Here is a 128,368-nt window from a genome sequence, read left to right as displayed (position 1 = left end):
AGTTAAAATATTCTAGACCTAGATCTAGTGAGATCTAAACTTAGATCTAGATCTAATATCTATCTATACTCTAGATGTAGACTATATTCTAAGAATGAATTGCTAACCCGTCTTATAAAACAAATAATACACTGTTTCGCTCGTTTGTTAGGGCAGTTCCAGTGCGATAACGCAGCTGCCCTGCAGGCGCGTGCATTATCACGTAATGTATTTGTTTTGAGAACTGTTGAAGGTAGAAAGAAGGGGAGATATGGCATAGTCTTGAATTGTAAGCGTTATACAATGAAGGCAGGATAGAAAAGTTTTGAATTGAGATGGAGATAGCATAGAGGATGGTTTATCCTTTTTTTTTTTTTTTTTTGATTAACCTTTACATGGAAAAAGACCATGATGTAGTAGATTTGCAGGAAGATATTTTTTTTATTTTTTTTTAACAAGGAAATGTAGAAACAAAGGTCAGACAGTGCATAATTTTCAATTGCAGGCGCGTAACAGCTGCACTGCTAAAGCCAGGGTAATTATGTTGCATTATTGTAGAGCGCTTAGAGACTTCTGACAAAGTAAGTGTTAGGCGCTATATAAGCACTGTAATTATTTATTATTATTTATGACAAATAAGTAGGAAAGCTAAATTAGGGGAGAGGGGAGAGGGGGAGGGGACTGCCATGCAACGTTTGCAAAGGCAGTCTGGCTAATCATTATGTATGATTCGCCACGCGAACTCTGTTATTTGTCTGTTTCATGTAGTCATCTTATGTTTCCTTGTGTTCTTTTCCTTTTCTTTCCTTTTCTTTTTTTGTTTTTCAAATGTGGGTTCTCGAATATTTGTAGTAGTCTCAGGTATTTATACATATTCTTTTTCTTTCTTAGTTTCCTTTCTGGTAGGGGAGAGGGTCGTGAAGTTGTTTCATTAAAAATATTAATTTGCCAAGAGATGATCCCTTTATCTGCAAGGTCGGAATTTATAGAGGGTCCCAGCTCATATATAGATACGGGTTTATTTCAACAAAAAAAAGATGGATAATAAAGGGAACTTGTTTTCATGTAACTATCTCACACTAAACGTGAGGGGAATTAGAGATAGAAGCAAACGAGAAAAAATGTTTAATTGGTTTAGGACAAAGTCTATAGATATAATATACTTACAAGAAACATACAGTACACCTGATATCGAAAAGAAATGGCAATTGGAGTGGGGCGGGAAATGTATCTTTAGTCATGGTACAAGCCACAGTAGAGGAGTTTTGGTATTAATAAATAGTAAGTTAGACATTGAAATTAGTGACACTTGTGCAGACATAAATGGAAGATATTTATTGATTAAAAGTAATAAACAAGGTCAGAAGATGTTGCTAGGAAATGTTTATTTTCCTACTGGAAATAACGAAGGGGAGCAAATAAAATGTTTAATGGATTTAAGGGAGTTGTTGTATAGAAACAATTCAGAAGGGAACCAAGTAGTTCTTGGAGGTGATTTTAATGTTATTAGAGACAAGAACTTAGATTATTTTGGACAAGTTACAAAGAAGCAATCAAAATTCAGTAGCAAATTAGAAGAATTCATGGATGAATTTAAATTAAGAGATGTATGGAGAAATAAAAATAAAGATAAAAAACAATATACTTATAGACAAGGGAATCCATTTATGCAAAGCCGTTTGGATTATTTCATTATATCAGAGAATTTAGAACAGATAACATCCAAATGTGACATTATTCCCTCCTTAGCACCCGACCATTCAGCTGTTAATTTGGTTCTGCATGATAGAACGTCTGGACAATTTCAGGGTAAAAGGGGTTATTGGAAGTTCAATAATAGCTTGGTAAATGATAGAGACTATGTTTTAAAGATGAAGGAAGAAATACAGACTTTAAAGAACAAAATGTTATCTGAGATAAAAGACAAGAGAGTATTATGGGACTATATCAAAATGGAAATACGCAGGTTTACAACTAAATTTTCAAAGAAAAGGCAAGGCAAAGGAAGGAAAAAATAGAAAAGCCAGAAAAAGAAATTGAAGACTTGGAAGAGAATTTACTATCAATCAATAATGTACATTATAAAGATATCCTTGAACAACTGAAAATTAAGAAACAACAACTAAGAGTATTTTATGACTATATTAATGAAGGTTTAAAAATACGATCAAGGGCTTCTTGGTATGAATGTGGAGAGAAGAATACAGCATTTTTTAAACAGCTCATGGAAGCAAATAGAAAGAAAAGTGTAATACAGAAATTAAACGTAAACGGAAAGATTGTAACTAAGGAAAAAGAAATTGTCGAGGGAATAAAACAGTTTTACAGTCAGTTGTATAAAAAAAAATAAAAGTTGTACTAGATGGAGGTTTAGAATTTTTCCCTAGTAACATGCCAAAATTGAACGAGACCTTAAGGGGTTTAGGTGAAGAAAAGATAGTAGAAAGGGAATGTATAGAAATATTAAAAAATATGAAATTAAATAAATCACCAGGAAATGATGGCTTAAGTGTAGAGTTTTATCTTAAATTTTGGCCGGTAATTGGAGATCTAATCCTTGCATCTTTTAATGAAGCCTTTAATCATGGAGAACTATCAGCCTCTCAGAGACAAGCAGTTATCACCTTGATACATAAAAAAGATAAAGATTCAGACTTTATTAAGAATTACAGACCGATTTCTCTTTTAAATGTGGATTATAAAATTTTAACAAAGATACTTTCAAAGAGATTGCAAGAAATTTTACCTGATATTGTATCTTCTGATCAACTTGGCTATGTTAAGAATAGAAACATTGGAGAAGCCATAAGAATAATAGATGACATGATTTTTCATACTTCTTTTTATAAGGAAAATGCTTTTTTGATGGCCTTAGATTTTGAAAAGGCATTCGACTCTGTTTCTCATTGTTTTCTATACAAAGTCTTAAATTCATTTGGGTTTGGACCATTGTTTTGTAAATGGGTGAATATACTTTATACTAATACTGAAAGTTGTGTTATGAATGGAAACGCATCAACAGGTTATTTTAAAGTTGAAAGAGGAATTAGACAAGGAGACCCATTATCTCCATACCTGTTCATTTTATGCATTGAAATTTTAGCTCATATGATTAGAAATAATCAATTGGTAAAAGGAATTTGTTTTGGAAATACAGAAATAAAGCAAGTATTATATGCTGATGATATAACACTCTTCATCAAAGATATGAGTTCAGTTAAGGAAATAGAACACGTTTTAGAAGGTTTTTATAAAATATCAGGATTAAAGTTAAACAAGGATAAGACATATATTCTGCCCCTGGGCCCACAGGTGTTTAATAATACATTTCCGTTTGGGAAACTTGTAGATGCTGTTAAAATATTAGGTGTTTATTTTTCAGTTCATGTAGATATCAAGGAAAAAATGAATTATAAGGAAATATTGAGCAAAATTAAAAAACTACTGACGTGGTGGAAACAGCGTGACCTAACTTTAATGGGTAAAATTCAATTGATGAAAGTATATGGATACTCTAAATTGACAAAAATATGTAACATCACTAATGCCAGTTCCAGAGTGGGTATACAAAGAAATGGAAGTAATATGTTTTGATTTTTTTGTGGAGAGGTAAAGATAAAATTAAAAGAAGTACAATGATGTTAGACTATCAGCAGGGTGGGCTCAAAATGATGAATTTTAGGTTGTTTGTAAAAGCACAAAGGATAATGTGGATAAAAAGGCTTGTAACAGGAACTCATGATATCAAATGGAAACAATACTTTAAATATTTAATGAGACCGATAGGAGGTAATTTAATATTTTATTGCAATTATTGGAGAGATACAGTGAAACTTATGTTACCTTCCTTTTATCAGAATCTTCTGAAAGCATGGATAGATATGAAAGAATATGTTAAAACAGAAGAGAGATACAAAGGGAATGAAATATTGTATAATAATAATTTTATTCAACTAGAAGGTCAAACCTTATTTGAGGAAACTTTGTTTTTTTTAAATATATATCGAATTCATCACATTTGTGAAGAAAATGGAGAATTGAAACCTGAAGCTCATTTTATAATGTTAGGTTTGAGCAGAGTGGAAATTGATAAAGTAAAACAAATTGATAAAGTAGCCCCTTATGAATGGAAACAGAATGTTCAACCTTTAAGAAAGGCAATTCACACTGGCTTTAGTTTAGAATTTATTTTTTCAAAGAAAGTGTTTAAATTTGAAGATTTAACTGCAAAAATGGTATATAAGAGTCAAATTAAAAAGAATGTAGAAACAAACTCGGCAGGCGGCAATTTAATGACACTTTACAATATTCAAAGAAAAGAAGTAGAAAAGATATATGTTCAACCAAGGATGTGTACCTTAAGTAGTAAACTGCGAGAATTTCAGTTCAAATTATTGCATAATATTTTATATACAAATCATCATTTACATAGATTCAGGTTCCATAAAAATGGTTTGTGTTCATTTTGCAAAAATTTTGAAGAAACTTATCAACATGTATTCTTTGAATGTAATACAATAAAGGAAGTCTGGGGGAAATGTGGAGATAGACTTAATTTACCAATTTTGAAGAAATTATCCTGGAAAGAAATTCATATAGGAATAGATGACACTACTTTTAAAACAGAGCAATTATTGAACCACTTTTTAATTTTGATTAAATATATGATTTTCCACAGTAGAGAGAAGGGAAACCCTCCAAAAGCAATAGAAATAGAATATAGATTGTTGGAAAATAGAAATGAAGAGAAAAAACTTTCAATGGAAAGAGACACACTTTTAATTCATTTAAGGAAATGGGAAGCTTTGGAAAGTTTAGAATAAATGTTTTCAGTTTTTTTTCCTCAATATACAACTTCCTGACCCTCCTCTCTTCTCTCTTTTTTTTTTTTTTTTTTTTTTGCTCGTTCTATGTTAGTGTGTGTTTTGTATACTGTTGTACATGTTATGTGTTTAAATGTTGTGTGGGGTGGGGGGGGGGGGGTAGTAGGTGTTTTGTAGCTTTTTCTCTTTTTTTATATATATAATTTTTTTGTCTCCAAAGGAAAATGAAGAGGTGTAACTTTTGTATGTAAATGTAAAAGATCATTGGTAAATTTATAAAGACCTATGTTAAATTATTTTGTTATTTTGTATCCAATGTTATAAATGTACAATTTTTCTTTGAGAGAAAAGAATAAAAACCTATGAAAACAAAAAATCCAGTAAAAATAAAAATTATCACCTATGCGCACTGACTAAACTCCGTGCACTAGCCGTGCCCTAACACACTCGCAACAGCGCATTATTTGTATATTAACCATACTATTTGTGAAGTGTGAGTGTGTCAGTGTTGTTGGTTTTTTTAAAGGTATAAAGTCCTACACATTCAAGATTTTGAACCAAAAAATACCAGTTATGAAATCTCCCTATAAGATAATATTGGTACATGTAAATTAAAGTTTAAAATAAATGGTATACTAAATTCGCCTCGTTCGAAGTCTGTAAATGCTAAATTGTGGTCCATACGGTATAACAGGGAGGTGAAAGAAAAGGAGGCGAAACTCTTGTAATTTATTCAAACGCATTCTTGAGTTCTAAAGCGTAACAATGGGATGTGTAACATTCCACTTGGCTTTGAAGTTCCATGCTCCGAACCGCGCTTCCACTGCGGGGACTTTCGGAAGCCAGGCACCAGTTTTACATTTATTACAAAATATTAAATTACCGGCAAAATTTCAGTGTAAATCAAAAACTTTATATGGGGATTTTATTGGGAATAGTGCATCAAACAAATTTTCAAATTTAAAACTCCGTCCTTCCTTTAATTTGTGTGCCAGAGTTTGTAAAAGAAAAATTACATCCTGTCAAAAACTCAATATTTTAGGATGATGCGCTAATTTGTGCATGCTTTAATGTCCCGTTATTTGATCCATGGTTTACAATCTTCAATAACATTAAGTTTGCTAATGCGTGTTTTCGCGTGTTTTTTGTATTTTTCAAGTTTAAAAAAGGATGAAAGTACACAAGTTTGTGTTCGCTTGTTCTACTCTTTACACATTCAACAATGGATGAGAAATCATTGGAAGGGACAGCGAACAGTTGCAGTGATACCATTTTCTGATGTAGGAATTCTAACTCCTGAAATTTCATGCGCTCTTTTATCTCACCACCTGGTCAACAGTTGCAGATTAGCGCATAACTTTTCGGCGGCTTGGAGCATGGGGTCAAAGGAGAGCGGCTTGATTCCAGTCCTTCTCTCTCACGTCCCTGGGTATAATCAGAAAAATGTGAAAATGTATGCGATTTACATGTAATTTTGTATTCGATCGAGTACGAGAAGGAAATAAATATTTTCTATCTGAATCTAAATCTGAACAAATTTATTTCTTTATTTGTATCAAATAAGGAAGTGGACACACTACCCTTACCGGTTTATGCACGTGGCTTGTGTGTTTTTTCTACATGTACAACTTTAGACTGGAAGCAACGGTGCTTGGCGGAAATATCGCACATGTTCATAGGTATTTTTAGCGATCATGACACTGGCAATGAAAGGGTAAAAGAAGAGGTTGTGTTCTGGTAATGATGATCATGATTTCCAGGCGTTCTGATTCCTAGTATGTCACACTCTAAAATCCAAAGCGTTGTGCTTGCATTACCGGCGAGAGGACTATTTTTTACCAATATCTTTAAGCTTAAGCACCTGTGCAGGTGCTGCCTGGTTAACCAAATGTGCTACTCATCCTACACTCAGGGTACTGATGAACAGATTTAGAGGCTATTAACAGCACCTATGGCAAGGAGCAAGGAGTAAATTAATAACATTTACAAACTCACTGACCGAATACTGTATCAGATTTGTTGTTGTTTAAGGGAGAGCGGGGAGTGTTCGCCCTACTTTTGATATCACTCTTCTAGAGCCGTCATTTCATACGCAGGAAGACCATGCTTTTTCATGTATCAAGTCATAGGTAATGTCTAGCTAATATCCCACTCTCACTGGGGTCAGACACACAGTTTTCACAAAAACGAATCATAAAGTTAATTACGACAAAATGGCGAAACTGCCCCACCCTGGGGCTGGTTCGTCTGTTTGGCGGGGTAAGTACGCCCTGTTACGGAAAATAAATACACGAAACAAATATAGTGTTTTAAAACTTCAAAACATTTATTTAAAAGGAACTAGAGCCAACGAAATAATCTCTGACGAATGATGGGAACAAATAAGCTGAACCAAGGTGTACTGGGCGTAGAACAGCTGGTGATAACACTAGGCGGACTCTGAAAAAGGAAAACAAAACTTGTGTCAAAATAAATAAATATTATAAGTCATAAAATTATGAAGAATCAGATCAAGTTGGATAAACGCAGTCGTCACTAAACGTTACTGAAGTTGACAGGTAAGGGCCTGTATTTTCACTTTCAATAAAATCTAATAATTTTTAAGAGCCCCAAAGGTAGGAATAACCACATTGAATGGGGTAAGTTCGCCCCTCAATGCGGGGCAAGTCCGCCCCGGGTGAACATAACCCGTCAAAAATGGGCGAACTAGCCCCATGGGGCTGTTATCGTCGTTTATCTCGTTCTGGGCAAAATGTATAACCGATGTTGACTTGTTCCAACATTTTTTAGACACACACCATACCTTTTTAGCAACAAAAACTACCATTACCACCTCCATCAATGTCTACAGGTAAATACAAGAAATGTAAAGACAATTTGTTTTACTTATGTGGCCTTGAAATGGAAATTTTAGCGTTAGTTTGTTTATCAAAAAGCCATTGTCCTCGTGCTGTTGTATCTTGTGCGGTGTGGCTAGTTTGTCATTACATCACCGGCGAAAGTTTTATCCAATCACCGCAAGGCTGAGAATCAAGGGGTGGGCGGACTAGCCCCGCTCTTGGAACGGATATATTTGAGACGATGACTAATTCAAAAGATCTTTAGATTTATTTGAAGTCTAGCCACAATCATTTAAAACAGGTATGTACTTCAAGCAATATGCGTGTGATATGCAAAATTGCCTTCGGGCTTCAAGTGCTAAATCCTTTGGCTCATCACACTATGCTATGAATGCTTTGGGAACTACGTTTGTACAAGCCCTAAGGGATTTATTTATGTAGTGCCCCATCTCATTTTCTAAATTTGTTTATATTGGCCTTATATAATGTGAGGGGCGAGGTCTGCCTCTTACAGAAATATGAACTTGCCAGTTTATCCAGTTCGTAAGGGAGACAAAACGAGACTTATTCGTAACTGAAATGTTATGTCGTCATAGAAAATGTACTAGATAAGATAGGTAAACAGGAGGGATAAAAAACTCGATGCCCGTGTGTAAGCGGATGGTTGCCCGATATTAGTGAATTCAAAATAGGGGGGGGGGGGGGGGGCTGCAACCTCAAAACCTCAAATAAACTTTAAAAGTAGTTGTATCTAAACATTTGACAATCTTGACCACTACTTTCTGTAGTTTATTTTGGTATTGTATTAATTGAAATGTATTATTTTTTCATCTTTATTACCATCTTGTACTTGTCATACCTGTTCGTTTGGCTCACTATTGTATATTTTCTGTAACTATCACTATATTGTATTACTTGTAAACATGATCAGTTTGGGTCCTTGGACCTTTGAATTATGTATATTTAAATGTCTTTTTAAACCATAATAAATACTTTTTTTTTTAAATTGAAAATGCAAATGTCTTATTCCAAAAAATGTTATGTAAACATCGAAACATAAACAAACTTTTAAATGGACTTTGGGTAATGTAATGTACATTAACAAACGCGCGCTCTCTCTCTCTCTCTCTCTCTTTCTCCAGCGCGCGCTTTTCATCGACCATACACGCAAACAATAAGCCTAAACTTCTTATACCTGTATCATTTGAAAAGAGTGGAAATATACATAAAATGGTAACCATAGCCAACAGTTTCTTCCCACTCACTTAAAAAATAACAATATGATCACATTATTGTTGAATACGGCAAAGAAATGGTTACTTAAATGTTTTCTCAAACCCTATAGTAGAAATACCGATTACGTGAGGACAATTTATTGAGCTTCTCGTTTTCTGATTAGCCATAGAAATTATTTTTAGTCTGGACAAGCACTTGTTAGCAAGACACTGATCAATATTCCCCTCTGATGCTGCCGCAGATAATCAGTTTAAAGATGCAAGCAAAGACCTAGAAGTTCCATTGCTCATTCTTATTTACCCCCTCCTGCTCGCAGGTTTGTTTTCTCAGTCCACCATCTCTCCTTTGCGCCCGTTACCCCCCCCCCCCTCAAACACACGCACACACACACATTTACACACGCACACGCACACTATCACACACACATACACACACATTTCATTCTGCTCATAAACATGTTTTACAAACTTAAAAACACCACAATGAAATTCAAATAAAACAATTTTATTTAAAGGGGTGTAAACTGATGAATCTGCGTCTCCTTTTGGACAACTGCACGTAAACGAATGGACTTGATCAACGGTAGTCAACGACTTAATCTCTACATATAGTTAGCGTTCGTTAAACAGACCGAAGTTCTACTCACGCTTTGGTTTCGCGTATGTTGCAGGTACGTGATTGCAGCTGCGGTCGAGTCCGTAGTCGTATCATACCCGATTGGCCCCGAGTCAGGCCACGGGAAAGACATGTAGTCTCGTCAGTTTACAACCCCTTTAAGGGAGCATTGAACTAGATATATATCGAACAAAATGTCTAAGTACTAAGTACTTTGCTGTCAATGTCCGCGTGTTTAGGTATTGTTCTAAAAACTTTACCAGCTGTTCACAGGAAATACTTTGATAGGCCTTTTATGTTTTAAAATACAGCTTTTATTCATAAATGAAACACAGCGGTATGGTTTAAAGCCCCACTGTCCTATTTGTAGCTACTTGCTCCCTCTATATAGAAAACAATGCCTAATCGGTGACCTTTGGTCCCCCATGATCCTCTTTTTCTTATGTTAATTGAGAGCTGAGTTTATGAGATAGCCACCTGTCACTAACCACGCTGTGTAGTCTAATCCCTCCTGGCCAAACTAGTACATCCGGCCTTTAATAGGTAAATAGTTGCGCAGTGTCATCACATATCACTTTAACAGTATACAAAATAATGTACAATATTTTTCGAGGTTCTAGCAAAAACTATGAGCTAATGAAGTGGAATAAATAGTACCTTTCCCCGAGGGTAAATTAAATCAAATTTACTATACCCGAGGCTTGCCGAAGTTATAGTAAATATGATATTAATTTGCCTCGAGGAAAAGTTAATTGTTATGCCTCTGAATATCGCAATGCAAAAAACTACACATGAGGGATATAATATTTTGTATAACATAACATGTTGTGACACTAGTAAAGCAATGCACTGTATTACACTCATGAAAACTCAACACAAAAATCTCAATCGTAATTAAGAGGTTTCGATAGTAATATTATAATGTTGTGTAAAACAAGTTGTTGACGTATTCAATAACTTTATCTGTTCTTCACAACTGTACTTGAGTATATATTCTATCAAAACTACAATTGACGGGGGTTTCAGATATATGAAACAAGCAATCTACATGTTTAATCATGTAAATTCTTTTATCACGCAATCGTCATTTTATTTATATATTTCAAATGGTATATTGATTTTTTTTAAAATCACATTCGCGACTCGTGGGCCGAATTACAGATTCTTCACAATGCGGGGTACATACATGTAACATCAATAATATATCAAGTTGAAAAAGGCTAATAAGATAGTTATATGGTAAACTGAATTGGTATTTAATAGCATACTTGAGACTAAATAATCTGAGATCAATAATCGTGTTCATTTTAATTGATATCACTTTCTTAGAACAAATTGAACGTTCTTATTATCCAAAATCATTGGAGGGAAGGATCTAAAGAATTTCATGAGAAAAATACTTCTTTTGTTTCTTATTTTTCAGTTCGGGAGGTAGAAAATTAAATGAAAATCAATATCTAGTCGAAGTAGTAATAATAAAAGTGAACATTTGTAATGCGCAATATCCCTCAAAATTCACAATCCTGGCTTAACTGTGAGAAATACAGAATAATCGTGGGCATACATCTATAAAGTAAATATCTAATTATTATACATACAGTGGTTCAAAATTTAAGTAGAAATGGAAGAAATGGAAGAAGAAAATCACGACATCTCTCCTGTCAACCATGCTTATTGCATTGTCGAGTTGGGTTGGACTGAACATCATCAAGCTGCAGTAACCTCTGAATAAGAGAAAAAGAGAAATATACAGTACATTAGAGGTTAGCATACAATGTGCTGGAAACACACTTTCAGATTGTAATATTGAAGGCTTCTCTTGAAAGATGAAGGATGTTATTATTTATTTACTTAATATGTTGTTTTCAGTCGTTTTATGTTGAAATGTTTTTAGTATCTGAAAAGTGAGTTCTCTTCTATTGTAAATATTTATGATACTTAAGAAGTGGGCTGAAATTTAATCCTACATGTTATCTGGTTAAACGTATCTGTTAAATTCAGCAGATCATTGGTTGTTCTGTCATTTTTGTATGTTCTATCTTACTTCTCTTCCTGTGTTAATAATGCAGACGTTTTAATATGTAATCTCTTTTCTTGTTTTTGTTTCACAAGTGCTCACATATTAGTATTATCACTAATATTATACAGAAAAATGTGAATGTATATTGCGAGATAATGTTCCAATTTGAGAAATAAATAATTCAAAACATTTCTACTATAATGAATTTTAAAGGTAAAGGCCAGTTTTAGAAACGCCTCCATTTCAAAAAATGAAATGGAAGCTCTTATTATCAATTATGTGAAATAATATGTTTTGACTAAAACGTGATGATGCAAATTTTGCTAGGAAACCGCCTACGAATCGATATGTTTGATAAATTATTATATCTATCTGGACTGGAGGGATATAGGGTAGTCCCATATACATCTTTCTGTTTACAGTGCCCAAGACTGGGCCAGATTAATCATGTTGATGATTCCAGAACCTTGCAGTACACATCAATACTTATATGCTAGCTAGATGATCAACCTTTTCTGATCGATTCCACAACGTTTCTTTCACAGTCCAATCGCATGACCAGAACTGGTCTATACCTTTAACACTTGAACTTCACTTCGGATTGACCAATACCGTATTGCGCATTGCCATACACTCTTTAAACTCATGATTAATGAGCAATATCATGTAGCTCATTGGAATGCGTGTGGGCTACTCTTTAGTCAAAGACTCTTAATTACAAATATGACCATTTCACACAAAATTACGACAGAATATACAACCATCACGACTATCGAGGATCCAAGATGTTTTGTCGAGTAATATTTTGAAAATTATAGAACCATACATAGCTGGGAAGGAAAGAGAGAGAAGATTGTATCTGATCGGCCAGTGTTTTCTCAACATAGTTCCATCCCATAGAGATTGTATGTGAGAGGGAACTATAAGCCATTTCGTAGATACAATCTGCGCATCAAGACGAATACTGGATTCGTGCTCATGAAAGTTATGCAAATCATTATTCATTTATTCAAATCTGACTGACATGAGCGCTATACAAGAACCCACTATTATTATTATTATTATTATTATTCACTAACAGTACATTTTCTGAGTACGGGTGAGCGTATTCACGTTGCCAGAGATTATTCCGAAATGCACGCAGTGGGACGTGTCTAAGTGTAAAAAAATCTGTGGATATTTGGGGGTCATATGTAACAAAGCGAACTACGAACCTGTCTATTCGGAACTTAAATTTAACCTATGACCGTGCATGCGTATCACAACTATCTGTCTTTATTCGATATGGTTACACCAAACCACTTACGTAGTTGGAAGTTTGCTCTGATGACTTGTTCTCCATCCTCATCGTTGACCCTGGCCTCGCACGAGTATAATACTCCAGAGAAACGATCCTCTACGGCGTCAAAGTGTAAGACTAGTCCAGAAGGTAGAAAACGCACTCCTTCCACAAGGTTTCTCACTGCGAATAACAAGAGAGAAATTAAAAGGATTGTATGGCTTTTAAAGTCATATTGGAACGACAAATGTTTATATACAACACTAATCATTATGAGGGGCAATGGGCATAGTATTATGGTTCAATTTATTTACCGGTACTATAAAAGGTATTATATTTTTGATCAATGAAATCCTGTTCAGTGATTGGTCAACATAGCATCATGTGACCAAACATAACATTGCTATGATGTAACCGTGACGTCATCCATGGTATAGTGTATTATACCATGGCACTGTACCATGGATTACGTCATATATATGCGATCGATCAAGATCAATGTGCTATCGGTCGCGGTATTGCGCTGCTCTCACTGCACTCTTCACTACTTCAGTGACAGAAAACATTATTATCATTATTATTTATATGAAGGTTGGTTTGAAAAATATAAAACAAATATTTCAAGCCACTAGTGAAATTATGGATTCCTCGGCGACAGAAATAGCACTATTTTCTGAGGGGCGTAGCCCCGAAGAAAATAGTACTAATCCTGCCACCTCGATCCATAATTTCAACTAGAGCCTCTGAGTGCATGGTATATTTTTGTTTATCATGATTTTGCATCAAACTTTAAAGACAAAGTTGAGTACTTGTTATGCGATTACAATCTAGAAGTAATTTTGGACGGTTCAAATCTTGTAAAAAGAAACAATTATTGTGTGGCATTAATTTTGGGATCATCAAAAATTATGACAGATTGACTAAAATCACAAACATTAAAATCAATGACCACAGACATGGGTACCTGGCACCACACATTATTTAGCATTAGACTCTGACCCAAAATTATTGTGAATTATTTCTAGTCATATTCGATGCATGAATACACTTCAAATTCAATCTTTTTTTCATTGGACACTGCTTTATTGGGATAAAAACGTTGAGAAATGCTCCAAAACGCCTTTCACACTTTTACAAGAACTTTCCTTAAAGTAAACAAAACCAAACTTAGCATTCCTCTAAATACTAAAACGCAATGATTGTGGGAGTATGTCAGATGCAACGGCGTCAATTCCTCCTCAGTAAATGTTGGCATACCAGACGAATTTATCACTTTACATCTGGACTTAATGCTATAACCAAACAACTTCAGGCACTGTCACTCACAGTCACTGACTCCAAACAGACCGCTTTGGGGTGCCATAATTAGGGGTAATTTTATTGTTTATTCGTTTGCTCTTGGTGTAGCTGGTGTCGGTCTGGTGAGGTGTCTGCATTACCCTCCATATTTGACGAACATGTCGCTGCATGGACCGAATGTCGGATCACCTGTGTGTGTTGTTACCAAACCCATCTAGTACTGTTTGGAATCAAAACATGTATTCTGACAAGGTATTTCGAGAGTAACATGTTACCTGGTCTGTTATTTATGAACCACTGAACGGACGCATCATCTCTGTTAGGGGAACACTCTAGGTCGACTACGCTACCTGCTGCAACAGTCAAATTGCTAGGAGATCTCACTGTAAAGGACAGTGCCTCACTGGGTTGACTCTCGTTGAACCGTCTCGCCACGTTTGGAGAATATGCAACTGTTACATTCTTAGAACGTAACCAATGAAGATATCTAGAGACGTGGGTGTAGAACCCGTATTCTCCCACTGCAGCACATCCGACGCCCCAGCTTACAATACCCAGTTGATACCACCGTCCATCATCATGACGAAAAGCAAATGGACCCCCACTGTCGCCTTCGCAGGCGTCGTGCTGCGCACTGTGGTAACCAGCACAGAACATGTTGTCAGTGAATTCTCCTTCATTCTCGTCAATACTATCCTCGCAAGTTTGCCGGTCAACAATAGGTAAATTCACCTCTTTCATATACCGACTGGTTGAACTTCCGACAGACTCTTGTCCCCATCCGGTCACGCGTCCGTTGATGTTGGTCTCCATGATACGACTGGCCAGAACCTCCGGGGCCAGGCAAATAGGACGAATGTAAGGAGTAAACTCCCACAGTGGTGGGTCGATCCGTATCAGGGCAATGTCATTATCAAAGTACGTCTTGTCATAATCCTCATGCACAATTATTTCCGCTGGCTGTCGGCTCCTTTCCGTCTCTTCTGTAAGGAATGAATCATAATCACCAAAAAATAAATTCATGTTTTCCTTTTGAATCAAGTTTTCGTGCTTGTCAAACATGCAATGCGCAGCAGTCAAAATCCACCTTTGGTCCAGGAGTGTCGCACCGCAGATGAAGGTCCATGGGTCCCATGCATTCTCAGTCCTGTATTCCCAGATTCGGACCATGTAGGGCGCCGAACCATTTTTTGCTGTATTTCCTCCGACCACACGGCCTGCGCCTCTGTCTGCTTCGTTCCTAGCGCTGCTGCTCCAGTCGATTGAAGCTCCGTCGATATCTGGGGCCTCGGTGTGAGTAACTACCACTGGGGAGGGTGTAGTTTGAGCTTTGCTCTCTTTCCAATATGTAATCGTGCCGCAAACTAGAAATACAAAAATAAATAGAGAGTACTTGTGGTGATTTTAGTAAGAGTAGTGATCAATAAAGATCTTTCCAAAATTTCAATATATGACATTCAATAAATAAGAATCGAGTTATTCCCATTGAGTGAAAAAAATACATATATTATAAATATATATACATGATATTAGCTTTCCTTAACCATGTATATAATTTAATAATAGTACAGGCTGGTACTTGTAGTAGTAGAAATAGTAGAAGTAGTAGTGAAGGTAGCGGGACATGTAGTAGTAGTTGCTGCAGAAAGCAGTAGTAGTAGTACTAGTAGTCAGGCGCGTACGCAGGGGGGGGGGGGGGTTTGGGGTTAAACCCCCCCTCGAGTTTTTTTTATGTGTATGTTTTATGTACGTCATTTTGGAAACCCCCCCCCCCCCTTTTGAGATCTTTTTTTTTTTAATAAATTAAAAATAATTAAAAAAAAAAATTAAAAAAAAATTGCCCATGGCTGACCTTAAAAAGGTGACCTTACCCCCTCCCCCCCCCCACAACTAGACAAAATGTCAAATTTAGAAATTTCGAGACCAAAAAAAAAAAAAAAAAGTGTCCTCTTACCCTCCCCCCCCCCCCCCCCCCCCGCTTATTCAGCGGCTGGCTGAGTCGTTGCGAAATTTTGGGCCCGATTTGAAAACCCCCCCCCCCCCCCTTGAAAAAATCCTGCGTACGCCACTGCTAGTAGTAGTAGTATAGCATTAGTAGAAGTTGTAGTTTAAAAGTAGAAGAAGAAGCAGGAGGAGCATATTTAGTAGTAATAGTAGTATTAATAGTAGTAGAAATAGTAGTAGTAGTAGAAGTAGTAGTAGTAGTAAGTTCAAGTTCAAGTTTATTTGTCTTTCTTCCAACACGATGCAATACGATTTAACAAATGTATACCATGTAGAGTATAAGAAAGGAACACTTTTAAGGATCAAGTTTATATAATGCATTTAAGTGAGAAAAAAAGTAGTAGAAATAGTAGTAGTAGTAGTAGTAGTTAGTAATAGAAGAAGTAGTAAATGTAGTAGCAGCAGTGGTGAATCCAGGATTTTCCAAAATAGAGGCCGAAGCCACCGTATGCGCTGGCGACCGGACGCTCATGATTTCTAGCAATTTAGCTTTTGTTTTTCTTTGTACTTCTCTTTTACATTCTTCCCTCTTTCTTTTCTTTCTTTTCCCCTTTTTCCCATCGCGATATCTCTCTCTCTCTCTCTCTCTCTCGCTTTCGCTCTCACTCTCGCCCCCCCCCCTCTCTCTCTCTCCCTCTCTATTCTCTATTGTCGGCCGCCACAAAAAGGGGAGGGCCGCGGCTGATTCGCCCTTCCCCCTCCCGATTCGCCACTGATACATACGTTTATGCACGCATTGCGCATAGCTTTTCGTGGAGTTTCCACATCCAATATATTACCGACCCGTTACTCAGGATACCGATTTTTGTTTCTATACTTTTTAATTTCATTTTGTCTTTCTCTCTCTGTCTCTCTCTCTCTCTCTTTTGTTTTTGTTTTTTTGTTTTGTTAGGCCATCGATTCGGCCCGATTTGGATCCACCACTGATTTATACGTTTGCGATCTGAAAACTAAGGATAGCGCGTATTTTTTCTTCTCCTTTATACTTCCTTTTTGTCCCTTCTTTATTTTTGTAGCACCCCCCCCCCTCTCCGTGTCTCCTCTTTCTTCCGTCGCTCTCTCTTTTCCCCTTTTTCGCCACTGAGTAGTACTGCTATAGTAGTAGTATAGACTGTCGACATGCATGTATCAAAGGCTTGGATCCTAAGCCCTACCTGTAGTAATGTCAATCTGAGGTGGATCAGTCAAATAAAGCCAGGCATGTACTCGACCCTTGGTTCGTCCGAACTGGTCACGGGCAACGCAGGTGTACTTCCCTTCATTTTCCTCCCTTATATTTGTCAGGTAGAGGTATCCTCGGCGCTGCCAGATAAAAGAATCATATAAATAGAACCACTTGAATCTATTTGGAAATACATCTTATGTATAGGCCTAACTGAATTCATGAGAGGAAGGAGGCCCAAGTCCATTCATAAAATTTTTATACCATTGTTTATTTAATATGTCAGATTATTTGAAAGTAAAAAGAAGAATGTGTTCACCTTCACAGAATCAGTAATAAACTGAAATATATTGTTTAATTTATGAACATGAAAACGTTTTATCGTTAACTTAATATACATAATTAGATTTTCTCCTGACAACGGCAAAATTGTGATGGACTTCAACTTTTCTTCCTCTCATTTCTTTCAAAAGCTTTCTGTTTAACGGGGGAGAATGCATTAAATATCCTTCAAATACTTCCAAGTTCCTGACTGATATTAATAGAAAGTCAGTGTTTGTGCAGAATCATGGTATTCGCAGAAGCTTTCAGTTTTTATAATATGCCTTTTATACAAGAAACAAATAACAAGAACAATAATAGAACAGCTCTTATATATCGCATTATACCTATGAAAGGGTCTCACCAGCTTTAAAGGTACTATGTCCCTTTTGCAGCCAACCTCAAATGTTGTAGAACTTTGCAGGAATTATGAATATGTCATGTATGTCCTATCTGTGAAATTTAAACGTTAGCAGCGTCCTCATATTCAAATTATGCAAGGAAACCCGTTTACTTGCTAGACTTCACTGTCAGACACTATTGAGTGACTGGCTGGCTTTTTTCTTCTTTGGTAATAACATACATGAAAAGGGTTGTAAAGGGTACATGAGCATTTGTCTACATCAATAACCCACTTCTTGTGATGGCCAAGATTAAACTGATTGAATCTTTGCGCAGCATAAAACGTATGACCATTCGGTACAATTGTCTGAAAATCAAGACTATTACTTTTGGGCTCTATAGCCCTAAAGTCGATTTGACAACTAATAGTCGTTATTTTCCCACTTGAAGACATTTTCAAGCCCCATCTTTTTCAGGGTAGTTCTAAATTAGTATTATCTTTCAAATGCAGTTGGAATTTAACTTTTTCATTTTTTTGGCCTGCAAATGGGACATAGTACCTTTAAACAGGAAAAAGTAAAAAAAGAGATGAAACAATCAGAAAAACGCTTTTCATCAATTAATCTGGCTCATGAACGATATAATTGAAAAAAAAAACGTTTCTTTGGTTAGTAGAACAAATGAAATATGACAATTGACAATCTTCTTTCGTTAGCTAAGTGATGTCAACCTTCAAATAAACACATTATCTAACTATTTCTCTAATTTGTCCATATGAGAGCAAGTGTATAACAGGAATTCCATTACGAAAATGCGACAAAAATAGGCTATTTTTATTATACAAAAGCTATTACATTCTTGAGACCCCAGTGTGCAACTGCCCTTAATTTAACTCACAATGAGAAAGTTTCCTTCTACCAGCGGTAGCCCATTCTTCTCCCAGACGACCCTCCATGTGTTTTCTTTGGGGGAGCACTGGAACCGATGACCCTCACCGATATTGACATACGCATTCAAGGGAACGATTTCGAAGTAGCTCCTGGAGTTGAAAGCTATCAGCAATGTAAAGAAAAGGAAGGAATGGAATGAAATTAATGAACAGTGACGTATCTAGACATTGGCGTCGGGGGGAGGGGGGGGGGAGGGGTTCGGAAAGGGTCCAAAACCAACGATGATCCATGTATTTCAGCAAGATAATCATTTTTCACGACCTTGTTCCGTGTGGACGGTTGGAGTTTCTATTGCGAGAGACGTTATCATTGTGATTTGATTTTTTTTTTTTTTTAATGATTTCATGTATTATATAAAATTAACTGTGATCATTCTTTCTTTTTTTTCCTTCCTAATTTGAAGTTGTTCTGGGACGACTCTATCTTCGCTCCTTCAAATGCGTTATGTGCAGGAGTTAGAAATGAGAAACTTCATACAATTCACTTCATTTTGAATGAACAATAAAATTTAACTCTAATCGACAAACCAACCTAATACTTTATCATTCTAAGACAATCTATTCTATCAGGAACGATATTTGTGAAAAAGGAACTTACTTATACTGGCCTCAGATCGCATGCATTCCCTTTCTCCGGAGAATACAACGCATGCGTAGTGTCCTGCGTGTCGTTCATCGAAGCTTGGAATGAAAAGCTGGTTGAGCTGGTCGACGTAGATACCGTTTACATCACCTTAGGGCGAATTTGATAAAAACCAACCACGTTATGTTTTTTACGGTTTCTTATTACTTTGAAAATGTATCGCTATGTAACATCTTTACCAGATTGGCAGGAAAGCAAGATAAACACATAGCACCTAATCACGCCGCCAAACCGACTCAATACCGACTCTTAACAGGCGCGTACGCAGGATTTTTTTCAGGGGGGGGGGGGGGGGGGTTTTAACATTTATAAATCGGGCCGAAAATTTCGCAACGACTCAGCCAGCCGCTGAATAAGCGGGGAGGGGAGGGGGGGGGGGGGTAAGAGGACACTTTCATTTTTTTGGGGGGGGGGGTCTATAATTTAAAAAAAATAAAAAAATAAAAAAATAAAAGGGGGGGGGGGTTTGGGGGGGATTACGGGGGGGAGGGGTTAAATACGTAAAAATACCAAAGGGGGTTTAACCCCCAACCCCCCCCCCCCCCCCCCCCCCCCCCACCCCCTGTGTACGCGCCTGACTCTTAATACCTAAAAAGAGACTTACTTGTCTTTGAAATGTCTTTTATTCATGAAAATATATAGCGGTTTGTAATATCTCATGTCTACGAAATTTACGTTGATTTCATAATGGATACAAAAATTGATCTTTAATTAATTTCTCACCCGGAACCCCTAGATATGGTAAATAAAATGCTGCACTTAACCACGACACTTTTACATATCTCATGGGTGTGTGAGGAAAGTGTGTATGTGTGCATAGGAATTACTAGGTGTAGAATTATCTGGAACTATTCTCGGGGTTTCACAGGTCTCCTCCTCTCTCTCTCTCTCTCTCTTTTGTGGGGGTGTTTTTCCTCTTCATTCTCAAATACTCGAACTTACAAAAACAGTATTTGCAATAATATTTTCGTTGTGTTTATTTCTCTCTAGTTTATTTCATCGAAACCACACAATGAAAAATGGTACTATTGACAGATTCAATGCACACTTTTACTATTATTTTGTTTGGTTTATTTCGTCGGCTTCCCACAATAAGGTCGTAAATATCATGCAGCCTTTTCACACACAGCTAAAATTCTATAAACATGATTAGTTTAAAGGGCTTTAAACTAATCACCTGTACATACGACATCATTCACACACAGAATTTTCGGTGCGATCGTTAATCGTTTCGTGATTAACTACTGCTCGTAAAGTGCGCAGTAGTGCCATTGCGCATTGAAGGTCATGTCATATCAAACAAAGTGCACGCTCCATCCAGTTTAAACACGTTTAAAGACGAATAACCGTTCACACACAAAATGTCAAGCTCTCTAGATACGAATTTCGTATCTGCAGCCTGCTTTGAGTAATGCAGGGCTCTCACAGACTTCATTTAAACAGCCGACGATTTTCTTTTTAATCACTATTTTGAAAGCAAATGAGGTCTCCGGATTATCGCCATGTACCATGTTACTAAACCTGATTTTTTTAAAATAAAATCGGTTTTGGGTAGTGCCCCTACCTGAATCCAACCTTTGCCCATCTTTGAACCATGTCAAGGTCGCATCTTGGTCGCTGACCCGGCACCTCAGCATTGGTTGATCTCTGTCAGCTACTTCTAGATTCTGAGGTTCTTCAAGGAAAGCCAGGTCGGGATTACAAGATGAAGCGGTTCTAGTCCCAGAAACTGCAGATGATAGATTATCAGAAGTACGTGAGTTGATAAACAATTTTAGGATTATCACAATCATCCAAATATGATTCCCTTTTCTTTTTTTTTAGCCATCACCGTTTTTTCCTTCAGCCAAATCTGTATAAATTCAAGGCATTGGATTTTTTTTTTTTTCTTCTGTCGATGTATCATTCAAGATATGACATTGAAAGATGTCTCATAACCCTGAAGCAATGAGAGAGAAACCAGACAAGTCATTATTGCAATTCTCTTTGTTTTGTTTTGGTTTGCCAGAAGTTCACATTGTCACTGCATGCAAATCGTCACGTATATCTTTGAAATTGAGGTCGCTATCTATGATTAGGGATTGAAAAACTAACCCTGTTCACAGCGTATTGGAATCCCAATCCATTCACCATGCACGTCACACACTCTCATGTCATTTCCTCCAGTCTTCGTGTATCCTGCCATGCAAGAATATGTGCACATCTTGCCGGTGTTGTAAGGAAGAGAGCACGGTCCAGGGAGAGCGTTCGGTTGTGTTTCGAGTCGACGACACTGAACAGCTGAGGAGAAAATGATGAAATCAAAATGAAATTGTAAAATGAAAAATGGATAGGGTGGTGTCCGAACTATATATGGCCATTATATTCGGGACAATTACATAATGGGTTGTTATTCCAATTTAGTCCTCTTCCTGGAAATTGAGCCCTTAGAACGATGATTCTCAAACAACTAATCCCACGGTAAATTACGCAAACGACAATTATATTCAGACCGCGAGGACAATCTCTTCAGACGTCTATCATAAATGGGAACTACCCCTAGAACAATTACCTCCAGACGGCTACCATACTTGGAAGCCACTCCTAGCTAGACAGTTACCTTCATGCGGTTATCATATATTGAAACTACTCCTAGGACAATTGCCTTGAGACCGCTATCATCCATGAAAACCGGTGGCGGATCCAGGGGGCCCTGGGGGCCCGCCCCCCCCCCCCTGGGGATAAAACGTGTAAAAACACGTTAATTTTACCTTTTTTGGAGATGACCCACCCCCCCCCCCCCCTGGGGGGGGGGGGGGGGAGGGAGGTCATTTTCGAGGGCAAGACAAAAAAATGTGTGCTCTCTACGGCTATCATACATGGAAACTACCCCTAGGATAACAATAATTAAAACGTTACGTATAAAGCGCTTACCACCGAAGCCTCTAAGCGCTATAAAAAAAACAAAATAGACTGACAAACAATTACATATTAAACAAAACAAAAAAGTGCAAATAAACCTACAAATTACAATACATTCAGATGGCTATAATACATGGAAACTATCCCTAGGACAATTCGTTATAAAGAATCTACATAAATTGGTTATCCGTTAACAACTCTACGATAATATTGTTTCAAATCGGAATATAAAATTCCCCGATTTTATCAATCGTCGACACGAGAATATGTCATTCATTGGGACTCTTATTTCTCATATTTTCTCCTTCAGTTGTTCGCCATAAGACTTTCTGGGTAAATGGAGGAATAAAAATGTCGAAAAGGAGTATTATTATATTTATCGTAATGATTAATAGGTATAGTAGTAGTAGTAGTAGTAGAAAAGTAGTAGTAGTAGTAGTAGTAGTAGTAGTAGTAGGAGTAGGAGTAGTAGTAGTAGTAGTAGTAGTAGTAGTAGTAGTAATAATAGTAGTAGTAATAGTAGAAGTAGTACTAATAGTGGTGGTGGTAATCATAACTATGAAAGATATTATTATCATTATTGATAATATTAATGACTTCCTCTGGACGAAGACATCCAAAATATTATTGACTGGAGGTGAGCCGTCCTAGTGATTGTTTCCTGAGAGAAGTTGTTGTCCGGTGGATAAATGTCCCATAGGGAGAAGAAGTGTCCCACTGATGAGAGTTCGGGGGTGTAGTTACCCTGACATTTAAATAAACATATCCCTGTTGACTTAAAAGTTTTTGTAAACAATTGAGCTTGTTTCTTATTAACACAATCATGACGATAACATCTACTTTCGAAATAATCAACCTAAGGCATTTCCCATAGCCTTGTGCGTCACCTGTTGAATGTATGAACATGACAATTACGTATTACGCAATCCGAACATGAATTCTATGGGACAGACAATAGGTTATTGGAATTGTCCTTAAGCTGATTTATCGAAAATAATTGGGATCGCCTCTGTCGTGTATGATATGAAAATATAACAAACATTATCTAAAAAATAAGATGGTAGATACAGTGGCGGATCCAGGAATTTCTTACCGGGGGGGGGACAAAATCGCATGGGGTGAAATATATGAAAAACGATGGAGCGAGGCGTCAGCGGCGAGGGAGCGGAGCGACCAAGCGGGGGTGGGTCTGGGAGGGGGGTCAGAACCCCATTAGAACCACATTAGGTGCATTTTCAGGCACTTCCTGGAGTAATATGAGGTAAAATTGCTTTTTCCTACCCCTCAAAAAGTAGGGATCCAGGGGCGGATGATGGGATCTGGCTTTTTGCTAAGGGGGGGGGGTTGACCCAATGACGACACGGAGCATGGTCCACGAGCCGCGAAGCGGCGAGGCGATTTTTTTTTGTTGTTGCTATTTTGAACCCCCGTAAGTGATGTTTTTCTGGCATCTACTGACACAATGGAGACAATAAAAAGCAGTACATGATAATTACGTCTTTTTAAATCAAGTAACAGTTTAAGGGGGTCGACCCAAAGACGATGCAGAGCATTGTCCACGAGCCGCGTAGCGGCGAGGCGAATTTTGGGGGTGCTATTTTGAACCCCCGTAAGTGATGTTTTCCTGGCATCTATATACTAACACAATGGAGAGCATAAAAAGCAGTGCATGATAACGCCTTTTTAAATCAAGTAACAGTTTAAGGGGGGTTCGACCCATGACGATGCGGAGCATCGTCCACGAGCCACGAAGTCCGAGCCGCGTAGCGCCGAGGCGATTTTGAACCCCCGTAAGTGATATTTTCCTGGCATCTACTAACACAATGGAGACCATAAACAGCAGTTCATGATAACGTCTTTTTAAATCAAGTAACAGTTTGAGGGGGGTTCGACCCAATAACGATGCGGAGCATCGTCCACGAGCCGCGTAGAGGCGAGGCGATTTTTTTTTTTTTTTTTTTTTTTTTTTTTTTGGGGGGGGGGGGGGGGCTATTTTGAACCCCGTAAGTGATGTTTCCCTGGCATCTACTAACACAATGGAGACCATAAACAGCATTTCATGATAACGTATTTTTAAATCAAGTAACAGTTTGAGGGGGGTTCGACCCAATGACGATGCGGAGCACCGTCCACGGAGCCTCAAAGTCCGAGCCGCGTAGCGGCGAGGCGATATTTGTTGTTGCTATTTTGAACCCCCGTAAGTGATGTTTTCCTGGCATCTACTATTAAAGTATATACATGCATAAATCTATTGAGAGCCTCAAGGGCATTAACCCTGGGTTAAAAGTGATGAATTAGGCCCTTAAGGATCTTGATCTCGACAGATGGGGGGGGGGGGGGTTCTTCTTGATTCAAAGTTGATGATGAATAATGCAGAAGAATGGGTCTCAACACCATGCAGGGCAAGTCAGTTCTGGACGCTGTTTCATAAAACTGCCATCAATTACAAGTTGCAATACATGTTATAAGCTGATGAAATCGTAGCGTTGCATTTGATTGGGTGAGAGTAACAGAAATGTTATTGATAACTTGTATTTTTAAACGGGGCCTGGATTGAAATAAAACAAATAGAATGAAGTTTTTTTGTTAAAGCAAGGAACCTTCAATTATTGGACAATCGATCATCCAAGAGATCAACCCAAACGATCGGCCACTCATTAATACACCTTCCAATTCCAAAGCCACCCAGTTACCGCTTAATTTTATTTTGCAGCCTTATTTATAATTCTAGAGTTGTGAAGTTATAAGTGTATATCTATCAATTCATTGTCTGTAATTGGTATTGGATACCGTCCTCATCACATTCTCAAAATGTTAATCACAGTATAGTATGTCTGTCAAAACATGAATAGTTATACCCCCCAAAAAAGATTTACTTCAACCAAGTTTACTCACCGACACATCTCGGCTGCGACCCGCTCCAGTCAGCTGTTAGCAGGGTTAGGGATTGTCTGTTTTCAGTACACACTCTATCGGCTGTTCCACCGCTGAGCGTGTAGCCCTGAAAACACGAATAGCGACAGGAGGATCCAACAAGGTTTCCTTCTGTACACGAAACATACCCGCGGTCCAAATGGCTGATGGAGCTATTACATTTGATCACTTTAAGCAGGGAGATGGTAAAGAAGAAGTGGAAACTCTTGTAAATTATTAAAACGCATGCGTGAGTTCTAAAGCTATTGCCATGGGATGTGTAACATTTCACTTGGTGTCCGGGGAATTTCGGAGGCCAGGCACCAGTTTCTCATTTATTACAAAATATTAAATTACCCAAAACTTCAGTGTAAATTATAAACTTTATATGGGCATTGTATTGGGAATAGTGCATCAAACAATTTTTCAAATTAAGTACTCCACCCTTCCTATAATTTGTGTGCCAGAGTTGGGAAAAGAAAAATATATCCTGACAAAAACTCAATATTTAAGGATAATATGCGCTTATTTTCGCATGTTTGAATGTCCCGTCATTTAATCCATCATTTACAATCTTCGATAACTTTAAGTTTTCTAATGCGTGTTTTCGCGTGCTTTTTTAATTTTTGCAGTTGGAAAAAAGGAAGAAATTACTAATGTTTGTGTTCGCTTGTTCTACTCATTACACATTCAACAATTGATGAGAAATCTTTGAAAGGGACAGCGAACATTTGATGGGATACCATTTCTGATGTAGGAATTCTAAATCCTGATATTTCATGCACTCTTTTATCCCACCACCTGATCAAAAGTCAGGGGCGGATCTACGGGGATGGGGGGAGGGGTAGGGGGTTTAGCCCCCCCCCCCCTTGGGCTGCCAAGTAAACAAATAAAATTGCTTCGCCTTAGCCTTAGCAAAAAACTAGATCCGCCCCTGACAGTTGCTGATTAGCCCATAACTTTTCGGCGGCTTGATTCCACTCCTTCTCTATCACCTCCCCGCTTTAAGTGATAGAATAATGACATAGTAATTTTTATTTAATTTTAATTTTTACTAAGGAATAGATAGATTGATGATTACAGACACGATCACGGTTGTGTAATATGTGCAATATATACATTGTGATGTATTACAATATCATCTTTTCTGCAAGAGTAAAACAAAAAGGCAGAGATAAGATAACTTTTAGAAGGTTCGTGTTAAATAAAAGAAATAGCTAACTTCTTTTTTTAATAATCTCCCTAAGAAGTAAGATTTATCATGAGATAATCGTAAAGACTTTCAAGATAAATCGGAATTTGAACAGGTTTGAACTTACAAATAATTTGGAACATGACGTGACACCAACTGTAGTTTGGCACATTATCCCGGGCCTGGTATGTAATCCTATAGTCACCTTCTGAAAACAAAGTACCAGGCGGACTTCCATACCGTCTTTAAACAGGATAGGGACAATCGAAAGGAAGAGAGAGAGAGAGAGTGGGAAGAGACAGAGACAGAGAGAGAGAGAGATGGACTCATGTAGAGGGGTAGGTGGTAGAGAGGGGGGAGATAGTGAGAGAGAGAGAGAGAGAGAGAGAGAGAGGGGGAAGAGAGAGAGAGAGCGAGAGAGAGAGAGAGAGAGAGAGGGGGGGGGAAGTAAATGTATTTTTACCATACAACATCGCGATTTGCATGGTATTCAGTTCAGTTCAGTTCATTTTATTCAAAACCACACAAAGCATGATATAATCTGTTACATAAAAAAGAGACTGGTAATAGTACATCAATCAACATATTCTAACTTGATTACATCATAAACTGAATGGTTTTAGGACCCCTTTAGAAGCTAAGCTTGTGAGCGGGGCCCTATTATAGTCAACAAAATACATACATTTACAGAATGTTACGTATGATTATACAATTGATGAAAATACTAAGCTACAGAATATAGAACATACAAATACTCTCTCTCACACACACACACACACACACGCACACACACGCCCATACACAGCAAACACACTGACGAGTAGGTCCTTAGTGGTCAAAAAGCATTTTAGAATAAAAAATTACTAAGATGCAAATATAAACTATGTCAGTCTTTCAAGTAGGTACGTTTTAGATAACCTTCTAAACCTAGAAAGAGTTGTACTATTTTTTATATCATCAGGCAGACTGTTCCATTCTTAATGCAAGAGATATGGAAAGATAATGATATAATAAACGATATTCTCTCTTTTATTCTCTCTCTCTCTCTCTCTCATCTTCCCTCCACCCCTCCTTCATTTAATGCCTTCCATCCATCCCTCACACTCACTCCACCTCTTTACCCAAGTCTACTTTCAACAATCTAGATTTTATTTGGATTTCATACCTGACCAAGGCGGGTTTATCAACATCTGTAGCGGTAGGCTCGGACCACGTGACCCCGAAGGGAATGGTAGCCGTATGAATGATTCCAAGTGATATGTCACACTCCACGTCAAACACCGGCGGAAGTTTTACTGTATTGAAATAAAAAGCAGAATGTTATTTAAGAAAAGACAATGATTAACAAAAATTACGTAGATTTTCTACGGCAAATGTATAAAGACAAGGTAATTCATCTCCCATATATCTTACATCCAAAGAACAGCAGTTAAAAAAAATTAATCCCTAAAGGAATCACTCATAAGGTGACGGTGAGATTCTGAACATATATCCTGATTGTAATCAAGTATGATTGTAATCAAATAACCTATTAACATTATGTTCCACACTTAACATGTTTATCATCTTCAATCAATAAAAATAAAAGTTATTGATCTTAAATCAACATTTCCTTTTAAGTTCTCCGACACATCCGCCATATGCGGTCATACAGGGTTAACCAAACTAAAGGTTACTTTATGTTTATCTATGAAATAGAGCTAATGAAGGCAGTCCACGAAAGGAAGCTTGCATATCCCGGACATTTGATAAGAGGATGAGATATACAGAGGTATTATACTTGAAGGAATAGTAGAAGGAAACGAGAGAAATTTACAACGAATCACTTGGTTTGACAACATCAAGAAGTGGGCAGGACTTGAAGAGATCAGAGCAAGCTATTATGAAACTCTCTCCCAAGCTCCCAACGTTGTTGTAGTAGCTATTTTATCTGACTGCTAAGAAAGCATACATGCTTGTTAGTAAGCAACCAGAAGACCGACTGCTTTAGGTCCTCTCCGAGGGACCTGGTAATGAGGATTAATGCCTTACCAAAGGGCACTAGCGCATCAACTTGATGTTCGAACCCAGGTCGCCGGATTACGAGACCACTGCTCTACCGACTGAGCTATCGCGCCTCCTAAATAAATGTAAAAACTATACTGAAACATTCATAATTATTTAAACACAAAACTCATCTTTTCAAATTAGCATATCAATAGTACTAAAAGATAAGTAATGTTGTAATCTTTCGTTTTCAAATTAGCATATCAACAGTACTAAACGATAAGTAATGTTGTAATCTTTCATTTTCAAATTATTATTATGACCTGGCCTATAGGACGGTACCAGATGAATGAATGAATGAATACATTCCACTGACGCAATAGCTGTTGCTCATGCTGCGTCATTTCGACTGCGTTATTTCCCGCGCTATTCCAATCTGTGATGGCAATTCGCCCTAGGATACTAGTTACACGTATCATTTGCACTGTTAAATTTGGATTCACTTTTTGTATGTTTTACTCTAACGTGGCCCGTCAAAGACTGCACCAGTCATTGACACAGTCTTACTACGTCAGCAACTGGAATCCTCGTGAGGTGCAACGGGAATTACTGGTTTGGACGCAAACAGCGGATTTGCAGTTACAACTGAAAACTCCGAATACGCCAAGAACTATAACGTCTCTGATAAACATATCGGGACCCCCCCCCCCCCCGGGGGGGGGGCGGAAGGAAAAAGAGGGTGAGAAAGAAAGAAAACGGGAGCGAGAGAAAGAGCAATATACATATAACAAATATACACATATACAAGTGTGAAAGGTAGAAGGAACCTGTCAAAAGATATTTACCTATAGGTATCGGAAGAGGTGAGCTCCTTCTTCTTCGCCTTCTCCTCCATAAGGCATCTAATATTCGAAAACGAAAAAAATAAAAAATTGCCGTGTTAATCATAATTACCATCTTTGCAGAAGCATAATAAGGATAATTATCTTTAAAAAATTATCGTTTCATACCTTACGAAATAAAACTAATATAGGCCTATATATATATATAGAGAGAGAGAGAGAGAGAGAGATGGAGGGAGGGAGAGAGAGAGAAAGAAAAAGATGGAGAGAGAGAGAGATGGAGGGAGGGAGAGAGGGAGAGAGAGAGAGAGAGAGAGAGAGGGGAAGAGGAAGAGGACATGAGCTGAGCCAGGAATTGGAATTGTATCTATACCTCGGTAGTCCGTGATATCCGTATAATTATACGGAAAAGAGCTACTTCACGATCGACACCAAATTAATGAAACATAAAAGGTTGATATAAAGATATATAGCAGCAGCAGGCTTTTGCTAAGACGATATATGAACATTGCGATACTGATTCAAGTAAAGGTTGATTACAAAAATATATCATGTTCACTTTCTTATGCGGGCATGGACGATTATGTAATTTTACATGTGTTTCCCATTCTGGAATATATCACAATCAACATCAATGTAGTTAGATATTATCAACAAGTTTCCTGAGTAAATAAAATCGATTGTGTAGAATTTCTATAATAAAAGGCTTCCATATATTTCTACAACCTTGATCTATTACTGATTGACGGGCTGTGCTTTTACAGCTTTCTAGACATTTTGATAACAAGAATAATAATAATTACACATGGTATTTATATAAAGCGCTATTAATGAATTTTCAATGCATTGTTAAATAAATATATCACTAATAGAAACGTTTACAGACAACGCATTAACAATCAATTTATTTATTATATAGCTGAAAACTTAACATCAAATTACAGATACACTTGAGTTCTGGTAAATATAGAAATGAAATTCTCACAGAATCCAACGAAACTTACACCGAATGTTCAAGATTACAAATAAATGACATGTGTTATTAACAATTTGTGTAGAAGAATGAGCAAAGAAAGAAAGGGCAAGTTCACTCCAATAATGACGCACTTTCAATAGAAGCAGACAAATCAGACAAACCCATAAAAAAAAAAAATCGGCAAACTAATAAGAAAGTTATGAATTTTTAATGAGATGAAAAACTTTGAAAATCACTACACACTAATTGTTTTCTTATTATTGATAATATAAATTTCCGACTTCCCCCTATAAATCTTCTTTCCTCACACCAGCATCCAAGTTCAATTGATTGTAATGTGTTTTCGTGTGGAACTTTGGATGCACTAATATAGATTAAATGTTTTTATTCTGTTAAATCATGAAAATGTGAATTTTAATTAACTATTCATATGAAACTTAATAATTACGAATAGACAGTATTCCGAAAATAGTATCAATCTTTCAAAGTTCATAAAAGATTATAACATTTCACGCATCCAATATGATACAAATCAAATAACCTGGGCAAAGGCATGGGGAAATCAAGTTCTTGGGGATAAACAGCAATACAATTATACTGATAAGGTAATTGATCAACAGTGAGGTAATGACGTCACAAACTGATAACCATTTTGGCAATTTGTGTAGTGATTTTCATTGTTCCATAGTTTTCCATACTTTAAAAAAAAAAGTGTAACTCTCTTATTAGTGATCTGATTTTCCTAAAACTCTTCTTTCTCTCTTTCTCCCGTTTTTCTGCACCTATTGAAAGCAAATTATTTTTGGAATCGACTTAAAAAGTTTTGACACAGGTCACTACGTGCTAATGGGAGTCGTGGGTTCTTTCGAAGATGACGCCCGGCAAGTTTTTATGCGTTTGTTTTTATTTCACTGGTTCAAACGACCAATCTACTACAGGATAAATAATCCAGAATAAATTATAGAAATTTTCTCTCAAAATAAGATTCCCATTCTAGAGCTTTAAGCTAATAAAGGATAACGTAGACTATTATAATGAAAATGATCGTTGATTGCCATAATAAAAGTCATAATTCCCTTGAAAAATTCGCTGATATATATGAAAACTTCATATCAATTGCCGATCCTGAGCCAAGAAGGATATTGTTTGGGAAGTTCCGTTATTTGACCTGCGAAAAATAGTAACTACTGAAACGATACCGCTACTAAATAACTGGAAATTCAATTCTTGAATAAAATTAGATTGTAGAAGCATTTAGATTAGATACTCAACATTCATCCCACTCAGAAAGTTCCATTTGCATAACAGAAAATAAAGTTTTACCGTTAACCTTTGGAAAATTGCACCGAGCATGAACAAAAAATCGATGAAAAAGTAAATCTTAGACTTCAGTTGACTTACATGTACCTATATTAAAACAAGAAAATTTCATATATATGAAACAAAATGATAAATACACAGGGTGATGGCAACAAATGAAACAAGTTAAGAACGTTATTGAATTGACTTTACTAGTGGAAGAAAGCAAATATACATAGGGTTTAATCAGATGAAATATGGTTTTAATGTGAAAACCCCAGTAATGCAATACGTTGAATTGACGTCCAAGTCGGTCTTGTCTATCGTGCATCTTGAAGAAGTTTGAAAAGTATATTTTTGATTTTATATCCCTATGCATTAAGAGTGTTCACAACAAGACAATAACAGTTTTACTTTTTTAAAAACAGTAATGCAGTACGCTGATCGTCAGTCATGTCTTGTCTATCGTAAATCTTGAAGAAGTATGAAAATCCAATTTTTATTTTATATTCCTATGCATCACAGAATGTGGAGCAACAGGGTATGAAACGCTGAAACGGATGGCTCAAGACCGAGGAACTTGGAGAGACACTTGATATAACATTCTGATTGGGTCACTGAACCTATCATAAACTGTCAGATCACTATTGATGATGATGCATTAGGAGTGTTCACAACAAGAAAAGAACAGTTTTACTAGGAAAGACGTTTCCTGCCGAATACTTTTTTAAATGTATCGCTGACGTCACAAATAGTTCACGAAAAGATGAACTATTCGTGTTGGGGGTCTTATCAGGTTTTAATGTGAAAACCCAAGTAATGCAATACGCTGAACGTCGGTTAGTCTTGTCTTTCGTAAATCTTGAAGAAGATTGAAAATATATATTTCATTTTATATCCCAATGCATTAGGAGTGTTCACAACAAGAAAATAATAGTTTTACTAGGAAAGACGTTTCCTGCCGAATACTCTTTTAAAATGTATTGCTGACGTCACGAAAAGTTCACCTTGTCCCGGGAAACGGTGAACTATTCGTGTTGGGGGTCTTATCAGGTCAAGTATGGTTTTAATGTGAAAACCCGAGTAATGCAATACGCTGAACGTCGGTCATGTCTATAGTGAATCTTGAAAAAGTTGAAAATAAATATTTGTTATTATATCCCTTAGCGTAAGATTGTTGCGTTTGGAGTGTTCACAACAAGAAAAGGGATAGTTTTACGAGGAAAGTTAAATAGTATGGCCATATATAGCAAGGAAAGAAAAATAAATAACAAAGGGAAAAAAAACAAAGAACAAAGAGACAAACAAAACAAAACATAAAGCACACACACACACAAAATCACGCACCCACACACAAATAAACAACATGGCAACGATGGTCGTAACAATTCGCAAATATTTCAATTGCAAAGAATATATGATAAGCGTGATAGAATGCCTTCTTTCAAGAAAAGAAAATGTTTGAAGTTCTGTGTAATTCTTTATAATTTGTAGTGTTATTGTTATTACGATTATAGATGGAACTTTAATTTTATTACAAATCAAGTCATAACGTTTCAACGTTAACATGACAACCATTTTAAATTATTGTTATAACCGTCAACGAATAGTACTACGACTGTATAATAACACGAATGCGGACTACTGCTGGTACTATAAACTACCACTATACTACCACTAATTCCTGGTACAGTCAAACCTGTCTATAGCGACCGCCTAAGGGAAACACAAAATGTGGTCTTTGTAGACAGGTTACTTTAGTACATGTTTTAATGAGATCATTTTTAAGGGAAACAAAAAATGTGGTCTTTGTAGACAGGTGGTCACTAAAGCAGGTTTGACTGTACTACAAGTACAACTGCTACTTCTACTAGGCACCACCTCTACTCATATAGCTACTGCTACTATTCTACTACTCCTTGTATAATACTCCATGCGAGTACAAGGTATCTGCAAATATATTGCCTAGATAATACACGATAATATATGCCACAATACGGTCAGGAGAAGAGATGGTAATAAATAGATTATGCACAATTAACATTACCTGTTCCATGGAGAAAAAGCGATGCCATCACCAAAATACACAAACCCCTTATAAGGAGAATCTTCATGTTGAGGCTCTGTGCTTTGATAAGTCGAAAGGCGGAGGCTGATAGAATATAATGGAGCTTCTTGTTGTGGTATACTTGACTTATATCGACGCGCATATAAGTCAACCAGCTTCTTCAGTGCGAAATCTGAAATACGTCGAGCGAAAGTGATCAGGATGACCTTCCTATACCACGCTTGTAACCCTAAGTTTTTGTTTACATTAAAATCATCGGACGAGTGAAATTATAGACTGTTGTTTATATCCGGGTCGCTAAATCACCCTCCAGCAAAGTAGTTATGTAGGCCAGCTGGGCATTGATTGGTTAAAAGGCAATCACCACCACTTTGTTTGACCTATCACGTACGTCGTTTCGTGATAAAGGTTCCCTCCTCCGAAACAGGGAGGTCCTCCCTCATACCAGCCAAGGAAAACAACATATTAAAAGGCTAATGGTCTTGATTCGTTGTCTGGTCGTGTCAATTTCAGCAAACTTAACTATGAGCTAATTGTCAATTTTCTATTTTTTAAACAACTAAGTGTTCAAAACGTAAACAACCTTAAGTTGTTTAATTTTTAAACAACAGTTGAGCGATTCACCGGTTAACTTGCGGTTGTTTAAAATTTTAAACAACTTGTTTAATTTTTTTCTAACAGTGTATTTGTGATTGATATCAATTGCAACTATATACATAAGAGATACACTGCAAATTCGTTGTGTAACGACTTTAAACAACAGTTGGGTGGTTCACTCCTTACATAGGGGTTGTGTTAAGTTGTGTAAACAAAATACACAAGTTTTTTTTTTCTTAACGGAACCCCTATGCAAGGAGTGAACCACCCAACTGTTGTTTAAATTCGTTACACGACGAATTTGAAGTGTAAGAGACTGCAAACTTGCGATTGAATTGAGGACTTGCAATTGATTTGGATCAATCCAGAAGATGTGCTGTTGGCCATAGTTGATGGCCACTGCGCCCCAGGACCCCCGGGACACTCGATAGTGGAACTCGGTGGTGATTGTCGATCGGAGAGTTCCTTCGGGTGTAAGCATGTTGAGCGGATCAGCACCGAGACTGGATAACCGGACCATCTCGGTGTCCGGATGTACTTCGGTCCATACTATCCGTGATCCAAGTATATCGTCCACTGAATGGGGGAGATGTGTGGAGTATGAAAAGAGTAGGGCTATCAAAAATGATATAGACAATGTACATATTATTTAATCTAAATGCAAGTTCCAGGCAGCAACAAATATTTAAACTCCAATGGACAATATTAGGCATTCCACCGCAATATCCGAAATCATGGGCAGTTTGGTCATTATTAAATAGTCATAGAAAATGTACTAGATAAGATAGGTAAACAGGAAGGATAAAAAACTCGCTGCCCGTGTGTAAGCGGATGGTTGCCCGATATGAATTCAAAATAGGGGGGGGGGGGGCTGCAACCTCAAAACCTCAAATAAGCTTTAAAAGTAGTTGTATCCAAACATTTCAAAATCTTGACCACTACTTTCTGTAGTTTATTTTGGTATTGTATTGTTTGAAATTGTTCATCTTTATTACCATCTTGTACTTGTCATACCTGTTCGTTTGGCTCACTATTGTATATTTTCTGTAACTATCACTGTATTGTATTACTTGTAAACATGATCAGTTTGGGTCCTTGGACCTTTGAATTATGTATATTTATATGTCTTTTTAAACCGAAATAAATACTTCTTTTTTTTTAATTGAAAATGCAAATGTCTTATTCCAAAAAATGTTATGTAAATCATCGAAACATAAACAAACTTTTAAATGGACTTTGGGTAATGTAATGTACATTAACAAGCGCGCTCTCTCTCTCTCTCTCTCTCTCTCTCTCTCTATCTTTCTCCAGCGCGCGCTTTTCATCGACCATACACGCAAACAATAAGACTAAACTTCTTATACCTGTATCATTTGAAAAGAGTGGAAATATACATAAAATGGTAATCATAGCCAACAGATTCTTACCACTCACTTAACAAATAACAATATGATCACATTATTGTTGAATACGGCAAAGAAATGGTTACTTAAATGTTTTCTCAAACCCTATAGTAGAAATACCGATTACGTGAGGACAATTTATTGAGCTTCTCGTTTTCTGATTAGCCATGGAAACTATTTTTAGTCTGGACAAGCACTTGTTAGCAAGACACTGATCAATATTCCCCTCTGATGCTGCCGCAGATAATCAGTTTAAAGATGCAAGCAAAGACCTAGAAGTTCCATTGCTCATTCTTATTTACCCCCTCCTGCTCGCAGGTTTGTTTTCTCAGTGCACCATCTCTCCTTTGCGCCCGTTACCCCCCCCCCTCAAACACACGCACACACACACATTTACACACACACACGCACACTAGCACACACACACATTTCATTCTGCTCATAAACCTGTTTTACAAACTTAAAAACACCACAATGAAATTCAAATAAAACAATTTTATTTAAAGGGGTGTAAACTGATGAATCTGCGTCTCCTTTTGGACAACTGCACGTAAACGAATTGTCTTGATCAACGGTAGTCAGCGACTTAATCTCTACATAGTCAGCGTTCGTTAAACAGACCGAAGTTCTACTCACGCTTTGGTTTCGCGTATGTTGCAGGTACGTGATTGCAGCTGCGGTCGAGTCCGTAGTCGTATCATACCCGATTGGCCCCCGAGTCAGGCCACGGGAAAGACATATAGTCTCGTCAGTTTACAACCCATTTACGAGAGCATTGAACTAGATATATATCGAACAAAATGTCCCAAGTACTGAGTACTTTGCTGTCACTGTCCGCGTGTTTAGGTATTGTTCTAAAAACTTTACCAGCTGTTCACAGGAAGTATTTTGATAGGCCTTTTATGTTTTAAAATAAAGCTTTTATTCATAAATGAAACACAGCGGTATGGTTTAAAGCCCCACTGTCCTACTTGTAGCTACATGTACTTGCTCCCTCTATATAGAAAACAATGTCTAATCGGTGACCATTGGTCCCCCATGGTCCTCTTTTTCTTTTGTTAATTGAGAGCTGAGTTGATGAGATAGCCACTTGTCACTAACCACGTTATGTAGTCTAATCCCTCCTGGCCAAACTAGTACAGCCGGCCTTTACTAGGTAAGTAGTTGCGCAGTGTCATCACATATCACTTTAACAGTATACAAAATAATGTACAATATCTTTCGAGGTTCTAGCAAAAACTATGAGCTAATGAAGTGGCATAAATAGTAATTTCCCGAGGGTAAATTAATATCAAATTTACTATAACCGAGGCTTGCCGAAGGTATAGTAAATATGATATTAATTTGCCTCGAGGAAAAGTTAATTGTTATGCCTCTGAATATCGCAATGCAAAAAAACTATACATGAGGGATATAGTATTTTGTATTACATAACATGTCATGACACTAGTAAAGCAATGCACTGTATTACACTCGTGAAATACTCAACACAAAAATCTCAATCATAATTGAGAGGTTTCGATATTAATATTATAATATTGTGTACAAAAGTTGTTGACGTATTCGATAACTTATTTGTTCTTCACAACTTTACTTGAGTATATACTCTATCAAAACTACAATTGGCGGGAGTTTAAGATATATGAAACAAGCAGTCTACATGTTTAATCGTAAATTCTGTTACCACGCAATCGTCTTTTTATTTATTTATTTCAAATGGTATATTGATATCTTTTTTAAATCACATTCGCGACTCGTGGGCCGAATTACAGATTCTTCACAATGGATACATACATGTAACATCAATAATATATCAAGTTGAAAAAGGCTAATAAGATAGTTCTATGGTAAACTGAATTGGTATCCAATAGCATACTTGAGACTAAATAATCTTAAATTAATAATCATGTTAATTTTAATTGATATCACGTTTTTGGAACAAATCGAACGTTCTTATCATCCCAAATCATTGGAGGGTAGGATTTAAAGATTTTCATGAGAAAAATACTTCTTTTGTTTCTTATTTTGTTAGTTCGGGAGGTAGAAAATTAAATGAAAATCAATATCTAGTCGAAGTAGTAATGCGCAATATCCCTCAAAATTGACACTCCTGGCTCAACTGAGAAATACAGAATAATCGTGGGCATACATCTATAAAGTAAATATCTAATTATTATACATACAGTGGTTCAAAATTTAAGCAGAAATGGAAGAAATGGAAGAAGAAAATCACGACATCTCTCCTGTCAACCATGCTTATTGCATTGTCGAGTTGGGTTGGACTGAACATCATCAAGCTGCAGTAACATCTGAATACAAAAAAGAGAAATATACAGTACATTAGAGGTTAGCATACAATGTGCTGGAAACACACTTTCAGATTGTAATATAAAAGGCTTCTCTTGAAAGATGAGGGATGTTACTATTTATTTACTTGATATGTTATTTTCAGTCGTTTTATGTTGAAATGTTTTTAGTATCTGAAAAGTGAATTCTCTTCTATTGTAAATATTTATGATACTTAAGAAGTGGGCTGAAATTGAATCCTACATGTTATCTGGTTAAACGTATATGTTTAATTCAGCATATATCATTGGTTGTTCTGTCATTTTTGTATGTCAGTCTATCTTACTTTCCTTCCTGTGTTAATATAACCCATCAAGACGAATACTGGATTCAGGCTAATGAAAGTTATGCAAATCATTATTCATTTATTCACCGACAGTACATTTTCTGAGTACGGGTGAGAGTATTCTTCTGAAGAGGGCAAATAATGGGCATTCATGAATCACCTCCATCACGTTGGCAGTAGTTATTCCGAAATGCACACAGTGGGACGTGTCCATGTGTAAAACAATATGTGGATATTGGGGGGTCATATGTAACAAAGCGAACTACGAACCTGTCTATTCGGGACTTAAATTTAACCTATGACCGTGCATGCGTATCACAACTATCTGTCTTTATTCGCTATGGTTACACCAAGCCACTTACGTAGTTGGAAGTTTGCTCTAATGACTTGCTCTCCCTCCTCATCATTGACCCTGGCCTCGCACGAGTATAATACTCCAGAGAAACGATCCTCTACGGCGTCAAAGTGTAAGACTAGTCCAGAAGGTAGAAAACGCACTCCTTCCACAAGGATTCTCACTGCGAATAACAAGAGAGAAATTAAAAGGATTGTATGGCTTTTAAAGTCAGATTGGAACGACAAATGTTTATATACAACACTAATCATTATGAGGGGCAATGGGCATAGTATTATGGTTCAATTTATTTACCGGTACTATAAAAGGTATTATATTTTTGATCAATGAAATCCTGTTCAGTGATTGGTCAACATAGTATCATGTGACCAAACATAAAATTGCTATGATGTAACCGTGACGTCATCCATGGTATAGTGCATTATACCATGGCACTGTACCATGGATCACGTCATATATATGCGATCGATCAAGATCGATGTGCTATCGGTCGCGGTATTGCAAAAAGTATTGCGCTGCTCTCACTGCACTCTTCACTACTTCAGTGACAGGAAACATTATTATCATTATTATTTGTATGAAGGTTGGTTTGAAAAATATAAAACAAATATTTCAAGCCACTAGTGAACTTATGGATTCCTCGGCGACAAAAATAGCACTATTTTCTGAGGGGCGTACTGAGGGGCGTAGCCCCGAAGAAAATAGTGCTAATCCTGCCACCTCGATCCATAATTTCAACTAGAGCCTCTCAGTGCATGGTATATTTTTGTTTATCATGATTTTGCATCAAACTTTAAAGACAAAGTTGAGTACTTGTTATGCGATTACAATCTAGAAGTAATTTTGGACGGTTAAAATCTTGTAAAAAGAAACAATTATTGTGCTGCATTAATTTTGGGATCATCAAAAATTATGACAGATTGAATAAAATCACAAACATCTAAAATCAATGACCACAGACATGGGTACCTGGGACCCCACATCATTTAGCATTAGACTCTGACCCAAAATCATTGTGAATTATTTCTAGTCATATTCGATGCATGAATACACTTCAATTTCAATCTTTTTTTCATTGGACACTGCTTTATTGGGATAAAAACGTTGAGAAATGCTCCAAAACGCCTTTCACACTTTTACAAGAACTTTCCTTAAGGAGAAACAAAACCAAACTTAGCATTCCTCTAAAAAATCAAACGCAATGATTGTGGGAGTATGTCAGATGCAACGGCGTCAATTCATCCTCAGTAAATGTTGGCATACTAGACGAATTTATTACTTTACATCTGGACTTATTGCTATAACCAAACAACTTCAGGCACTGTCACTGACTCCAAACAGACCACTTTGGGGTGCCATAATTAGGGGTAATTTTATTCGTCTATTCGTTTGCTCTTTATGTAGCTGGTGTCGGTCTGGTGAGGTGTCTGCATTACCCTCCATATTTGACGAACATGTCGCTGCATGGACCGAATGTCGGATCACTTGTGTGTGTTGTTACCAAACCCATCTAGTACTGTTTGGAATCAAAACATGTATTCTGATAAGGTATGTAGAGAGTAACATGTTACCTGGTCTGTCATTTATGAACCACCGAACGGACGCATCATCTCTGTTAGGGGAACACTCTAGATCGACTACGCTACCTGCTGCAACAGTCAAATTGCTAGGAGATCTCACTGTAAAGGACAGTGCCTCACTGGGTTGACTCTCGTTGAACCGTCTCGCCACGTTCTGAGAATATGCAACAGTTACATTCTTAGAACGCAACCAATGAAGATATCTAGAGATGCTTGTGTAGAACCCGTATTCCCCCTCCGCAGCACACCCGACGCCCCAGCTTACAATTCCCAGTTGATACCACCGTCCATCATCATGACGAAAAGCAAATGGACCCCCACTGTCGCCTTTGCAGGAGTCATGCTGCGCATCGTGGTAACCAGCGCAGAACATGTTCTCAGTAACCCTTCCTTCACCCTCGGTAATACTCTCCTCGCAAGTTTGCCGATCAACAATAGGTAACTCCACCTCCTTCATTAACCGATTGGTTGAACTTTTAAGAGACGTTTGTCCCCATCCGGTCACGCGTCCGTTGATGTTGGTCTCCATGATACGACTGGCCAGAACCCCAGGGGCAAGGCAAATAGGACGAATGTAAGGAGTGAAATTCCACAGTGGTGGGTCGATACGTATTAAGGCAATGTCATTATCAAAATACGTTTTGTCATAGTCCTCATGCACAATAATTTCCGCTGGCTGTCGGCTCTTTTCCGACTCTTCTGTGAAGAGTGAATCATAGTCACCAAAAAATAAATTCATGTTTTCATTTTTAATCAAGTTTTTGTCCTTGTCAAACATGCAATGCGCAGCAGTCAAAATCCACCTCTGGTCCAGGAGTGTTGCACCGCAGATGAAGGTCCATGGATCCACTACTTTCTCATTCCTGTATTCCCAGATTCGGACCATGTAGGGCGCAGAACCATTTTTTGCTGTATTTCCTCCGATCACACGACCTGAGCCTCTGTCTACATCGTTATCATCGAAGCTGCTCCAGTTGATTGAAGATTCAGCGACGATATCTGGATCTGGGGCCTCGGTGTGAGTAACTACCACTGGGGAGGGTGTAGTTTGAGCTTTGCTCTCTTTCCAATATGTTATCGTGCCACAAACTAGAAATACAAAAATAAATAGAGAGTAAAATGGTGATTTTAGTAAGAGTAGTGATCAATAAAGGTCTTTTCAGCATTTCAATATATGACATTCAATAAATAAGTAGCGAGTTATTCCCATTTTTCTTTAGGCCATCGATTCGGCCCGATTTGGATCTACCACTGATTTGCGATCTGAAAACTAAGGATAGCGCGTATTTTTTCTTCTCCTTACTCTACTTCTTTTTTTTTAAATTTTATGTCGCGCACCCCCTCCCCCCTCTCTCTCTCTCTCTCTCTTCCCGTCTCTCCTCTTTCTTCCGTCGCTCTCTCTTTTCCCCTATTTCGCCACTGAGCAGTACTGCTATAGTAGTATAGTAGTAGTAGTAGTAGTAGTAGTAGTAGTAGTAGTGGTGGTGGTAGTCGTAGTATATGTAGTAGATTACTACTACGACGATGGCGACTGTCGACATGCATGTATCAAAGGCTTTGATCCTAAGCCCTACCTGTAGAAATATCAATCTGAGGTGGATCAGTCAAATAAAGCCAGGCATGTACTCGACCCTTGGTTCGTCCGAACACGTCACGGGCAACGCAGGTGTACTTCCCTTCATTTTCCTCCCTTATATTTGTGAGATAGAGGTATCCTCGGTGCTGCCAGATAAAAGAATCATATAAATAGAACCACTTGAATCTATGGAAATGCATCTTATGTATAGGCATAACTGAATTCATGAGAGGAAGGGGGCCCAAGTCCATTCATAACATTTTTATACCTTTTTTTATTTAATATGTCAGATTAGTTAAAAGTAAAAAGAAGAATGTGTTTACCTTCACAGAATCAGTAATAAACTGAAATATATTGTTTAAATTATGAACATGAAAACATTTTATCGTTAACTTAATATACATAATTAGATTTTCTATTGACAACGAAAACTTTGTGATGGACTTTAATTTTTCTTCCTCTCATTTCTTTCAAAAGTTTTCTGTTTCACGGGGGAGAATGCATTAAATATCCTTCAAATACTTCCAAGTTCCTGACTGATATTAATAGAAAGTCACTGTTTGTGCAGAATCATGGTATTCGCAGAAGCTTTCAGTTTTGATAATATGCCTTTTATACAAGAAAGTAATAATAAGAACAATAAGAGAACAACTCTTATATATGGCATTATACCTATGAAAGGGTTTCCCCAGCTTAGGAAAAAGTAAAAAAGAGATGAAACAATTAGAAAAACGCTTTTCATCAATTAATCTGGCTCATGAACGATATAATTAAAAAAAAACGTTTCTTTGGATAGTAGAACAAATGAAATATGACAATTGACAATCTTCTTTCGTTAGCTAAGGGATTTCAACCTTCAAACAAACACATTATCTAACTATTTCTCTTATTTGTCCATATGATAGCAAGTGTAAAACATGAATTCCATTACGAAAATGCGACAAAAATGGGCTATTTTATACAAAAGCTATTAAATTCTTGAGACTCCAGTGTGCAACTGCCCTTAATTAAGAAAGTAACTCACAATGAGAAGGTTTCCTTCTACCAGCGGTCGCCCATCCTTCTCCCAGACGACACTCCCCGTGTGTTCTTTGGGGGAGCACTGGAACCGATGATCCTCACTGATATTGACATACGCATTCAAGGGAACGATTTCGAAGTAGCTCAGGGGGTTGAAAGCTATCAGCAATGTAAACGAAAGCAAGGAGTGGGATGAAATTAATGAACAGTGGCGTATCTAAACATTGGCGTCGGGGTTGGGGGGGGGAGGGGTTCGGAAAGGGTCCAAAATCAACGATGATACGTGTATTTCAGCAAAATCATCATTTTTCCCTATACATTGTTCCGTGTGGATGGGTGGAGTTTCTATTGCGAAGGACGTTATCGTTGTGATTTGTGCAATTTTATGATTTGATGTATGATGTAAAAGTAACTGTGATTATTTTGTTTCCTTCCTAATTTGAAGTTGTTCTGGGGTGACTATCCCTTTTCTCTTTCAAATGCGTTGTGTGCAGGAGGTAGAAATGAGAAACTTTATACAATTTACTTCTTTTTGTATGAACAATAAACTCTTAGTATCGACAAACCAACTTAATGCTTTGTCATTCTAAGACAATCTATTCTATCAAGAATGATATTTGAGAAGAAGGGACTTACTTATACTGGCCTCGGATCGCATGCATTCCCTGTCCCCGGAGAATACAGCGCATGCGTAGTGTCCTGCGTGTCGTTCATCGAAGCTTGGAATGAGAAGCTGGTTGAGCTGGTCGACGTAGATACCGTTTACAGCACCTTAGGACGAATTTGATAGAAACCAACCACGTTATGTTTTTAACGGTTTCTAAGTACTTTGAAAATGTATCGCTATGTAACATCTTTACCAGATTGGCAGGAAAGCAAGATAAACACATAGCACCTCATCACGCCGCCAAACCGATTCAATACCGACTCTTAATATCTAAAAAGACACTTACTTATCTTTAAAATGTCTTTTATTCATGAAAATACATAGCGGTTTGTAATATCTTGTTTCTCCGAAATTTACGTTGATTTCATAATGGATACAAAATTGATCTTTAATCAATTTCTCACCCGGAACCCCTAGATATGTTAAATAAAATGCAGCACTAAACCACGACACCTTTACATATCTCGTGGGTGTGTGAGGAAAGTGTGTATGTGTGCATAAGAATTACTCGGTGTAGAATTATCTGGAACTATTCTCGGGGTTTCACTGGTCTCTTCCTCTCTCTCTCTTTTGTGGGGGTGTTTTTCCTCTTCATTCTCAAATACTCGAACTTACAAAAAAGTATTTGCAATAATATTTTCGTTGTATTTATTTCTATCTAGTTTATTTCATCGAAACCACACAATGAAAAATGGTAATATTGAAAGATTCAATGCATACTTTTACTATTATTTTGTTTGGTTTATTACTTTATTACTTTATTACTATCATGTACAATGCAGGGCTTTCACAGACTTCATTTAGACAGCCGACGATTGACTTTTTAATCACTATTTTGAAAGCAAATGAAGTCTCCGGATTACCGTCATGTACCATTTTACCAAACCTAATTTTTTTTTTAAATCAGTTTTGAGTGGTGTCCCTACCTGAATCCAACCTTGTTCCATCTTTGACCCATGTCAAGGTCGCATCTTGGTCGCTGACCCGGCACCTCAGCTCTAAAAGATCTCCGTCAGCTACTTCTAGATTCTGAGGTTCTTCAAGGAAAGCCAGGTCGGGATTACAAGATGAAACGATTCTAGTCCCAGAATCTGCAGAGGATAGATTATCAGAAGTACGTGAGTTGATAAGCAATATTAGGATTATCACAATCATGCAAATATTTTTAACCATTGACGTTTTTTCCTTCAGCCAAATCTGTATAAATTCAAGGCATTTAATTGCGCTATTTTTTAATGTCGATGTATCATTCAAGATATGGCATTAAAAGATGTCTCATAACCCTGAAGCGATGAGAGAGAAACCAGACAAGTCATTAATGCAATTCTCTTTGTTTTGTTTTGGTTTGCCAGAAGTTAACATTGTCACTTCATGCAAGTCGTCACGTATATCTTTAAAATTGAGGTCGCTATCTATGATTAGGGATCGAAAAACTAACCCCGTTCACAGCGTATGGGAATCCCAATCCATTCACCATGCTCGTCACACATACTCCTGTCATCTCCTCCAATCTTCGTGTATCCTGCTATGCAAGAATATGTGCACATCTTGCCGGTGTTGTACGGAGGAGAGCACGGTCCAGGGAGAGCCTGCGGTGGTGTTTCGAGTCGACGACACTGAACAGCTGAGGAGAAAATGATGAAATCAAAATGAAATTGTAAAATGAAAAATGGATAGGGTGGTGTCCGAACTATATATGGCCATTATATTCGGGACAATTATATAATGGGTTGTTATTCCAGATAGTCCTCTTCCTGGAAATTGAGCCCTTAGAACGATGATTCTCAAACAACTAATCCCACGGTAAATTACGCGGAGGACAATTATATTCAGACCGCGAGGACAATCCCTTCAGACGGCGATCATACATGGAAACTACCCCTAGGACAATAACTTTCAGACGGCTATCATACTTGGAAACTACTCCTAGCTAGACAGTTACCTTCAGGCGGTTATCATATATTGAAACTACTCCTAGGACAATTGCCTTCAGACCGCTATCATACATGAAAACCTGTGGCGGATCCAGGGGGCCCCGGGGGCCCGCCCCCCCCCCTAGGAAGATAAACGTGTAAAAACACGTTAATTTTACCTTTTTTTGGAGATGACCCCCCACCCCCAGGCGCTCAAGGGGGAGGGGGGAGGGGGGGTGCTCACTACGGCTATCATACATGGAAACTACCCCTATGATAATAATAATAAAAACGTTACATATAAAGCGCTTTCCACCGAAGTCTCTAAGCGCTATAAAAAAACAAAATAGACTGACAAACAATTACATATTAAACAAAACAAAAAAGTGCAAATAAGCCTAACAAATCACAATACATTCAGATGGCTATAATACATGGAAACCACACTCGGACAATAACCTTCAGACGGCTATCATATATGGAAACTATCCCTAAGACAATTCGTTATAAAGAATCTACATAAATTGGTTATCCATTAACAACTCTACGATAATAATGTTTCAAATCGGAATATAAAATTCACCGATTTTATCAATCGTCGACACGGGAATATGTCATTCATTGGGACTCTTATTTCTCATATTTTCTCCTTCAGTTCTGGGTAAATGGAGGAATAAAAATTTCGAAAAGGAGTATTATTATATTTATCATAATGATTAATAGGTATAGAAGTAGTAGTAGAAAAGTAGTAGTAGTAGTAGTAGTAGTAGTAGTAATAGTAGTAGTGGTAGAGAAGTTGTTGTCCGGTGGATAAATGTCCCATTGGGAGAAGAAGTTTCACACTGATGAGAGTTCGGGGGTGTATAGTTACCTTGACATTAGGGACTTTTAGATTTGCACAACGACAACGTGGATTGCTACGATCGACGTCCGTTTAACCCTAAAAAGGCCGGGTTATTTGAGGTCTTATTCTCGGCCGTGAAGCGGCCGATCTCCGCGAAAATGTGCACAACCACCTAAACTTTAAACAAGACCCAATAACCTATGTTTGATCTATTTTTAGGAAAAATGACTTTTCCATATGTTTTGTACACAAATCACGAAAATGAGCGATTTTCGGGCTGACATGCTAAAACAAAAGGTCACGTGACCTTGTAACCGTAGGTCCGATTTTCAAAAAAAATCTTTTAAAAGTTGCGCAAGACTCAAAAGAAAAAAGTCAGCGAGCGGCGGGGCGCCATCGATATGCGTTCCCGAACAATCAGAAAAATCGTGGAGGGGAGAGCCATGATGCCCCCCCCCGGCCTTATTAGGGTTAATGCACTGCCTTGAATGAACGTCACACGTATCAGTCCACGCAAATCTAAAAGTTCCTATTAAAATAAACATCGCCCCGTTGACATAAAAGTGTTTGTAAACAATTGAGCTTGTTTTTGATTAACACAATCATGACGATAACTTCTACTTTCGAAATAATCAACCTTAAGGCCCGGTCACACAGCCCTCCCACGGGCGTATCGCGGCCGAATCACGGCCAAAAATTTCTGCCCGTGAAGCAGACGCTGTTGGACGCTTTGAGGTTGCGATAAAGACGCGATACAGCCGTACTTTACCCGTCGTTACACGCGGTAAGAAATTCACACGCGGTTGGCCGCGCGAAAAAGTTTTGGGCTGCCCAAAAATTTAGACCGCGGGTAATCGCGGGCGGTACACGTGGTACACACGCGGTAAAGACGCGGTAAAGACGCGGTACAGACGCGGAACGAACGTGCTAGGACGTGCTACGGCCGCGGTTAAGACGTGGTTACACGCGGAATTGGACGCGAAATTTTAGCGGGTAATCGCGGGTGGAGCACGGTCATAGCACGTTTGTTCCGCGTCTGTACCGCGTTGTTATCACGTGCATTAGCGTGTGTACCGCGTGTAAGCGTGGTAGGCCGCGGTACCGCCGCGCTTCACCCGCGATAAGGACGCGGAACAGTCGCCGGCGTCTGTTCCGCGGGCATACCACGGGTAAACCGCGGGTAAGCCAATTTTGCACATTTTTCCACCACGGGCAACCGCGGGCAAAAAAAAAATCGCGAAATTTTACCCGCGATACAGACGCGAAAGGCTGTGTGACCGGGCCTTAAGTGTGCGTCACCTGTTGAATGTATGAACATGACAATGACGTATTACGTAATCCGAACATGAATTCTATAGGACAGACAATAGGTCATTGAAATTGTCCTTGAGCTGATTTATCGAAAGTAATTGGGATCGTCTCTGTCGTGTATGATATGAAAATATGACAACAATTATCTACAAAATAAGATGGTAGATAGCATTAGAAAGTTCAAAGTATTATTTAAATATTAGTGTGTGCTCTAATATGCCGATATGGATCAGACATGGATAACTTACCCATGCAAATTCTGCTGACGTCAAGGTCCCATGTCCCAGATGCTTGGCAGATGATGGCATCCGAAGAAGGGGAAAAACCTGGATGACACTGGACATCACAAACGTGTCCTGGCCGCGGGTCGCATGATTCGTCAACAAAACCATTGTGAAAGACCCGTGGACATTCAGTAACTTGATCTGTGGGAATTAACGGAGGAATGATAAAATACGGAATGAATGTCTACCATGGCTGTAGCTAGTCTAGCGATAACGGTGCTCTCAATATCTAGGATATCCTTTCCTACTACAGCCTCGGTCACAAATACCATTACGAGCTGCTACGAACGCCGTACGAACTATTTTCAGACGATTTCGTAAGATCTTCTTAAGAAGGCCGTACTAAACCAGCGTTCCTAGACCATTCCTAAGTTCGCAGATTGGTCGATGGTCTCGTTCAAGATTTTTTCCAACCTCGTGCGGAACCCTCTCTTTGTAAGGCGGCCATATGAAAGTCGTAATAACATCGTAAAAACCACGCAAGATCTTCATACATTTCGTAGGGTCGAGAGAAAATTCTAGAAGCCTTAAATAATTACGATGATCGTAAAGACACCTTAAGTTGTTCAGGTTTGCCACGTGTGACGGACGTGTCTTTGGTTCTCTCTCGGAATATACCGAAATATTTGGAATTATCTTTGAAACGTACTTTGGAATTCAAATGGTAGCATTTGGAAAGATTTATGAATTTGGATTATTTCTGTAGGTAAGCAATTATTTTGTGGGCTTCTAACACAATCCTGCACCTTCTAACAGTATAGCACGTGCGACGGCATTCAAATTTCCCGCCTTTTCTGGGAGGCCAATCATGGCGACGGCTTCGGCTCTCTCTGAGCCGGAACTGTCTGTGAGAAGTGAAAGTGATGACGTGTTCAGAGTTGTTACTCATAATCGACCTAGGAAAGGAGAACCTAATCAAAAAAGAAGACGAGAAGAAAGTGTAGCGGTAGAAAACTTAAACACTAAAACATCAGAATCAGACTCAAACACCACGGTTTATCAAACCCCTTCTCCTGGCAAAGATCCAAAGCAAACAGATTTCAAACTGTTCATTACCCCAATAGACAAACATAAATCTTTAAAAAATATGAGTCCCATAAAAATCGCACGAGCGATTAAAGATGTGTGTGTTAGTCCCGTGGAATTCATAAAACCTGTTAGCTCTGGATTACTAGTTAAGTGTAAGAACATAAAACAAGTTCGAGCAATCCTACAGTTGGATAATATAGGGAATATTCCCGTCAAAGTGACCGAGGGTGCAAGAGGCGCCAAAGGGGTAATTTACGCCATTCCAATAGAAATGACCGAGGAAGAAATTTTGTCTGAATTAAGAACGCAACAGGTAACAGCGGTTAAAAGAATGACAAAAAGGGTGAAGAATGGAGAAGATAAAGATCAAATGGAAACAAACGAATCAAAGCAGATTCCTCTAACAAGCGTCATCCTGACCTTTAGTACATCCACTCTACCAACATCGATAAGGATGTGCTACCAAATAAAGTTGGTAAAATTATACATTCCCAAAGTAGTCAGGTGCTTCAAGTGCCAAAGATTTGGGCATGGGGCAGCAGAGTGCCGGTCTAACATGAGATGCGTTAGATGTGGTGAAAGCCACAAGTTTGAGGAGTGCGCCAAAAAAGACACCCCGAAATGTGTAAACTGCGGAGGCGAGCATTCTGCTGCATATAATGGTTGCACACAAGCAAAAAAGCTAAACAAGTACAACACATCAAAATCACAGAAAAAATCACATATGCACAAGCATCACAAATATGGACAAATAAACAAAATACCCCTCAAACTAACATTGTCACACAAACCTCCCAAATGAGGAAAGAGGAACAAGAAAACACACAAATTAAAACAAGAGATACGATACCTGGCTCATATGCCATCGCTGCAACCACACAAAACGTACCTCCCGTAACCACCAGCACCCAACAAACTCAAAATGTCTTACCACCTCGAACAACCTCAAAACATCCTTCGAAAATCCCTCGAAAAATCCCACAAAATCCTTCAACAACATCAACAAACTCCACAACAATCACTTCAAAAAAAGACAATGAAAAGAAAGAAAATCCTTCTGTAACCACGAACTTTATAGCTACAGCAAATGATGATCAGATAATTGACTTTATATGTCAATTGATCCTCTCACTCACAGAGGGCAAAACTCTTAAAGAAATAAATAATTTAGTTCTGGTCGCAGCGAAAAGATCGCTGCAGCAAATAAGTAGTGCTAACAATGTTGATAACGATACTTAAAACATTGATGATACTGTTCTCCATACTACAATGGAATGCACAGGGATTACTAGGGCATGGAAAAGAACTTATAAAGTATTTGAACACACACAAACATTGCTATGATTTGATATGTATACAAGAAACATGGTTTCAGGAAAATAGAGTTCTTCAAATTCCTGAATACACATGTCTCCCAAGAAATAGGGAAAATCAGGCGAGGGGAGGATGTGCGATATACGTTCATAATAAAATCAAGTATGAAGGTCCAATGAATGATGTAAATTTAGAAATGCAGCAAGTAAACATACACGCAGGAAATGAAAAGTTATCAATTGTGAACTTTTATAATCCTTGTAAGAAATTAAATGAATATATTATGAATGTGCTATTAAAAGACGTTAATAAAAATGATAAAGTTATTATAGTAGGCGATTTTAACGCTCATGGTACCATGTGGGGAAGTGACAAAACAGACAAGAATGGACAAGTGATAGAACAATTCGTGAATCATCATAATCTAACTGTTTTGAATGATGGCGAAGGAACCAGACTGGATCCACGAACAGGAAAACTGTCATGCTTAGATTTATGTATAACCACTCCTTCACTGGCATGTAGAAGTACTTGGAGAGTCATGGAAAGCCTTTTTGGAAGTGATCACTTCCCAATAAATATCCAAACAACTTTAGACGGGAAAAGCTCTGAATATAAAGATGCTTCAATAAGAAGTGCAGATGATTTTATCTCCTTTAAACATATAAATTTGAAAAAATTTGCTAAGAAATGTGAAGAGATGATTACAAATGATCTCATACTTATAAATAATGATATACAGGAAATATATGATAATTTCATGAAATATTTAAAACTGTGTATAAAAGAAACTGTACCGAAAAGGAGAAATGTCTCTAAAAATCCGGTGCCTTGGTGGACCAAAGAATGTACAGAGAAAATCAAAGAGAGAAATAGAATGTGTAATAAGATGTCACGGAAAATAACTTTTGAAAAGGTAGATGAGTACTTAAAAAAGAAAGCAGAAGCACAGCGTGTGCTCCGCCAAGCAGAACGAAATTACTGGCGAGCATTTTGCACAAAGCTTGATCAGTATATGCCAGAATCTAAGATCTGGGCTTGTATAAAACGGCTGAATGGTGTACTAATAAAAAAAACAAAAAATATGTCAACATTGATTGTAAATAGTAAAGATATTGTCTCCGATCAGGAAAAAGCAAATGCCTTTGGAAATTACTTTCAAAAAATAGGAATAAAAGACAGGGATACTAATAAGGAATTACCGAAGGCACCAAATAATGACATTCATATTTTAAATGTAGATCATGTTATAAATGAACCCTTTTTTATAACAGAATTTGAAAAGGCAGTGCAATCGCGAAAAAAGACTGCCCCAGGAAAAGATAATATACCTTACGTTGTTTATGAAAATCTGCCAAAAGCAAACAAGGAAATCATGCTGAACATTATTAACTTAATATGGAAAACCGGGGAAATTCCAATTCAACTAAAGCATTCTATAATAATCCCTATTCTCAAACATGGAAAAGATCCCAGAAATACATCGTCATATAGACCAATCTCTTTAACATCATGTTTTGCCAAAATAATTGAACGAATGATAAAAGAAAGATTACAATGGTATGTTGAAAAGCATGAATTATTACCCAATTTTTTAAGTGGATTTAGGAAAGGTCGTAGTGTGACGGACAATATTGTACAATTAGAAAATGACATCCAAAAGAGTATAAATTGTAATGAACATGTAATAGCGGTTTTCTTGGATGTCGAAAAGGCTTTCGATACAGTTTGGATAAAGGGTCTGGTTTTTAAATTAGCAAAAAATGGAATAGAAGGGAACATGCTGAGATATATAGAAAATTATCTAACAGCACGAACTTTTCAAGTACGAATTGGAAATACAGAATCTAAAACTTATAAAACGCATAACGGGTTACCACAAGGGAGTGTTTTAAGTCCTCTTTTATATAATATAATGATGGGTGATATACCTACAGACCAAGATGTAAGCATATCTATGTATGCAGATGACTGCGCAATATGGATATCAGGCAGGAACATTGTACATATTACTGAAAAAATACAGAAATATTTGAATCTTTTAAATCGTTGGTTTGAAGAGTGGGGGTTTCGACTCTCACCTGTCAAAACAGTGCCCGTACTTTTTACGAAAAGCTGGAATGCCGTTCTACCGCCTGATATAGAACTGAATGGAAATGTGTTAATGTACGAAAAATCTCATCGCTTTTTAGGGGTTATATTTGATAAAAGGTTAACTTGGCAACCACATATCGAAAATGTAATCACGAGAAGTAAAAGAAAATTAAATATCTTAAGATGTCTAACTGGAACAAACTGGGGAAGTTCCTCGAAATCACTTATCATGGTGTACAGAGCAATTATAAGGTCTCTTTTTGATTACGGATGTGAGGCGTATGACAGTGCAGCTGCTACCACCAAAAAAGCCATTGACTCTGTCCAATACCAAGCACTGAGGATATGCGCAGGTGGGCTGCCATTAACCTCCTTAGAATCACTACAGGTGGAAATGGGGGAAATGCCTTTGGATATAAGAAGACAAATGCTTTCAAGTAAATATAGACAAAACATCGAAAGATGGGCGAATCATCCGTTGTTAAAAAACATTGAACCATGTTGGCATTTTGAATACTTGAAGGGGAAAAACGTAAACAAACCTTTTGGATATAGAATACAAAGCAAGCTGGGAAAACGTATAGAAACGATAACCTACTCCCCATTTCCACCATGGTTATTCTACCCTCCGGCAGTGTCAACGGAATTAAGTACTCGAATAAAGAAAACAGATCATCCTACACAACAAAAACAAAGCAGCCTGGAAATCATACATACTAAATGGGCGACTCAATTACATATATACACCGATGGATCAAAAGTACCTGAAAGAGGGACCTCTGCAGCTGCTTTTTACGTCCCTTACTATTCTGTACATCGGAGCAAAAGGTTAGCAAATTTCACCTCTTCGTACAGGGCTGAATTGGCTGCCATCATTCTTGCTCTCAGATGGGTAGATGAATTAGACATTTATGTGGGGGTTGTTATTTTTAGTGATTCACTGAGTGCACTTATTGCATTACAACAACAGAAGGACGAATCTTTTATTCTGGAAATTCTCACCATGACTACTCACTTAAAGAATAAAGGAGTTGATATATATGTAGAGTGGATACCTGGACATTGTGGAATAAAAGGGAACGAGATGGCGGATTTCCACGCAAAGGCCGCATTAGTAAAGAAAATAGAAGTCAATAATAACCTAAATATGTCAGAAATGAAAAGCTTAATTACTACAAGTTCCAAACTCCTTTGGCAAGAAAGGTGGAACAAAACCAACTCGTATTTGAAAACATATCAAAAAGATGTTAATAAACCATATATATGCTCATTAGAGAGACAACATTCAACAATAATACATCGACTCCGCTTTGGAGTCCTTGGACTTAACCAGGATCTCCTCAGATTGGGAATTCATGCTACTGGTTTCTGTAATAGATGCCCCAGTGAAATAGAGACTGTAAAACATTTTTTAGTACATTGCCCTAACTATATTATAGAAAGGGCTATGTTTCTAACAGAAATTAACGAATCCCAACCTGAAAAAATTATGGAATACTTAAAAAAGAGTGAGTCCAGTATACAAAAAGCTATTGTACGGTTCTTTCTCAGAACGAAACGGTTCCCTATCAGGAAGTAATACCTCCCTTGATGAACAGTAAAATATAATACAATATTATAAATATGCTAAATTACACTCAGTACATTAAAAATATAATAACATAATGTAATAAGAAAATAAAAAAAGAACAGTAAAACATAATACAATATTATAAATATGTTAAATTACACTCAGTACATTAAAAATATAATAACATAATGTAATAAGAAAATAAAATAAGAATAGTAAAACATTATACAATATTATAATATGCTAAATTACACTCAGTACATTAAAAATATAATAACAATCATAATGTAATAAGAAAATAAAATAAGAACAGTAAAACATAATACGATATTATAAATATGTTAAATTACACTCAGTACATTAAAAATATAATAACATAATGTATTAAGAAAATAAAATAAGAAAAAGTAACAACAATGATAAAAGGTATGATAAGATTACTGAATATAGAAGCTTGTGTAGGTGCTATCTTATATACATATTTATGTATGGTGTGTATGTGATATAACAAATAATCTGCACGTACTGTTAAGAAACACTAACAAAGCCCATGAATGTTTTGCTTACGATATTATTTTACGATACTATCTTAAAAGATAGATAAATATAAAACGAAATAAATGTATTTTTAAAAAAATCCAAAATTAAGAGATATAACACGTGCCGTAAAGTAATTTGGCGACAATAGTCAAATCACTGACTAATCGCCAATAACTCAAAACACAACAACAACAACATAGAGAGCTATTACAGCGTTCGTAAGAACGCCTTACGAACGGAGATTCGTATGACTTTCGTACGAACGACTCCTGGTGTTCGTAAGGCGTTCGTAAGGAACTCGTAAGGTACTCGTAAGAATTTGAGGCTTCTAGAATTGTTTCTCGACCCTACGAAATGTTCGAAGATCTTTCGTGGTGCTTACGAAGTTCTTACGACGTTCGAACGGCCACCTTACGAAGAAAGGTTATGCAACCCGACAACATATACACAAATATCGAAAATCTTCGTACGAGTGACTTGAGAATACCGCGAGTTTCACGTACGACCATCTTGCGATAACAAAAGTCTTAAGATGGCCGAAAGTCTGAGGTCAGAAGAACTCAAGGCATTCTTACGGAAAACGTACGAACTCTAGGGCCATTGTATAACCGAAAACCACTTCGTTTCTCAAGGAGGTCTTAAGTTGTTCTTGCGAATTAAACTGCGTTCGTACGAACGACGTAAAAAGAATCTATGCCCCATCTACGAATCTCTACGAACTCTAAAATTCGTACGAACAGGGAGATTCGTACGAATGCATTGTTCGAAAGAACCTTTGTGACCGTAGCTTAAAGGGAGGCTTTACTACTTCAGCCAGAAGGGATTAGACCACACAGCGAGCCAGCGAGGTCACTGTGACAGGTGGCTATCTCATTAACTCAGCTCTCATTTAACATAAGAAAAAGAGGATCATGGGGGACCAACAGGCACAAATTGGGGAAGTTTTCTATATAGAGGGAGCAAGTAGCTACAAGTAGGACACTGTGCCTTTAACTTACCATTTGCTCGACATAGATGGGTAGTGGCAATTACATAATATAAATTCTATATTCAATATTCAAGAAAAAATACAAAGAAAAGAGCAATACGGAAGTAATCAATTTCAAGAGCATTAAAAAAACGAACGAAAAGTATATTCTACGCGGATTCACTCCGATAGATATATTTCGCAAATTCCAAATTGAAGCAGGATCTTTGCATTTTCGGCAAGGGCATTTTTGGGGGGGAAGGGGATTAAGAGCCTTGTGGTTTCTGGCATTAATTTTCCACATGTGCCTCCCCAGGTTCAATTATAATGAAGAAAATAGGGGGATTCATCCCCTCAAGCGCCCTCTTGAACCATTACTAATTACCTGGGACACAAGTTGTTCCTTCCTCATCAAATTGGAATCCATCTGCGCATGTGCAGTTACGATCAAAGCCGACTGGAAGGCAAAGTCCTGTGCACCCTCCGTTGTCAATTGAGCACTGGTTGTCACCTGGAATGGAGATGAAGAAAAAACATTTGTATCCTCTATACACAGTACACTTTGCATGGTGGCTGTGGAAAGGTCTGAAACGCTCCGCCACTGTTTTTCGGACAACCAGTGCAATTTATCGTCATCTTTAACAAATAAATTGAAACTTTAATTTGTCACTCTCACTAAAACGAATAACAGCGAGCTCGGATTGCAGTTCTAATACCTTCTTGATTTATAATACTTATTTTAAGTCCTTAAAACTTAAGATTGTAAAACCCCTAAAAATACTTAATATTCAAGACTAATGTATTTCATTTTTAATAAGTCCAATACGATTAACTTTGAGCTGCGCGCGCATGCATGATAACCCCTACAAACAATCTGATTGGTGCGAATTTTTAAATTTTCAAAGATCTATTTGAAGAAGTCAATTTCGTTAAAAAAAAATTATCGTATATTTAGTTAAATAAATGTCAAGGCTCAAAATATGTTTTAAGTCTTAAGAAGGGTTTAAAGCTTAAGTGCTAGAAACAAAGAGAGAACGGAAATTTCTTTTCATTTTCTTAAAGGTAATACAAAGTTTTGGGAAATTTTGAAAAATGGGTGGATAGTGAATCTTTACAATTTTTTATATTTGGATGCCCCTGTAGATGTATTGTAATCACTAAAAAAATTAGCCCCTAAAACTCTTCTGTTTTCGAGAAAAATTGAATATAAAAATTTACCGGTGCTCCCGGTAAATTTTTATAAATTTCAAATAGCGCCTTTGGCCGTACAATGGTAGCTGCGACCATGAAAATCTCAGAATATGTAGTTATGATACATAATTTCCAAACGGGAATAGCTAATCGGTCGATTTTAGTCAAGAAACATTGTTTCATAGCTAAATTGATATCTTGACCTTGAGAGGGAGCTATACAACATAAAGAGTTTATTAATTATAATTTCACAACTTTAGACTCGATTTCAACCGCGACAACGATCAATAAATATTTTAGGAACGCATATGCTTCCGAAATTGTTAATTTGAACCAAATTCATGACCCCATACCAAAACTTTGTAATACCTTTAATCATAAACCTTAATAGAGTGCTATTTAGCATGTCTTGTTTGGCACTTGATTCGATACTTGTCATTTGCTTAAACATTTGTATTCAATTATGATCTTGCTGTTTCTCTATCTGAGCACGTTATAAGGAGCTCCATCATGTTCATCATTCCCAATCTTGTCTTGTCTATTAGGTGAAGCAGGATTTAATAGACAGATCTACTTTAAGTAAATAATGGAAGGACAAAAAATGAGAGTAGTTATACCTGATGGCAGAGTATCGTCGGACACCATGTATATTCCATTTGGTCTGAGGTAATCATTGGGTCCTACTGTCGCGATACCGCTACCAGTGTCTTTATCCATCTTGAGGACACTCTGCATTGTCCAGTCTGTCCAGTATAGAAACTGACCACGTACAGCCACGTCATAGGCATGGACGTTACGTCCAAACGTAAAGAGAAGACGGCGGTCACGACCGTTAAAATCAGCCGTCTCCAGTCGCTCAAGACCAGCGTCGCACCAGTATAGCCGATTACCTGACAAAGAGGCAGTTCATTCAAGAGAAAATCATGTTGGGACATATAGTAGACCGACAGCGTACGAGACCGACATGTTCGTGGTAGTGAATCTTTATGAAAGCTGTCAGAAGGTCCACAATACCACTACTATGTCAGTCTCGTGGGCTATCGTCTCGTGGAATGTAGCTACAAAGTGATGTTACAGGAACGAGGGGAAGTTCGTAACTCATCTTTTCTCAAACAAATCATGGCAATACATTATTCTTCCGTCACCACTTTAACAAATGTATTATGGATGTCTCAAAAAGTTAAAGGGCATTGCTGATACGTAGTTTTTTCAGATTCTTTGAAAAAGAGCACTTCAGAGGTTGTGTGTTTATTGTTATTACGTTCTAGATACGATTGTTCGAAATTTAGTTTCAGAAGAGTATCAAGTGCAAAGCTAATATGAAAGACAACAGTGTTATACCCTTGCATTACAATTTACATAATGACGAGTAACATTAATTAACGTAATTTACACAATTGAAATAAATTTATTAAAAGAGGATGATGCATTACAGTTTATTTTATTAATTGAGAGCTAAGATACTTTTGTTTTATAGACATGAAATGGGAATTACATTTTTTTTTTATTCATGGATTCCATTGCAAAGTTCGCGAGTCGTGACGAAGTAGCGATTCACTCTATCAACTAAAATTTTAAATCACCATTTAAAAGGACCGCGGAGTGACCACCTTCTAAAAATGTAAAATTAACAATTTTAATTTGCTAAATTCAAACTGTATTGTTTGGGACCCAGCATGGATTTCCAACGGTTGTGTGGATGTGGCTGTGTTCGGGAAGGGAGGGGGATTTGTGAAGTTTGGGAAGCTTTGGGTATGGGGGGATAGGTAAGATTGTATGTGTGTCTGAGTGTGTGAGCATGTGTGTGTGTGTGTGTGTTCGTGTGTGCGTGTGCACGAGGCTCTTTCTTGGACATAGTATTCATTCAGAGCACAATATAAATTAGTAATTACTTACAACTGTATATAATTATGTTATGTTTCTGTGACAATTATTAGCTAAACGTATATATACTTTGTTATGCATTTGTAATAGTTTGAGATGTAAAAATGGAAAGTTGCGATTTTTTATTATATTTTTCATTTATATTAGGGTAATATAACTCCAATATATTCTAATATTATGACAAATTATATATACATTATAATTCTGCTATTATTTCTTGTGCATTGAATGAACAAAAAAATAACTTTCAAAACAAAACAAATGTTCAAAGTGTTAATCTATCATTTGGAAGAGAGAGAAAGGGTTAATCCTTGGTCCTTTAAAATGGCTATATTTAACATTTTAGTTTTGAGAGCGTTCTTTAAATTTAAAGGATAGCATTCGTCATTGTTAATTTGAAGGTGTACTTACCATCATAGTCGATCGTGAGTCCGTTTGGCCATACCAGTGATCCAGACACAATTATTGATCGCTCTGTTCCGTCCATGAAAGCTCGTTCAATGACGGCATTGTCACCCCAGTCTGTCCAAAACATTGTCCTGGTTATTAGATGAAACAATGATTCTATTGACTATCGAAAATCGACATGAAAGATACATATGGATAACACTTCCAAGTTCCAAGAGGAAATTATAGCACATGCTTTTCTAGCGTATATCATGTGGTCGAACTTTAATAGGTTGAAGGCAGTATACCACCAATCTCCACTGTGTCTCATTTGCAGGCCCCAAAATGAGAAGATTAAATTCCAACGGCATTTGAAAGACAATACTAATTTAGAACTTTTCTCAAAACGAAAGGGCTTGAAAATGGCTTTTTGGTGGAAAATAACGACCATTACTTGTCGAATCGACTTAAGTGATTGCAATCATATAAGTAATAGTCTGATTTTCAGAGCCCTGTACCGGTTGGTCGTACGTTTTGTGCAGCATAAATATTCAATAAATTATGCAAGTAATACCAAATATCTTAAATAATTAGCATCAGAGTATTATGAAATATTATTATTCAGTCTCTAAACACCCAGGATAAGGTTTATTACCCTTCCACGGGATGCAACACAAGGGCTCTAGGCTTTTCTAAGCCTCGAATCAGCATCTTCCTGTTTGATCCGTCCAGGTGAGATACAGAGATGCCATGGGTGCCATAGTCTGTCCAGTACACAAGCCTGGAAATGGAGTCTACGGCAATGCCATCGGGAACTGAGAGAAATAAATGGATAAAGAGAGCATTTTGTGTTTTCAACTATATGATTTTATCACTTTTTTTATGTTACACCGCAGTCATAAGAACGAGACCGACAACAACCGGACAAAAAATGACATTACCCCGTTGATTTGTATTACTCTTTTGTCATTATACATAAATATCAAGTGGGTTTCACACCACGGATCTGTTAAATTGATATACATGTAAATATGCTATATTCAATTTAAATTAAATTCATCTTTTTAGTTCCATTTAAGTTTTCAATCTAATGGAAAAACGGGTAAAATATGTACCTACAAATAATCATGACAAAAGACGTCAACATTTTACGGAAAAAACTTAAACCTGGAATGAATAGCGGTACATACTATCTATGAAATTACATGTAAATATGAAGGGGTTAATACAGATGCAAGGCCTATCTAGGGCTAATCCACTGCGAGATTGTGATATAGGAAAAAAAACGAACTTACCTTCAATACCATCCCTAGCAATGACCTGGTAGTCGTTGCCGTCCAACGAGGCACGGCTGAGTGTCTTGGAAGTCACGTCAGTCCAGTAGACCTTCCTGTCGATGGGATCAAAGCTCACCGCTATAGGGTTCTGAATGCTTGGAAGGAACAAGGCTTTGGGTTCGAAGGTGGTGGATTGCATATCGACCTGAAAGATGGCTCGTCGATAGGTGTCCGTGACCAGAAAGAAGTTGTCTCGGACAAGGTCTATAAATACAACGACATATACAAATCATTATGACAGTAGTATATATATATATAATGTAACATGTTTTATGGAGATGTTTAAACGTAGGCTGTAAAACATCACAGCTGTGTACTGTGTAGATCATATAGCTGGTGCAATCAGATACATATTTCGGGGATGGGAGTACAAAGGAAGAGCAAATTATTATTGGGTATATGATGTTTATATTTTATGACCAACCTAAAAGCAATTCTGCATAATGCTAACATATATGCAAAGAAATGTTGGACAATATTACCTGACACACAAGATTTTCCATCGTCAGCCAAGTAGAACCCGAGAGTGCAAACACACACGAATCCTCGTCGACTAGAAGATGAGCTGAGACACAGCTGATCACATCCTCCGTTCTGGTAACGACATGGATCTTAGAAGAAGATAAAATAATGAGGACTAAATGAGACGCCATATATTACACGAAATGTCAGGTGTTTTATCATTTTCTGAAATTGAACGTAGGCCTAGAATGTATTATATGCTATGTAGTATATTATACAATTCTTATATTTGGTCGGTAAAGGCCCGGTCACACAGAGGGGACGCATGGGGGACGCACGGCCAGCGCATTGGAAATTTGCAATTTTGGCCAGTGGGTTGTCGTTCGCTAGGCGTGCGTCATCATTCGTTACTCGTTCGTCGAGCGCGCTGGACCCACGATGTGCATTCGTCGTCATTCGCTGTGTGCGTCGGGATTTTGTGAGCATGCTCAAAAGTGTGCGCTGAGCTCGACGCATGAATGTACACGCCAAAGGCACGCCAGACATGAGCGGAGCGCGCTAGACCAGCGCCGGACATACGCGGAGTACACGCCCTGTATACGCACAGCGCGCTAGCAACACGCTGTGCATTTTGTGTCAGCTCGCTAGCTTTTCCAAAATCATGACAAAAGTTAGGCACACGGCCTTTTCCGATTTCCAATGCGCGGGCCGTGCGTTGTATATGTGTGACCACCTCTGTTGAGAACGCGGTGCGTGCGTGGACCATTCGTCCAGCGCGCTAGCAACACGCTGTGCATTCGTGGAAGTTGTTATCATGTGCGCTCTATGTACGGTCTGTATGCGCACTGTATGCGCCCTGTATGCGCTCAGCGCGCTAGCAATACGCTATGCATTTGGTTTCAACTCGCTGTAGCTTCGACAAAAGTTGGGCGCACGACAACGCACTGGCCAAAATTGCAAATTTCCAATGCGCTGGCCGTGCGTTCCCCATGCGTCCCCTCTGTGTGACCGGGCCTTTAGGTATAAGACTTGTTGAGCTGCCTTACGATGCATGATCTTCTGACGGGTGTCCGCGTAAGTTGTAATGCCATACACCTGCTCTCCTCGGTTATGATACACTAGTTCTATCTCTCCAGTGTGGCGGTTGCTTGCGTAGATACCATTGTTTCCTCCAAGCTCCGTCCATAGAATGTAGTCCTAGAAGAAAACCGGTAATACCGTCATGAAATATGCGATTCATAGGTGATCCACCCTCCCCTCGGGTTTCTTGTTTAAACGCATCACTCAAAAGGGTCTTTCGTTTTAGAGGGCCTATACTAATATGCTATCTATAATATATTTTTCGTAATGCCCCAAAAACAGAAAGTAGTTAGTAAACGGGAAACGGGAGAGTTGTCCCTGCATCTGTCACATTTCAAATACCAAATTGTTAATTTGAGAGTCGCATAGATTGAGCTCTCACATTTCAAACACTCATAACTTTTTCATAATCGGTCCGACTTTAATACTTCAAACCATTCTTTTAGTCCTAAATGTTCTTGTTTCATAGAAATGAACTTATGTTAAAGGTTGGACTGTCCTTTCATTATATACACGAAGAGGTTATGGCGTGTGCTTACTAGATGTTGAAATCCATGATAAAGTCTACAACTGCATGTACTGATATACGAAAGCGTATAACAAGCCTAAATCAGTTGTTTCCCGTGACCTTATTTCATATCTGACAACGACAGCGACGATTGCATTTCAAAGTATGCTCTTATCATAAACTACGGTCTTCGGACGAACCATATCGAACTACACATGTAGGTCTACATTTTTTAAGTGTGATAACTAGAGAAAACAGAAATCTGTGGCAAATGCATTTTCTACCTTGTAGAGAGCAACATCGAAGAAGATGGCACCATTTTTCCTCAGTAGCTGTCTCTTATTGTTCCCGAAATAATCGACTTTATTGATAGTACGAGTTGAAAGATCTGCGTAGTACAACCTAGTACACACAAGTTGGAGAAGATGTGATATTAGATCAGCAGTCATTTTCTATTTATATCTCAGGAGATATCACATGACTAAACCAATTATTGAATGGTAGATGACTAGATTAAAAGGATAATTTCAGGTCAAGTCTGAAGGTCTATTACTTCTATAGCGGTTTAAAAAGTTATCAGTTACTGCGTTCAGACTTGGATTAATGAATATAGACAAAGGTAAACTAATTCTTAAAGAAAAGTAATGGCTTTTGTTTGTAATTAGTAAACATGTTTTATTAAAATTGATAATTTGAATGAAATTGAAGATTTCTTTGTCACTCAGTGAATATGTATAAAAGAATGATAAATAGATAGATATCTGTTATGGAATGAACATCTGTAAAAACGACACATATTTTGTTTTACGAAATAAATTTTTGAGTAAAACGCTCGATATTTTCATAATTTTTTTCTCCTGATTATACCTTTGTTCTTCTGTGTCGATAGCTAGCCCAGTGGGGACAAAGAATGGCAGACCATGTGGCGCCGTCATTATGACGACACGTTCAGTTCCATCCAGCGAAGCACGCTCGATCTGGGTAGGTGGGCCAAATTCAGTCCAGAAGATGTACCTGTTGCAACGACATAAACAAAAGGGCTTGTACTCACAAAGGGCGAGCTCACCTCCCTGGTTTAACCCGGTCTATCTAGGCTACTGATGTAAAGAGCTTCAGATGTCACTATTTTTCTTTTATATGAATTACAGTTATTTGTTTACAATCTGAATACATGAAATTAATCTAGTAATTCATGATGACATCATTGTGTTCATTTCGTCACAGAATTATGGTAATTTCTACTTGATTAAAATGTTGACGCTTGGCACTCCGTTCACTTTCGTCGGGGTGCACACCTAGAATAAAGTTAGCGTGCTCTTTGTGAATACCTGCCTAAAGACATTTCACTACCTAGGTTAAATTGTATTTTAGCCAGCCCTTGGCTTATGTAAAAATATCTTTTCCAGCAAATGCTATTCGCTATTATCCATTATTAATGGTGTATAAAGTATCAAGTGTAATGATCAGATCCACCAAACCTCGTATCGCTTTCCCTGGTTTGACGAGAAATGTTAATGTCAACATCGTCAAATGAGATGTTACATGAACTCATTTTTTATTTGATATTATATAGACTCCATTTGATTTAATACCATAGTCTCCAAATTATATAACACTTAAGGCATGCAAACACTATTTTCTGTGAAGAACATCAGCATGAATATTAACATTTCAAGCACGCCTTTCCCCAAAGGAAAGATTGTTGTCACTCTAAATACACGTTTCTAATTTACTGACAACAAGTGTTAAGTAAAACGCCGTGAATTATAAAAATAACCTACTTTCTCTCTGGATCGATGGCAATGCTCCTAGGCTTGATGACATTGTCCTTGATGAGTGTTGTTCGGTAAGATCCGTCGTACTTGGACACCTCAATGGTACCCCTGGCATGGTCCGTCCAATACAAGTGTTTCGTCATCCAGTCTACGGCTAAACCTGAAGGAAAATGTAATGAAAGCAAACGTGCCAATCTAAGGACTGCCCTGGATCATGTTGATTTTGAGAAAAATGGCGCCCATTTTTTTTATACTGAATAGTCATGTACACGATTTATAAAAGTCCATATAGATAACATACTAAGCATACACTGATTTAGGGGGAAACGTTAAGAATTCTGCTGGTCGTCGAATAAAACCTCATAGCCAACTATCTTTGTTCTTCACCAAAATAGAATTCAATAAAGCGTCTGTATGTTGTGGTTTAAGATTCGAAATTATAATCTTATGAGCCTACAATGACATGGGAATTAGAACATAAATATTATTTTCTATCGTTCGATGATATGTGATGATGTTGGTGGTGATGGTGATTATGATGGTGGTAATGATGCTCGTGATGATGAGGATAATGATGATGATGAAAGTGATGATGATGATGATAATGATGATGGTAGTGATAACGATAAGGATGATAATAACGATAATGATGATCATGATGATGATGGCGATCAAATGATGACGATTAAGATGAAAGTGCTGATGATAACAATGATAGTAGGCTTGCCATTATGAGATAGATTACAGTCCTATACCTTGTACAGCCCGTACCCCACCCGTGATAATCTTCACCGGTGCACCATCTCTGAGGGTGGCCATTCCTATTCCCTTTATTCCTAAGTCACTGAAGAACACGATTCCGTCTTCCAAATCGACGGCGATAGCTACGGCATGGCTCCGCCCCTCTAAGAAGCAGGATACATTAAAGTTTGAGACAATGGGGAAAGCAATGTCAGGAAAGTTGATGGGATATCGACAAAGCTTGGAGCGCGAGGCAACGAAGTACTGCGGTGGGTCTATCGTACCCGCTGGAATTAAGAAGAAAAGATGAAATACGCTTAGGTGTCATAAGTGTGATCTGGGGCCAATATATACACATTATAAATCATTGACATGCAAAAGATTAAGGGAGAAAACCATTACACAATAGTAACAACATAGTACAATAAAGGCTTGGCAAGCGTAGAAGAGCAACAAAAATGGACAAAACATATAAAAGGATTGAAAACTTGTTGCCTAAATTCAAATGAAAACGATGTAAATAATGTATTTTCGGACTGTTTATTGCATTAAAACCGATATGTTTCTTAGATGCTGCTTATATGTATCGGCTTGCATGGTGATGTAGATATACAGTGGGCTTGTGGTTGCACCATGAGAGAGAGAGAGAGAGAGAGAGAGAGGATTGGGAAGTCCTGAAAAGGACTTTCGATAATTTTTCTTTCTTGAGTGTGTGTAGTCCTGAAAAGGACTGTTGGTGTAGTCTTGAAAAGGACTGTTGGTTATCCGTTTCTTAGCTTATAGTTCTAAGGAGAACTATAGCGCCGGTTGTAGAGGATATGTGGCGGGAGTGGCTCGACGTTTTGAACAGGCTGACTATCTCTCTCTCACACGTGGTGCAACCGCAAGCCTGCTGTATGTGATATGTTTCTTGTTTTCAATAATATATCTAACTACATGTATCACACATCTTCTTACTGAGAAACACACAAATCAATCCACAACAGAGAGCTTGCGCTTGAAGGCTTACCCTTTTCGCATGTACGACCATCTTCCTTTAGGAGGAAACCGTTTCCACAGAGACAGGAGTAACCGCTGGGTCCTCCCCCGACACAAAGGAAGCTACAAGGGTTACTGCTACACGGTGCTATAAGCATAACAAATTTGTAATTTTAGAGACAAGAAAATTATAATATATATATATGCTCGTTATTCTAGAATCAAAGAATATCATAATGATGACATCAGTAACTAAAATCAATCTTCACAGACCTGTCTTCTTTCGACATGATCCGTAAGTAATTCTAATTGATCCTTTATAAAGGTAATTTACAGAATCAAACTTTCACTGCATGTTCAAGATTACAAATAAATGTCATTTGCCTAACAATCTTTGGTAGAAAATGTATACTGGCTAAGTAATGACCATATAAAGATTAGGAAATCAAGGTTAGTAGCCTCGACATCATTTGTGTAGTCCCATATTCATATTTCTGTGTACAGTGTTTGTTACTTTACCAAGACCGGGCCAAATTTATTATGATTTTGATGACTCCAGAACTTTGCAGTACACACCAATACTGACATGCTACATGATCAACTTTTTCTGATCCATTCCACACCTTTTCTTTCACAATGCAATCGGATGACCAGAACTCACCTTTATCTTTAAATGGTGAAATAAGACTTGATTTTAGGTTCCTAATTGTAAAGAGTTGCGATTGATCCAGACTAATCATAAAGATCGTAAAGTCCCCTCATAGTTTAACATATATTTTCAAAAATTCAGGTAAGCCTGAATCCGATGACCGGGGTAATAATATATCTGTAAAGCGCTTAGACACATCGTTGGATCGATGTATTGAGCGCTATATAAACACGGAATATTTTTATATTATTATAAATTTTTATTAGTTATCCGATTTTGGTCAAACTTTTTTTTGATTGGTCTGATTGTTCTTTATATACTTTAAGTAAGTTATTTTTGGAGTGAACTTGCCCTTCAAGTCCTGCAGTCAATCGTACAAAAAATATCATTATCTCTCTCTTACGGTCAGACTGACGATTTAAATTGATCTTTACGTCAGGTTGCGATTGATTCAGACGACACGTAACATGTCTTGATAAGATGGCGCCAGGATCTAATGTTCTTTCAATAGATTATTTTTTAAAGACTTACAATATCCCTGAGGTTGTACATCCGGTGCATAGGTCACGATGCTGTATGGAGTATATTGGAGGCCAAGATTGAATAGTTCTTGACCACTGTCTTTCACTAGCACTATCAGTTTCTGGGCCTCTTTTGCCGTTGTGTAGATGTAGTTCTTTAAAGAGGAGAAACAAATGCCTCGATATCAACACTGACAAAGACACGCCGATCTACAAATGCAAATCCAATCTATTTTTGTTTCCATGGGTTAACGACTACTTCTAATATCTGAGCGGTGATAAAGCCCTGCTAGAGTCTTTGAGCATGCCAAATATTTACCCGAGGTGGCCACATCAGTATTAATACTGCAGTTCCTTCTGGTCCTTCAATTATTATTAACTCAGCAATTGCCAGGCACCCATTTATACCAGTATGGTAAATGGCAAATGTGGATTAGCGTTTGCCAAAAGACCTTAGTGCCGGACTAGGATTCGAACCCTCAATCCTTTGAATGAGAGTCAGGTAATGAACCATCATACCACAACACATCGAAGTACATTGACGCATTGGATGTTAATTTAGTCAAAAACATGAAATACAGTGCGTTTTCACTGGGTGCCTGCCGTAGCAAGAAGCAGAATTGACAAAAGACTTAACTCCATTTCGGTGACAATCAGCTATGCATGACGCCTTTCGTCTACGACTGATTGTCAACGAAGCAGAGTTAATTTTTTTGTTAATTCCCTTTCTTGCTACGGCAGGCAGCCAGTGAAAACGAATTCGTTTTATAAAATTATGGAAATGCAAGCACTATTTTAAACAAACAGAACTTTGTCATTTCTTGCTCATTTTTCCTGATTGAGGTGTCATATGAAAGGGCAGAAACTCAACTTTCTAGAAATGTGATTTTCTCTTTGAAATTCAGAAATCGTCCGCCAAATGACTTTTTGGTTTCCTCTCTTCAAATTTATTTTAATTACTCATGCGTGAAATATGCATCATTATGAGTTGCATCAAATGAAAGAGGAGGATCTAAGCTTTCCAAATATGCGTCATTTATCAATTACACTTTTGATTAAGTTATGATAAAACGTCGATAATTCTCGGTTTCGTTTTTTCTGGGACGCACTGTATTTAAATCACTAAAAACTTTTACTTGTCAAGTTGTCCGCAAATGCCCATCTTTATTTGCTATTTAGTTGATTTCGTTATGTCAAAACAATCCGCAACATTAACACATAGGTTGAATAAGAATAAATTCGATCTAAAATTTAACACTCAACATCAAATGACGCATATAATAATTCACTACCGTGTTTCTAAACGGATTGAGCAGGTTCAAGAAGAGACTAGTTTTATGATTTTCAAATGTTTCTGCTCAACAAACTAGAATAGACTGATGTGCCATTCATTCATAAAAGATGACTTCAGGAAATCTTCACATGTCCAATCTGGTTGTGACGGAACTTATGACGTTATATCTAAATTGGTATTCGTAGGACTGTATTTGTATTTGATAAATATTCTTTGGCAATTTGGGTATCCAAACGAAAGATGTAATAATTTGTTTGGCATCTCGTCGATGAGTAATGTTAATTTATACTCGCACTTACCCCGGAGATGGTCAAGTCGAAAAGGCCTAGATTGGTTGGAGAGTCCATCAGTGTCCTGCGATTTGCCCCTTCAAGATTGCAGACTTCCATGTGGTTGTAGGATGGATCGGAATCCACCCAATACACTCTGAGGTCATCAAAGAGTCCAATGATTTAGATTACACTCAGTGAAGCCTGACGTAGTCCCGGTGGCTATTTTTCCTCATTACTACCACTCAGCATATCTAAGATCAAGTAGCCCTACACTAGACTGTCAATTTATGATAATAACTCCAAAAAATGCATAAATATTACGATTTTAGGGTGGAATTCCCTGGCCTTACTCAAAATTGGAAATTAAAAGTCTAAGAGTGCAGTATAGTTAATGTATAATTAGAATACTGAAGCTATGCTACGTGTTCCCGGCGGCCATGGAAATCACGTTTCAGGGCACCGCGTGGACTAAACGGGATGGACGTGAGACAACGCGGGGGACGGAATGGACAAACGTGACAGGCCGTGAATGCCGTAGATGCCGGGCCAGATTTTTAAACTGTCATAAAATTTGTCACGGCAGTCATGGCGCGGATAAGAAGCCTAGTAGGCCGTAGTAAAACGGGGTGAACGCAACAAAACGTGTCAGTACGTAATAGACCGTAACAAATATTGGAGGTGATCCGTAGTAGGAAGTTTTACGGGATCGGCGCACTAAGGCGCTTTGCGTTCTACTACGGTCTTACGCGCTGGTCTCAGGATACAATGATTGCCAATGCATGGGAGGCCTTTTTTTTATACAGTGGGCACAAACGGGCTTCAAAGTTGCCCTGCGTCCACGTTTCATCTGTAGAAAGCCTTGACAGAATGTGAAAAACGTGTGAGACCTTGATCACAACGTGAGAATCGTGAGGGACCCCGTGAGAACGTGACGGGCCGGCAGGGAACGTACTGGAAAACTTGGCAAGACCTAACAAGACTGAAAACGGCGCTCTACGTTTGGGGCAAACGGAATGCCGCAGCCGCCAGGAACATAGTGTAAACGTATCATTAGGTAGAAAACTTTATTGACTTTTTCTTTTCACGGTAATTACTTTCCAGTTTGTATTTTTTTTTCATCATTTACTGCCGTTGAGTTAATCTTGTACTGTATTGTGTCACAAAGATGTTTACTCTACTTATCAAAATGGAACAACTCAATCAGTGAGAGAAGACTTGAGCAATTTTTTGACGGGCTTGAGCTCCCAATGCGCTCCAGCCCTCTATCCATGGAGATTTACTCCTGTCTGACTAGTTATTCGTGTACTTCAGTTTGTTATACTTACAAGTCAGTTTCATAATCAACTGTTATTCCAGAGGGACGAACGATGTTTGTGGAAACCAGCTGAAGACGACCTCCTCCTGCAAGATTACTCCTCTCTACCTTTGGCCTGGATCCTGAGTCAGTCCAGAATAGGTATCTGATGGGAAAAAACGTGTGCTCGAAAACTAAGAATTTTAGTTGGTTTACTTTTGTAATGTAATCTTCGTGAAAGCCTCCGTTAACAGGTAACTATTATTCAATAAATGAGGGAAAAATCATAAGTAGCTTAGAAAAATACAGGTACTCCGCCAGGTCTTGAACCTGCAGGTTTAGGATTTGTAACATCAAGTTTAGTTGCTTGATATCATCCTCTGAAAATATCTATATGGACGAGAGATTAGATCACAAATAGGAACAACCCCCCCCCCTCCCCCCTGCTACCACTTACCACCACCAGCACCACCAATCCTCTTTGGAAAAATATTAACTACTATCTACGCCACGCATCCACCGGATCATGAACTTCCGGAATTTCCAAACATTTCCTCTCGACTGAAATTCCCAGATCTACTTTCGAAAAGAAACTGAAAATAAATTATCTTACCCCCTGGATGGATGAATGGCTATGCCTGTAGGAATATCCAGGCCCTCGTCAATAATCAGTACGTTACGCGTCCCGTTTGCGTCATGCATTATTATCCAATCATACGCTGCATCTGTCCAATACACGTTGCCCGTCAGCCAATCAACGGCGACTCCGAGAACGCTGGATGATGTAAAACCGTAGTAGATTTTCGCCGATCGGTTACTTCCCATTGACCCTGAAGAAGAAAAAATAATAATGAATAATAGCCTAATAGTCCACTCCAAATTTTATTAAACCAAAACGGAAATTCTTGTTGCCCAATTGATCGTGAGCCCGGCAGCCACTGAACAGCGCCAGATCGACGTTGCTCTAACCCTTATTGTTGAACGCCAAACAAGGTAGCAACAACTCCCATCTTTTAACGTCTTTTGGTATGACGCGTTAATGTAAAAAATTGGCAATAGGTTTAAATACCATATCTGAAACGATCCGAAACATGTACTGGCTTTAATGATTTGCAAGTTGTAGAGGTGACGGAACTTTGATAACGCAACAGAAGAATACAAACATGATTGAGATACATTCTTGCAGATTCATGCTCATACGCAGGCACAACGACATAAAAGCCAATCGAACACATGAATTCAGGTTATACCAGTGATTTCGATTGCGTTATACCTGCGTCAATACGCCGGTAATTGAACACGTTGTTTTAGCTGATCATTTTCCGTTTCCTTTTTTTTCTACGATGTCACTCTCATACGGCTTGTAAAAGATTGAGTCACCCACAGGCAAGGGACGCCTCACATGCAACCGAATTAAAAGAAACGATTAATATCTTAATGACGTACCCTTGATCATGACCTTTCGAAGACCATCACTCCAAATCAGTTCGTGCTCACCATACCGGGTTTCTAGGGCGGTCCAGTTACCACTTGGGGCCATGAAGTAGAAATCGGTCACGATGGTGTCCTGGACTGTGCCATCTGGTTTCAACATCACGGTGGGGTCTGCCGGTACACTGTTCAATCGAACCGAACCCGTGGACGCTTCAATCTCACTCCAAATGACTCGAGAACCAAGCGCTAAGTCGACTAGAAATAAGAAGGGGTAACCCAAGGAAAACATTGGAAAAAATATTTTCATATTGTCAAGGAAAGATAAAGGGATACCAAATCTAACATGCAGTAGGAATGCTTGAAACACATTGGTAATTTTCTTTTAAAGAAATCATTTTACGACGGATTCACTCAAAATAATGTAGATATGTTAAAGATTAGCTGTATCTGAACTTGCAATTTACAAATGAGGATCAGCATATGAAATCATTAATATCCAGAGGAGAGCAGTGTATTTAAAGGAGAAAACATATAAGCTGATTGTGAAGAAAATAGATTATCAATGTGGTCATAGACAAAATGGAAACGGGAACCTGGAAAACACCCTTTTAAAATCAAATCTCTTACCATGAACAACCTTAAGTTAGACCAAGATAACATGAATGCGGCAAAGCGTGTGCCTAAAAGAAAACCTGGCAAAAACATCAACCAAAAGCTTACTCGATTCATAGGATATGACGAAGCCTTGGTTGTTTTCCGCTCCTCCCACGGACATAAACTTGATTGTCACCAACCGTCCACTAGAGTCAATAGATGTGGGTGGAACTGTCGAACAGTATTGGCCCAAACGTGGTACTCCAACCGTCCCGTTTCCATCATAGATCCAAAGGGAATCTCCACTAATATTAATAATGGCATACAGAAATAAACAGTAACGACATTAACGCTATTTCCAAACTTGTTTCAGAGTTGGGCTGAAGCCGAACGTTTTTAGTAAACGGCAAATGTTTGCAATACTACATACTTTCGTTATGATATACGCTTTCAAAAAGCTTTGAAAATTATTATTCTAGCTTTTGCTCAGGCAGCCGTTATTAGCGCACAGGGCATTTCAAGGAATAATCCTACCAGGGACCCATTAACCTCACCTGGATAGAGTGTAGCAATGTGTAGATTGACATCTTGCTAAAAAAAAGTAAGTGTTGTGGCAAGGATTCCTCCCCCGAACCTTTTCACTTTTAAGAGTTTCCACTTAAAGAAATGCCCTGGTCGAGACAAAAACAGTATTGTTTGCAAAGATAAAAGATTTTTGCATTTAACCACTGTACCCGTTAGCATATACATTTTAAGGCAAACAAAAAACTCGGTCACACCAGCGAGACCAACAGTAGACCAAACATGATATATATTACCCCTAATGGCCGAAAATTGTTATTTTTTAAAGTTGGTCTGGATCGGATTAGTGGCGTGACTGGTATGAAGATGGTCATACCTGCAGTCGCGGACCTGGAACTTGAGTCTAATCCTGTTCTCGGCGCCAGAGTCAATGATCCAAACACAGTCCGATGCTGGATACCCGTCAGGGTAGTTAGTGGAACGTATCACACCAGCTCCGGCCTCTATGGAACCCCCACATCTCTGGCTGCACCCGAGGGTAAAAAATGTGCTGGATAATCAAAAGAAGAATATGCGATCAGGGTAAAGGAGAGATGGTGTTTGGCCCTGTGCACACGAGGCGTTGTTTCACTTACTCCACTCCAGGACAACCAGGCATATATATATATATATGTATATGCATATATCATGCAGGTCCAGGTGCAATCTCTAGCCACAGACGCAACCCCGTGAAGCAGGGCGCGATAGAGATTTGCAAAGTTTCGGGTTTATCTGAATAAAGAGTTTTGACGGAAAACTGGCGGAAATACATTGTGCATTGGCTCGCCTGAATCTAATGACCGATGTAATAATATACATGTACTATGTAACAACGCATAGAGAGGACGTCGATATATTAAGCGTTATTTCAACCCACAATATTATTATTATGTTTATAATCATTATTGTTATTATTATCATCATAACAATCTACATACAAAAATGCGTTCAAAGAAAATGTAAATTTGTGTGACATTCCCAGGCGCAACCGTCATTATCTTTAGGCTCCTTTTGTTGACTGCTTACTGAGGCATGAATACTATTGAATGAAACAATCAATTGGCGGTAGTAGATTAACGCCTCGTGTGCCTTGGACATCATGTTGGACAAGGAGAAGAGAAATTGTTCATATTCAACATTGACGTAATTTGGGACAAAAACTACTGGGGCATGATGACAATTATAACTGATTTGTTTTATAATTTTCCAGTAACTGAACAAAATGCTTCATACAAAAAGTTTGAATTTTGTCTTCTGCTATCAAGTGAGAAAAGGTAGATAAATGCATTTAAATTAATGTCTTGTGTAAATGATATTTAGATTAAAGTTTCGTTTTCAGTTAGAGTTGGGCTACTTGATCTTATATATGATCTTTTTCTAGCACGAACACTCAGGCCAAAGTTGTTATTAAGAATACACTGTATACATGAACCCATACACAACCATTGGAGCCTACTGTTTTACAGGAAGTGATGAAATACTAGGAAGATCGGTTCCTGTTTTTCTCTGACAAGGGAAATTATACCGCATTAAAAATATCATTTGAACTGATCAATCCATTGTCTCCAGTAAATAACATTCGCATTAGATTTGTAAAATGATATTGATCAAGGGCAAAAACACAAATTCAAAGAGAAAACAAATCAATTTTGGAAGGATTCCTTTCTCTCTCTCTCTCTCTCTCTCTCTATTGTATCTCTTTTCCTTCATTCATTTATCCATCTACACCTGTAACCCTGTGTACCCACATTTTCTGGATATTGGTGCACGTATATGCATGATAAGGGTTATTGGATTTGAAATCATAGTTACCTGACATTCATAAAGCTGGTAAGCTAATCGTGACATTTGATGCATATTTTGTCGTATATTTATTATTAGTGAAACTGCACCACCTTCATCAGAATGAAGCATTGGCCTACACACGAAAAATAACATCTTGTTAATACCTCCGCCCCCTCGCCCCCTACCAACATGACTCCAAACCGACTAATTTTGTCCATTTGGGAAATTTAATTATTTGTTCCGTCTGCAGTTGGTCTGGCGTCAGTCTCGGAGGCGGTGCTTCGGGATGTTGATGAGCAAATTTTACCACACTATTTCTGTATTACCTCATCAAAATAAGAATGTCCTTAATCAGCATTAGTTAAAGGCTTTGTTAGAATTATTGTACCTTCTTTTTTGTCTTTAATTTTTATTTTTTAATAATTACCTCAGGACTAGAAAGGTTGTTAACCACGCGGATGAGCTCACCAACATGGTGCTAAAATCTCATTAGCCTTTATCGACGATTGTTCTGGAATAAAAGAACGAATTAAAAAGCGTTATTGGTGGTCAATAGTCAATACGTTAATCATATTGCTTTTTGAAAGGAAATCAAAGAGGCAACGTTGAGGTTCGAATAATAAATCCATACATTTAGAGGTCGGCAAAGGATCTCCAAATTGCCATGCGACTATATGAACAAGAAAAACTCGTTTCATACGTTTATGTTATGCTACCACTTTGAAATGTATTTGTGTGTGGAATCGATTTGCATGATATTTATATATATATATATATATATATATATATATATATATATATATATATATATAAATACACATCTGTAGTATTACACTGTTTTTGTATTACGCTGTCATCATAGTTCTTAGTACAAATCAGCTCACGTACAAGCGGCATATCCAGCATAGGATGATGGATACCTTAAATATTTCATTTAGTACAGTTGAATCTTGTAGATTTTCGTCGTTCCGCGAGGGTGCCTAGGTTATTGTTGTTGTTGTTGTTTCATGTTGTTTAATTTAGGAAAGTCAGTCAGTTTATGACCATAATTGCCGAATACTATGAGTACATTTATTTTTAAATCAAATTTACGTTTATACACTCATAATATGCTTGCATATATTATGTATATATTTTCTTCTTAACCCCCCCCCCCAAACACACACAAAAAAGGGAAGATATTAATATCATGTTAGCTTACCAATCTCTGTCCTTTTCTTCTTTCTTTTTTTATCCTTGTTTTTTGCGCTATCCTAACAAACCCGCTCGTGGTACGTTACAAAGGTTTCTCGGGGGGGGGGGTCCTTTATGTATCCTAAACGCAGGGATGGGGCGCTCTTTGTAATATTTCAATTTTATCTCGAAATACACAAAAAGCCGGCAGCCAAAATACATTTAATATCAAACACATTTTAACGAGCTTTATTTTCGAATTTTGAAATTAATACTGACATTAATGGGCTGAAGGATTAATGACGTGTGCAGCAATGATATCTTGTGTTTTACTTATAAATTCTAAAACGTTGATGTGTACAGAAAACATATACAATAATCACTTCATAGACCCTTTCCGGTCTACTCTATTTTCTTTCGACTAAGGATCTACACCACAATCATGGGGTTGCCCTACTGGCAGCTTACTTCGAATCGATGTGATCTTAGTACATAATGAGTGCAATGTGTGTGTCCACAATTAAAGTCTCCAATTTTCTTCCGGCTCTATTAGGTATTTAATTCCGCAGGTACATTATGTAAGAGGGCACTCTGTATTATACAATCTAGTTCAAACGTACAGAAAGTGGTGAATTGTCTCTTTTTCCTAAGAAAAACACTCACAATTTTCAGAGTGGTGCCTACCAGCCTTCAACATAATACTATTCAGTTTTAAGCCACTAAGACGCAGTCTATGGATCATTATTTCACCCTGTCTACCCTTCTGAGGTGATTTTAACCCCCTCCCCACTTATTAAAGGGATAGTTGAGTTCTGTTTTCAGACCGCAAATGCCTTCAAAGTCCATGGTTATTGCTCTTATACTTATCAATGACATTTCTAGTGCCCTTTATGAACCTAAAATTGCTATGAAGGTAATTTTAGACCCCAAAATGTGTGAAATTTAGCCAATACGAGCATACCAATTCAGCTCCACTTTAAAAAAAAACATAGTGACCATTAATTAATTATTTAACTAAAAAAAACAGTACATGGGCCGGCTGGTTGTGCGTAATATAAGCAACAAGAAAATGCCAACAAAAAAGCTAACATCGGCATTGGCTGAAATACGACGTGAAAGGCGTTATTTCGTTTTTTTCAACGGTTTTTCAATTTTTCAATTTCAATTGTGGTGGTACACAAGTATTATAAATGGTTATATTTCAGCCGTCTCTGAACCGATTTCGATCAAACAAAGATTATTTTGTCATTTAAATATTATGTTCTTTCAAATTTGACACTCAGTTTTTCATTATCTCACAAACAAATTATTTTGTGTAGCGCACTCTGCAACAGAACTCAACTATCCCTTTAAACTCTAACTACGCCACTGCGTAATATTTGCCATTAAAGTTCGTATAATTATGTAATGGGGAAAATATAATATTTTCTTCCTAATTTCACAAGGAAAAGGTAAACAATTATACACTGTTGCTTAGAAAATAGGGCAGAAAACTGTATACAATATTCTTCCCATTTACATGAACAAAGTCAATTTGTCATGAAAAGAAGCTTGAAGATATATGAAAATTACAAACATATATATTCATGGATTGATAACGACCAGGGTAAAAGTGAACTTACCTTTGCCTAGAAGTCGAGAGATTGGTAGTGTTTAGAAATAACGAACAGGTTGATCTGCCTATTCAAAAATGACTATGATTCGGATACGAATACCAATTTTATAAGAAATGGAACTATCTGTATCTTCGAGGTGAAATGCTCCAGAATTGTATTACTCTTACTATCGAAAGGAGGAACTGTGTGTGTACCCGAAGTATAACGTTACAGAGCTTAATGCCACTTTTACCGAAAAGAGGAACTGTGTGCCCATGCAAAGGAAATGCGTGTAACGGGATCCGGGTTCGTCCCTCAATTCCCCCCCCCCCCCCCGCGTGCATAGACTACGTTTAGGAGTCTACTGAACTTTGTGGGCAAATTATTATCTGTGATCTAATATTTGTATGACTATAAAATGGCGAGAAATTATTTTTTATCACTAGTATTGTTTTTCTAATTAGTTATTTTCGAATGAATAGGCGGACAAATATGGCCGGCATCTCCTCCCTCGATTTGAAATGTTCTCGCGATGCCCCCTGTCTGGCTACACCACAGCGGAAATAGTTTAACCTATTATGATCCAAACACCAATTGAGGACAATGCTTTATCAAAGTATATTATTCGTTAATTGATCCAAACACAATACTCTGAGCTGTTATCTTTCAATGACCGAGGCACGTTTCCTTCCTTGTTAAATTGAGGGAATTTCTGAGGGAGCGTCCCTATATATTTTTTTTAATTCTTACAATTATGTGCCGATAGGTCTTTTTTTTAAGAGCGCTTTTTTTTTTTTATTACAGAACTTTGGTACAAGTAACAAGGATAAGTTGGTCAACAATACTTATATATTGGGTGTGTGTGTGTGTGTGTGTGTCGATGAATACCACATTTTTGTTATCAACTTTTTCTATATTCGTAGTTCTGTGTGTCGTATTGCCAAAATCTATACTTTTAAATGATTAAATTTGCTCATGCGTAGATTTATATAGGGCAGCACATGCAGGCGTACGCACGGGAGCGTCATACCCGCTGGCTCAGTGTTATAGAGTACTGAAGCTGTGAAATCTTGAAGAAATTTTTTTTAGAATTTCTCAATTTGAACCCCATTTTCCGAAACAGCATTAAAAATAATGTCCAAATGTCGAAAACCAATTGAATTTGGGCAATTCCACTCCGAAAAATAACTTACTTTCAATAGAAGCAGAAAAATCAGACAAACCAATCAAAAAAAGTTTGATAAAAATTGGATAATTAATAAGAAAGTTATGAATTTTTGATGACATGAACAAACTTTGAAAATCACAAGACAAATTAGCACCTCACTCATGAGTCTGTGACGTCATTTCCTCACTATCCACGAATTGTTTTCTTTATATTGATAATATAAATTTCCAATTCAATCCCCTTAAAACGGTATTTCCTCTCACCAGCATCCAAGCTATATTGAAAGTAATATTTTTTTAATGTGGATGCACTAATATAGAGTAGTTTTGTTCAGTTAAATCATGCAAAATGTGAGTTTTTATAAACTATTGATGTAAAAATCAATGATTATAAATATCAAATATTCAAAAAAAAGTATCAATTCTTCAAAGTTCATAAAAGATTTTGTGAAATGTCATGCACGCAATATAATACAAATCATACAACATCGGCGAAGGCATGGGGAAATCAAGATTTGAGGGATAAAAAGGGAAATTAATTGGATAAAAAATATATAAAGCAATTGATAAATAGTGAGGCAATGACGTCACAAACTGATAACCAATTTGGCAATTTGTGTTGTGATTTTCTAAGTTTTCCATAACCTCCTTATTAGTTATCCGATTTTACTCAATTTGGGGGTTCTGTTTCCCTTGTTTTTTTGCATCTATTAAAAGCAATTAGTTTTGGAGTGGACTTAGCCCATACAGTTATTGGCTGAGATATGACCATCCCAATAAAAAGAGGTCAATAGGAAATCCCTTTTATGTTTAATACTCTGGTTTATAACATTTCGAACCAGAGCAAAAAAACAGTGATTTCCCATTGAAATCTATTTCTTCTGATAGTCATATCTCAGCCAATACTTAACATAATCAATTGGTTTTCGAAATTTGGACATTAGTTTTGATGCTCTTTCGAAAAATGAAGTTCAAATTTGGAAACTCTAAGAAAAGTTGTTGATGACGTCACACTTGACCACTCCATGTAGTGATCGCCAAGTTGCCTATTTCGCGAACGACCCACGCATGAATATCTTAATGGTCCCCCGTTGTTTAAGATAAATCTATGAACGTATATCAATGGCGCCATATATTTTTACCCTAGAAAACGGGTAGTGGTTTGGGCTCATGAATATTAACTTGTGTCCATTCTATGGAGAGCGGGGCTGGTTCTTAATAAATCCTCAAGTACTTCAGTTGGTTTAATGAAATCTGTATATCGTCATAATATAAAGACAAATTACCGTGACGTTGAGGTTTGAATAATAAATCTATACATTTAGAGGTCGGCAAAGGATCTCCAAATTGCCATGCGATTATGAACAAGAAAAACTCGTTTCATACGTTTATGTTATGCTACCACTTTGAAATGTATTTGCGTGTGGAATCGATTTGCATGATATTCATATATATATATATATATATATATATATATATATATATATATATATATAAATACACATCTGTAGTATTACACTGTTTTTGTATTACGCTGTCATCATAGTCCTTAGTACAAATCAGCTCACGTACAAGCGGCATATCCAGCATAGGATGATGGATACCTTAAATATTTCATTTGGTACAGTTGAATCATGTAGATTTTCGTCGTTCCGTGAGACTGCCTAGGTTAGTGTTGTTGTTGTTTCATGTTGTTTAATTTAGGCAAGTCAGTCAGTTTATGACCATTATTGCCGAATACTATGAGAACATTTATTTTTAAATCAAATTTACGTCTATACACTCATAATATGCTTGCATATATTATGTTTATTTTTTCTTCTTCTTACCCCCCCCCCCCCCCCCACAAAAAAGGGGAGATATTAATATCATGTTAGCTTACCAATCTCTGTCCTTTTCTTCTTTCTTTTTTTTTCTCCTTGTTTTTTGCGCTATCCTAACAAACCCGCTCGTGGTACGTTACAAATGTTTCTCGGGGGGGGGGGGGGAGGGGGGTTCCTTTATGTATCTTAAACGCAGAGAGGGGGCGCTCTTTGTAATATCTCAATTTTATCTCGATACACAAAAAGCCGGCAGCTAAAACAACGAGCTTTATTTTCGAATTTTGAAATTAATACTGACATTAATGGGCTGAAAGATTAATGACGTGTGCATACATTGTATGTGCAGCAATGATATCTTGTGTTTTATTTTTTCCTAATTTCACAAGGAAAAGTTAAACAATTATACACTTTCAAATATCATCTGATTCAGCTCTACGGGGAGCCTACTCAACTCATCGCTAGACAACTCCAGCGCGACCTAGTTAAATCAGCCAAGCTCACCAACCACCTAGCCTTCCTCAAACGCTGCCGCGACTCCGACACCATCTCTCCAGGCCTTCAACTCAAATCCTCCGTTCACACCCCCAAGGCTCAGCGCATACTACACCAAGCCGGTATTGACCTTACCCGAGAACGCTTTCTGTATCTTAAACGCAGAGAGGGGGCGCTCTTTGTAATATCTCAATTTTATCTCGATACACAAAAAGCCGGCAGCTAAAACAACGAGCTTTATTTTCGAATTTTGAAATTAATACTGACATTAATGGGCTGAAAGATTAATGACGTGTGCATACATTGTATGTGCAGCAATGATATCTTGTGTTTTATTTTTTCCTAATTTCACAAGGAAAAGTTAAACAATTATACACTTTCAAACATCATCTGATTCAGCTCTACGGGGAGTCTACTCAACTCATCGCTAGACAACTCCAGCGCGACCTAGTTAAATCAGCCAAGCTCACCAACCACCTAGCCTTCCTCAAACGCTGCCGCGACTCGGACACCATCTCTCCAGGCCTTCAACTCAAATCCTCCGTTCACACCCCCAAGGCTCAGCGCATACTACACCAAGCCGGTATTGACCTTACCCGAGAACGCATCGTATACACACGCCACCAACTCTACGATCTCAACACCGCTATCTCTGCAGCTCAGTCTAAGATCAACCAACAACTCAATCCTGATGACCTCAGCAAAGTACAGTCCTTCAACGACCACACCGCCCAACTCGCCTTTCAGACCACCAAACTCAAGCAGATTAGGAAGTTCGACCAACTACGTTCACGCAAGCCGATCCGCACCAACGACCCTCCCATTAAGGACACAGTAGTCAACCTCAGTCAGCACAGACTCTCCCAAGCCGAACACCAGGTTCTATCCCTAGGACTCAACTTCGCCGTAGCTCCCAAGAAGATACCGTTTTCCGACATCGTGCAACAAGTAGAACCCAAGCTCCGTTTCCTCTACAAAGCTGCTGCCAACGACATCCGACTCAAAATTACCAACGCTCTCGCCAAAGCTAAGCCACCCAAACCCAACCTATCCAAAGTAGAACGATCCGCTATTCAAGACCTCCGCAAGAACCAATCCATCCACATCCTACAAGCAGACAAGGGAAACGCCACCGTCGTCATGGACCAAGATGCATACGAAGATAAGATCTGCGACCTACTCAAAGATAAGGAAACCTACTCCAAACTTAAGAGGGACCCAACCCTGGCCAACGAAAGGAAGACCAACCAACAACTTTTGACCCTACACAGATCCGACGCACTACCCAAGGCACTCTACTTCCAACTCAGATCTTCGTCAGCTAAGTCACCCATCCTCTTCGGACAGCCCAAGATTCACAAGCCACTCATCCCTCTCCGCCCTATCATCTCTACCCGAGGATCATCCTGCTACAACACTGCACGTCATCTCGCCAACATTCTACAACCACTCGTAAGCCAAACCCAGCACCACGTCACCAACTCCAAGCACTTCATCGACATCCTCTCCAAAACCAAGATCCAGCCATCCGACACGCTCGTCAGCTTCGATGTCACCTCTCTATTCACCAGCGTTCCTGTAGACCAAGCATGCGACATCATCAAACAACGCCTCATCTCAGACCCAGACCTCGAATCTAGGACCAAGCTCACACCTGACCAGATCCACGACCTCCTTCTCACCTGCCTCCACTCAAACTCCTTCAAGTGGCGCAGCAACTTCTACAAACAACTTCAAGGAGCAGCCATGGGATCTCCACTCTCACCAATCATCGCCAACATCTTCATGGAACACCTCGAGCACCAAGCACTCAAGTCCGCCGACAAGTCTCCTTCACTCTGGCTACGCTACGTCGACGACACCTTCGTCATCTGGCCACACAGCACACCAGACCTCCACCAGTTCCTCGACCACATCAACAACCAACATCCCAGCATTAAGTTCACCGTGGAGACCCAACACGACAACTCAATCCCTTTCCTAGACGTACTCATCACCAAGACACCATCAGGATTCCACGCGCACCAAGTATACCGGAAACCAACCCACACAGACCGCTACCTCAACTTCCGATCTCACCACCATCCATCAGTCCACCAATCAGTCTCCAACTCACTCATCAGACGAGCCCACCAACTCAGTGACAAAGCACATCTCCAGCAAGAACTCAAGCACATCACGCACGCACTCACTTCCATCAACCAGTACCCAAGAAGGAAAATCAACACCCGAACTTCCTACCACAAGACCAACAACATCACCACCGGAACCCAACCTGATACCAAGCCTACCGCCACCATCGTACTTCCCTACATCGGCAAGACATCACACCGACTACAACGCATCCTCCGCTCAGCCAACATCCTCGTCAGACACCAATCCAGCCACAAGCTTCACTCCACTCTTCACTCTCACAAGGACAAGCACCCATCCAACAAACAACCAGGCGTCTACAAGATTCCCTGCGACTGCGGCAAAGTCTACATTGGAGAAACCGGCCGCGATTTCGACACCCGACTGAAAGAACACAAGACCCACCACCGACGCAGCGACTAGGACAAGTCAGTCATCGTCAAGCACGCACAACAAGAGCTCCACCGCATTCACTGGGATAAAAGTCACCTCATCACCACCATCCGACATTGGAACACCCGAAGGGTCCGAGAAGCCATCGAGATCCACCAACACAACACCGTACCCCAAGACCCAGGCCTTCACATCAACAGCATCTGGCACCCAATCCTTCCTCACCATTCTACTTCCGACCAATCTTCAACCAACTCCACAACCAGCACGCTAACCACCAACACTTCACCAATCCATCCATCCGTCAGCCCGGACACCACCTGCAACCACCCAACCACTCCTAATCAAACAAGCACTACACATTCTCAACTAGCCACTTCACCCACACAAGCACCGCCCACGCCCACACCTCGCTACAACCTACGCCGACGCCACCAAGCTACTCACCTGATCCCACCGAGATCTGCCCGCCGAAACCGCCGACCAACACACACAGAGCGACACCAATAATAGCCGTCCTCACCGCCGATCGATACACCCACTCAACAGCCGACACACCGCCCGCTACTCCGCCGACACCAACCACACGACGTCCGCATAGCCGCCGCCCACTCGTTTCCCGCCAATTCACGCAACCGAGCGCCACCACCGACAGCTGCCTGCCTACCCGCCGAGCCCGCCGGCCCAGTGCTTTCCCCCAAGTCCGCACTCACGCCATTATAAGGACCGCCGCACGCCACTGCGTGCGCCTGTAATCCAGCTAAAAAGTGGAAGTTACAAACTGATTCAGCCGAGGACGCAGGTTCGAAACTGAGTCACGTCTTTCGGATGGTGACGTTTAAAGGTCGGTCCCAGACGTAAATAATCATATCTGATTGATACACGTCTGTAAAAACCCAATACACACACACACACACTGCGGCCTACCAGGAAATGAAAGAGCTGATTTGTTGGCAAAACAAGCTTAAAAAAAAAAACACTGATATAATAGTAAACCAAAACAAAAGTGAGTTCGTAAGTGAATCAGATATTTTTTATAAATCCATGCGGCAAAGCCTCTGGGATAAAGCAGAGAATGGAAGACACTTGTATAGCATCAATAAAAATGTAAATAATGTTTTTAAAATCAAAGGTTTGAACAGAAAGGACGAAAGATTAATCCACCAATTCAGGCTTGGTAAATGTAACCTGAATTACTATAAATATTTAATTAGAAAACTCGACACTGGATTATGTGTAGAATGCCAAACGATAGAAACAATTGAGCACTTTTTATTATCATGTCCAAAATATGAAAGACAACGAAGGAGAATGTATAGAGCACTAAAAACTCAAATCCAAATCTAGGTCAATTACTAGGAAATGAGGAATATATAGGAAAGGTGGTAGCTTTTTTAAAAGGCAGTGGAAGGTACAATGAACTGTGATGCTCAGCTATAAACATTAATTGTGTATTAATTAAGTATTAATCGAGTATTAGTTACGTTTTGCTATATTATCTATTAGTATTAGTGACAGTGGTACTATCCTCGGTATAAATTGCTTCATTGTATAAATTGTACAAATTGCTTCATTATACGGAGAGAGGTTTTAAACTAACGTCCTAACGTAATGAACTGATCGCAACTAATATTCAACCACTTCATCCTTTCTTTCCTAATGAATTCTTTAAAATAACAAGCCGAATAACAATACAGAAAATAACTACTAACAATTTACTGACATTGTTAATTGCACAACACAACGCCACTAGGCTATCGTCGATCCAACAGTAAAAGTATTTAGAGAGGACCAGTAACTACGCCCTCTCACATTGCCTGGCGGAAATCATCGAATGACGATGGAAACGCCATTATTCGCAACAACAACAACAACTAGCGAACACTCACTCCTGAAGACGGACAGTCAACCTGTCCGAAACGTCGAGTCTACTCTCCTGCTCCTGCTCTGCAACTCTACTCAACTCTCCAACTCAATCCAGTCTTCTACTCAAACCTCTCATCCTATCTACAACTTTCTGGTTTACAGTCCTTTTCAGGACTATACTCACTTCCGAAAGATACTCTTCCTTCCAACCTCCACTTTCTCGCCTTTCTATTTCACTTCTATTTTCTATCCACTTTCCTTAGTCCTTCTAGGACTTTACACATGGTGTACCGTAAACCTCTACCGCAATTATACACTGTTGCTTAGAAAATGGGGCAGAAAACTGTATACAATATTCTTCCCATTTACATGAACAAAGTCAATTTGTCATGAAAAGAAGCTTGAAGTTTTATGAAAATTACAAACATATATATTCATGGATTGATAATGACCAGGGTAAAAGTGAACTTACCTTTGCCTAGAAGTCGGGAGATCGGTAGCGTTTAGAAATAACGAACAGGTTGATCTGCCTATTCAAAAATGACTATGATTCGGATTCGAATACCAATTTTATAAGAAAGGGAACTACCTGTATCTTCGAAGTGAAATGCTCCAGAATTATATTACTCTTACTATCGAAAGGAGGAACTGTGTGTGTACCCGAAGTATAACGTTACAGAGCTTAATGCCACTTTTACCGAAAACGAAAAGAGGAACTGTGTGCCCATGCAAAGGTAATGCGTGTAATGAGATCCGGGTTCGTCCCTCAACCCCCCCCCCCCCGCGTGCATAGACTACGTCTAGGAGTCTACTGAACTTTGTGGGCAAATTATTATCTGCGATCTAATATTTGTATGACTATATAATGGCGAGAATTTTTTTTTATCACTAGTATTGTTTTTCTAATTAGTTATTTTCGAATGAATAGGCGAAAAAATATGGCCGGCATCTCCTCCCTCGATTTGAAATGTTCTCGCGATGCCCCCTGTCTGGCTACACCACAGCGGAAATAATATAACCTATTATGATCCAAACACCAATTGAGGACAATGCTTTATCAAAGTATATTATTCGTTAATTGATCCAAACACAATACTCTGAGCTGTTATCTTTCAATGACCGAGGCACATTTCTATCCTTGTTAAATTGAGGGAATTTCTGAGGGAGCGTCCCTATATTTATTTTTTTAATTCTTACAATTATGTGCCAATAGATCGTTTTTTTAAAAGCACTTTTTTTTTGGAATTACAGAACTTTGGCACAAGTAACAACGATAAGTTGGTCAACAATACTTACATATCGTGTGTGTGTAGGGGTGCGTGTGCGTGTGCGTGTGTGTGTGTGTGTGCGTGTGTTTGTGTGTGTCGATGAATACCACATTGTTGTCATCAACTTTTTCTATATTCGTAGTTATGGGTGTCGTATTGCCAAATTCTATACTTTTAAATGATTAAATTTGCTCATGCGTAGATTTATATAGGGCAGCACATGCAGGCGTGCGCACGGGAGCATTATACCCGCTGGCTCAGTGTTATAGAGTACCGAAGCTGTGAAATCATAAAATCTATTTTTAGAATTTCTCAATTTGAACCCCATTTTCCGAAACAGCATTAAAAATAATGTCCAAATGTCGAAAACCAATTGAATATGGGCAAGTCCACTCCAAAAATAACTTCCTTTTAATAGAAGCAGAAAAATCAGACAAACCAATCAAAAAAAGTTTGACATATTGCTCCGATTGTCTCATTTTCGCTCGCGTGAACATTGCCAGCACAAACCACTGACCTCTACCTCCTACACGGATCATCGCACATTCCCATTCACTATACGTTACGTACTAAAAGGCTGTATTGTCTGACTGTTCATGAATATTCATGTTTTTGCTAAACTCGGCAAAATGTTTGCTTTTACTAAATGGAAAAATTACGGTGGGGGGTTGGATGAGATGGACAAAACGAAATAGGCAGAAGTGATCTATGATAATTCATGCTTTTTATGTTTCGTGTGCTCGACCTATAATCTTCAAATCGCTTGGTAAACTGAGTCCAAAGTTAGACTTGTTTCACATGTGTATTATAGGCAATGACGAGCTTGCAACCTATTTTGAAAAATTACGGTGGGTGAACTTTCAAAAGTCAATGAGACATGAGGGCTCCAATGAAAGAGCTAGTGATAACGTACGTCGGGGTGGATGTGCTTTTCGTTTAAACAAAAAATGAATTTTTAACGATTTTTTTAAAAAACGTCCATAGGCTAACATGTTAGGCTGCTGAATCTGACCATGCTCTGACGATAGGGGCTTTGTGAAATGAGACTAAACGGAGCCATATGTACAAATTGGATAATTAATAAGAAAGTTATGAATTTTTGATGACATGCACAAACTTTGAAAATCACAAGACAAATTAGCGCCTCACTCATGAGTCTGTGACGTCATTTCCTCACTATCCACGAATTGTTTTCTTTATATTGATAATATAAGTTTCCAATTCAATCCCCCTAAAACGGTATTTCCTCACACCAGCATCCAAGCTATATCGATAGTAATATGTTTTTATGTGGATGCACTAATATAGAGTAATTTTGTTCAGTTAAATCATGCAAAATGTGAGTTTTTATAAACTATTGATGTAAAAATCAATGATTATAAATATACAATATTCAGAAAATAGTATCAATTCTTCAAAGTTCATAAAAGATTTTGTGAAATGTCATGCACGCAATATAATACAAATCATACAACATCGATTTTACTCAATTTGCGGGGTTCTGTTTCTTTTGTTTTTCTGCATCTATTAAAAGCAAATTATTTTTGGAGTGGACTTAGCCCATACAGTTATTGGCGGAGATATGACCATCCCAATAAAAAGAGGTCAATAGGAAATCACTGTTATGTTACTCTGGTTCATAACATAACGAACCAGAGCAAAGTAACAATGATTTCCAATTGAAATCTTTTTCTTCGGATGGTCATATCTCAGCCAATACTTAACATATTTAATTGGTTTTTCGAAATTTGGACATTATTTTTGATGCTCTTTCAAAAAATCAAGTTCAAATTTGGAAACTAGGAATAGTTGTTGATGACGTCACACTTGACCACTCCATGTAGTGATCGCCAAGTTGCCTATTTCGCGAACGACCCACGCATGAATATCTTAATTGTCCCCCGTTGTTTCAGATAAATCTATGAACGTATATCAATGGTGCCATATATTTTTACACTAGAAAATAGGTAGTGGTTTGAGCTCATGATTATTATCTTGTGTTCATTCTATGGAGAGCGGAGCTGGTTCTTAATAAATCCTCAAGTACTTCAGTTGGTTTAATGAAATCTGTATATCATCATAATGTAAAGAAAAATTACCGTGTCATTCTCGTTCATACAACCCCCCCCCCCCCCCCTTTTCATCTCTCTCTCTCTCTCTCTCTCTCTCTCTTTCTCTCTCTCCATCTATCTCTATCTCTCTATCTTTCTATCTCATACACACACACACACACACACACCAAACTTTTTGTTTTCAAAAGGTTTTTTTTATTGATTCCAAACAATACAAATCAATCTTAGAAATAAAATACAGTCGTTTTTCCTCGAGATGAATTGAAAACATTTTTCATTACATAGAACAAAAATAAAATCAGTTTTAACCCCATCCAACCAAACACACTATGCATGAAGACTTTCGTCTACGGCTGGTTGTTAACGAAACGGAGTTAAGTCTTTTGTTAATTTCGTTTGTTGCTACGGTAGGCATCCAGCGAAAACGAATTCGTTTAATACAATTATGGAAATGCAAGCACTACTTTAAACAAACAGAACTCTGTAATTCTTAGCTCATTTTTCTTGACCGAGGTGTCATATGAAAGCAGGGGCGTAAATCCGTACCGAGGAGTGGGGGGGGGATGATCGGCGATAGCCATCACAATACTCGCCCGAGCACACGCCCACACTAATTTACGCCAGCGCGCGCGATCGCGCACGCATAAACACACACAACACACACACACACACAAACGCGCACACACACGCACACACGCACACACACACAAACGAACAAACAACAAACAATATTAGAGAAAGAAGACGATTCGTTGTACCGTTCTCGAAAAAAATCCTCGTCTGAATTCAGTCCCCCCCCCCCCCTCCGCGCGAAGCGAGGAAGCTTTTACGTTTCATTAAATTTTTAGAGAAAGAAGACGATTCATTGTTCCGTTCTCGACTCTTAATCCTCGTCTGAATTCAGTTCCCCCTCCACGATGCTTTTATGTTTCATTAATTCATTAGGGAAAGAAGACGATTCGTTGTACCGTTCTCGACTTTTAATCCTCATCTGAATTCAGTCTATCCCTTCCCCCCTCCTGCGCGAAGCGCGGAAGCTTTTACGTTTCATAAAATCTTTAGAGAAAGAAGACGATTTGTTGTTCCGTTCTCGACTCTTTATCCTCGTCTGAATTCAGTTCCCCCCTCCACTCCCGCGCGAAGCGCGGAAGCTTTTACGTTTCATTAAATCATTAGGGAAAGAAGACGATTCGTTGTACCGTACTCGACTTTTAATCCTCATCTGAATTCAGTTTTTCCCTTCCCCCCTCCTGCGCGAAGCGCGGAAGCTTTTACGTTTCATAAAATCATTGGAGAAAGATGACGATTCGTTGTACCGTTCTCGAATCTTAATCCTCGTCTGAATTCAGCCCCCCCCCCCCTCCGCGCGAAGCGAGGAAGCTTTTACGTTTCATTAAATTAGAGAAAGAAGACGATTCGTTGTTCCGTTCTCGACTCTTAATCCTCGTCTGAATTCAGTTCCCCCTCCTCTCCCGCGCGAAGCGCGGAAGCTCTTTACGTTTCATTGAAGAATTAGAGAAAGAAGACGATTCGTTGTACCGTTCTCGACTTTTAATCCTTACCTGAATTCAGTTTTTCCCTTTCCCCCCCCCCCCCCCGCGCGAAGCGCGGAAGCTTTTACGTTTCATTAAATCATTAGAGAAAGAAGACGATTCGTTGTACCGTTCTCGACTTTTAATCCTCATCTGAATTCAGTTTTTCCCTTCCCCCGCCCGCGCGAAGCGCGGAAGCTTTTACGTTTCATTAAATAATTAGAGAAAGAAGTCGATTCGTCGTACCGTTCTCGACTTTTAATTTCTTTAAAAAGGGGGAGGGGTTTTTTCTCTCACTCTTTGGACTCCTGAGAAATGTAAAAAGGAGGTTATAAAATATCTTGAATATCATAGAAAAATTGATCGAATCCCGGGATCAAATTCCTAAAATTCCTGCTAGCTTTGAAAGCTCATTCAGGATTATTTCATTTTGAAAAGTAAAAGCATTGGCCCCCAGTCCCCCTTGATCGACTAGAGCTCACCTGAAATTGTGTGTGTGTGGGGGGGGGGTGTGGTACATTTAGCAGTGTTCCGGATTTTTTTTTTTTTTTTTTGGGGGGGGAGGGGTCTCCAAGGTAGGAAAAGCCAGCGAAAAGCCGGCGAAAGGGGGATTCAGAAATGTTGGCAGTCCTGAGATAGGGTGGGGGGTGCTTTCAAAGGGAGGGAACGAGCGTACGCGTACCCTAAATAACACTAAGTGGGGGAGGGGGAGCCGGGCATCTACTACATGATTGCACTTTTTAAGCGCTCGCGCGCTGGCGCACTTTACGTCTGGGCTATAATAATACCTTGCAAAATAACGAACAATTATTCTGAAGTTTATGAAGTGCTTGTTCGCGCACGTCGCGCAACTATTCTTAATGATAGTGACATACTGTATACGTGTAGGCTATACAGTTATACATACATTAAAAAATAACTAATTTCTCATGCATTATGCTGAAATTGAAACAATCACATTTTTCTTCTTCTTCTTCTTCTTCCTTTTTTTTCTCTTTTTTTTTTGGTAATATCAGGGGGGATGATTGTACAGGCCATCCCCCCTACTTCAAGCCAGGGGGGATGCAGCCCCCCCCCCCCCATCCCCCCGGGATTTACGCCCCTGTATGAAAGGACAGAACACAACTTTCTAGAAATGTGATTTTCTCTTTGAAATTCAGATACCGTCCGCCAAATGACTTTTTGGTTTCCTCTCTTCAAATTCATTTTAATCACTTATGCGTAGAATATGTATTATATGATTCGCATCAAATGAAAGAGGAGGACCTAAGATTTTTAGATATGTGTCATTTATGAATTATAATTGTGATTAAGTTATGATAAAACATCGATAATTCTCGGTTTCGTTTTTTTCTGGGACGCACTGTGTATAACCCTACATCACAAAAATACTAACCCTAACTCTTACCCTTATGTCTACTTAATGACTCATTTTTTCACTCCAAATGTCCCTCCATTGACGCCTTTAGTACAATTACATATATAGAGAGATTAAAAAAAAATGGGCCTTCTATGAGAAATAAAACGTAAAAAACGTTAAGAGGACACCAAATTGTCCTCCTAGTTACAATGTCTACTTAATGAATCATTTTTTTCACTCCAAATGTCCCTCTAATGAAGTCTTTAGTAAAATATAGACATATATATTCAATTCAATTCAATTTATATATATATATATATATATATATATATATATGCATATATATATATATATAGCCTGTCATATGTAAATAGGCGCGCAGTGTCATCATGTATCACTTTACCAGTATATTTTATTACATTACATACACAGTTAAAAATTTAGTGAACATGTTGTTTAAAAGTTTAAACAACTGTTGATTAACGGGTGACCTGATCTAAGAGTTGTTTAAAATGTTAAGCAACTCGAGTTGTTTAAAGTTTAAACACTTAGTTGATCAACATTTTGAACAACTTGTTTAAAATCACAATTTAAACAACTGGTGTTGTTTAAAGACGGTTGTTTAAAACGGAGCTGTTGTTCAGTGGGGGTTGTTTACACCAACTGGGTTGTTTAAAGAAAGTTGTTTAAAAAGGAGCTATTGTTCAGTGGGGGTTGTTTACACCAACTGGGTTGTTTAAAGAAAGTTGTTTAAAAAGGAGCTGTTGTTAAATAATAATAATAATATTGGATTCTTATATAGCGCACGTATCGACCTTGCAAGGTCCTCAAGGCGCTCCAACATTACCCGGCTATGCTAGGCTGCCATAGGACATTAGTTCCGCGGCGGGACTCGAACCGTGGACCTTGTGATCGACAGTCCGGCGACGTTTCCACTCATCCACGACACGTCTACAGCTTGGTTGGCCATGATTTGAAACAAATCTTTTAGCCAACGCGCACTTTACTGGCACGTGACACATGACGTCATATGTAAACAACACTGTCTAAAAGCTCTCGTATAGTAAATAAAGCAGTCATTAAATTTTAAACAGCGAATGTTTAACAAAATTACTTTCGTTTCGAGCAACATTGTTTACAATTTGTTCAACTGTTGTTTAAGATAGTGTACAACTGTAAGTGAACATCACTTTTTTAAGCAGCGTTTTTACTGTGTATGACACTAGTAAAACAATGCACTGCATTTCATTCATTAAAACAAACAAAAAGAAATCTAAATCGCAATTCAGAGGTTTTGATTATGATATTGTCATATTTTGTAAAAAAAAAGATGATCAATAATAGTGTTGTTTTAATACAAAAACAACTATTTTGAGAATAAATCGAACGTTCTTACTATTCAAAATCATTGGAAGACAGGATGAGAAAAAAAAAATTTAATTCGTAGTTTCTCTCAACATTGACGCTCCTGGCTCAATTTTAAGAAGTACAGAAAACACAACATCTCTCCTTTCAACCATGATTATTGCATTGTCGAGTTGGGTTGGACTGAACATCATCAAGCTCCAGTAACCTCTGAATACAAAAAGAGAAATATACAGTAATTAGAGGCTAACATACAATTTGATCTTTATTTCCCTGCTTAGCTTAGGAGAGAAGATTGTATCTGATCGGTCAGTGCTTTAATGCATGGAGTCTCAACATAGTTCCATCCCATAGAGATTGTATGCGAGAGGGAACTAGTAGATACAATCTGCGCATGGGCAGATAAAGTTCATTTGTTCTAAAAGTAAAATAGTATAACCCATCGAGATGAATACTGGATTCGTGCCGATGAAAGTCATGCAAATCATTATTCATTTATTCACCGAAAGCACACTCTCTGATACACAGGTGTAAGTATTTTTTCAGGGAGCAAACAAAGGGCATTCATTAAGCACATCCATCGTATCCGGACACCTACTCCCTGGACCTCCATCCCGGATAACCAACCCCAGTCAACTACCCTCTAGGACAACTACCCCCTAGGACAACTACCCCCTAGGGCAACCACCCCCTAGGACAACTACCCCAGAACAACTTGTCCTAGGGGTAGTTGTCCTCGGGGGTAGTTGTTCTAGGGGTACTTGTCTGGGGGATAGTTGCCCGCTGGTAGTTGTCTCGGGGGTATTCGTCCTAGAGGGTAGTTGACTGGGGTGGTTGTCCGGGGGTGGATGTCCAGGGGGTAGGTGTCCTAGAACCACCTCCATCACGCTAGCAGTGATTATTCCGAAATGCACACAGTGGGACGTGTCCATGTGTAAAACAATATGTGGATATTTGGGGGTCATATGTAACAAAGCGAACTACGAACCTGTCTATTCGGGACTTAAATTTAACCTATGACCGTGCATCGTATCACAACTATCTGTCTTTATTCGCTATGGTTCCACCAAGCCACTTACGTAGTTGGAAGTTTGCTCTGATGACTTGCTCTCCCTCCTCATCATTGACCCTGGCCTCGCACGAGTAAACTGCAGAGTAACTATCCTCTATGGCGTCAAAGTGTAAGACTAGTCCAGAAGTTTCGATACGCACTCCTTCCACAAGGTTTCTCACTGCGAATAACAAGAGAGAAATTAAAAGGATTGTATGACTTTTAAAGTCAGATTGGAAACGACAGTTTGTTATATACAACACTAATCATTATGAGGGGCAATGGGAATAGTATTATGGTTCAATTAATTTCCCGGTACTATAAAAGTTATCATATTTTTGATCAATGAAATCCTGTTTAGTGATTGGTCAACATAGCATCATGTGGCCGAACATAACATTGCTATGATGTAACCGTGACGTCATCCATGGTGAGGGGCAGTGGCATAGTATAATGGTTCAATTAATTTCCCGGTACTATAAAAGGTATCATATTTTTGATCAATGAAATCCAATTCAGTGATTGGTCAACATAGCATCATGTGGCCAAACATAACATTGCTATGATGTAACCGTGACGTCATCCACGGTATAGTGCAATATACCATGGCACTATACCATAGATGACGTCATATATATATATGCGATCGATCAAGATCAACGTGTTATCGGTCGCGGTCGCGGAACTGTGCTGCTCTCACTGCACTCTTCACTACTTCAGTGACAGGAAACATTATTATCATTATTATTTATCTGAAGGTTGGTTTGAAAATATAAAACAAATATATCATGCACTATTTTAGCCACTAGTGAAATTATGGATTCCTCGGCGACAGAAATAGCACTATTGTCTTCGGGGCTACGCCCCTCAGAAAATAGTGCTATTCCTGCCACATCGATCCATAATTTTAACTAGAGCCTCTCAGTGCATGGTATATTTGTTTATCATGATTTTGCATCAAACTTTAAAGATAAAGTTGAGTACCTGTTATGCGATTACAATCTAGAAGTTATTTTGGACGGTTAAAATGTTGTAAAAAGAAACAACTATTGTGCGGCATTAATTTTGGGATCATCAAAAATTATGACAGATTTACTAAAATCACAAACATTAAAATCAATGACCACAGACATGGGTACTTGGGACCACACATCATTTAGCATTAGACTCTGACCCATTATTTCTAGTCATATTCGATGCATGGATACACTTCAAATCCAATTTTTTTTTTTTCATTGGACACTGCTTTATTGGGATAAAAACATTGAGAAATGCTCCAAAACGCCTTTCACACTTTTACAAGAACTTTCCTCAAAGAAACAAAACCAAACTTAGCATTTCTCTCAAAACTAAAACGCAATGATTGTGAGAGTATGTCAGATGCAACGACGTCAATTCATCCTCAGTAAATGTTGGCATACTAGACGAATTTATCACTTTACATCTGGACTTAATGCTATAACCAAAACAACTTCAGGCACTGTCACTGACTCCAAACCGACCACTTTGGAGCGCCATAATTAGGGGTAATTTTATTGTTTATTCGTTTGCACTTGGTGTAGCTGGTGTAGGTCTGGTGAGGTGTCTGCATTACCCTCCATATTTGACGAACATGTCGCTGCATGGACCGAATGTCGGATCACCTGTGTGTGTTTTTACCAAACCCATCTAGTACTGTTTGGAATCAAAACATGTATTCTGATAAGGTATGTAGAGAGTAACATGTTACCTGGATTGTTATTTATGAACCACTGAACGGACGCATCATCTCTGTTAGGGGAACACTCTAGATCGACTACGCTACCTGCTGCAACAGTCAAATTGCTAGGAGATCTCACTGTAAAGGACAGTGCCTCACTGGGTTGAATCTCATTGAACCGTCTCGCCACGTTCGGAGAATATGCAACTGTTACATTCTTAGAACGTAACCAATGAAGATATCTAGAGACGCTTGTGTAGAACCCGTATTCTCCCACCTTAGCACACCCGACGCCCCAGCTTACAATACCCAGTTGATACCACCGTCCATCATCATGACGAAAAGCAAATGGACCCCCACTGTCGCCTTCGCAGGAGTCCTTCTTCCCACTGTCGTAACCAGCACAGAACATGTTGTCAGTAAATTCTCCTTCATCCTCGTCAATACTATCCTCGCAAGTTTGCCGGTCAACAATTGGTAACTCCACCTCTTTCATAAACCGACTGGTTGAACTTCCGACAGACTCTTGTCCCCATCCGGTCACGCGCCCGTTGTTATCGGTCTCCATTATACTACTGGCCAGAACCCCAGGAGCCAGGCAAATAGGACGAATGTAAGGAGTGAACTCCCACAGTGGTGGATCGATACGTATCAGGGCAATGTCATTATCATAGTTCGTCTTGTCAAAATCCTCATGCACAATCATTTCCGCTGGCTGTCGGCTCTTTTCTGTCTCTTCTGTAAACTTTGAATCATAATCACCAAAAAATAAATCCATGTTTTCCTTTCGAATCAAGTTTTCGTGCTTGTCAAACATGCAATGCGCAGCAGTCAAAATCCACCTCTGGTCCAGGAGTGTCGCACCGCAGATGAAGGTCCATGGATCCACTACTTTATCAGTCCTTTTTTCCCGGATTCGGACCATGAAGGGCGCCGAACCATGATTTGCTGTAGTTCCTCCGACCACACGTCCGTTTGCAGCGTTAACGCTGCTGCTCCAGTCGATTGAAGGTTCGGCGATATCAGGATCCTCGGTGTGAGTAACTACCACTGGGGAGGGTGTAGTTTGAGCTTTGCTCTCTTTCCAATATGTAATCGTGCCGCAAACTAGAAATAAAAACAATTAATAGAAAGTACTTGTGGTGATTTTAGTAAGAGTAGTGATCAATAAAGCTCTTTTCAAAATTTTAATATATGACTTTCAATAAATAAGAATCGAGTTATTCCCATTGGATGAAAAAATACATATATTATATATATACATGATATTAGCTTTCCTTAACCATGTTTATAATTTGATAATAGTACAGGCTGGTAGTTGTAGTAGTAGAAATAGTAGAAGTAGTAGTGAAGGTAGCAGGACATGTAGTAGTAGTTGCAGCAGAAAGCAGTAGTAGTAGTAGTACTAATAGTAGTAGTATAGCATTAGTAGAAGTTGTATTTTAAAAGTAGAAGAAGAAGCAGGAGGAGTATATCTAGTAGTAATATTAGTAGTAATAGTAGTAGAAATAGTAGTAGCAGTAGTAGAAGTAGAAGTAGAAGTAAGTTCAAGTTCAAGTGTATTTGTCTTTCTTCCAACATGATGTAATACGATTTAATACATATATAATATGTGGAGTATATGAGAGGAACACTTATAAGGATCAAGTTTATATAATGCATTTAAGTGAGAAAAAAGTCGTAGAAATAGTAGTAGTAGTAGTAGTAGTAGTAGTAGTAGTAGTTATTAATAGTATAAGTAGTAAATGTAGTAGTAGCAGTGGTGGATCCAGGATTTTCCAAAATAGAGGCCGAAGCCAACGTATGCGCTGGCGACCGGACGCTCATGAGTTCTAGCAATTTAGCTTTTTTTTTTCCTTCTACTTCTCTTTTACATTCTTCCCTCTTTCTTTTCTTTCTTTTCCCCTTTTTCCCATCGCGATCTCGCTCTCTCTCTCTCTCTCTCTCTCTCGCTCTCGCTCTCCCCCTCTCCCTCTCTCTTTCTCTGTTCTCTATTGTCAGACCGCCACAAAAAGGGGAGGGCTGCAGCTGATTCGCCCTTCCCCCTCCCGTTTCGCCACTGATACATACGTTTATGCACGCATTGCGCATAGCTTTCGGTGGAGTTTCCACACCCAATATATTGCCGACCCGTTACTCAGGATACCGATTTTTGTTTCTATACTTTTTAATTTCATTTTGTCTTTCTCTCTCTCTCTCTTTTTTTTTAAATTTTTTTTTTAGGCCATCGATTCGGCCCGATTTGGATCCACCACTGATTTATACGTTTGCGATCTGAAAACTAAGGATAGCGCGTATTTTTTCTTCTCCTTTATACTCTTCTTTTTTTTTCCCTTCTTTATTTTTGTAGCACCCCCCCCCCTCTCCGTGTCTCCTCTTTCTTCCGTCGCTCTCTCTTTTCCCCTATTTCGCCACTGAGTAGTATTGCTATAGTAGTATAGTAGTGGTAGTAGTGGTGGTGGTAGTCGTAGTATATGTAGTAGATAACTACAACGACGATGGCGAATGTCGATATGCAAGAATCAAAGGCGTTGATCCTAAGCCTTACCTGTAGTAATGTCAATCTGAGGTGGATCAGTCAAATAAAGCCAGGCATGTACTCGACCCTTGGTTCGTCCGAACACGTCACGGGCAACGCAGGTGTACTTCCCTTCATTTTCCTCCCTTATATTTGTTAGATAGAGGTATCCTCCGCGCTGCCAGATAAAAGAATCATGTAAATAGAACCACTTGAATCTATGGAAATGCATTTTATGTATATCCTAACTGAATTCATGAGAGGAAGGAGGTCCAAGTCCATTTATAACATTAGTTCAGATTAGTTAAAAGTAAAAAGAAGAATGTGTTCACCTTCACAGAATCAGTAATAAACTGAAATATATTGTTTAATTTGTAAACATGAAAACATTTTATCGTTAACTTAATATACATAATTAGATTTTCTCTTGACAACGGAAAATTGTGATGGACTTCAACTTTTCTTCCTCTCATTTCTTTCAAAAGCTTTCTGGTTAACGGGGGACAATACACCAAATATCCTTCAAATACTTCCAACTTCCTGACTGATTAATAGAAAGTCACTGTTTGTGCAGAATCATGGTATTCGCAGAAGCTTTCAGTTTTGATAATATGCCTTTTATACAAGAAACAAATAATAAGAAAAATAATAGAACAGCTCTTATATATCGCATTAGACCTTTGAAAGGGTCTCACCAGCTTATGAAAAAGTTTTAAAAAAGAGATGAAACAATTAGAAGAACACTTTTCATCAATTAATCTGGCTCATTGACGATATAATTAAAAAAAAAACATTTCTTTGGATAGTAGAACAAATTACATATGACAATTGGCAATCTTCTTTCGTTAGCTAAGTGATATCAACCTTCAAATAAACACATTATCTAACTATTTCTCTAATTTGTCCATATGAGAGCAAGTGTATAACAGGAATTCCATTACGAAAGTGCGACAAAAATGGGTTATTTTTATTATACAAAAGCTATTAAATTCTTGAGACCCCAGTGTGCAACTGCCCTTAATTTAGAAAGTAACTCACAATGAGAAGGTTTCCTTCTACAAGCGTTAGCCCATTCTTCTCCCAGACGACACTCCATGTGTTTTGTTTGGGGGAGCACTGGAACCGATGACCCTCACCGATATTGACATACGCATTCAAGGGAACGATTTCGAAGTAGCTCCGGGGGTTGAAAGCTGTCAGCAATGTAAATGAAAGCAAGGAATGGGATGAAATTAATGAACAGTGGCGTATCTAGACAGTGGCGGATCCAGGGGGGAGGCCCGGGGGCCCGGCCCCCCCCCCCCTTGAGAAAAAAATCATGTAAAATCACGTGATTTTTACGATTTTTGGAGGTTGGGCCCCCCCCCCCCCCCTGGCGCTCAAGGGGGGGGGGGGGTGCAAATTGAAATTTTTTTTGAGGATCAAGAAAAAAAAAATGTGCTCACTACCCCCCCCCCCCACGCCCCCCCCCCCCCCCCCCCCCCCCCCCCCCCCCCCCCCCCCCCCCCCCACTGAGCGAATTTTTGGCCGGCGCGTTTTTCAAATTTTCGGGAGCAAAAAAAAAAAAAAAAAAAAAATTGTGCTCTGTACCACCCCCCCCCCCCACTGAGCGACTTTTCGGCCGGCGCGATTTTCAAATTTTCGGGAGCAAAAAAAAAAAAAAGTTGGGCCCCCTCCCCTAAGAAATCCTGGATCCGCGCCTGTATCTAGACATTGGCGTCGGGGTTGGGGGAGGGGTTCGGAAAGGGTCCAAAATCAACGATGATCCATGTATTTCAGCAAAATCATCATTTTTCCCTACATTGTTCCGTGTGGATGGGTGGAGTTTCTATTGCGAAGGACGTTATCGTTGTGATTTGTGCAATTTTATGATTTGATGTATGATGTAAAAGTAACTGTAATTATTTGGTTTTCTTCCTAATTTGAAGTTGTTCTGGGGTGACTCTCCCTTTTCTCTTTCAAATGCGTTGTGTGCAGGAGGTAGACATGAGAAACTTTATACCATTCACTTCTTTTTGTATGAACAATAAACTCTTAGTATCTACAAACCAACTTAATGCGTTATCATTCTAAGACAATCTATTCTATCAAGAATGATATTTGAGAAGAAGGAACTTACTTATATTGGCCTCAGATCGCATGCATTCCCTTTCTCCGGAGAATACAGCGCATGCGTAGTGTCCTGCGTGTGGTTCATCGAAGCTTGGAATGAAAAGCTGGTTGGGCTGGTCGACGTAGATACCGTTTACAGCACCTTAGGGCGAATTTGATAGATTTTTTACAGTTTCTAAGTACTATGAAAAGCAAGGATAAACACATATAGCACCTAATCACGCCGCCAAACCGACGCCATACCGACTCTTAATACCTAAAACGACACTTACTTGTCTTTAAAATGTCTGTTATTCATGATAATACATAGCGGTTTGTAATATCTTGTTTCTACGAAATTTACGTTGATTTCATAATGGATACAAAAATTGATCTTCAATCAGTTTCTCACCCGGAACCCTAGAGATGTTAAATAAAATGCTGCACTTAACCACGACACCTTTACATATCTCGTGGGTGTGTGAGGAAAGTGTGTATGTGTGCATAGGAATTGCAAGGTGTAGAATTATCTGGGACTATTCTCGGGATTTCATTGGTCTCCTCCTCTCTCTCTCTTTTGTGGGGGTGTTTTTCCTCTTCATTCTCAAATACACGAACTTACAAAAAAAGTATTTGCAATAATATTTTCGTTGAATTTATTTCTATCTAGTTTATTTCATCGAAACCACACAATGAAAAAAGGTAATATTGACAGATTCAATGCATACTTTTACTATTATTCTGTTTGATTTATTACTTTATTACTTTATTACTATCATGTACAATGCAGGGCTTTCACAGACTTCATTTAGACAGACGACGATTGACTTTTTAATCACTATTTTGAAAGCAAATGAAGTATCCGGATTACCGTTATGTACCATGTTACCAAACCTGATTTTTTTTAAAATCAGTTTTGAGTGGTGTCCCTACCTGAATCCAACCTTTGTCCATCTTTGACCCATGTCAAGGTTGCATCTTGGTCGCTGACCCGGCACCTCAGCTCTAAAAGATCTCTGCGAGCTACTTCTAGATTCTGAGGTTCTTCAAGGAAAGCCAGGTTGGGATTACAAGATGAAGCGGTTCTAGGCCCAGGATCTGCAGAAGATAGATTATCAGAAGTACGTGAGTTGATAAGCAATATTAGATTATCACAATCATGCAAATATTTTTAACCATTGACGTTTTTTCCTTCAGCCAAATCTGTATAAATTCAAGGCATTGCGCTATTTTTAATGTCAATGTATCATTCAAGATATGGCATTAAAAGATGTCTCATAACCCTGAAGCGATGGGAGAGAAACCAGACAAGTCATTAATGCAATTCTCTTTGTTTTGTTTTGGTTTGCCAGAATTTCACATTGTCACTGCATGCAAATCGTCACGTATATCTTTGAAATTGAGGTCGCTATCTATGATTAGGGATTACAAAACTAACCCTGTTCACAGCGTATTGGACTCCCAATCCATTCACCATGCTCGTCACACATTCTCCTGTCATCTCCTCTAGTCTTTATGTATCCTGGCATGCAAGAATATGTGCACATCTTGCCGGTGTTGTAAGGAAGAGAGCACGGTCCAGGGAGAGCGTGCGGTGGTGTTTCGAGTCGACGACACTGAACAGCTGAGGAGAAAATGATGAAATCAAAATGAAATTGTAAAATGAAAAATGGATAGGGTAGTGTCCGAACTATATATGGGCATTATATTAGGGACAATTACCTAATGGGTTGTTATTCCAGATAGTCCTCTTCCTGGAAATTGAGCCCTTAGAACAATGATTCTCAAACAACTAATCACACGGTAAATTACGCGGAGGACATTATATTCAGACCGCGAGGACAATCCCTTCAGACGGCGATCATAAATGGGAACTACCCCTAGGATCAGACGCGTACGCAGGATTTTTTCAAGGGGGGGGGGGGGTTAACATTTATAAATCGGTCCGAAAATTTCGCAACGACTCAGCCAGCCGCTGAATAAGCGGGGGGGGGGGGGGGGGGTAAGAGGACACTTTTTTTATCGAAATTTGGAAATTTGACATTTTGCTCAGTTGGGGGGGGGGGGGGTAAGGTCACCTTTTTTAGGTCGGTCCTTGGAATAATTTTTTTTTTAAAGGGGGGGGGGGGGGGGGGTTTTAGGTTTTTTTTTAGGGGGTTTACATACATAAAATTACCAAAGGGGGGTTAACCCCCCAAACCCCCCCCCCCCCCCCCCCCTGCGTACGCGCCTGCCTAGAACAATTACCTTCAGACGGCTACCATACTTGGAAACCACTCCTAGCTAGACAGTTACCTTCATGCGGTTATCATATATTGAAACTACTCGTAGGACAATTGCCTTCAGACCGCTATCATACATGAAAACCAGTGGCGGATCCAGGGGGCCCCGGGGGCCCGCCCGCCCCCCCCCCCTTCCCCCGGGAAAAAAACGTGTAAAAACACGTTAATTTTACCTTTTTTTTTTAGATGACCCCCTCCCCCCCCCCCCCAGACGCTCAAGGGGGGGGGGGGGCGTGCGATTTTTCAAATTTTCGAGGACAAGAAAAAAAAGTGTGCTCTCTACGGCTATCATACATGGAAACTACCCCTATGAAATTTGACATTTTGCTCAGTTGGGGGGGGGGGGGGTAAGGTCACCTTTTTTAGGTCGGTCCTTGGAATAATTTTTTTTTAAAGGGGGGGAGGGGGGGTTTTAGGTTTTTTTTAGGGGGGTTTACATACATAAAATTACCAAAGGGGGGTTAACCCCCCAAACCCCCCCCCCTCCCCCTGCGTACGCGCCTGCCTAGGACAATTACCTTCAGACGGCTACCATACTTGGAAACCACTCCTAGCTAGACAGTTACCTTCATGCGGTTATCATATATTGAAACTACTCGTAGGACAATTGCCTTCAGACCGCTATCATACATGAAAACCAGTGGCGGGTCCAGGGGGCCCGGGGGCCCGCCCGCCCCCCCCCCCCTTCCCCCGGGAAAAAAACGTGTAAAAACACGTTAATTTTACCCTTTTTTTTTAGATGACCCCCTCCCCCCCCCCCCCCCCAGACGCTCAAGGGGGGGGGGGCGTGCGATTTTTCAAATTTTCGAGGACAAGAAAAAAAAGTGTGCTCTCTACGGCTATCATACATGGAAACTACCCCTATGATAACAATAATAACAACGTTACGTATAAAGCGCTTACCACCGAAGTCTCTAAGCGCTATAAAAAAACAAAGTAGACTGACAAACAATTACATATTAAACAAAACAAAAAAGTGCAAATAAACCTACAAATTACAATACATTCAGATGGCTATAATAAATGGAAACCACCCTCGAACAAAAACTTTCAGACGGCTATCATACATGGAAACTATCCCTAGGACAATTCGTTATAAATAATCTACATAAATTGGTTATCCGTTAACAACTCTACGATAATATTGTTTCAAATCGGAATATAAAATTCACCGATTTTATCAATCGTCGACACGGGAATATGTCATTCATTGGGACTCTTATTTCTCATATTTTCTCCTTCAGTTGTTCGCCATAAGACTTTCTGGGTAAATGGTGGAATAAAAATGTTAAAAAAGAGTATTATTATATTTATCATAATGATTAGTAGGTATAGAAGTAGTAGTAGAAAAGTAGCAGTAGTAGTAGTAGTGGTAGTAGTAGCGGCAGTAGTAATAGTAGCGGTGGTGGTTGTGGTGGTAGTAATTATAATTATGAAAGATATTATTATCATTATTGATAATGTTAATGACTTACTCTGGACGAAGACATCCAAAATATTATTGACTAGGGGTGGGGGCGTCCTAGTGATTGTTTTCTGAGAGAAGTTGTTGTCAGGTGAATAAATGTCCCATAGGGAGAAGAAGTTTCCCACTGATGAGAGTTCGGGGGTGTATAGTTACCCTGACATTAGGGACTTTTAGATTTGCACAACGACAACGTGGATTGCTACGATCGACGTCCTTTTAATGCACTGCCTTGAATGGACGTCACACGTATCAGTCCACCCAAATCTAAAAGTTCCTATTAAAATAAACATCTCTCCGTTGACTTAAAAGTTTTTGTAAACAATGGAGCTTGTTTTTGATTAACACAATCATGACGATAACATCTACTTTCGAACCTGTTGAATGTATGAACATGACAATTACGTATTACATAATCCGAACATGAATTCTATGGGACAGACAATAAGTCATTGAAATTGTCCTTGAGCTGATTTATTGAAAGTAATTGGGATCGCCTCTGTCGTATATGATATGAAAATATAACAAAAATTATCTACAAAATGAGATGGTAGATAGCAATAGAAAATTCAAAGTATTATTCAAATATTAGTGTAATACACAAGTGCTCTCATATGCCGATATGGATCAGACATGGATAACTTACCCATGCAAATTCTGCTGACGTCAAGGTCCCATGTCCCAGATGATAGGCAGATGATGGCATCAGAAGAAGGGGAAAAACCTGGATGACACTGGACATCACAAATGTGTCCTGGCCGCGGATCGCATGATTCGTCAACAAAACCATTGTGAAAGACCAGTGGACATTCAGTAACTTGATCTGTGGGAATTAACGGAGGGATGACAGAATACGGAATGAATGTCTACCGACTTTAGCCATTTAAACATTCTCTTTTTTCTTTCTCACCTGATGCCTTACATGTGCAAATCTATCAGGAGGTCGGGTTGCAAGGTTGGGATCCAGAAGACATTCTGCAACCTTTAGTAGACTACTAAATCAAGAAGCATGTGAATAAACGGTATGTATGGAGCATTCAGCTAAAAGCAAAATAATATTCATTCGATCTCCCACATGTTGAATAGCGCACGATAAAGAGCAACAATAAAACAACAATAAAAGATATTAGCTTCACACATTCTCCTGAATCTGCTCACTTCTCAGTTTGCTTATATCCACAAGGGATTGTGCTCAAGGTGCCTGAACATTACCATGACTTTGGCTAGTCTAGCGATAATGGTGCTCTGAATATTTAGGAAATCCTTTCCTACTAAAGCCTCGGTCACAAATACCATTACGAGCTGCTACGAACGCCGAACGAACTATTTTCAGAGCATTTCGTAAGATCTTCTTAAGAAGGCCGTACCACGAAACCAGCGTTCCTAGACCGTTCCTAAGTTCGCAGATTGGTCGATGGTCTCCTTCAAGATTTGTCCAACCTCATACGGAACCCTCTCTTCGTAAGGCGGCCATACGAAAGTCGTAATAACATCGTAAGAACCACACAAAATTCTTACGATGATCGTAAAGACACCTTACGTGGTTCATAGAGGGCTATTACAGCGTTCGTAAGAACGCCTTACGAACGGAGATTTGTATATGGCCTTCGTACGAACGACTTCTGGTGTTCGTAAGGTACTCGTAAGGTACTCGTAAGAATTTGAGGCTTCTAGAACTGTGTCTCGACCCTACGAAATATACGAAGATCTTTCGTGGTGCTTACGATGTTCTTACGACGTTCGAAAAGCCACCTTACGAAGAAAGGTTATGCAACCCAACAACATATACACAAATATCGAAAATCTTCTTACGAGTGACTTCAAAATGCCGCGAGTTTCACGTACGACCATCGTGCAAGAACAAAACTCTTAAGATGGCCGTAAGTCTGAGGTAAGAAGAACTCAAGGCATTCTTACGAAAAACGTACGAACTCTAGGGCCATTGTATAACCGAAAATCCTTCGTTTCTCAAGGAGGTCTTAAGTTGTTCTTGCGAATTAAACTGCGTTCGTACGAACTCCGTAAAAGGACGTAAGAATTTATACCCCATCTACGAATCTCTACGAACTCTAAAATTAGTACGAGCAGGGTGATTCGTACGAATGCAACGTTCGTACGAATCTTTGTGACCGTAGCTTAACTTACCATTTGCTCGACATAGATGGGTAGTGGCAATTACATAATGTAAATTCTATATTGAATATTCAAGAAAGAATACAAAGAAAAGAGCACTACGGAAGTAGCCAATTTCAAGAGCATTAAAAAACGAACGAAGAGTATATTCTACGCGGATTCACTCCGATAGATATATTTGGCAAAATCCAACTTGAAGCAGGATCTTTGCTTTTTTGGCAAGGGCGTTGTTGGAAGGGGTAAAGAGCCTTGTGGTTTCTGGCATTAATTTTCCACATGTGCCTCCCTAAATTCAATTATAATCAAGACAAAAGGGGATTCATCCCCTCAAGCGCCCTCTTGAACCACTAGGGACTTTTCGATTTGCACGTTCACTAGTGGACTGCGACGTATGCGGTCATTTTTGAAGCAGTGCGCATGCGCATCGACGAGCTCATCGTTCGTAGCAGAATTCTCGAAAGCGTTCGCCCTTGTTTTGCCGTCGTTGGCAAACTGTGACGATACATTTTCGGAGGCAATCTTTTGTAGGCACGAAACATAACATTGAAGTCACAAAATGGACCCAAATGACCTAATTCTAGAACCGGAGAGTTGTGTGGAAGCGTGAATTCTCTTAAATTAACACATTTTCGTGTCTGTAATTTCCCTTAAATCAAAATTGTTGCAGAATAATTCATGAAATGGACACATTTTATTTGTGCATCGCCAATCTGTTGCAGCATTATTTTTGAGAACAGTGCCATGCATCGAATTTGATGTTATATCTTTAGCTCTTCGATCGAGTTTTGCGCTCACTAAGCGAGCGTCGTAGTTGTGTAAAATCGAAAATGTAACGAACAACAGTGAGCGTGCCTCGTCAACCCTGCTTAAAAATGACCGCATACGTCGCAGTCCACTTATAAACGTGCAAATCGAAAAGTCCCTACTAATAATTACCTGAGACACAAGTTGTTCCATCCTCATCAAATTGGAATCCATCTGCGCATGTGCAGTTTCGATCAAAGCCTACTGGAAGGCAAAGTCCTGTGCACCCTCCGTTGTCAGTTGAGCACTGGTTTTCACCTGGAATGGAGATGAAGAAAAAGCATTGCGCTTTATATCCTCTATACACAGTACACTTTAACTACAGCATTTTGTGAAGTTTTATTCTCAATCTCACTTATGATCGGCATGGTGGCTGTGGAAAGGTTTGAAACGCTCCGCCACTGTTTTTCGGACAACCAGTGCAATTTATCGTCATCTTTAAAAAATAAATTGAAACTTTTATTTGTCACTCTCACTAAAACGAATAACAGCGAGCTCGGAGTGCAGTTCTAATACCTTCTTGATTTATAATACTTATTTTAAGTCCTTTAAAACTTAAGATTATAAAACCCCTAAAAATACTTTAAATTCAAGTCTAATGTATTTCATTTTTAATAAGTCCAATACGATTAACTTTGAGCTGCGCGCGCATGCATGATAACACCTACAAACAATCTGATTGGTGCGAATTTTTAAGTTTTCAAAGATCTTTTTGAAGAAGTCAATTTCGTTTAAAAAAATTATCGTATATTTAGTTAAATAAATGTCAAGGCTCAAAATATGTTTTAAGTCTTAAGAAGGGTTTAAAACTTAAGTGCTAGAAACGAAGAGATAACGGAAATTTCTTTTCATTTTCTTAAACATAAACCTTAATAGAGTACTTTTTAGCATGTCTTGTTTGGCACTTGATTCGATACTTGCCATTTGCTTAAACATTTGTATTCAATTATGATCTTGCTGTTCCTCTATCTGAGCACGTTATAAGGAGCTCCATCATGTTCATCACTTCCCGTATTGTCTTGTCTATTAGGTGAAGCAGGATTTGGAAAGATCTACTTTAAGTAAATAATGAAAGGACAAGAAATGAGAGTAGTTATACCTGATGGCAGAGTATCGTCGGACACCATGTATATTCCATTTGGTCTGAGGTAATCATTGGGTCCTACTGTTGCGATACCGCTACCAGTGTCTTTGTCCATCTTGAGGACACTCTGCATTGTCCAGTCTGTCCAGTAAAGAAACTGACCACGTACAGCCACATCATAGGCATGGACGTTACGTCCGAACGTAAAGAGAAGACGGCGGCCACGACCGTTAAAATCAGCCGTCTCCAGTCGCTCAAGACCAGCATCGCACCAGTATAGCCGATTACCTGACAAAGAGGCAGTTCATTCAAAAGAAAGTCATGTTGGGACATATAGTAGACCGACAACCTACGAGACCGACATGTTCGTGGTAGTGAATCTTTATGAAAGCTGTCAGAAGGTCCACAATACCACTACTATGTCAGTCTCGTGGGCTATCGTCTCGTGGAATGTAGCTACAAAGTGATGTTACAGGAACGAGGGGAAGTTCGTAACTCATCTTTTCTCTCATCAATCATGTCAATACATTATTCTTCCGTCACCACTTTAACAAATGTATTATGGATGTCTCAAAAAGTTAAAGGGCATTGCTGATACGTAGTTTTTTTCAGATTCTTTGAAAAAGAGCACTTCAGAGGTTGTGTGTTTATTGTTATTACGTTCTAGATACGATTGTTCGAAATTTAGTTTCAGAAGAGTATCAAGTGCAGAGCTAATATGAAAGACAACAGTGTTATACCATTGCATTACAATTTACATAATGACGAGTAACATTAATTAACGTAATTTACACAATTGAAATAAATTTATTAAAAGAGGATGATGCATTACAGTTTATTTTATTAATTGAGAGCTAAGATACTTTTGTTTTATAGACATGAAATGGGAATTACAGTTTTTTTTTTATTCATGGATTCCATTGCAAAGTTCGCGAGTCGTGACGAAGTAGCGATTCACTCTATCAACTAAAATTTTAAATCACCATTTAAAAGGACCGCGGAGTGACCACCTTCTAAAAATGTAAAATTAACAATTTTAATTTGCTAAATTCAAACTGTATTGTTTGGGACCCAGCATGGATTTCCAACGGTTGTGTGGATGTGGCTGTGTTCGGGAAGGGAGGGGGATTTGTGAAGTTTGGGAAGCTTTGGGTATGGGGGGATAGGTAAGATTGTAAGTGTGTCTGAGTGTGTGAGCATGTGCGTGTGTGTGTGTGTTCGTGTGTGCGTGTGCAGTAGTAATTACTTACAACTGTATATAATTATGTTATGTTTCTGAGACAATTGTTAGCTAAACGTATATATATATATACTTTGTTATGCATTTGTAATAGTTTGAGATGTAAAAATGGAAAGTTGCGATTTTTTATTATATTTTTCACTTATATTAGGGTAATATAACTCCAATATATTCTAATATTATGACAAATTATATATACATTATAATTCTGCTATTATTTCTTGTGCATTGAATGAACAAAAAAATAACTTTCAAAACAAAAAAAATGTTCAAAGTGTTAATCTATCATTTGGAAGAGAGAGAAAGGGTTAATCCTTGGTCCTTTAAAATGGCTATATTTAACATTTTAGTTTTGAGAGCGTTCTTTGAATTAAAAAAAAGGATAGCATTCGTCATTGTTAATATGAAGGTGTCCTTACCATCATAGTCGATCGTGAGTCCGTTTGGCCATACCAGTGATCCAGACACAATTATTGATCGCTCTGTTCCGTCCATGAAAGCTCGTTCAATGACAGCATTGTCACCCCAGTCTGTCCAAAACATTGTCCTGGTTATTAGATGAAACAATTATCTATTGACTATCGAAAATCGACATGAAAGATACATATGGATAACACTTCCAAGTTCCAAGAGGAAGTTATAGCACATGCTTTTCTAGCGTATATCATGTGGTCGAACTCTAATAGGTTGAAGGCGGTATACCACCAATCTCCACTGTGTCTCATTTGCAGGCCCCAAAATGAGAAGATTAAATTCCAACGGCATTTGAAAGACAACACTAATTTAGAACTTTTCTCAAAACGAAAGGGCTTGAAAATGGCTTTTTGGTGGAAAATAACGACCATTACTTGTCGAATCGACTTAAGTGATTGCAATCATATAAGTAATAGTCTGATTTTCAGAGCCCTGTACCGGTTGGTCGTACGTTTTGTGCAGCATAAATATTCAATAAATTATGTAAGTAATACCAAATATCTTCAGCTCATAATTAGCAATAGAGTATTATGAAATATTATTGTTCAGTCTCTAAACACCCAGGATAAGGTTTATTACCCTTCCACGGGATGCAACACAAGGGCTCTAGGCTTGTCTAAGCCTCGAATCAGCATCTTCCTGTTTGATCCGTCCAGGTGAGATACAGAGATGCCATGGTTGCCATAGTCTGTCCAGTACACAAGCCTGGAAATGGAGTCTACGGCAATGCCATCGGGAACTGAGAGAAATAAATGGATAAAGAGAGCATTTTGTGTTTTCAACTATATGATTTTATCACTTTTTTTATGTTACACCGCAGTCATAAGAACGAGACCGACAACAACCGGACAAAAAATGACGTTACCCCGTTGATTCTTATTACTCTTTTGTCATTATACATAAATATCAAGTGGGTTTCACACCACGGATCTGTTAACTTGATATACATGTAAATATGCTATATTCAATTTAAATTAAATTCATCTTTTTAGTTCCATTTAAGTTTTCAATCTAATGGAAAAACGGGTAAAATATGTACCTAAAAATAATCATGACAAAAGACGTCAACATTTTACGGAAAAAAACTTGAACCTGGAATGAATAGCGGTACATACTATCTATGAAATTACATGTAAATATGAAGGGGTTAATACAGATGCATGGCCTATCTAGGGCTAATCCACTGCGAGATTGTGATATAGGAAAAAAAACAAACTTACCTTCAATACCATCCCTAGCAATGACCTGGTAGTCGTTGCCGTCCAACGAGGCACGGCTGAGTGTCTTGGAAGTCACGTCAGTCCAGTAGACCTTCCTGTCGATGGGATCAAAGCTCACCGCTATAGGGTTCTGAATGCTTGGAAGGAACAAGGCTTTGGGTTCGAATGTGGTGGACTGCATATCGACCTGAAAGATGGCTCGTCGATAGGTGTCCGTGACCAGAAAGAAGTTGTCTCGGACAAGGTCTATAAATACAACGACATATACAAATCATTATGACAGTAGTAAATATATATAATGTAACATGTTTTATGGAGATGTTTAAACGTAGGCTGTAAAACATCACAGCTGTGTACTGTGTAGATCATATAGCTGGTGCAATCAGATACATATTTCGGGGATGGGAGTACAATATATGTGCCTATTCTTAGACTAGAAAACATATTGGAAAGAATTGTATCACTAAATGTATACAGTTCTTATTCGATCGCCTTGGAATCACACCCATTTCTATTTGGTGCAAAGTGGACGATGCAAAGGAAGAGCAAATTATTATTGGGTATATGATGTTTATATTTTATGACGAACCTAAAAGCAATTCTGCATAATGCTAACATATCTGCAAAGAAAGGTCGGACAATATTACCTGACACACAAGATTTTCCATCGTCAGCCAAGTAGAACCCGAGAGTGCAAACACACACGAATCCTCGTCGACTAGAAGATGAGCTGAGACACAGCTGATCACATCCTCCGTTCTGGTAACGACATGGATCTTAGAAGAAGACAAAATAATGAGGACTTAATGAGACGCCATAATAATATATTACACGAAATATCAGGTGTTTTATCATTTTCTGAAATTGAACGTAGGCCTAGAATGTATTATATGCTATGTAGTATATACAAATCTTATATTTGTTCGGTAAGGTATGAGACTTGTTTAGCTGCCTTACGATGCATGATCTTCTGACGGGTGTCCGCGTAAGTTGTAATGCCATACACCTGCTCTCCTCGGTTATGATACACTAGTTCTATCTCTCCAGTGTGGCGGTTGCTTGCGTAGATACCATTGTTTCCTCCAAGCTCCGTCCATAGAATGTAGTCCTAGAAGAAAACCGGTAATACCGTCATGAAATATGCGATTCATAGGTGATCCACCCTCCCCTCGGGTTTCTTGTTTAAACGCATGACTCAATAGGGTGTTTCGTTTTAGAGGGCCTATACTAATATGCTATCTATAATATATTTTTCGTAATGCCCCCAAAACAGAAAGTAGTTAGTAAACGGGAAACGGGAGAGTTGTCCCTGCATGTGTCACATTTCAAATACCAAATTGTCAATTGGAGAGTCTCATAGATTTAGCGATCTCACATTTCAAACACTCATAACTTTTTCATAATCGGTCCGACTTTAATACTTCAAACCATTCTTTTAGTCCTAAATGTTCTTGTTTCATAGAAATGAACTAATGTTAAAGGTTGGACTGTCCTTTCATTATATACACGAAGAGGTTATCACAAACTACGGTCTTTGGACGAACCATATCGAACTACACATGTAGGTCTACATTTTTTTAGTGTGATAACTAGAGAAAACAAAAATCTGTGGCAAATGCATTTTCTACCTTGTAGAGAGCAACATCGAAGAAGATGGCACCATTTTTCCTCAGTAGCTGTCTCTTATTGTTCCCGAAATAATCGACTTTATTGATAGTACGAGTTGAAAGATCTGCGTAGTACAACCTAGTACACACAAGTTGGAGAAGATGTAAAAGTAGATCAGCAGTCATTTTCTATTTATATCTCAGGAGATATCACATGACTAAACCAATTATTGAATGGTAGATGACTAGATTAAAAGGATAATTTCAGGTCAAGTCTGAAGGTCTATTACTTCTATAGCGGTTTAAAAAGTTATCAGTTACTGCGTTCAGACTTGGAATAATGAATATAGACAAAGGTAAACTAATTCTTAAAGAATAGTAATGACTCTTGTTTGTAATTAGTAAACATGTGTTATTGAAATTGATAATTTGAATGAAATTGAAGATTTTTTTTGTCACTCAGTGAATATTTATATAAGAATGATAGATAGATAGATATCTGTTATGGAATGAACATCTGTAAAAACGACACATATTGTGTTTTACGAAATAAATTTTTGAGTAAAACGCTCGATATTTTCATAATTTTTTTTCTCCTGATTATACCTTTGTTCTTCGGTGTCGATAGCTAGCCCAGTGGGGACAAAGAATGGCAGACCATGTGGTGCCCTCATTATGACGACACGTTCAGTTCCATCCAGCGAAGCACGCTCGATCTGGGTAGGTGGGCCAAATTCAGTCCAGAAGATGTACCTGTTGCAACGACATAAACAAAAGGGCTTGTACTCACAAAGGGCGAGCTCACCTCCCTGGATTAACCCGGTCTACCTAGGCTACTGATTTAAAGAGCTTCAGACGTCACTATTTTTCTTTTATATGAATTACAGTTGTTTACAATCTGAATACATGAAATTAATCTAGTAATTCATGATGACATCATTGTGTTCATTTCGTCACAGAACTATGGTAATTTCTACTTGATTAAAATGTTGACGTTTGGCACTCCGTTCACTTTCGTCGGGGTGTACACCTAGAATAAAGTTAGCGTGCTCTTTGTGAATACCTGCCTAAAGACATTTCACTACCTAGGTTAAATTGTATTTTAGCCGGCCCTTGGCTTATGGAAAAATATTTTTTCCAGCAAATGCTATTCACTATTATCAATTATTAATGGTGTATAAAGTATCAAGTGTAATGATCAGATCCACCAAACCACATATCGCTTTCCCTGGTTTGACGAGAAATGTTAATGTCAACATCGTCAAATGAGATGTTACATGAACTCATCTTTTATTTGATATTATATAGACTCCATTTGATTTAATACCATAGTCTCCAAATTATATAATACTTAAGGCATGGAAACACTATTTTCTGTGAAGAACATCAGCATGAATATTGACATTTCAAGCACGCCTTTCCCCACAAGAAAGAGTGTTGTCACTCTAAATACACGTTTCTAATTTACTGACAACAAGTGTTAAGTAAAACTTCTGTGAGCGCCGTGAATTAGAAGAGGAACCTACTTTCTCTCTGGATCGATGGCGATGCTCCTAGGCTTGATGACATCGTCCTTGATGAGTGTTGTTCGGTAAGATCCGTCGTACTTGGACACCTCAATGGTACCCCTGGCATGGTCCGTCCAATACAAGTGTTTCGTCATCCAGTCTACGGCTAAACCTGAAGGAAGAAATGTAATGAAAGCAAACGTGCCAATCTAAGGACTGCCCTGGATCATGTTGATTTTGAGAAAAATGGCGCCTATTTTTTTATACTGAATAGTCATGTACACGATTTATAAAAGTCCATATAGATAACATACTAAGCATACACTGATTTAGGGGGAAACGTTAAGAATTCTGCTGCTCGTCGAATAAAACCACATAGCCAACTACCCATAGGAAAGAAATGAGCCTGCCGCATACTCCTGCGGCAGACTTGCCGCAGATCTGCAGCAGACCTGCCGCAGACAGTCATCTTTTTCACATGCAAATTAGTTTTGCCGCAGACTTGCCGCAGACTTGCCGCATACTCTTTCAGTATGATGAAGAGTCTGCGGCAGGTCTGCCGCAGACTTGCTGCAGACTTGCCGCATACTCTTTCAGTATGATGAAGAGTCTGCGGCAGGTCTGCCGCAGACTTGCTGCAGAATTGCTGCAGACTTGCCGCATACTCTTTCATTATGATGAAGAGTCTGCTGCAGACCTGTCGCAGACTCTTCATCATGAATATTCATATCTCATATAGACTTGCTGCAGACCTGCCACATACTCTTTCATATCCAGTACGTGGCAATAAAGTATGCATGTAGAAGAACCAGTGATAAACTGATTGATACTTCATAATCGATATTGGCAATATCGATATTACCAATTAGGTATATTCTATTCTCAATTGTATTAACTTCATCACATAGATCATTTGAAGTGTATTCAAGAGGAACATTAAAAGTGACACAGTCTCGTACATATGTATATTGTTTCTTGGTTAGTAATCATAGTTTCTTGGTTAGTAATCAATATATCTATTGCTAAAACGTGAATGTAATTGTAACATGATCAGACAAAATAATCTATTGGTTAATAATGGCATAAGGAAAATAGAAATCACAAAAATGATGTGCATTGTCTTAATTTGCTTAACAAATCATGATAAATGTATTTTTCTGTCACACGTGTAAAGTAATAATGAATATGCATGAGATGATTGGTTTCAATTGGCCCTATTCGACTTTAATGGGATTTCAATTGGACCAATCTGCCCCATTAGACTTTAAAAGGTTTTCAATTGGTTTCAATTGGACCAATTGAAGTCCAACTTCAGGCCAATTGGGGTCCCATTAAAGTCTAATGGGGCATAGGCCAATGGGGCCAATGGGCCCAATTGGTCCAATAGGGACAATCTGGACCAATTGAAACCATCTGAAGTCCTATTAAAGTCCCATTGAAACCTGTTAAAACCTATTGAGACCAATTGAAACCAATTGAAAATTCAATTGGTGTTCAATTGGTTCAATTGGATTTTCGTCTTGGGTAGTGACAACAAAAAAGTGAGTTAGTGGAGCTGAAGATAAGATCACATATGGCACAACAAAAAAGTTTGAAACAGTCCGTAAATTCCTCAGTCTCCTCTTATGTAATAAATTCCTCTTATGGTACCAGTTGAACTTGAAGCAAATTGTTTGGTTTGACAGAAGCTAAAAAGACAATTAACAGTGCTAATTAACACAGGAATTTACAAGATCATGGGCTCAGCCTGCAACCTCATATGGTACTGCATGTCCTACAAAATGGCCGCCTACAGCCTTGCTTCAGACTGTATAATTTCCCACTTTTCTGCGGATGGTATGCGGCAAGTCTGGAGCAAAGTTTCATCCTGCCGCAGACCTGCCGCAGACTGTTCCTGTGGCATACTAGTATGCGGCAAGTCTGCAGCAAAATTTCATCCTACCGCAGATCTGCCGCAGACTGTTCCTGTGGCATACTAGTATGCGGCAAGTCTGCAGCAAAATTTCATCCTGCCGCAGATCTGCCGCAGACTGTTCCTGTGGCATACTGGTATGCGGCAAGTCTGCAGCAAAATTTCTTTCTGCCGCATACTTCGGCATACTCTTTGCCGGCATACTTTTCACTTTCCTATGGGTATCGTTGTTCTTCACCAAAATAGAATTCAATAAAGCGTCTGTATGTTGTGGTTTAAGATTCGAAATTATAATCTTATGAGCCAACAATGACATGGGAATTAGAACATAAATATTATTTTCTATCGTTCGATGATATGTGATGATGTTGGTGGTGATGGTGATTATGATGGTGGTAATGATGCTCGTGATGATGAGGATAATGATGATGATGATATTGATGATGATGATGATGATGGTAGTGATAACGATAAGGATGATAATAACGATAATGATGATCATGATGATGACGATTAAGATGAAAGTGCTGATGATAACAATGATAGTAGGCTTGCCATTATGAGATAGATTATAGTCCTATACCTTGTACAGCCCGTACCCCACCCGTGATAATCTTCACCGGTGCACCATCTCTGAGGGTGGCCATCCCTATTCCCTTCATTCCTAAGTCACTGAAGAACACGATTCCGTCTTCCAAATCGACGGCGATAGCTACGGCATGGCTCCGCCCTTCTAAGAAGCAGGATACATTATAGTTTGTGACAATGGGGAAAGCAATGTCAGGAAAGTTGATGGGATATCGACAAAGCTTGGAGCGCGAGGCAACGAAGTACTGCGGTGGGTCTATCGTACCCGCTGGAATGAAGAAGAAAAGATGAAATACGCTGGGGTGTCATAAGTGTGATCTGGGGCCAAGATACTATAAACACACTATATATCACACACATGCAAAATATTAAAAGAGAATACCATTACACAATAGTAACAACACAGTACATTAAAGGTTTGGCAAGTGTAAAAGAGCAACACAAAGGGACAAAACATTTTTAAAAAAATACTTGAAAACTAGTTGCATTCATTAAAATGCCAAAAATGTAAATAATGTGTTTTCGGACTGTTTATTGTATTACAACGGATATGTTTCTTGTTTTCAACAATATATTTAAATATATGTATCACACATCTTCGAAGAAACACACAAATCAATCCACAACAGAGAGCTTGTCCTTGAAGCCTTACCCTTTTCGCATGTACGACCATCTTCCTTTAGGAGGAAACCGTTTCCACACAGACAGGTGTAACCGTTGGGTCCTCCCCCGACACAAAGGAAGCTACAAGGGTTACTGCTACACGGCGCTATAAGCATAACAAAATTGTAATTTTAGAAGCAAAAAAAATTATAATTTGTATTCTCGTAAGTTTAGAATCAAAGAATATCACGATGATGATATCAGTAACTAACATCAATCTTCACAGACCTGTCCTCTTTCGACATGATCAGTAAGTAATTCTAATCACCGATTCACCAATGGCTTCTTCCCGCATGTTATAGTTAAAAGTTGAAATAAGTCTTGATTCTAGGTTCCTAATTGTAAAGAGTTGCGATTGATCCAGACTAATCATAAAGTCCCCTCCAAAAATAAATTACTTTCAATAAAAGCAGAGAAATCAGATAAACCAATCAAAAAAGGTTTGAGCAAATTCTGATAACTAATAAGAAAGTTATTAATTTTTTATGACATGCAAAACTTTTAAAATCACAAGACAAATTGGCAACTCACTCAGGAGTCTGTGACGTCATTGCCTCACTATCAACTAATTGTTTTCTTTATATTGATCACATAAATTTCCTATTTTCCCCTAAAAAGAATCTTATTTCTTCACACCAGCATCCAAGTTACATTGATAGTTTTATGTTTAAGTGTGGATGCACTAATATACAGTAATTTGTTTCAGTTAAATCATGGAAAATGTAAATGTTAATAAAATATTTATATAAAATCAATAATTACGATTATAATTCAGAAAATAGTATCGATTCTTCAAGTTTCATAAATATTTTGTGATATGTCACGCACGCAATATGATACAAATGATATGATCTGGGCAAAGGCAAGGGGAAATCAAGGTTTTGGGGATAAAAGGGGAAATTAATGGGATAAAGCAATTGATAAATATTGAGGACATGTTGTCACAAACTGATAATTAAAATGGCAATTTGTGTAGTGATTTCCATTGTTCCATAGTTTTACATATTTTTTTCAAAAATTCAGGTAAGCCTGAATCCGATGCCCGGGGTAATAATATATTTGTAAAGCGCTTATACACATCGTTAGATCGATGTATATATATACAACGCTATATAAAGACGGAATATTATTATAACTTTCTTATTAGTTATCTGACTTTGCTCAAACTTGTTTTGATTGGTTTGTCTGATTATTCTTTATATACTGAAAGTAAATGACTTTTGGAGTGAACTTGCCCTGAAAGACCTCAAGTCGATCGTAAAAACATATAATTTATCTCTCTCTTACGGTCAGACTGGCGATTGAAATTGATCTTTACGTTAGGTTGCGATTGATTCTGACGACACGTGACATGTCTTGATAAGATGGCGCCAGGATCTAATGTTCCTTCAATAAATTATTTTTTAAAGACTTACAATATTCCTGAGGTTGTACATCCGGTGCATAGGTCACGATGCTGTATGGAGTATATTGGAGGCCAAGATTGAATAGTTCTTGACCACTGTCTTTCACTAGCACTATCAGTTTCTGGGCCTCTTTTGCCGTTGTGTAGATGTAGTTCTTTAAAGAGGAGAAACAAATTCATCGATATCAACACTGACCAAGACACGCCGATCTACAAGGGCAAATTATCGAATCTATTTTTGTTTCCATGGGTTAACGACTACTTCTAATATCTGAGCGGTGATAAAGCCCTGCTAGAGCTTTGAGCATGCCAAATATTTACTCGAGGTGGCCACATCAGTATTGATACTGCTGTTCCTTCTGGTCCTTCAATTATTATTAACTCAGCAATTGCCAGGCACCCATTTATACCAGGATGGTAAATGGCAAAATTTAATGTGGATTATCGTTTGCCAAAAGACCTTAGTGCCGGACTAGGATTCGAACCCTCAATCCTTTGAATGAGAGTCAGGTGATGAACCATCATACCACAACACATCGAAGTACATTGACACATTGGATGTTAATTTAGTCAAAAACGTGAAATATATAAATCCCTAAAAACCTTCTACTTGTCAAGTTGTCCGCAAAAGCCCATCTTTATTTGCTATTTAGTTGATTTCGTTATGTCAAAACAATCCGCAACATTAACACATTGGTTGAATAAGAATAAATTAGATCTAAAATTTAACCCTCAAAATCAAATGACGCATATAATAATTCACTACCATGTTTCCAAACGGATTGAGCCGGTTCAAGAAGAGACTAGTTTTATGATTTTCAAATGTTTCTGCTCAACAAACTAGAGTAGACTGATGTGCCATGCATTCATAAAAGGTGACTTCAGGAAATCTTCACATGTCCAATCTGGTTGTGACGGAACTTATGAGGTTACATCTAAATTGGTATTCGTAGGACTGTATTTGTATTTGATAAATATTGTTTGGCAATTTGGGTATTCAAACGAAAGATGTAATAATTTGTTTAGCATCTCGTCGATGATTAATGCTAATTTATACTCGCACTTACCCCGGAGATGGTCAAGTCGAAAAGGCCTAGATTGGTTGGAGAGTGCATCAGAGTCCTGCGATTTGCCCCTTCAAGATTGCAGACTTCCATGTGGTTGTAGGATGGATCGGAATCCACCCAATACACTCTAAAGATCATCAAAAAGTCCAATTGTCCCATTACTACCAATCAGCGTATCTAAAATGTTGGTATATCTGGTCATAGTATCAAGTAGCCCTACACTAGAGGCTATCAGTTTATGATAATAACTCCAAAAAATGCGTAGATATTACGATTTGAGGGTAGAATTGCCTGACCTTACTCGAAATTGGAAGTTAAAAGTCTAAGAAGTGCGGTATAGTACATGTATAATTGGAATAGTGAAGTTATGCTACGTGCTCCCGGCGGCCATGGAAATCACGTTTCAGGGCACCGCGTGGATACAACGTGATGGCAGGGAGACAACGCGGGGGGACGGAATGGACAAACGTGACAGGCCGTGAATGCCGTAGATGCCGGGCCAGAAACTACGTTTACACTATATTCCCGGTTGCCACGGCAATCACGTTCAGGCCACCTTGGAAAATCGGGATGGACGTGAGAAAACGCGGGGAACGGAATAGGCAAACGTGACAGGCCGTGAATGCCGTGGATGCTGGGCCGGATTATTGACACGACAGTCATGGTGCGGATGAGACACCTACTAGGCCGTAGTAAAACAGGGTGAACGCAACAAAACGTGACAATACGTAATAAACCGTAACAAAACTTGGAGGTGATCCGTAGTGGGAAAGAAACCGTGGTAGACCGTGAGAAAACTTGGTAATACCTAACAAGACTTGAATACGGCGCACTACGTTTGGAGCAAACGGAATGCGGCAGCCGCCGGGAACATAGTGTAAACGTAGCATTAGGTAAAAAACTTTATTGACTTTTTCTTTTCACGGTAATTTATTTTCCAGTTTGTATGTTATCATCACTTACTGCCGTTGAGTTAATCATGTATGGTATTTTGTCACAAAGATGTTTATTCTATTCTACTTATCAAAATGAAACAACTCAATCAGTCACGGGAGACTTGAGCAATTTGTTGACGGGCTTGAGCTCCCAATGCGCTCCAGCCCTCTATCCATGTAGATTTACATCTGTTTGACTAGTTAGTTATTCGTGTACTTCAGTTTGTTATACTTACAAGTCAGTTTCATAATCAACTGTTATTCCAGAGGGACGAAGGATGTTTGTGGAAACCAGTTGAAGACGACCTCCTCCTGCAAGATTACTCCTCTCTACCTTTGGCCTGGATCCTGAGTCAGTCCAGAATAGGTATCTGAAGGGGAAAAAAATTTGCTTGAAAACTTGAATTGTAGTTGGTTTACTTTTGTAATGTAATCTTCGTGAAAGCCTCCGTTGCCTAGTAACTATTATTCAATAAATGAGGGAACAATCATCAGTAGCTTAGACCATCGCCATTGGTTTGCTGTAAAAAAAAAAAAATTAAAAAGGTGCTCCGCAGGGTTTTGAACCTGCATGTTTTGGATTTGGAAGGAGCATTAATACTTGAACAAGTGAACCAAATAATGCTTAACATCAAGTTTAGTTACTTGATATCATCCTCTGAATATATCTGTATTGACGCGAGGTGAGATGAAAAATAGGAACACCCCCCCCCCCCTCCTGCTACTACTTACCACCACCAGCACCCCCAATCCTCTTTAGAAAAAAAATAACTTCTATCTACCCCACGCATCCACCGGATCATGAACTTCCGGAATTTCCAAACATTTCCTGTTTCCTCTCGACTGGATTCCCAGATCTGCTTTCGGAAAGAAACTGGAGACAAATTAACTTACCCCCTGGATGGATGAATGGCTAGGCCTGTAGGAATATCCAGGTCCTCATCAATAATCAGTACGTTACGCGTCCCGTTAGCGTCATGCATTATTATCCAATCATACGCTGCATCTGTCCAATACACGTTGCCCGTCAGCCAATCAACTGCGACTCCCAGAACGCTTGATGATGTATAACCGTAGTAGATTTTCGCCGATCGGTTACTTCCCATTGACCCTGAAGAAGAAAAAATGTATAAGTTAATGTACAAAATTGGCAATAGGTTTAAATACCATATCTGAAACAATCCGAAACATGCACTGGTTTTAATCATTTGCAAGTTGTAGAGGTGACGGAACTTTAATAACGCAACAGAAGAATACAAACATGATTGAGATACATTCTTGCAGATTCATGCTCATACGCAGGCACAACGACATAAAAACCAATCGAACACATGAATTCAGATTATACCAGTGATTTCGATTGCGTCATAAATGCGTCAATACGCCGGTAATTCAACACGTTGTTTTAGCTGATCATTTTCCGTTTCCTTCTTTTTCTACGATGTCACTCTTATACGGCTTGTAAAAGATTGAGTCACCCACAAGCAAGGGACGCCTCACATGCAACCGAATTAAAAGAAACAATAAATATTTTAATGACGTACCCTTGATCATGACCTTTCGAAGACCATCACTCCAAATCAGTTCGTGCTCACCATACCGGGTTTCTAGAGCAGTCCAGTTACCACTTGGGGCCATGAAGTAGAAATTGGTCACGATGGCGTCCTGGACTGTTCCATCTGGTTTCAACATCACGGTGGGGTCTGCCGGTACACTGTTCAATCGAACCAAACCCGTGGATGCTTCAATCTCGCTCCAAATGACTCGAGAACCAAGCGCTAAGTCGACTAGAAGTAAGAAGGGGTAACCCAAGGAAAAAAATGGAAAAAATATTTTCATATTGTCAAGGAAAGATAAAGGGAGACCAAATCTAAAATGCAGTAAGAATGCTTGAAAATCATTAGTAATTTGTTTTTAAAGAAATCATTTTACGACGGATTCACTCAAAATAATGTAGATATGTTAAAGATTAGCTGTATCTGAACTTTCAATTTACAAATGAGGATCAGCATATGAAATCATTAATATCCAGAGGAGAGCAGTGTATTTAAAGGAGAAAACATATAAGCTGATTGTGAAGAAAATAGATTACCAATGTGGTCATAGACAAAATGGAAACGGGCACCAGGAAAACACCCTTTTAAAACCAAATCTCTTACCATGAATAACCTTAAGTTAGACAAAGATAACGAGAATGCGGCTAAGTAATGCCTAAAAAAAAATCTGCGAAATACATCACACCAAAAGCTTACTCGATTCATAGGATATGACGAAGCCTTGGTTGTTTTCCGCTCCTCCCACGGACATAAACTTGATTGTCACGAACCGTCCACTAGAGTCAATAGATGTGGGTGGAACTGTCGAACAGTATTGGCCCAATAGTGGTACTCCAACAGACCCGTTTCCATCATAGATCAAAAGGGAATCTCCACTAATATTAATAATGGCATACAGAAATAAACACTAACGACATTAACGCTATTTCCAAACTTGATTCAGAGTTGGGCTGAAGCCGAACGTTTTTAGTAAACAGCAAATGTTTGCAATATTACATACTTAATACATGTACATTATGATATAAAATTCTTATACGTTTTCAAAAAGCTTTGAAAATTATTATTCTAGCTTTTGCTCAGGCAGCCGTTATTAGCGCACAGGGCATTTCAAGGAAAAATCCTACCAGGGACCCATTAACCTGACCTGGATAGAGAGTGGCAATGTGTAGATTGAAATCTTGCTAAAAGAAGTTAGTGTTGTGGCAAGGATTCCAACCCTGAACCTTTTCACTTTTAAGAATTTCCACTTAAAGAAATGCCCTGGTCGAGACAAAAACAGTATTGTTTGAAAAGATAAAAGAACTTGGCAAGTATTTGAAACCTTAAACCAGATAGATTTTTGCATTTAACCCCTATATATTTTAAGGCAAACACAAAAAACTCGGTCGCACCAGCGAGACCAACAGTAGACCAAACATGATATATATTACCCCTAATGGCCGAAATTTGTCATTTTTTGAAGTTGGTCTGGATCGGATTAGTGGTGTGACTGGTATGAAGATGGTCATACCTGCAGTCGCGGACCTGGAACTTGAGTCTAATCCTGTTCTCGGCGCCAGAGTCAATGATCCAAACACAGTCCGATGCTGGATACCCGTCAGGATAGTTAGTGGAACGTATCACACCAGCTCCGGCCTCTATGGAACCCCCACATCTCTGGCTGCACCCGAGGGTAAAAAATGTGCTGGATAATCAAAAGAAGAATATGCGATCAGGGTAAAGGAGAGATGGTGTTTGGCCCTGTGCACACGAGGCGTTGTTTCACTTACTCCACTCCAGGACAACCAGGCATATATATATATATATGTATATGCATATATCATGCAGGTCCAGGTGCAATCTCTAGCCACAGACGCAACCCCGTGAAGCAGGGCGCGATAGAGATTTGCAAAGTTTCGGGTTTATCTGAATAAAGAGTTTTGACGGAAAACTGGCGGAAATACATTGTGCATTGGCTCGCCTGAATCTAATGACCGATGTAATAATATACATGTACTATGTAACAACGCATAGAGAGGACGTCGATATATTAAGCGTTACATCAACCCAGAATATTATTATTATGTTTATAATCATTATTGTTATTATTATCATCATAACAATCTACATACAAACATGCGTTCAAAGAAAATGTAAATTTGTGTGACATTCCCAGGCGCAACCGTCATTATCTTTAGGCTCCTTTTGTTAACTGCTTACTGAGGCATAAATACTATTGATTGAAACAATCAATTGGCGGTAGTAGATTAACGCCTCGTGTGCCTTGGACATCATGTTGGACAAGGAGAAGAGAAATTGTTCATATTCAACATTGACGTAATTTGGGACAAAAACTACTGGGGCATGATGACAATTATAACTGATTTGTTTTATAATTTTCCAGTAACTGAACAAAACGCTTCATACAAAAAGTTTGAATTTTGTCTTCTGCTATCAAGTGAGAAAAGGTAGATAAATGCATTTAAATTAATGTCTTGTGTAAATGATATTTAGATTAAAGTTTCGTTTTCAGTTAGAGTTGGGCTACTTGATCTTATATATGATCTTTTTCTAGCACGAACACTCAGGCCAAAGTTGTTATTAAGAATACACTGTATACATGAACCCATACACAACCATTGGAGCCTACTGTTTTACAGGAAGTGATGAAATACTAGGAAGATCGGTTCCTGTTTTCTCTGACAAGGGAAATTATACCGCATTAAAAATATCATTTGAACTGATCAATCCATTGTCTCCAGTAAATAACAATCGCATTAGATTTGTAAAATGATATTGATCAAGGGCAAAAACACAAATTCAAAGAGAAAACAAATCAATTTTGGAAGGATTCCTTTCTCTCTCTCTCTCTCTCTCTCTATTGTATCTCTTTTCCTTCATTCATTTATCCATCTACACTTGTAACCCTGTGTACCCACATTTTCTGGATATTGGTGCACGTATATGCATGATAAGGGTTATTGGATTTGAAATCATAATTACCTGACATTCATAAAGCTGGTAAGCTATTCGTGACATTTGATGCATATTTTGTCGTATATTTATTATTAGTGAAACTGCACCACCTTCATCAGAATGAAGCATTGGCCTACACACGAAAAATAACATCTTGTTAATACCTCCGCCCCTCGCCCCCTGCCAACATGACTCCAAACCGACTAATTTTGTCCATTTGGGAAATTTAATTATTTGTTCCGTCTGCAGTTGGTCTGGCGTCAGTCTCGGAGGCGGTGCTTCGGGATGTTGATGAGCAAATTTTACCACACTATTTCTGTATTACCTCATCAAAATAAGAATGTCCTTAATCAGCATTAGTTAAAGGCTTTGTTAGAATTATTGTACCTTCTTTTTTGTCTTTAATTTTTATTTTTTAATAATTACCTCAGGACTAGAAAGGTTGTTAACCACGCGGATGAGCTCACCAACATGGTGCTAAAATCTCATTAGCCTTTATCGACGATTGTTCTGGAATAAAAGAACGAATTAAAAAGCGTTATTGGTGGTCAATAGTCAATACGTTAATCATATTGCTTTTTTAAAGGGAATCAAAGAGGCAACGTTGAGGTTCGAATAATAAATCCATACATTTAGAGGTCGGCAAAGGATCTCCAAATTGCCATGCGACTATAATTAATTATGAACAAGAAAAACTCGTTTCATACGTTTATGTTATGCTACCACTTTGAAATGTATTTGTGTGTGGAATCGATTTGCATGATATTTATATATATATATATATATATATATATATATATATATATATAAATACACTTTTGTAGTATTACACTGTTTTTGTATTACGCTGTCATCTTAGTTCTTAGTACAAATCAGCTCACGTAAAAGCGGCATATCCAGCATAGGATGATGGATACCTTAAATATTTCATTTGGTGTAGATTTTCGTCGTTCCGTGAGACTGGCTAGGTTATTGTTGATGTTGTTTCATGTTGTTTAATTTAGGAAAGTCAGTCAGTTTATGATCATTATTGCCGAATACTATGAGAACATTTATTTTTAAATCAAATTTACGTTTATACACTCATAATATGCTTGCATATATTATGTATATATTTTCTTCTTCTTAAAACTCCCCCCCCCCCCCAAACACACACAAAAAAGGGAAGATATTAATATCATGTTAGCTTACCAATCTCTGTCCTTTTCTTCTTTCTTTTTTTATCCTTGTTTTTTGCGCTATCCTAACAAACCCCCTCGTGGTACGTTACAAAGGTTTCTCGGGGGGGGGGGGTTCCTTTATGTATCTTAAACGCAGGGATGGGGCGCTCTTTGTAATATCTCAATTTTATCTCGAAATACACAAAAAGCCGGCAGCCAAAATACATTCAATATCAAACACATTTTAACGAGCTTTATTTTCGAATTTTGAAATTAATACTGACATTAATGGGCTGAAGGATTAATGACGTGTGCTGCAATGATATCTTGTGTTTTACTTATAAATTCTAAAACGTTGATGTGTACAGAAACCATATACAATAATCACTTCATAGATCCTTTCCGGTCCTTTCTATTTTCTTTCGACTAAGGATCTACACCACAATCATGGGGTTGCCCTACTGGCAGCTTACTTGGAATCGACGTGATCTTTTAAAGTACCTAATGAGTGCAATGTGTGTGTCCACACTTAAAGTCTGTGCCCTCCATTAGGTATTTAATTCCGCAGGTACATTATGTAAGAGGGCACGCTGTATTATACAATCTAGTTCAAACGTACAGAAAGTGGTGAATTGTCTCTTTTTCCTAAGAAAAACACTCACAATTTTCAGATTGGTGCCTACCAGCCTTAAACATAATACTATTCAGTTTTAAGCCACCAAGACGCAGTCTATGGATCATTATTTCACTCTGTCTACCCTTCTGAGGTGATTTTAACCCCCTCCCCCACTTATTATGGATAGTTGAGTTCTGTTTTCAGACCGCAAATGCCTTCAAAGTCCATGGTTATTGCTCTTATACTTATCAATGACATTTCTAGTGCCCTTTATGAACCTAAAATTGCTATGAAGGTAATTTTAGACTCCAAAATGTGTGAAATTTAGCCAATACGAGCATACCAATTCAGCTCCACATTAAAAAAAACTTGGTGACCGTTAATTAATTATTTAACTAAAAAAAAAAGTACATGGGCCGGCTGGTTGTGCGTAATATAAGCAACAAGAAAATGCCAACAAAAAAGCTAACATCGGCATTGGCTGAAATACGACGTAAAAGGCGTTATTTCGTTTTTTTCAACGGTTTTTCAATTTTTCAATTTCAATTGTGGTGGTACACAAGTATTATAAATCGTTATATTTCAGCCGTCTCTGAACCGATTTTGATCAAACAAAGATTATTTTGTCATTTAAATATTATGTTCTTTCAAATTTGACACTCAGTTTTTCATTATCTCACAAACAAATTATTTTGTGTAGCGCACTCTGCAACAGAACTCAACTATCCCTTTAAACTCTAACTACGCCACTGCGTAATATTTGCCATTAACGTTCGTATAATTATGTAATGGGGAAAATATAATATTTTCTTCCTAATTTCACAAGGAAAAGGTAAACAATAATACACTGTTGCTTAGAAAATAGGGCAGAAAACTGTATACAATATTCTTCCCATTTACATGAACAAAGTCAATTTGTCATGAAAAGAAGCTTGAAGATATATGAAAATTACAAACATATATATTCATGGATTGATAACGACCAGGGTAAAAGTGAACTTACCTTTGCCTAGAAGTCGAGAGATTGGTAGTGTTTAGAAATTATTATAAGAAAGGGAACTACCTGTATCTTCGAAGTGAAATGCTCCAGAATTGTATTACTCTTACTATCGAAAGCAGGAACTGTGTGTGTACCCGAAGTATAACGTTACAGAGCTTAATGCCACTTTTACCGAAAAGAGGAACTGCAGTGGCGGATCCAGGGGGGGGGGGCCGGGGGGCCCGGCCCCCCCCCCCCCCTTGAGAAAAAAATCATGTAAAATCACGTGATTTTTACATTTTTGGGGGGTTGGGCGCCAGGGGGGGGGGGGGTGCAAATAGAAAAAAAATTGACGACCCAAAAAAAAATTGTGCTCTCTACCCCCACCCCCCCCCCCCCCCCCCCCCCCCCCAACTGAGCGAATTTTCGGCCGGCGCGATTTTCAAATTTTCGGGAGCAAAAAAAAAAAAAAAGTTGGGCCCCCTCCCCTAAGAAATCCTGGATCCGCGCCTGAGGAACTGTGTGCCCATGCAAAGGAAATGCGTGTAACGAGATCCGGGTTCGTTCCTCAACCCCCCCCCCCCCCCCGCGTGCATAGACTACGTTTAGGAGTCTACTGAACTTTGTGGGCAAATTATTATCTGCGATCTAATATTTGTATGAATATAAAATGGCGAGAGATTATATTTTAGCACTGGTATTGTTTTTCTAATTAGTTATTTTCGAATGAATAGGCGGGAAAATATGGCCGGCATCTCCTCCCCTCGATTTTAAATGTTCTCCCGATGCCCCCTATCTGGCTATACCACAGCGGAAATAGTATAACCTATTATGATCCAAACACAAACTGAGGACAATGCTTTATCAAAGTATATTATTCGTTAATTGATCCAAACACAATACTCTGAGCTGTTATCTTTCAATGACCGAGGCACATTTCCTTCCTTGTTAAATTGAGGGAATTTCTGAGGGAGCGTCCCTTTAT

At 38.5% G+C, this 128,368-nt stretch overlaps 3 protein-coding genes across 4 annotated transcripts; 1 reads left to right on the top strand and 2 right to left on the bottom strand.

Moving 5' to 3' along the window:
• Positions 1 to 10,620: 10,620 nt before the first annotated feature.
• Positions 10,621 to 77,136, bottom strand: LOC115919137. Of its 2 annotated transcripts, none has more exons than XM_030972027.1 (30): positions 76,928 to 77,134; positions 74,560 to 74,643; positions 72,685 to 72,858; positions 71,913 to 72,091; positions 71,205 to 71,447; positions 70,372 to 70,588; positions 69,790 to 69,924; positions 68,492 to 68,618; positions 66,909 to 67,053; positions 65,760 to 65,876; positions 64,765 to 65,037; positions 64,016 to 64,169; positions 63,102 to 63,248; positions 62,519 to 62,636; positions 61,693 to 61,843; positions 60,667 to 60,795; positions 60,143 to 60,388; positions 59,503 to 59,662; positions 58,872 to 58,999; positions 57,194 to 57,466; positions 55,771 to 55,896; positions 47,836 to 48,012; positions 44,958 to 45,143; positions 44,446 to 44,610; positions 43,489 to 43,623; positions 42,857 to 43,011; positions 17,250 to 17,397; positions 14,367 to 15,455; positions 12,820 to 12,975; positions 10,621 to 11,217 (listed from the first exon to the last, which is right to left on the bottom strand). In XM_030972027.1, the coding sequence occupies exons 2-30, from the start codon at positions 74,604 to 74,606 to the stop codon at positions 11,201 to 11,203; spliced, it is 5,517 nt and encodes a 1,838-aa protein (XP_030827887.1). In that variant the 5' UTR covers positions 74,607 to 74,643; positions 76,928 to 77,134; the 3' UTR covers positions 10,621 to 11,200. The 2 variants fall into 2 exon arrangements, with proteins under 2 accessions (XP_030827887.1, XP_030827886.1); XM_030972026.1 differs by lacking the exons at positions 10,621 to 11,217; positions 12,820 to 12,975; positions 14,367 to 15,455; positions 17,250 to 17,397 and adding exons at positions 37,206 to 37,998; positions 38,684 to 38,839; positions 40,248 to 41,345; positions 41,831 to 41,978 and having other exon boundaries at positions 76,928 to 77,136.
• Positions 77,137 to 80,208: 3,072 nt separating this feature from the next.
• LOC115929948 lies at positions 80,209 to 82,938 on the top strand. The gene is made up of 3 exons (XM_031000114.1): positions 80,209 to 80,226; positions 80,321 to 80,479; positions 80,782 to 82,938. Exons 1-3 carry the CDS (start codon positions 80,209 to 80,211, stop codon positions 82,936 to 82,938), a joined length of 2,334 nt encoding a protein of 777 aa, XP_030855974.1.
• Positions 82,939 to 92,233: 9,295 nt separating this feature from the next.
• Positions 92,234 to 127,551, bottom strand: LOC593350. Its single transcript, XM_030973105.1, has 30 exons — positions 127,408 to 127,551; positions 125,055 to 125,138; positions 123,184 to 123,357; positions 122,370 to 122,548; positions 121,662 to 121,904; positions 121,012 to 121,228; positions 120,354 to 120,488; positions 119,183 to 119,309; positions 118,126 to 118,270; positions 116,700 to 116,816; positions 116,043 to 116,315; positions 113,566 to 113,719; positions 112,646 to 112,792; positions 112,061 to 112,178; positions 111,390 to 111,540; positions 111,080 to 111,208; positions 110,433 to 110,678; positions 109,792 to 109,951; positions 109,158 to 109,285; positions 107,514 to 107,786; positions 106,547 to 106,672; positions 104,124 to 104,300; positions 101,169 to 101,354; positions 100,664 to 100,828; positions 99,759 to 99,893; positions 98,678 to 98,832; positions 97,670 to 97,817; positions 95,152 to 96,228; positions 93,451 to 93,603; positions 92,234 to 92,581 (listed from the first exon to the last, which is right to left on the bottom strand). Exons 2-30 carry the CDS (start codon positions 125,099 to 125,101, stop codon positions 92,565 to 92,567), a joined length of 5,502 nt encoding a protein of 1,833 aa, XP_030828965.1. The 5' UTR covers positions 125,102 to 125,138; positions 127,408 to 127,551; the 3' UTR covers positions 92,234 to 92,564.
• Positions 127,552 to 128,368: the final 817 nt, after the last annotated feature.

The sequence above is a fragment of the Strongylocentrotus purpuratus genome, unplaced genomic scaffold, assembly GCF_000002235.5.
Source record: "Strongylocentrotus purpuratus isolate Spur 01 unplaced genomic scaffold, Spur_5.0 spur5_scaffold_6, whole genome shotgun sequence".
Classification (NCBI taxonomy): Eukaryota; Metazoa; Echinodermata; class Echinoidea; order Camarodonta; family Strongylocentrotidae; genus Strongylocentrotus; species Strongylocentrotus purpuratus.
Note: the sequence above shows the minus strand (reverse complement) of the source record. Positions and strands in the feature narration are given on the sequence as shown.

Bases quoted from the DNA above. Each gene is read 5' to 3' on its own strand.
- LOC115919137 (XM_030972026.1), bottom strand. From the start codon at position 74,606: ATGTTGGTGAGCTCATCCGCGTGGTTAACAACCTTTCTAGTCCTGAG. The intron at 62,637-63,101 runs GTATAATCAGGA...TGTGTGTACTAG, and splicing joins ATCGACACAGAAGAACAAAG to GTTGTACTACGCAGATCTTT. The intron at 41,346-41,830 runs GTAGGGCTTAGG...TTGTATTTCTAG, and splicing joins TCAGATTGATATTTCTACAG to TTTGTGGCACGATAACATAT.
- LOC115929948 (XM_031000114.1), top strand. The intron at 80,480-80,781 runs GCTCAGCGCATA...CATCTGATTCAG, and splicing joins CCTCCGTTCACACCCCCAAG to CTCTACGGGGAGTCTACTCA.
- LOC593350 (XM_030973105.1), bottom strand. From the start codon at position 125,101: ATGTTGGTGAGCTCATCCGCGTGGTTAACAACCTTTCTAGTCCTGAG. The intron at 123,358-125,054 runs GTAATTATTAAA...TTGATTATCCAG, and splicing joins ACAACCTTTCTAGTCCTGAG to CACATTTTTTACCCTCGGGT. The intron at 121,905-122,369 runs GTAAGCTTTTGG...TCTTACTTCTAG, and splicing joins CGTCATATCCTATGAATCGA to TCGACTTAGCGCTTGGTTCT.